This window comes from Xiphophorus hellerii, chromosome 10 (genome assembly GCF_003331165.1).
Source record: "Xiphophorus hellerii strain 12219 chromosome 10, Xiphophorus_hellerii-4.1, whole genome shotgun sequence".
NCBI lineage: Eukaryota > Metazoa > Chordata > Actinopteri > Cyprinodontiformes > Poeciliidae > Xiphophorus > Xiphophorus hellerii.
In genome coordinates, this window is record NC_045681.1 from 3,249,032 (window position 1) to 3,370,927 (window position 121,896).

The 121,896-nt window shown below is 37.1% G+C and overlaps 10 protein-coding genes across 12 annotated transcripts in view; 6 read left to right on the forward strand and 4 right to left on the reverse strand.

Moving 5' to 3' along the window:
- Nucleotides 1–8,241, reverse strand: part of LOC116727069 (integrin alpha-D-like) — a 15,767-nt gene extending 7,526 nt beyond the window's left edge. Inside the window, exons 1-13 of the mRNA XM_032574175.1 lie at nt 8,085–8,241; nt 5,928–6,030; nt 5,737–5,840; nt 5,004–5,074; nt 4,788–4,902; nt 4,533–4,660; nt 4,142–4,284; nt 2,458–2,608; nt 1,888–2,038; nt 1,569–1,657; nt 1,359–1,482; nt 1,008–1,144; nt 1–51 (exon numbers count right to left, since the gene is read on the reverse strand). The exon at nt 1–51 is cut by the window's left edge and continues 90 nt beyond it. Of these exons, the coding sequence (XP_032430066.1) occupies nt 1–51; nt 1,008–1,144; nt 1,359–1,482; nt 1,569–1,657; nt 1,888–2,038; nt 2,458–2,608; nt 4,142–4,284; nt 4,533–4,660; nt 4,788–4,902; nt 5,004–5,074; nt 5,737–5,840; nt 5,928–6,030; nt 8,085–8,121 (1,404 nt within the window). The 5' untranslated portion in view covers nt 8,122–8,241. The remainder of the gene's footprint in view (nt 52–1,007; nt 1,145–1,358; nt 1,483–1,568; nt 1,658–1,887; nt 2,039–2,457; nt 2,609–4,141; nt 4,285–4,532; nt 4,661–4,787; nt 4,903–5,003; nt 5,075–5,736; nt 5,841–5,927; nt 6,031–8,084) is intronic.
- Nucleotides 8,242–15,368: 7,127 nt separating this feature from the next.
- aldoab (aldolase a, fructose-bisphosphate, b) lies at nt 15,369–21,774 on the forward strand. Its single transcript, XM_032574178.1, has 7 exons — nt 15,369–15,496; nt 17,005–17,123; nt 18,180–18,446; nt 18,527–18,687; nt 19,561–19,819; nt 20,848–21,047; nt 21,134–21,774. Exons 2-7 carry the CDS (start codon nt 17,012–17,014, stop codon nt 21,224–21,226), a joined length of 1,092 nt encoding a protein of 363 aa, XP_032430069.1. The 5' UTR covers nt 15,369–15,496; nt 17,005–17,011; the 3' UTR covers nt 21,227–21,774.
- Nucleotides 21,775–24,817: 3,043 nt separating this feature from the next.
- LOC116727408 (testisin) lies at nt 24,818–34,362 on the reverse strand. Its single transcript, XM_032574822.1, has 6 exons — nt 34,234–34,362; nt 33,357–33,371; nt 33,076–33,238; nt 28,064–28,332; nt 27,824–27,969; nt 24,818–26,953 (listed from the first exon to the last, which is right to left on the reverse strand). The coding sequence occupies exons 1-6, from the start codon at nt 34,289–34,291 to the stop codon at nt 26,654–26,656; spliced, it is 951 nt and encodes a 316-aa protein (XP_032430713.1). The 5' UTR covers nt 34,292–34,362; the 3' UTR covers nt 24,818–26,653.
- A 2,167-nt stretch (nt 34,363–36,529) lies between these two features.
- LOC116727644 (uncharacterized) lies at nt 36,530–56,834 on the forward strand. Of its 2 annotated transcripts, none has more exons than XM_032575181.1 (13): nt 36,530–36,758; nt 41,248–41,562; nt 42,389–42,682; nt 43,473–43,778; nt 44,498–44,608; nt 47,461–47,622; nt 49,630–49,944; nt 50,030–50,080; nt 50,898–51,152; nt 52,258–52,605; nt 53,911–54,180; nt 55,443–55,718; nt 56,548–56,834. In XM_032575181.1, the coding sequence occupies exons 1-13, from the start codon at nt 36,707–36,709 to the stop codon at nt 56,577–56,579; spliced, it is 2,787 nt and encodes a 928-aa protein (XP_032431072.1). In that variant the 5' UTR covers nt 36,530–36,706; the 3' UTR covers nt 56,580–56,834. The 2 variants fall into 2 exon arrangements, with proteins under 2 accessions (XP_032431072.1, XP_032431073.1); XM_032575182.1 differs by having other exon boundaries at nt 49,714–49,944.
- Nucleotides 56,835–59,569: 2,735 nt separating this feature from the next.
- Nucleotides 59,570–70,917, forward strand: LOC116727183 (titin homolog). Of its 2 annotated transcripts, XM_032574428.1 has the most exons (7): nt 59,571–60,021; nt 62,873–64,010; nt 64,059–68,551; nt 69,505–69,700; nt 69,783–69,856; nt 70,520–70,617; nt 70,714–70,917. In XM_032574428.1, the coding sequence occupies exons 1-7, from the start codon at nt 59,962–59,964 to the stop codon at nt 70,772–70,774; spliced, it is 6,120 nt and encodes a 2,039-aa protein (XP_032430319.1). In that variant the 5' UTR covers nt 59,571–59,961; the 3' UTR covers nt 70,775–70,917. The 2 variants fall into 2 exon arrangements, with proteins under 2 accessions (XP_032430318.1, XP_032430319.1); XM_032574427.1 differs by having other exon boundaries at nt 59,570–60,021; nt 62,873–68,551.
- Nucleotides 70,918–71,936: 1,019 nt separating this feature from the next.
- On the forward strand, nt 71,937–79,981 carry LOC116727184 (uncharacterized). The gene is made up of 9 exons (XM_032574429.1): nt 71,937–72,107; nt 73,326–75,774; nt 75,889–75,922; nt 76,863–76,994; nt 77,661–77,750; nt 78,154–78,264; nt 78,347–78,457; nt 79,418–79,468; nt 79,616–79,981. The coding sequence occupies exons 2-9, from the start codon at nt 73,447–73,449 to the stop codon at nt 79,648–79,650; spliced, it is 2,892 nt and encodes a 963-aa protein (XP_032430320.1). The 5' UTR covers nt 71,937–72,107; nt 73,326–73,446; the 3' UTR covers nt 79,651–79,981.
- Nucleotides 79,982–80,457: 476 nt separating this feature from the next.
- Nucleotides 80,458–87,988, forward strand: LOC116727404 (protein ADP-ribosylarginine hydrolase-like). Its single transcript, XM_032574815.1, has 8 exons — nt 80,458–80,564; nt 81,874–81,994; nt 82,546–82,654; nt 83,496–83,594; nt 83,666–83,771; nt 84,705–84,971; nt 86,079–86,293; nt 86,663–87,988. Exons 1-8 carry the CDS (start codon nt 80,557–80,559, stop codon nt 86,809–86,811), a joined length of 1,074 nt encoding a protein of 357 aa, XP_032430706.1. The 5' UTR covers nt 80,458–80,556; the 3' UTR covers nt 86,812–87,988.
- A 716-nt stretch (nt 87,989–88,704) lies between these two features.
- On the forward strand, nt 88,705–101,096 carry eif3c (eukaryotic translation initiation factor 3, subunit C). The gene is made up of 23 exons (XM_032574477.1): nt 88,705–88,850; nt 90,216–90,333; nt 90,410–90,475; nt 90,565–90,754; nt 90,834–90,959; nt 91,048–91,099; nt 91,657–91,796; nt 92,506–92,636; nt 92,723–92,867; nt 93,536–93,639; nt 93,881–94,022; nt 94,174–94,299; nt 94,982–95,075; nt 95,178–95,365; nt 96,349–96,573; nt 96,655–96,846; nt 98,094–98,265; nt 98,355–98,514; nt 98,990–99,055; nt 99,611–99,698; nt 99,809–99,974; nt 100,614–100,655; nt 100,752–101,096. Exons 2-23 carry the CDS (start codon nt 90,236–90,238, stop codon nt 100,829–100,831), a joined length of 2,793 nt encoding a protein of 930 aa, XP_032430368.1. The 5' UTR covers nt 88,705–88,850; nt 90,216–90,235; the 3' UTR covers nt 100,832–101,096.
- Nucleotides 101,097–102,627: 1,531 nt separating this feature from the next.
- On the reverse strand, nt 102,628–110,957 carry prodh2 (proline dehydrogenase 2). Its single transcript, XM_032573682.1, has 11 exons — nt 110,862–110,957; nt 109,870–110,260; nt 108,839–109,029; nt 107,419–107,545; nt 107,025–107,096; nt 106,843–106,923; nt 106,390–106,533; nt 106,119–106,285; nt 105,006–105,116; nt 103,886–103,974; nt 102,628–103,808 (listed from the first exon to the last, which is right to left on the reverse strand). Exons 2-11 carry the CDS (start codon nt 110,095–110,097, stop codon nt 103,627–103,629), a joined length of 1,392 nt encoding a protein of 463 aa, XP_032429573.1. The 5' UTR covers nt 110,098–110,260; nt 110,862–110,957; the 3' UTR covers nt 102,628–103,626.
- Nucleotides 110,958–112,966: 2,009 nt separating this feature from the next.
- Nucleotides 112,967–121,074, reverse strand: tbx6 (T-box transcription factor 6). Its single transcript, XM_032574462.1, has 8 exons — nt 119,634–121,074; nt 117,922–118,241; nt 116,901–117,168; nt 116,066–116,209; nt 115,310–115,380; nt 115,170–115,228; nt 114,822–115,077; nt 112,967–113,691 (listed from the first exon to the last, which is right to left on the reverse strand). Exons 1-8 carry the CDS (start codon nt 119,709–119,711, stop codon nt 112,971–112,973), a joined length of 1,917 nt encoding a protein of 638 aa, XP_032430353.1. The 5' UTR covers nt 119,712–121,074; the 3' UTR covers nt 112,967–112,970.
- Between the last annotated feature and the right edge of the window lie 822 nt (nt 121,075–121,896).

The window sequence follows — 121,896 nt, forward strand, 5'->3', positions numbered from 1 at the left end:
ATCAGAATCCACATCCATGGCACAAACCTCAGCCCCAAAATATTCACCAGTCTGGAAAAAACAAGAAGAAATTAACAAGAGACAGTCTATTTCTTTCAAGAGAGCCATCATTAGCTGTATACAGTTAATTTGCTAGACACAGATCAAAGTCCCTGCTCCCTTATCAAGGATGAAACAAACTATGTACCTACATGAACTGAAAACCCACTCAGAGAAGAAGAAACCCTTTCTCTAGAAACAATACAAAGTCTAGGTGACAGTTTGGAAATGTACTCAGGGGCAAATATCTTTTTTTGTTTTGTTGATGTGCTCTCTGGTCTGATGAAATTAAGCAAATTAAGTTTAGGTTACAATGACCATAATTATTTTTAGATGAAAAGAAAGCAGTTTGCAAGCAGTTTGAAGTTTGGCGACGACAGCACCATGTATTGTGCAGAGGACAGTCTGGTACACTTCTCAAACTAGATGCCATCATTGTCTGAAGAATGTCAAAATACATCTTCCAGGAAGCTAAAGCTTGTCTGCCAAACATACTAAGAATATTAGCAAATTAGTTTGAAGGTGGCTTCAGGACAACATAACCTTAATGTTGTAGGCTTCTTATGGGTTCTATAAATAAATTTGACATTGACATTCTGAAACTTGGATTGGACATTTCAAGCTCATAAATTATTTTAGGAATAATTGCAGTAATAGGGGAATAGTTCAGCAACAAGGCCATCAAGGTTACTTGAAATGCTGGCCCTACAAATTTCTATCAGTATCCAAGAATGTCAACATGTTTCTTTTTCTATTAAATACAAAGGAAAGGTATCTGAGCCACTGAATTTGGAAAAAGTAAGAAAATAATCTATTATTTTTGGTGTTTATCAAACATAAATAATTTTGTTTTTCCTTGCTGTCCTAAAGCAAGAATAGTTTGGCCCAATTTAATGCCAGACACAGATGAAAATAAGTTATGTCTTGTTATTGAGTACATGTAAATGTTTGGTTTAATCTGTACCCACCTGTTGTTCAAGAGGTCTGAATTTATCTCTCGGTTGTTCTTTGAAAACAGTCATAACAATTCCTTTGTGTTCATTTCTTGGAGCACCAAGAATTGTCAGTGGGCCGTTGTTGGTTTTAGCGAGAGCCATGGAATAACCTGGAGTTTAAAGGTTAAATAGTCAGAGACATCAGAAAATAGTTTTTTGTAACATTAAACGTTTTGGACAGTTATGTTATTAAACAAACTAAAATACCTACATGTGGCTTTTTAATAGACAAATATAGCAGCTTTCTGGGTCAATAAATTATCTTTGTTAAATCAAACTGAAATTGTGCTGGTAAAATATATCTGATTTCTGATCTATTCTTACCAAGGTAACTGTCAATCTCAATGGACGATGGCTCAAATGTGGCGTTGTTTAAAACATTACTAAGCAAGTATTTCTTGTAGCCTCCTTTCCACTGGTTAGCACCAACCATAGTCATCTGAATATACTGCAATGCAAGAACAGAGAGAACATTTTGTTTCAAATATGGGTTGTTCTTAATGCTGTAAGACCGTAATACTCTGAAAATTTTACTTTGATGTTATTTATCCCAGACACATAAGCTGCTCTGAATCCTTCTTGAGACATTTCCTGTTTCAGTGTCTCTCCAGTCCCTTGAGATCCTGTGCAAAACAAAAGGTTTCAGAATTCATTAAAGAAATGCTGAAATGTTTTTCTAGGTTTTTGAGTTTTTGTTCACGCAAAATACAAAAATAATATAACTATGTATTTGTTATATTATTGTGATTTGTTTATAAGCCACAGTTGTGAAATAAAACGTGATGTCAGAAGCATTTATCATGCTGAAAAGTGAACAGTTGTTTCAAACCTAGTAAAATTATAGATTTTTTACCTTCAATGGAAAAAATTTTGGCCTGCAAGGTGTCCTGTATTCTGCCAAGAGCATCAAAGCTTCCCACTTCAAACACAAAATTGTCAGAAGGTTGAGATGCAATCGTTCTGAGCTCTTGTTTTGCTTTTGGACTTGTGAATGCGTCCCCCACCTAGAGGTGTAAATACAATGTGCATAAAACATTATACTGCAGTAGTTATTTTCAAAACAGTAGTCACAATTGTCTTTATCTAAATTGTCTCTTAGTTCATGTTTTTGTGTCAAAATAAAGTCGGAAAACATACCTGTTTTTCCGACTTTCAGAATAGTACAATAATGTGTTCTAAAAACCTTAAAAGTTTAGATTTTATGTGAGAATTTATATCAAGATCTTGAGAGGAAAAAAAGAAATTGTATGTTTTAGATTTATGCGTTTGACAGATTCGCCATACAAATGAGGATATAACAATGCATTAAGTATCAAAGATAATAAAGTTTTTTCAGTATGAAAATGCAATGTGTGTAGTTTTAACACAAAAAAAACATAAATATTTACAAGAAATTGGAAAAGAAGTAATAGATGCAACTTACCCCAATAACAAATCGAACTATTTTCTTTTCATCAGCTGATTGTGTTACTGTTGATAATTGATCGGGGTCATTTGATTCGCCATCTGTAATCACTATCAAAATCCTTTTCACATTTGATCTGGAACCCTTTTGTGGTGAGAAGACATCATTCCTGTCAAAAGAAAAAATAAATATATATATATATATATATATATATATATATATATATATTAGCGTTGAATCCATTGCAGTTTTCTGGCCGATCACTAATTACCGATCTCGACATATTATGGCATTTCATTTTCATTCCGTTTTAATTCATATTCAACAAGCTGAATGATTAATCCACATCGTATCATCATCTAGCTGATTACAGTTAACTCTCTCTGCAGTGACAAAATTTTGAAAGGCACTATTTCACCAATTGAAGTGATCAGAAGTCAGCAAGGCTATCTGAATGCTACCTCATCCCGCAAACACTCCCTTCAGTGGAAGAATAATCTCACAGCAATGGTTCAGATTCACCAGATGCACTCCAAACTCATTTGTTCATAACTACTCTACACCAAGTGGTCAGGTATGTGTAATCTGTTGAAATGATTGGTCAGATTTTTCTGTCACCGTTTAAAAAATTGTCAGGCGGAAAATATTCAGTAAAAGACACCCTTGGTTTGGTTGTATTTTAAGGTAAGCACAGAGCACAATGCCCTCTGTGCAGCTAAGCTGTCAAGAAGAGGCAGTGGGGCTACCCAACATTACTTTAATTAAGCAGCATTCAACTTCTATGCACTACAAATCTGGAACAAACTTCCAGGATACAGCAAAACTGCTGAAACACTGAGTGCCTTTACATCTAGACTAAAAACCCACCCGTTTGGAGTTGCTTTTGAAGCATAATTGATTAAGAATTTAATGTCACTTGACTAAATGTAATGTTTCAATTGTTGATTCTATGTTGCATCACTTTGTGTTTTTGTGTTTTTATGATGTAAAGCAGATGGGGGCAGGAGCTTGTGCGTCTAATGTTATACATAGAGAAACGATTGCTTCCTGGAGGCATGGACTGTTTTGAGTTTTTAAATTTGCTAACGTTTCCCTGTGACTTATTTAACTCGCCAGTTCAACACTATGAAGCTTACCATAAGTTCTCTGCGCTGTAGATAGCTACCTCCACTGCAAAAAGAGAAGCTCTGAACCGAATGAGATGGCTGTTAATGTTAATTTAATATTGGGAAGTGTGGCCAACATGGAGTGAACAGCTTTGTTCACTTAGTTCGCTGCCATTGCTTAAACTACAGGCAGACTACAATTTTAAAACACTGCAGAAAATTGACATCATCATTCTCAACTTCAACCCTTCGCTGATTGGCCCAGTAGATCTTCTTCTGGAGAAAATCCAAGTAAATGGCAGAAAGTCCAGACTGTACTGTAAGTGAGATTTGAATCGAGACGGAAAGCACAGGAAAGCAAGGGGCTAGAGTCAATCTAGAATCTCTCTTGAGTTACATCAATAATTAGTTTCTTTTGCGGGTAAAAAACATGAGCTGCTAAATAAATCTTTGACTTTTTTAAACAGAAAAAGTGGTATTCTAAACATGACTTACGAAAAAATCCTTTTTAACTTTTAATTTGTTAGTTTACGCTTTCTGTATAATAGACTTGAAGTAATGTAGTGTGTAATACATTGACATGCCAGAGTACTTACGCAACATTTTGGATGGCTTTAGCTGTAAACGTTTTTCCAGTTAATTGACGGATCTTTTTAATCTGAGATTCCCAGTCGGAAGTGTTAAAAGTATTAAAGTAATATTCTGTTCTTGGATCATCAGAAAACTGGGTAATGGCAAACTGCAAAAGTAAAAAAACATGGTTATTAAATTAAAACTCCCTTCAATAAAAAAGAACTACAGTACAATAAAAGCAGCAAATAAATTAAACAAGACGTACACTAAAAAAACAATTTTTTGAAGAGGTTATGATCATTTTTTTCCATTCCCACTTGCCTTACTGGATAATATTTTGAGGGCCTCCCAGCTTTGCCCAGCAGCAGACACATTTACTAAAACAATAGACCAAATTACCAATGAGAATCTCACCTGTGTATCTCTTCCCAGGAATGTTTTGATAAGATTTTTCACAAATGTTTTCATTCTGATAAAATCATCATCGGATACACTCCCTGAGCCATCCAGCAGAAATGCAATGTCAGCTTGGGTTCGACACTCTGTGAAAAGAAATCAGAGATCCAGACAGGTTTCCTGACCGTTATTCAAGTATGCTAATGAGAAAATTAACCTCCAGTTTACAGAGGCAGTGACATAATTATAATGGAACAAGGTCACTGTACTTACCTTCAGTGGCAGACGGGTAAGACTTTTCAATCGTATCATGTTGATCAATCTCATAGCACAAACCATTAGACATGGTGATAGTTGTGCAGTCTCTGGGAATGGTTGGACCACAGACCTGAAAAAGGTGTCAAAAATATAGCAAATTCATATTTGATGATCACTTTAACTTTACGTTTTCATCCTTTATTCATAATTTTCTGCAGCTCATCCTCTCACCATTGTGTTTTGTGTTGACGGATCATTGGCCATCGTCAAACCAAGAGACATGTTGACAGCAGCTCTTTGCTCTGTAAAAACAATCACTGGTGGTGACGACTTTTCTAAGTTATCACCGATTACCAGGTTCCCATATAATAAATGTCATACAGTATTCTGTTGCAGCATTTCACTTTGTTTTAATCTAAATACCCTCACAACTGAAGCTGTTGTATCACCAGTTTAATGAAAGACAAGAAAAAATAACTTAATAGTAAAAGCTTGTTTTAAGTCAACAATTTTTAATGTAGACACAAATACTAATAGCTCCTCTGGCAATGTGTTACAAGACATTTTTCCAGTTTTAAGTGAAACAAAAATCTGCTGGTGGTCCTGTTTGTGGCTGTATTTAAGAATGATTTACTTAAAACAAGCTTATTCATCTTTTTGAGAAGTTACTTCTAAGTTATTCTTGTTTTAGCTCAAGGGTATTAAAATATTTCCGCTCGAAACTACACAAAAATTGCTGGTAAGATTTTGTGTTTTGAGCTTGTTGAAAATATTTAGATCAGAATATGGAGTATCTAAGTTTGATGGAGGAAATACTTTTATAGAACTGCATGTTTGACATTGCTCAGTATTTTATTTATTTCTTGGAGATCCATACAACATCTGGTCATGAGATTAGCTTAGAAAATTTGTAATTTTAAATGCCTTTATTGTGAAATTTGTGCACACCTAAAATGATTCCTACCTAGAGCGAGAAGACTGCTACATCTCTCCTCTCTTGGGTTGCACCGATATATCTGTCCCCTTTTATTCTTATCATACTGCAGTAGTGGTGCGCTGACAAGCATACTGAGACACACACAGAAAACAATGTTTAGAAACCATTTTATAAACATTTTACAAAACAAAGTTTTTAAAAATTAAATCAAGACTCACTCTGATTGTCTTTGCACCACCTGGTAGCCAAAACTTTCATCACCTTCACTCAGGGTTTTCCAAGACCCAGAATCAACATTAAAGCCGACTGCAGCTTTTAGCACTGAGGAAAAAAAGAACAAAACAATCAACAGAATTTCTTTAATTCAGAGCTTTGATGGGTTTTTTAAAATAATTTGTTTGTTATTCACTTTTTCCGTTTTAATTACTATATAGGGCAATTTTTTTTGAAGATTGCAGGAGAGAACTGACAGATTCGGCAATGTCTGTGTTTAACCTCTAGGGAGCACTAAATACCAAAATCTTAGGTTGGGAATCTTCCTCCTCAAACCCTTTTTTGCTTCATCCATCCATTTTCTTACACCTTTATCCCATTGGATTTGGGGGTCCTGGTGCCTATTTCCAGCGGCCAACGAGAGGCGGGGTCACCCTGGACAGGTCGCCAGTCTGTCGCAGGGCAACACAGAGACAGACAGGACAAACAACATAGAGGCACACACCCAAGGAGAATTTTAGGTAACCCAATTAACCTGACAGTCATGTTTTTGGACTGTGGGAGGAAGCCGGAGTACCTGAAAAGAACCCACGCATGCACAGGGAGAACATGCAAAAAGATCTCGGCCAGGAATCAAACCCAGGACCTTCTTGCTGCAAGGCAACTGCACCACTGTGCAGCCCCATTTTAGCTTCATATTTTTTAAAATGAATAATGTCACATGAGGTAAGATTTTGACATTATGGTTCTCCACTCAGGGTAGTATGACTTTGGGGGCAGCAAACAAGAAAATAGTAAGTAAATGTGAAAAAAGTTATATCTGTTGCTTATTTTCAATGTCCGTTTAATTGTAGAATGTATGAGATATGAATATTGATTTGTTTGCAGATGACAAATGAAGCAAAAATGTAGTATAGATTCCGCATATATGGGAATTATATTAATGCATGAATTTCTACTGTTCATACATTAATTCAAACCCTGGGGGGTGAAATTTCTTTTGCTGCGAACTTCTGCAGATATCTGGATGTTAACAATTCTGGTTTGTTCATTGTTTAAAAGTGAGAGTCATTTATTGAACCTTATCCATCAGGTGTGGAGATTTTCTTGAATTGAGTTATTTCTTACTAGAAGCTTCCTGTTTTATTTTGGTTTGTTGGTCCTTTCTGTTCTGTATTTACTTTACTTGTTCTGCGTTTCCCAGTCTCCTGTTGGTTTTGAGTCTTATGCCTAGGTGTGTTTTAGTCACGTAGTGCTTATTAGTTTCTTGTTTGTTCAGTTCCTGTTTTACAGTCAATTTTCTGACAGCTCTCATTTGTTTCTCAGATAAATGTTATTCCTCTCGTCAGTTGTCAGTATATGCTACCCTGTGGTTCTTAGTCACAACTGGTTCATCTGCTTAGTCTGCAGTTAGTCTGCAGGCTAGCTGCAGGCTAGCTGCTCATTGTCTTTCCTCCAGTTTGTTTACAAACCAAGAAAGTTTCATTATCTTAAGTCTAAACATTTTTGTACCTTGAATGTTGTTTTTCTATGCTTCTTTTTGGTTTTTGTCAACATATTAATTTATGCTCCATGTGGATGCTACTCAACCACCACCTGTAAGACGGTGGCAGGAAGGATGCAATAAGTCATGTTTTGAAATATTTTTACAGAAAACCTGCACCTGAAAGTGTTTATCTTAAAAGTTTAGATTTTTTGTTTTCCAGCAATTTAATTAGGTAAATGTAACATTTTGACCTGATAACATTATCCACAAATATATGTAATGACCATTTTTTCATATTTTATTGATGATCAATCACTAAATACAAGAGAAGCAAAGTACAATGCACATAGAAACGTCTCTTTTGTGGCCAGAAAAAGGACCGTAAGAAGTTCAGTATCTAAAGAATAAAATGCCTCTCTGCTTTTTTCTACGTAAGGCATAAGAAACTTTATTTTCTTTACATTTTATCTTATATAATATTCGTAGGGAATTGTAAAGGTAGGTCTTGTGCTTAGTTCTGTTTTTTATGAATTTTTGTTGAGTAACATTCAAGAAGTAACAGATAAAACGAGCTAATTTTATTGTCTGCAGCTTCCATCAAGTAATCACACCTAATGAAGTTGTTACATTGGCAGAAGATATCTGAATGAAATGAAGATACACAATTTTTCCTTACCTGAACAGAAAAGTGTCAGAGTAATTATCCAGTCCATTGTATTTCTGGCATGGAGAGCCAACTAAAAGTGTGATATCCTGTCTGTGAACCAGCTTCAGCAGGAAACGGTGGCAGAGAGCGTCACTTTCCCCCCTGAAAGTGTTGAGGGGTACACTGCAGAAATTTAAGCAGACTCCTCAAAGCAAATAGAGGAAGAGTGACGTAGGAGGAGTTACAACAGGGGCACTTGAAAATCAGATCAGAAGTATTTTAATTTACTTTTTTTCCCGTCTGTTCTCTAAAATTGTAGTGTGAAGTCTTAACAGCTTTAATTAATTAGCTCAGGGGAAACCGATAGGGGGAGGAAACAGCATCAGGGTCTGCTCACCTGTGTTTGGGTTGTTTTAACTAGAAATGTAGAAATAATCAGGTTGTATCCAAATAGGGTATTGTTCTGCCATTTGTCTTTGCGGGTTTGGGTTGTTTAGTATTTAATCTAAAATCTATGAAGTCACATCCCAAAAAGAAACCAGACAGATCTGCTGTAGTTTTTTATCCTGAAATAAAAATAACCTTACTGCTTAATTTACATTAGTATATCTGCTATTGATTTCACTAATAACATCTGATTACTTTTGCATCAAATATCTGGTGTTTTTGCCTGTTCTTGTCATAAAATATAGAGCTGGAAGTCAACACACTGTTGCTTGCACACAGCTTTCTGATACAGTCTGTTTTCATGCAACAGTGTGTGGTGTGTGTGGGAGGAGATATCTGCAGAAACTTTGTTTACGCAACATCCCTCTTTAAGTGAGTTATACAAATAGAAGAATATGGAGCAGATTTTGTAAGTAAGAAGAAATAAGCACTAATGTATTACAGAACAACATTAAATTATTAACAGCAGCTTTGAGTGGTTTATGAAACATTCGTACCACAATGAACTTTTCATCTGCCTTTTATTACGTTATAAACCAAGTAAAAATGTATCACATTACTCCGAAATTAAAGAGAATATACTAAAAAAATGTAAATGGTGACATACATTTGTATCTAGCCTCATTTACTCCAACTTAAAATAAATCTAGTGCGCACAAACCACATCGTTTTGACGTGACATTAACAGCACACTCTTTTTGCCGTTGTTCAAACGTCTAATTGGGTTGTGGTTTGGTTTCACCCTAAAGCTGCAGTATGCAACTTTTATTTTTTTAAAATATCTTCTTTTTTTTCATATTTATTAAAACTCTCACGATGTTGTGAAATAATGACATGAGACAGATGGTCTCTGAAGAGATTGAACTTCTCCACCTTCTCCATGCTGCTATTGCTGTCTGAAGAAATGCACTGTTCCTAACAAAAAACAACCGATCAGAGCCAGGAGGAGGGCCTTAGCGCTGCCAATCATTCTCGTGAATGTACTGCTTAATGTGCTAATGGCGGAGAAGCAACTCACCATTACGGAAAAACTGTCCGCTGTCATCGGTTGCCATTAGCATTCAGAGAGGTGAAGAGGAGATGAGCAGTGCTGCAACAGCTGTGATTGACAGCGCTAAGACCCGCCTCCTAGCTCTGATTGGTTGTTTCTAGTTTGCACTGAGAGATGGCAGAGCAGCTAGACTTATTTTTATTCTCACAGATTATCTGTCTCGTATTGTCATGCTGTCACAACATAGTAACAGTTTTAACAAATAGATTAAGAAACATTTTTATAAAAGTTACATACTGCAACTTTAAAGTCAGTACATTAAAATAGTCTATTCTTGCAATTCATAGCAATATGAGGATCTGAGTTTTTCTGTGTGTTTATTTTAGGTTTCTGTGTCTATTGAGTCTCTGTGTTGTCCTGTCTACCCCTTGATTGTTCCCAGGTGTGTCTCGTTCCCTGATTACCCTCTGTGTATTTCATGTCACCTGTGTTCCATGTTCTTTGTCGGATCCTTGTTTTGTTTGGCTTCTTGTCTGCTGTCGAGTCTGTCGTTTTGGTTCAGTTGTTTTCCAGTTGCTACCAGCTTTGAGCTTAGTTAAGTCAGTTCATCTGTACTGCCTGGATTTCTGGACTTTTGGATTTTATCATCATTAAACTACCATCATTCACTACAACCTGGGTCTCTGCGTCTGCCCCACCACCTCTCCACCGCACAAATCATGACGAGCAAAACTTAATTAACAGCGATTCGCTGAACACCACTTTCCTTACACTTACCTTAAAGAAACAAGAACATGCCTGCGAATAGCTACAATATGCTACATTACTAACACAAAAAAATACGCAAATTGATGACTCCACGAACAGATGTGAGTCTACTGTATTTCTCTATTGCAACTTTTAAAGGTGGTATTATTTATTATCCTTAATCCAAAGCTGTATGTTTTCTTTTTGTGATAGTTTGAATAAATTGGGCATTGCCAAAGGAGGAGGTGGGGTTTGTTGTTAAATAAAGAGAAGTTGCTGCTTGTTTGATTCAGAAAGAGTCCAAATCATCTAGGTGTGAAAATATTATCATTTAGCCGTCTGTCAAATCATTCATGAGTCTTTCAAATGTTCTCACAACACTCACGTAAAAATAAAAAGTAACGTTTCTGCTTTTGTCGGACTTCCTCTGAATATTCTCATCTTGTGTGTGAGACAGTATCAGCTAATTCTGTGCATTCTGTAACCAAGATACAGAATGCGTCTTGGTTATCAAAGGTGCATTCTGTATGTTGCTTAAGAAGAGAAAAAAAATCATGTTTAAAGAGATTGTTTCAGCTGAATTGTATCTTGAAAACATGAAGACTGATCTGTTTTATCAAAATAATCTGACGTTTGCTGCAGGGTGAGACCGAAAACAGTCTGAGTTTTGACGTCGGCCTGCTTGTGGAGGTTATGTTGTTCCATTTCTCAGGCTTGTCTCAGGCTTTTTTTTTTGTTGTTGACTCATTTAGCCTCCAGCTCAGGAAGTGAACTCCCCCACTTGCTGCTAGTCATCAGTGATAAAGCTTGCTCACTTTGTTCTGCTTTAGAAGGGTTGAATTACGCAAAATTCACATTTTGCACATTTTTGTACTTCCATTTCGGTCTCAGCTGCTTCTAAAAATAACCCAAGTGCTTAAAAAAAGCATTCAGACATTTTTTTAATAAGCTAATATGTTTTGATGTCTGGGAATTGACCTGCATCAAAAACTGTCGGCATGAAATGTCACTAATCAGCATGTGCTAGCAACCCCAGCGAATCCCAGGCTGTTGCCTAGTAACCAGCTGACCAAGCCAGCATGTTTGGTCAGCTGGTTTTACCGCTGTATGCGCTGTACAATGGCTGCTGAAAAAGACAAGTGTTTTGTTGCTGACTTACCAGAGCCAGCCGGCTGCTTAGGGGTCTCACCCCTCCAGGGAACCCTAAGAGCATCAAGCTAGCATGATAAAATACATGTATATATTTTAAATACTATTGAATAATCCAAACTAAATTCTATTACAATTCTATAATATTATATTATACAAATAATAGGCTAATCTCTTCCTGATGTTGGCCACCACCACAAGTGAATTATAAAATATCAAACTTGTTAACTTTACTGCAAATTTAGTGTTTATCAGCTGATGTTACTTTCAGATACGTAAATTAATATGGCACACCTAAATACCACTCTGCATTTAAAAATCCAAATGTTTTTTTTAGTTTGCTACTCCTGTAAGATTAAAATCATCAGCCACAATAACACTGGTATGATGTAAGCTAATTACAAATGACAATAGTGATAGTAGGTGTCATTCCTAAGCTTAGGAATGATAGGAGCTGAAAATCTGCTTAGGGCCCCAAAAAGGCTTGGACTGGCCCTGTGAGTTACCATCCCAAAACCACGTGCTGCACTTTCACTGGTTGTGCAAGAAGCTCCACTTCTGCTTTTCCAAGTTGTAGGGTTGCACATCTGTTTTGCAAGTTTTTTCCCGTGAGTGTAAACGTTGCGTTGGGGGGCGTGGCCAGCAGCATTATTTGGTTTTAAAGTGACAGAGCCCTGAAACAGCTGATTGTGAAAGGAGCTCGACATAGACAGAACTGAGCAGACTAAAATCTGATTATCTAAGAATGATTTTCTGTAAAAGAAAAAAAAAAAAAAAAATATATATATATATATATATATATATATATATATATATAAAGTAATAATGAACATGTTTTGTTTAGACCTATCTGAAGCTGTTTAAGGAAGCATGATAGGTCACCTTTAAGGCTCCCACTCCTCACCCACTACCCAGCTGTGGGGTGGGTATCACAGATATAAAGCGTCCAACCTTTTCTAGAGCTTGCTGTTTGACCCCCATTCCTGCCAAGCAAAGACGGGCGAGAAAGGTCGGGAAAAGGTCAAGGATCAGTGCTCTGTGTTGCCATGTCTGGCTTGGATTTCTAAAGGCAGGTTTGCAATGTCACATGCTGCACAAGCCCCCATATGTACTATTAGCGTCTACACTCTATAGAGTGATTGCAAAAGTTTTAATTCCCCTTTAACTTTCACATTTTGTCTTTTCACAGTCACATTCTTCAGTCGACCTATTTTTTTTTTTTCCCAATATATTTTATTGAATTTTCTCTTTTAGGACACAAACAACAAACTTAACATTGTAAACATGTACTTATACACACTTGCATTCACTCATGCACTCACCATTCAAACCTGCATTTGTTCTAAAAAAATACAAAACTCTTTAGATTAAGACAGAGAAAGATAACAAGACAATATGAAAATAGAAACTGTAGTCAAGACATCCATTTAAGAAACTCATTAAGAAGCTCCGCCTTCAGTCCCCATGATTCTCATATATGGCTCCCAGAGGTTCTCAAAGTCTCGCTGTTTACCCTTGGCGATGTATGTTAGTTTTTCCAGTCCGAGCGAATTTGCAATTTCTTTCTTCCAGAGTCCCAGGGAGGGGGCGTCCATGCTCCTCCAGCATAATGCAATAGATCTTCTGGCTTGAAGAAGTCCATAATCTATCAATTTAGTTTTAATCTGTGATTGTTTAAATTCCACTGGGTTTATTCCTAGAACACAGATTTTAACCTTAAACAATTCTGATAGACACCCAATAACATCCTTCCAAAACTTCTGGATTTTAAGACATTCCCACAAACAATGGAGAAGAGTTCCTTTTTCAAATAAGCATTTTTAGTGCAAGTGTCGGGAATATCACTGGACATATGATGAAGCCTAACTGGGGTTATATAGGTTCTCATAAGCCATTTATATTGCAGAAGTTTAAATCGTGTGTTTTTGTGCTTTTAAGCAAGCCTGATTCCAGTCTTCCTCATCTATATCTTCGAGAGTATCTCTTCTCCAAGCATCTAACTTGTCAATTGCTGATTCCTTAGAGGAAAGCATCAACAAATTATAGAACATCGAAAGAAACCTTTCCCTTTTAAGTCCCCAACACAGACCTCTTCTATAAGAGGAGCATTCAGTCGGGGGTTTGTTTGGTTTTAACAAAAGAGTTATTGTAGCTAACCTCAGTGAGTCTGGGAGTATTCCAGCTTTATATGATTCCTCATACATGTTGAGAAGTGGTGGGATTAATTTATTTTTAAATGCTCTATAAAATTCTATTAGAAGTCCATCAGGACCTGGAGTTTTACCGCTATTCATGCTGTCTATTGCTTCAGGTAGATCTTTTATTGTTAAAGGACTATCAAGAGTTGTTTTCTCCTCCTCTGAAAGGGTTTTGAATTTTAATTGATTAAGAAATGCAGCTTGTGCTTCTTTGTTTCCAGAATATTCAGACTTATACAAGGTTTTGTAGATTTTGTAATGATCACAGCTGCAAAAGTGTAGCATGTATGTGTCTCCAGCCCCCTGTATTTCATCCACTTGTCACTGCTGTTGCAGCAGGAAGTATTTTATGGTTCCCCTCTATCAGCTTTGCACAACTAAAGATAGACGTTTTAACCATTTACTTTTGCAAAATACCTCAAGCTCAGTCAATCTGGATGAAAAAGGTCATTTAGGCCTGATGTTTCATAGTGTGAATAGTGAATGCTGGATGATGTGCAGTGTTAATTTTCTATCAGAGAAGGCGTTTTGCATGCCCAGAGGACCTTCTAAAACAAACTTAAAAACAACTTACATCAGGCTCACAACTCAAGGTTTAAAATAAGAGTACACACATATGGTGGGCAAAGTTACCACATTGTCAGTGTACCGGATCAGTGTTTATAAATTGTAAAAGTTTCTTCAGAAGACATGCAAGTCAGGGTCAAATCTAATAACACAAAAATAGTTGCAGCAAACAGTGATAAAACAGTCAAAACCTAAGGAGCAGGAGAAGGATTCGATGGCATTAATAAAAATATTATTCATGTGCCTTCAAATAAGATCAGGATTTTCTTGACTTGTGACAAATTTTATGGCTTTTTTTATGGCTTTTTCAACATTTGCTTTCTACTTACCTATTAATCGTTTTTTCTGTTAACTAGTTATCCCACCTGAGCTGTGGTTCTCTGCAGCTCCTGTAGAGTTAAGGTGCTTCTCTTATTGAAGCTCCCTCACAACATTTTAGGTGAGGGAGCTTAATGTAGTGCATTGCACTACATTCGGTAGTGCAATGCGTTTGGCATATTATGATCATGCAGTGAGCAACTTGGGATAAAGTTATAGAACTTAATTCTGCTTTAAACTTCACAACTTTCCTGACCTGTCTGCTGGGTTCTTTAGTTTTCAATGTTTTCTAATGTTCTCTAACAAACCTTCACAGAACGACTGCATGTGTACAGGAAATGACACTATTGACTCAGTAAATAGTGTATCAGGATAAACAGCTGATTTTATTTGGGTGTAAAAGTATCAAAGGAGTTGAACACAACAGGCAAGTCAAAACCTTTAGGTTTTTATTGCAATTTTTCATTTAACTTTACATCACATAAAACCTCCATAAAACACATCATAGTCTGTGATTGTAACTGTACAAATTGTGAAAAAGTCGCATCCATGGTACTATAATACACAGTAATGTTTTACCATTCAGCCTTTAAAATAAGAGGCTTGTTTTGGTTTATGTAATAAATTTTTAACAGTGTTTTAGTTGTACACATTTCACTAAAACACTAAAATAATGTTGGAAATTTCTGAATTTAGGTGCAGGAGTGTAAAAGAATTGGGATCAAGCAAACCTGCCTGTTCACCTCTACAACGGTTCCAACTTTGTTGCATTCTCTGCCATTCACTGAAACCATCTTTGCCCTTTCAGTGGCTGCTCACTAGCATGCTACTCCAGCCTGAGAGCTCGCTGAATGTCACAAGCCGTCTCTGGTTGCGTCCTGTTCTTTTTATAGCCGAGCAGCTGAAATGTGAGGGGTCACAATGGCAGGATAAATACAAGGGCCAGCGCGGTGGAGAGGTGTCGCAGACGAAGGCCGGATCTTCTGCCTACCACTCTTCTCTCAGCTCTCCTCCCAAACTCAAAGGTAAAATAAAAAAGAGCATAGAGTCTACAATCTGCTCTTTTTATCTAATATTTTGAATAATCAGAGATAAAACAGAGATGATTGTCACATTTTGTAAGTGCGAGTTGACTGCAAAAAGATACGTGTGCTGCATGCAACCCACAGGCTCACCACTGCAGATCACATGCTTTGTACAAGTTTTTCTCTTGTTTATTACAAAGACTTTTAACGTGTGGTGAATAACATTATCAAAGTACTTTTGCCTGCAAATCTTTTTATTTTTAGCCCCTATACAATGAACATAACAGTTTGCTATGGTTCAGTAAGTGTTATGAGTGAGCAGACAGAGCATCTGAGACTGTGGTCAATGTGGTTGCGTTTCTGATATCTATGCATGGGAAACTGTAACAAGTCGTTGTTTAAAAATAAGTTTAGTCTAGTAGGGCTGTTTGCATTGTTAATCGTCCTCCAGAGTGCATGGCTGCTGAACATCTGAGGTTTTTTCCTCGGCTTTGGAGCCTTGCAGTGGCATACCATGTAAATTTAGCTCAGCCTATTCATAGAGCAGGCAAAGACAAGAGGAAGAGGGCAGCATGTGTGAAGGGAAAGGTCAGAGAGATACTGGGTTGGAAAATGGAAAAGGTCAGCCACATGCTAGGAGGGATTTTAAAGTGTGGAGGGTGGAGCGTAGATCTCCTAAGTACGATGGCATGTTAGGGCCACTGCATATAGAAAAATAAAAAAGGTGGAGTTAATTTTGCCAGAAAGCTCATAAATTTTGAGTTTCATCACAGAATTTTTTTCTATAAAAACAAAGACTTTTCTGAGCTCTAAATATTTACAAGAAAAAAAACTGACATTTTTAGATTAATATCAGAATTTTTTATTGAAACAAGGAAATTTATGAGCTCAAAAAACTGAAAATCGGAGAAAAATAAAAGCAAAACGAAATTTTGTAGGAAAAACTTTTGAAACTCTGAAATTTCAAAGTTTTTTCTACAAAATGTCTGAGATTTATCTCAAAATTGAGTTTTTCTAGCAAATTTTTGACTTTTCAAGTTCAGAATCTGATTTTTCTTATCTCTTTTTTTTTTTTGCAAATTTCCGAGATTAGTCTCAAAATTTGTCAGTTTTTTGGTGGAAATTTACCCCTAATTTTTTTCTATCTACAACGGCCCTAGTAAGCAACAGCACATTGTTCTGGGAAGTAACAGAAAACACTCATACACGTGAAACTGTATCAAACACTTTAGCAGGTTTCGCTTTTTATAAGGAACATAGAAAGGAAAAAAAAAAACATATGCAAAGACTCGTTACCACCACTTCCTTCACACTATCAACCTTTCGGTCCTTGGCCTTCATCTAGCACTTTCTCACTCATCTAGAAGAAAACCAAAACCACAGACGTTAGACGTTGCACCATTGCAGTTTTGCTGAACTTTTCCCCCGTTCAGTGCTTGGTAAAGTTCAAGCCCCTTGTTTGCTTTTGCTGGTCCTAAGCTTTATCTGCGCTTCCTTTCTCTGCGCAGAGTCAGGATGCCTCATGCATACCCTTTCCTCACTCCTGAGCAGAAGAAGGAGCTCAGTGACATTGCTCAGAAGATTGTCGCTCCAGGCAAGGGAATCCTTGCTGCAGATGAGTCCACAGGTGAGTGAGAGAGCAGTGAGCATCCACCGCGAATGTAAAGCAAACATCCTCCTTAAAAATCCATTTATATCATATCAACCAAGAGTTGGCATCTAAACGCTACTCAACACAATAAACGTAGTAGCAGCTGTATTGAGATCTATTAACTTCAAACTGTTGAACACTATGCCATGTTGCGCTCTGTTTTAAACACCAATATTACTTTTTTGTTGTTTTCAAAAGTAGAGAAAATGGTTAACAAATCCTTTTTTAAACAGGATACCATTTAAAGTCGTCCCTATGCCAAACTTCGGCATTGTAATTCCAAATTGCACCTTAATAAATCTCTTTTTACCAAAGAGTTATCCTGTTAGGCTTTGGCCAAGCCTTTAAACTTTAGATTTTGAACAACAAACAACTATTAGAAATAGAAACAACTTGTCTCTCAAAGGGGAAATTCAGGTGTAATAGCAGCAACAGATTTAAAGGTTCACACAAAAAGTTCTTAGTGTTAAAAACAAATGATAAAAAATCAAGATAATAATAATATACTGTTTATAAGACTACAGAAAATATTGTCCTTAAAAAAACAGAACTCAGTATAGCCCTTTAAATGTGATTCAACCCAAATTGGAAGCAGCAAATTGTCTGATAACTTTTGCATTATGTCTAAATGGTATTAAGAAACATTGAAATTGTCATTTTTGTTCTGTTTTCACAGATAAAATAAATAACCTGTAAGATCAAAGAATAGTCTGGTTGAGATTTTAACATTATTTTCTACCCCAGCTATAAAAAGTAGCCATCAATCTGATCATGTGTCATATCTTTCACTAAATGACCATTTGTTTACTGTAATTACAACCACAAATAGTGTCACACAAGTAATTTAGAAATATTGGGGGATTCAGCAATGGTTATCTAGCAAAACCCATGCTAACAACAACTGGATAACTCTTTATTAGCCTGAAATAAATAACTTTGAAACTCTTTAGCACTGATATATGCACCTTTAAATCAAAATAATATGGAATCTTCTGCAAGAGTTCAATCAAAGGGTGGTTTTATAACCTGCAGGGAGTGTGGCTAAGCGCTTCCAGAGCATCAATGCTGAGAACACTGAGGAGAACAGGAGGCTGTACCGCCAGCTCCTCTTCACTGCTGACGACCGCATCGTCCCTTGCATTGGTGGCGTCATCCTCTTCCACGAGACCATGTACCAGAAGACCGACGACGGAAAGACCTTCCCTCAGTACCTGAAGGAAAGAGGCATGGTGGTCGGCATCAAGGTAGACAAGGGTGTTGTCCCTCTGGCCGGAACCAATGGCGAGACAACAACCCAGGGTGAGTAGAACAGGAGCTGGTAGTGAATCCTTTACCAACGATTTGTATCAGCCACTTTTAAAATACTTTCCATCCTACAGGTCTCGATGGACTGTATGAGCGCTGTGCACAGTACAAGAAGGATGGTGCTGACTTCGCCAAGTGGCGCTGTGTTCTGAAGATCACTCCCACCACCCCCTCAAAGCTGGCCATCCTGGAGAATGCCAATGTCCTGGCTCGCTATGCCAGCATCTGCCAGATGGTGAGAATAATCTCTTGAGAAGGTTTACAATCAGTTTCACTGAGAATTTTGTATCCGTTAATCGCATGGTTGCTAAGTTCAACTTTAAAAAAAGCTCCAACCTGAAGAGTTGTAAATACTCAAATACATTATGCCCATCAATGTCAGGAGAATATTAAGAAGTTAGAATTTAAAGAGGACCTATTATGCAAAATTCACATTTTGTATGTTTTTGTACTTGCATTTGGGTTTCAACTGCTTCCAAAAACAACCTAAGTTCTTAAAAAACACCTTGCCAATGAATTAATGTCTGGCAAGTGACACCTTTAAAAAAACTTCTGATTGTTGAGTAACAAATCAGCAGCCACTACCCCTGACCTAGCTACCCAAACAAAGCCTAGCTGGTTACCTAGAAACCTAGCGAGTGGAGCTCCAGCACGCTTAGTCAGCTGATTTTACTGCTGCATGCTCTGTACAATGGCTGCTGGAAAAGAGAAGTATTTTGTTGTTCACTTACTGTCCTGAAACCACTTGCTGCATTCTTGTGGGTTGTACAAGAGACTCCACTTCTGCTTTTTAAAGAAGTACAGTTGTATGATTGCACCTCTGTTTTCACCTGTTTTCACGTGCGAGTGTAAACATTGCTCTTCAAGTGACAAGAGGCCCTAAAACAGCTCATTCTGAAAGGAGTTCAGAACAGGCAGAACTGAGCAGACAGAAATCTCATCATCTAAGAATGATTTAGTACAAAAAATTTAATGAAGTCATTTAGTATAGAGCTGTGCTAACCGTTCAAGGAAGCATAAAATGTCACCTTTAGCATCAGCAGTGTCTTTCCTCTGATATTCTTTTTTCTTGCCCCCATCGTGTTGCCTTTGCTCCGGTCTCCCTCAGCACGGCATCGTCCCCATCGTTGAGCCGGAGATCCTCCCTGATGGCGACCATGACCTGAAGCGCTGCCAGTACATCACTGAGAAAGTCCTGGCCGCCGTCTACAAAGCCCTCTCCGACCACCACGTCTACCTCGAGGGCACCCTGCTCAAGCCCAACATGGTCACCTCCGGACACTCCTGCTCACACAAGTACAGCAACCAGGAGATCGCCATGGCAACGGTCACTGCCTTGCGTCGCACTGTGCCCCCTGCAGTCCCAGGTAAACTACATTTAAACACTTTTAAAAAAGAAAAAGAAAGGCAGCTTTCTTCTATAGATCCTCAGTTCTTGATGGATTTGTTGATATAAAGGATAAATGCAGGGCCGGCCCAAAACTTTCTGGGGCCCTAAGCAGATTTTACTTTGGGGTGCCTCATATTATCATGTGAAAAACTAGATACTTCATCAGTCCAAAGCCACTCTATGCATGTAACATACCTATTATTAGCTAACACTGCAAAAACACACAATCTTAACAAGTATTTTTTAGTCTAGTTTCTAGAGAAATATCTCCGCTCACTTGAAATAAGACAAATTTAGCTCACAAGTAACTTTTTAGCAAGATATAGGAGCTTGTTTTAAGTAATATTGTAATATATAATTTAATATTGATGAAGAGACATTTCCACTTGTAAAAGGAAATTCTTTTATAAGCGAGACATTTTGTTGTTTATTATATGAGGAAATGTCTTCATATTATTTCCTCACATTAGTGGGACCAATACTTAAGGATATTAATCAATATTAATGAAATATTGACTTAAAACAAGCTCCTATATTTTGCTGAGAATCCACTTTTAAGTTAGTTTTGTCTTATTTTAAGTGAACTAAGATATTTACACTAGAATTTAGACCAAAAATACTTGTATTTTTTGCAGTGTACATCATACCCGTTTTATTATTTCTCTTGGTTTTAGTCTTGCAGGAGTAGCAAACAAGCAAATTAATTTGCATTTTAAAAATGCAGAGTGGTATTTACTGTAAGTTACGTATTAATTTAAATATTTGTAAGTAACATTTGCAGACAAACACTGAATTTACAGTAAACAAGTTAGAAAATTTAATGTTTTGTTCTTAAAATGTAAAACAAAGTGTAGACAGTGTAAAATGTATAATCTATTACTACAAAATAAAATCAAATGATGCTCTTGAGGGCCCCCTGGTGGTTTTGGGGCCCTATGCAGCCCCTTAACTGACATATGCCTTGGGCCTGCTCTGGATACATTTTTATTTTCATTCCTTGTACAGGAATCACCTTCCTGTCTGGTGGCCAGAGCGAAGAGGAGGCCTCTGTTAACCTGAATGCCATGAACCAGTGCCCTCTGCACCGGCCTTGGGCTCTGACCTTCTCATACGGCCGCGCCCTGCAGGCCTCCGCCCTGAAAGCCTGGGGGGGCAAGAAGGAGAACGGAAAGGCATGCCAAGATGAGTTCGTCAAGAGAGCTCTGGTAAGCTTTCAACTATGAAATACTCCAGAATGAACTCCAGCGCTTGGAATAAATCCACTAATGTACATTTAATTTTCCTCCTTCAGGCCAACAGCCTGGCCTGCCAGGGCAAATACGTCTCCTCTGGAACCAGCACTGCTGGTGGAGAGTCACTGTTTGTGGCTAATCATGCTTACTAAGCATAAATGCACTACCCACCTTCTACTCACCATTACTGCATCACCATTTATATAAAGGGCATTTCCTACATAAAGGAGCGCCTTCAACATCCTTTGTTCACCAGTAAGAGCAACACTAACACTTTGGCCGAAAGAGAAAGAAGTGGTTGATGGAAAATGTTTGTCTCCATTCCCTTACCTTTTATTTCTAAACACCTTTTTGTACAGGTGAAGATTCCCTTTTTGTTTTTACACATTTTGTTCCTTTATCTGCTTCAGACAAGTACAGAGTTTAACATTTACACGTCAAAAAATATTAATCTTACCAAGTATTTTTAGTCTAGTTTCTAGCACACTTGAAATAAGACAAAACTAACTTACAGGTAACTATTTAGCAAGATAAGAGCTTGTTTTAAATAATTCCTTAATATTGATTTTTATCAGTGGAACTAATAATTTTTCATCAATATTAAGTAATTATCCAACTAGAAACATAACTAAAAATGTTCAGTAAGATTTGTGTTTTTTCCAGTGTACAAATACCATGAAATAAAGTTTGTATCCAAACATGTTGCTTTACTTCCATTTTGTAGTTCACTTCTCTTTGCATGCTCTGTATGTCGTACAGAAATAATAGTGATAAACTGAGGGACATGGTGAGAGAGGCCACTCTCAAAGATACGTTCCAAGATTAACTTCTGAATTTCTGCAGATAAAATTTTCAAAGTGTGCTTTGGAAAGAGGAAGAAAACTTATTGGTTTTTCCAATGTGTGACAAGACAGGTGCTGAGAAGATAAACGGTGTTATCACTGTTGGCAAATGCTAAACCCATTTTAGTCACAGCGGCCCCCTCGCAGAATGTCATCCTCACTTTGTCACCATCTAAACGTGGCAGCGGTTGAGTTTCAGAACAGCCGCTGAGCCGCGGTTCTGGCTCATGCAGAGCCACAGTCCAAACAAAGCGACTTCTCTGCTGTCTTAATTTGTAAGTAGGAAAATATATTCGCATATAATTTTGAGAATATCTGTAATGCATGAAATGAGTTGTTTGAACATTACAGCAAAACACAATGGAGATCAACTGAATGCTCCAGTATGTAACTTTTACAAAAATGATTTTTTTCTATATTTATTAAAACTGTCACTGTGTCCTGACAGTATAATATCAGATAATCTGTTTAATTCAGCTCTCCTCCCAGTGCTACTAATATGAACCGCTCCCAGTCAAAACCTCCAATCAGAGCCTGGAGGCGGGTCTCAGCGCTGTCAACCATCCTTGTGTATGCCGCTCAATGTCATAATGCTGGAGCAACAACTTAATGTTACAGGAAAATAAATCATTAGTGGCTATGGTAGCTTTAGCATTGGTTTCAGGCTATGTTGTAGTGAACCAGCTTAGCAGAGACGGGTTGAGCATGAGCTTGATTGACAGTTCTAAGTCCCTCCTCCTGGCTCTGATTGGTTGTTTCTGACTGAGTGGTATATTTCAGCAATTAGTCGTGGGAACACTGGGAGAAGGAAGAAGAGCTCAGTTTTTTCACAGATTATCTATTTTACTTTCACGACATAATAAAAATTTTAACAGATATTCTTTTTAAATTATCATTTTTTGTAATAAGTTACATACTGCAGCTTTAAAATCTTCAAAAAAAAACAAACAGTTTCATGTTCCCATTATTTTAAGTTGTTAAAACCCATCGTCTGCGGCCTGAAGAGGCTGCAGGTTTCAGATCCAGGCTCTGGAAAGTGAAACATTATGAAGCGCTAATATTCTGCTCAACTATAATAATTATTAAAAACCTCAAATAGTATGATGCTTGCTGCAAATTTATGTAAATCTAAATGACTGATTTTTCTAAACATGCTTAGCTTAAAAAAACCTACAATCATTAAATAAAATCATAAATGTAATTAATATATTATTTCAGCTGCAGTAATGTAGAGCTGTAAAGCAATCAGATCATGTTTGACATTTCTTTATGACATTATAACTGTAACTGCGGTTGAGTTTCCCTTTTGTTAGTAGGAATGTCCTTCTCAATACTGAAACAGGAAATTGCAAGAGAAAAGCAGATTAAGTCATGATGAACGTCATGATTTCTCGAGATGAGTCCATGTCTGTACCTGTCTGTCTCCTCAGAGAAACTCTGATTAAGTTTCAGATGATAAATAAATGTATTAATTACCAGATTACAGTTAGCTTCCTGATCTGTAATCAGCTGTTTCACAGTAACAAGTCAAAACAGAATAACAAACATCTGACTAAACAACATCATTACAGTTCAGAGGGAGGTTCATCCTGTTTTAGTCACTCGGTTGCACAGACAGACAGACAGACACACTTTATTATCCCTAAGGGGAAATTTGTCTTGGACATTGTAACGGTAAGCAAAGCTACTTCAACAATTAAGAACAATTCACACAGTAAGAGTCATGTGAACACCATAAAAAAATAAATTACAATAAAAAATATAGCTCAATAAAAACACACATTACACGTCCTCACATACATTCCAGCAAAAACAAAACCAGGTTAATATTTTGCAAATGTAAAACAACACAAAACACAATTTTGCAATAGATTTGTTCCCATTAAATTAGAAACGCAATTGTGGTGGCGCAGAGGAAAAGCACGACCCATGTGTTGAGGCCTTGGTCCTCATGGCGGTGGTCGCAGGTTCGATTCCCGGCCTGGTGACATTTGCCGCATGTCTTCCCTCTCTCATTGCCCTCTTTCCTGTCAAACTACTTTCAAATAAAGGCCACTAGAGCCAACAAAACCTTTACAAAAAGAAACGCAATTGAAATCTCAAGCGAATACATTTATTCACGCGATGTCATTTCAAACATGCCGCACCATCATCCTCTGTCGTCTTCTTCGTCTCTTTCTAACATCCTGTTTTTGGTCACATGACTAGTGTGACGTAAAAAAAAGCGTTTCCACTGCTCATTTACGAAATACAGCAATTTTGATGCAGCCAAAAATCCAGCTCATTATCATTGAAAACATTTTTCTTTCAATTGGTGTGTTTCCGTTGAGCAAATTTATTTTCGTAATTCCAATTTCCGGAATTAGATGGTCAATGGAAATGCAGCTGTTGCTCTTTTGAAGTAGTTTGACACTTATTTCCTTAGCAGCTTCTTTCGAAGACACTAGGTTCTCCTGAATGTCTAGAAAAAGCTAAAAAAAAAAAGTAAAAGTAGCATTTTTAAACCAAAAAGGAGCCATTATCTAAAAGACCTGATACAGGACCAGAGAGAGATTACAGATTATTAAAAACATTGAAGAAAGACCAAATTTTTCTTTCTAGTTATTGGGTTATATATGGTTTTGTAGATTTGGAAAATCTATTATCAACTATCTTTGTAAACAGTGGAGCTGTTTGACTTGAAGGCAAACAGCTCCACCCATCAGTCAGAACATAGTAGTTCAAATCCTTGACCCCCAGTGACCTTTAGTATTTTTATCATGGGGAGCCAAGTGTATATGTGACACCCAATGAGCACAAGAGAACATTTTTCAGAGTAAATGTCATTTTATCAGCAGTGAAAACATTTGAAAGCTCTTTTTTTACAGTTTTGTTCTGTTGTTTCTTGTTCCCTTTTTTTTCCTTTCACTTCTTAAATTCACAATACATGAGATCATCACTTAACTGTAGTTTCTCATTATATTAGAGCGTCATGTAACTGGCACTTCTTGTCGCCATGCATGAAAATAAAACGTCACTTCAATTCTGTCCTATTTTCACACTTTGAGTCATCTTCACGCATCGGTTGCGCCTTCATGCCAGACTGAACTCTGTTCTCCTTTTTTAATGGGTAATTAAATTTTCCTTCGTACTTTTGTTCTGCTGGGCTTGGTTTCTCTTTTCATATAAATTTCTGTGACATTTCACGAGTTCCTCCTTTTCGCCGCTGCAGAGGAAGCACTCCTGGCGAGGTCACCACCAGATTTAGAGTCTGAGGTCTGTTAAATGACCGAAAATGTCACATCTTCATGAGTAATATGATGAAGTGTCAAACTCCTTATCTCTTTCCTCCTTACTTACATAAAAAAGTGTCACATTCAACACAATTTGTGCAAAAATTAACACCAGATAGAGAAATATTGAAAGTCCCAACTGTTGCTTTTATCTCCAGAGTTTGAGATCAATCATTTGTTTTTCTTTCTCTTTTTTTAATCTTAGGCCTGAACATCGTCTCTGTTATGTCCAGCCTGGGTCTAAAAAAGGCCTGAGTGTCATTTTAATCACGAGCCTCCCGTCTGTTGTGGACGTGCACACAGACAGCTGCGCCACAGCGCCATTGTTGTCATGCTTTGCTCTCTAATCTTGAAAATGCACAGATGCACTTTCTGCCTGCTGAAGATGTGAAAAATGCTTTAAAATGTTTTCTACTCATCTCATCTGCATAATCTTTCACAATAAAAACAATTTACTTGATATTAATAACTGTAGGCAGTCCTTTTAAAAATAAATAAATGTGAAGTTTTTAAGTTTATCCCCATTTTTAAGCACTTCTGATTAGTAATTCTCAACTTTTTGTTTTCCTGGCTTTTAAATGTGACATAACGGAAGTTTATTTCTAGCAGAAAGAAGAAAAAAGTGCAGTTTAGATTGGGATCTTGGGGTTAAACAGTCTTAAAAGCAATCAAATTAATCAGATTAATCACTAATTGGAGTTTTCAGACTCCAATCAGAAAATATATATATATAATTTTTCTAGATTGTTTTATTAAGATTCAAATAACTTCGGTTCACAACTGAATTTTACAAAAATAGTCACTTCAGTCCAATCATGCCGTCATTCCGATTGTTCCTAGTTACCAAACAGTGCAGCGTGTTAAATTCAAATTAGTCTGAAAAACATTCTCTGTAAGGAAACCCAGCAGATTGCTGCATCACTGACTTGCAGTCTTCCTGCAGAGGCGCGTCGCCACATTACTACGCAATCACTTGCACTGCACAGGCAGTTTAAAAGACATTTATCTCTGATGCTTACCAAATTTATGTAAACTTCCGAATTTAAAAAAATTCTAAGAATACGTTTTCTTGCATTTAGCATAAATAAATAATTTTGGTAATTCCAACTATGCTAAAACAAGAGAAGTTTGATCAGATTTAACTTCAGACAGTTAGAAAAAAAATATTTATCTTTTTATGTATGTAGGTATCTGGTTTCAATTGTATGAGACTGTTAACTAAAAGACTGCAAAGCTAATATAACCATTTGTTTTTCATGGCTTCCAGTCTCCCTTTTTAAATTAGACTTTGATTTTTACATTTGTGATGCAACATTTGGGTCTTTATGGCTCCACTAAATTATGACAAACGCACTGAAACTATATTTATACAAAGTCAACTCTGACCAACATTATTTATTCTAAAATATAATTACTTTGTAAGATAATTTAAAGTGTGGCCAAACTGTAGAGAAAAAAAAGACTTTCATTGAGAAATGAATGACCGCAGCATCACAGTCACAAGGACGGCAAATGAGAACTGAGTGGAAAGATCGCCTGAGTTGCGACACGTAAAACTGGTGTCTGTGTCAGTGCCGTTAGAGCTGAACGTCACAAAGTCCGCTGTGGTCCCAGCGATCTGGTCTGTGATCCACGCCTGAAACTGAGACACTCGAGCGTAGACCTCAGGAAAACCAGCAGTGGCACAAGGGATCCCAAAGCTTGTGATTCCAGCCTGGATCCACCTTGAGTCCTGCTTGCATTGCAGAGGTCCACCGGAGTCTCCCTAACACAGCAGAGCAAAATACACAGAGTTAAATGACACAACAATAAATAACAAACAATGTGGTGTCTGGCAGAACTATTTGTACCATTGAACTTTTCCATATTTTGTCAGATTACACTGCAAACAAACTAACTGTTAAGTATTTTGTCTAGTTTCTACTGCAAATATCTTTATTTCACACTTTAGGTTGCAACAAAACACACTACAAGCCACCTTTACAGTGAAACACTTTTGTGTAACTGGTTTTTTTGTTTTTTCATTCATCCATACCACTTCCTGTGCCCCCCCTGCAATGGCACTGCTCCCCCCCTAGGGGGCGCGCCCCACACTTTGGGAACCACTGAGGCCCTGTTGACACAACAATGATCCAACAAAAATTTAATTTTTGTTCCATTTCTCTTATTACATTTACATGAAGACGTTCTACTTACAATCTTTGTTTACACAGTAATGGGACACATCGAAAACGTGTAATGCTCTCGCCACGCCACTAGTTGGTGCTAGGTTCTTTGAAACTAAATGCGCATGTGTTTAAAAAAAATAGTTGTACTTGAAAGCACGTCGATTCGCGTTTCCCCAGATACTGGGGGGAAACACGCACTATGTGCGTCTGATTAGAGCGCAGTTGGAAAAAAAGTGGTATAACTTTACTGAAACATGTTGTTTGATCTTTCACTGTGTCTTACTTCTTTTTTATTTGCAAAAAAACCCTCGAAACTAAGTACCACTTTCCTTTCTCTTCACATTGCTTTGTGTTAGTTTATGACATAAGAATAATGTGGGTTGAATCTTTGCGCTGAGGCTGTAATTGTGGATTAGCTGGGTTAATCACATCGACTTTAGATGTTTTAGCTCTTTATACAGATTCACCTGACACGCTCCTTTGTTCTCTTGCCCGGCGCACATCATTTTGTCCGTGATGGTTGCGTCTGACTTTATATAGCTACAGGTGCACTCTTTGTTTCCAATGACAGGAATCTCAACTTCCTGTAGACTAGAGGTCGCTGGCAAGGTCACTGAGAATCACAATGTGAAAATTAGCATTAGATGATCCAATTAAAAAATAATAACGTTCAATTTGACAAACAAAACTCCACACGGGACCCTCACCATTGCTCAATAGTTTTCCCCAGCCGGTGATCCAGCATGAAGTGGCGTTGAAGAACCGGCTGAGGTTGCTGGCGAGGCAGATGGGTTGGATGAAGTTGTTGAAAGTGACCGAACTGCTGAGTTTCATCAAGGCGAGGTCGTTGTTGTAGAGCGTGTTGTTGTAGTTTGGATGGACGATGATCTGGCTCAACTGGCTTGAAACCTCGTTAGCATAGGGGCCAGCCTGGGTCTGTCTTCCGAAGTAGAGGGTCCAGCCACTCAGTGTCTTCCTACGTTTAGAGAAATTAAACAATAAGAAAAGAAATGGTCTCATAATTAGGCATGTATCTTTATTTATCCATCCATTTATTGGATGTTTTTTTTCTTTTTTTACTGTTTTCTGTCCCAAAAATAAACAAATCTGAAGTATTATTTTCTGCAAGTCTCAAATGCCACTTCTTACCATTTAAGGTGGCAAGCATATGTAAAGGTGACCTATTGTGTTTCCTTGTACGGGTGAGGATAGGTCTGTAATCTATAAAACATGTTTGTTACATTAATTTGCTGATTAATTCTGAGATAATGAGGTTTTACTTTGCTCTGCCTATTGTGAGCTCTCTACACATTAAGTTGTTTTAGGTCCTCTTGTCTTTTAAATCCAAATAAGTTGCTGCTGGCCACGCTCCCCATGTCAGCGCATACACTTGCACAAGAAAATGGCAGAAAACAAATGCACAAATATACAACCATACAGGTATGAAAAGCAGAAGTGGGGCCTCCTGTACAGTCAACAAGCAAGTGGTTTCTGGATTGTAAATCAACAACAAAACATTTTGTCTTTTCCTGCAGCCATTGTGCAGCGCAATCCTGGTTCTCTGATTTGGTTGCTAGGTAACCGGTTAGGGTTGCTAGGTAGCAGTGCAGTCCCTGTTGACTCAGCATTTGGGAGGTTTTTGAAATGGCTCATTTTCCAAACACCAAAAACGTTACCTTATTGCGAAAACATGACTGGGTATTTTTATTAGCAGTAAGAACCCAAATGAAAGTATAAAAACATGCAACATGTGAATTATGCGTAATAGATCCCCTTTAATAAAATAAATTTTCTTATCACAACAAACCTTGAACCATTTTTTTAAAGTCAAATTTGGACCTCTGAACATGAAGTTTGAAAAAACCCGTTCCAGTTCGTTGTTTTCTGCAGAAAGCAGATGGAAGGAAGGTTGGTAAACTACCGGTGTTGAATTTGGACTTGTTGAGTTGTCAGCTAAAAAGAGAAGATGAATTTTGGTGTCATGCAGCAAGGCAGGCCATGCAGAAAGTGAAATGAGTCACGAGCTGCTCAATATTTGAACTTGATTGAGTAACTGCACCTCTGTTGACCAACAAAGCTACAGTATGTTACACAAACAGGGCAGAAGATGCAATACAGTAAAACAAAAGATGATGATAACACTTTCTTACCAGTTTTTCATGAGTTGTTCTGCTTCTACTCTAGAGTTGATACGCCCGTTTAACCCCAAAAATACTTTAATCTCTGGGACACAGAATACATCACCTTCCCAAAATGACATAGTGGTTGAACAACTGCTGTTTTGTACCTGTATTTAATTGTGTATATCTCATTTCTTTTGAATTTTCCACAATGTCACATGAGGAAGCAGCATGTTTGGTGTTCTCCCTTTAAATCAATCCAAATTTGTCTCTCCAATTAACTCAAATGTAATCAATTATCTTCATCATGATTTGATCTGTCGCGAATTACTTAGCAACATTCTTGAAAAATTTGTGTAAGGCTTAAAAAGGTAGACTTGTTCTGTTTTTGCGTCTTTTTTACAGTTAAATAATAATTTATTCAGGGAAACAAAATAATTTTTTATATCAATTTGAATTAATTTTTGGGTCTTTCTTCCCTGCAGAAATAATTTATTGTGATTCACATTGTGAGTTATGTAAAGTTTAAGAGCATGAATTTCCTGTTTGTCACCTTAGGAACTCTTTCTGACACAAAGCAGCCAACATGCCTGATGATGCACATTCAGCACATACCAATAGATATACTAGGAACATTTAGCAGTCACTTTGTGAACAATATTTGGTTGTGATTTCACAATATTTAGCTTTATTTGAAACAATGTGATGATAAAAAATACTTTTTTTGTATTTACTCAGGTTATCATGAAAGCAGGAAATGTTTAATCTGATTTAACATCAGACAATGGGAAAAACTTTTAACCAGCAGCTGCACAATGTTGGTGATATTATGTATGCACTTTTAATGTCACTGTTTTAAAGGTGAAGTCATTGTTTACTGAGAGGAGAATCCTTCTTTGGTACTGATTCTTGATTTTCAGTGGAAGTAAAATCTAAATCTGTTGCTCTACTACAGAGTTTCCAGACGAATATGATGATTTTATGGCGATATACAGCAGCTTGTCCTTCTGAGAAGAGACGGCTTACTAATAATTGTTTCTGCATTTAAGCCATCATAAGGCTCATGATGAATCAGAATGTTCCACTTCCTCCTTTACAAGTAAACCAAATAAAATTAAAAAGATCTGGTTAGTGGATTTCCAGCAGAGTGGGTTATGGCGCCATACCTGTGGTTAACAGAAGGAACCAGTGGGAGTTTCAAGTTTTTTTTTGTTTGGTTGTTTTTTTACACCTCACTACCCCTTCCTGCACTTCCTTCATGTATTTTATTGCCTTAAAAGGTCACAAAGACAAAAAACTGGATCCTTAAAAAAACAGAATAAAATCCACAATCTCCTTTTATCCACCGCAAAAACATTAATTTTAAAAACTCTAACCGTATTATATTTTAAGTTTTATTCAGTCGTTGTAGGTTTCCTGTCCTTAAGTTGGTCAGTTTGTGACTTTCTGCATTGGTGACCAGTCAGAATGGGAAACATTTGCGGGAAACACGACGGGTTCCTTACTAGGCCCGGCGCCGCGTGTCAGCCGACGACGCGCAGCTGAAGGCGGGCGTTTCACCACGGAGGAAGTTTCTCGTCTGCTGCCTGAAAGACGTTTGTGTAGTTGCATCACTTAAATGTGACCTCAGTGTCTTTAAAGTTACTGGTATCCGGAGACATTTACTTCCTGTGAAGTTAGTATTTCTGATCAGTATGTCAGAAAGTGGTTTTCTAGTTTCTATTGCAGTTATCTTAGTACACTTGAAATAAGACAAAACTACCTGAAAAGTAACTGTGTTGCCAGATATAGGCACTTAATTTAAATAGATAATTTCTTAATATTGATGAAGAAGTACTTGTTTCTTTGGCAGGTTGTTTCTATTTTTTCCCATAATATAAGTGAATTTACCTGCCAATAAAACTAGAACTTTTTTATCAATATTAAGGAATTATAACAAGTATATCTTGCTACAAAGTTACTTTTAAGGTAGTTTTGACTTATTCCAAGCATGCTAAGATAATTGCACTAGAAACTAAACCAAAGTACTTGGTAAGATTTTGTATTTTTGCAGTGACAGGTGACTCAAGTCTATGAAATATAACTGAAAAATGTATTTATTTCAATAATTACACATTCTTTAAAGACATAATGTGTATTTAAACAGTTTATTCCTGTTTTTTATGCCTTAAAGTTAATAAAAATCCAAAGTTCAGGTTCCGAGAAAACTGTAAATATTAACTACTAATGAATCAGAAAAGGGGTTTTGAAACACTACAGAAAGTTTCAAACACAAATGTATTTGTGCATTATCTGCATTCAGTATTCGATCTGCATTAGTTTTGTGTTTCTGGCAGGTGATCAGCTCAAAATATACATACACCTGGAATATTCAGATTTAAAATACTTTGTGTTGAACTAATGACTGTTTCTGGTAGATCGTTGTCATATCCTGACCGTTCTGGATCCTTCCCACTCCTCTTTCTTTCCTTTACTGTTTTGTTTTTTCTGGTTCTCTCCAGTTGGGGGAGCTGCAGTTTCCAAAACTGGATCAGAAACGTTTTGAATTTTTCCACTGGTGTTTTGATGATTTTATCTTTGCTAGTAAACTCTCAACTCTTTAAGGTTAGAGAGCCTCTTTACCGTCACCCTAATCTTTAGTTTCCTCCATAGATTCTCTGTTAGATGCTGACTGGGTTGCTTAATTATGAAACTGGCTTCTCATGTATTTATAATCTGTACTTTAATGCTTACTTACACCAAAATAATTGAAATTTTTTTTTGCTATAATCTGGTAATCTCTCCTTTTAAACAGTTATTCAAATGTTTTACTTTGTGTCTGTGTGATATAAATGAACTGTAATGTAGTTATTTGATGAAAGCTGTAATATGTAACTTTAAAAAAACTGTTGAAACTGTCACTCTGTGTGAATGTACGATATGAGAAATAATCTGTGATAATCTGCCTTCTTCAAACTAGAAACAACCAATCAGAGCCAGGAGGCGGGTCTTAGCGCTGTCAATCACAATCACTACACAACAGTGATTGTTGTGGCAGATTCTTCTCGATAGCAGAATCTGCCAGGAATGCTAAAGCTAGTTAGCATAGGCACAGATGACGGTGGAGAAACAGTTTTCCTGGAATGGTGAGCTGTTTCTTAGCCATTAGCACATTTAGTAGAGCGTACACAGACTTGATTGACAGTTAAGGCACTCCTGACTCTGATTGGCTGATTTCCATCGGTGGGTTTCTTCAGATGGAAATAGTAGCTCAGGGAAGAGATGGAGGAATTTTTTTTTCAGATTACCTGTCTCATAATTACAGTCACAACATGGTGACACATTTAACAAAAATGTAAAAAACAAAAAAAAAGTTTTTATGTGTGTTAAAGACACCGGCACTTGAAGGCTAAAGTTTGTCAACTGATTTCAAGCTTAATGTCCCTGATCTTCTTTATCCTCTTCTGTTTTTGTTTGCTTTCTTCTCCCTTAGCTTCAAGCTTTAAGTCTGAATGATTATTACTCGATTATTTGCAGGTGGTTCTGGTCTTTTTCTAAAAAATATTTCTCCTTTTTTCATAAATGTTCCCACAGTGGACGACATGTTGAGTGGGTCTTACGTCAAGATGCAGTGGGCCGCTGTGAGAACCCACTGGCTGTTGATGAGCGTCCCTCCACAGATGTGGCTCGACCTCAGGTGTATGCTGACCTGCCACGGCCACGACCCGGCAGTCGCGCCACCACCGCCCACGATCTTTGTGTTTAGAGGTGCGACGCCGCAGTCTGACAAAGCAAACAGATAATAATTATATATACAGGAGTATAGTAATAAGAATAATTACTAGAGTACTTTTCATTATTTAAAACTTTAAAGAGTTGGGAAAAGCATCATTGCACTCACCCTGAGCTTTCAGCCCTGCAGGAAAAGAAATTGTAGAGATTAATGGCAGCTTGGTGATCGCAGTGTGTCAAAGTGACCACACGAGGGCGCTGTCGTTGGTGCTTTCTTTGAGAACACAGTGAACTTTGTACTGAACTTCGTCATGTTTTATTTTTAGAACCTAATTCTCTGTAATAGACGTTACTGCTGTCATGACATTGTTCCCTACCTGTGCTACCATGAATTTACCAGATAAAATTAAGCTTATATTTCCTTGGTCAATTTATTTATATACCTCATATGTCTTAAAACACAACAATAACCTGACAAATGCCACATAAAGTCTTAAAACATAAAGTCTTATCAAGTATTTTTGGTTTAGTTTCTAGTGCAAGTATCTTATTACACTTGAAATAAGACAAAACTAACTAACAAGTATTTTTTTATAACATAAAATTTATCATAACATGGGAAAAATGTCTTGTTATAAATGAAACAATCTGCTAGTACTAGTACTTTTCATCAATATTAACTTACTTCAATATTAATATTAACTTTACTTAAAACAAGCTCCTGTTTCTTGCTGAAATGTTACTTGTAAGTTAGTTTTGTCTTACTTCAAGTATACTATGATATTTATACTAGAAACTAGACAAAAATACTTGGTAATTTTGTGATTTTACAGTGGATTTTTATATAAAATGTCATAATTTCAAATTTTACAGGTACAATTTAACAGGAAAAACTTTTTTGAATTTTGATTAAATTCACTTCTTGAGAATTTAAACAGATCACACTATAAATAAACACTAAAAATCAGTTTATATTCATCTGTTTGCCACATAACACACACACAAGTAGGGTAAATATAATTAATATAATTAGTAATTAATCCCACCTCGGCCAGAGAGGACCGTACACATCAACAGCACCCACAGAGTCGAAGCCGCCGCCATGTTGTTCGTTCAAAACCTCCTGCTTTCTGTTCCCACAGACTGTTGTGAAAGCTTTTATCCAGCTTCATGTCGTTGTTGCTTACATGTACAGTAATGAAGCAAGGAAAACTCCCTACCCAGACCTGTTTCTCTTCATGCCAGTGAACTCCAACGCATTGAGTTTGCATTCATGCAAAGCCTGAAAACCAAGTTTACAGTAAATTAAAGAGCTGTCATGAAGTATTTGACGTCTTGTGGCTTTCTGTTCATCCAAACAGAAAGATCTAAACAGCCCAACCTGTTCTTTCCTAGCATCTCTGGTAGGGGTGTGTGTGGGTGTGTGTGGGTATATCACAGTTGTAATCTGACCCCAGAGACACCTCTGTTAAACAAAAAGGCATTTGGTTTCTGGAAAACAACACACACCATTTGTAGACATTCACACAGGCCTGTGGTGCAGGTGAGGTAATGCAGCTTTCCAGCTGGTGATGCTGTGAATGACGTCAGTATGGCTGCTGATAACACTACAAAAATACAAAATCTTACCAATTAATTTAGGTTTAGTTTCTAGTGGAAATATCTTAGTACTTAAAATGAGACAAAACTAACTTAGAGGTATCTTTTCAGCAATTTCTGAGATTAAGCTGAAGATTTTGGAGTGTTAAATAGCACATTTTCAATTTTTCAAACTCAGAAATTTCCAGATTTCTTCTACAAAATTTCTGAGATTAATCTCAACATTTCTGATGTTTTTTTAAAAAAGAAATTTTCAACTTTTTAAACTCAGGAACGTCCAAACTTCTAGAAAATTTTCAACATTAACCTAAAAAATTTCAGATTTTTTTCTTGCAAATTTGACTTTTCAAGCTCATTAATTTCCTAATGCTATCTAAGTCACTTTTGAGATTATTCTAAAATGTTTTATATCTTTATAGCAAATTTTTAACTTTTCAAACTCAGAAATTTCCCAATGCTTTTGAAGTCATTTCTGAGATTAGGCTCAAAATTTTGGAATGTTTTGTGGCAAGTTTTCAACTTTTCAAACTGAAATATTCAAGTTTTTCTGGAAAAGTTTTGAGAACATTTCTAATTCTTTTTTTTGTTAATCAAACTTTTAAGTTTTTGTACTCAGAAATTAAAAAAATATTTATATTCTAGAAAATGTCTGAATTTATTGTAATTTTTTATATATTTTTTTCTACCAAATTAAAAAAATTTCACTCAGAAATTTCCAAGTCTTTTCAAGAAAATGTCTGAGATTAATCTCAAAATTTTAGATTTTGGTTTCTTCCCAATTTTTTTTACTTTTGTTGCTCAAAAATTTTCTTGTTTTCTCATGAAAATTTCTGAAATGAATCTCAAAATGTCTGAGTTTTTGGGGGGACATTTTCTCCTCTTTTTTTCTGTCTAAAGTGGCCCTAACAATCCGTCATAGCAAGGTTTACCTAATAGGATGGTTGTTTTTTTGTTAGATTCCTCTTCCTATCTTCTTCGGGAATTAGTAAAAGTGGAGCAGGAGATCGATTGGCGGATTTGTTCGGCGTCTCGATTTAATGATCAATCTAGATTAAACCATCACCTTCGGTCTGAACTCTGGGCTATGAGAAATTTTAAGATTGATCTAAGATTGAGAAAATAAATAAAACAAGGAGAAAACTCTGAAATGTTGAATCCCAAAAGTAAAAACTCAAAATTTGAGATAAATCTCAAGAGTATTTATTGTAGGGAAATAACCTGGACATTTCAGAGTTTCAAAAATTCCCAAGTTTTTTCTAGAAAATATCGGAGCTTAATCTAAAAAAAATTTCTTGCCAATTTTCAACTGTTGGGGCTCAAAATTACTGGGTTTTGGTGTAAAAACTACTCCTCATATTTTCCTTTTTCTTTCTATAATGGCCCTAATAGCTTCAATATCCAGAGTGAAACCAGATAAACATCTAATTAAGTCGGTGAATTGTTAGATTTTCCTCCAGCCGTTAACCCTGTGAGGAGCTCATCACGGCCGGGACTAAACTCTGTGAAGGAGAACAGAACCTCCTTTTCTCTCCTAAAAGTAACTTTTTGCTCTCTCAGAAAAGCGCTGTAGTGTCGGCTGAGTGTTTGCCCACACCAGCTCAGTGGGAATTACTCTCCGTTTGTTCGCGGCAACACTGCACCAATGTCAAGCAGCCCCCCAGAAAACCTTGGACTCCGGCCCGTGTGAATTTTAAGTGACCCGTTTCCTCCACTTGTGCTTCTCCGCACATCTTTCCCCTCTTTCCTCCTTTATTTGGAAGAACGTCCACATATCAAAGAGCCTCCTTTCACTCTCTGTGAGGCCCAGGAACAATATTTCTTGTTCCTTTGGGACGATCCCGCCCACTGTCACCTCTATATATGCAGAAGCCTGCAGAACGGACCTGTTGATAAGAACCTGGAGAGAAGACAAGCCCGACCATGCGGTGTAAAGTCCTCGTCTTCGCTGTGCTCCTGGCTCTCGTAAAGCCTGGTGAGTATTGTGTGTTCACAGGCCTGCACGGATAATCCTGCGCTTAATCTGCAGGTTCCAGCTCAAACTGGACGTTTGTAAGAGTTTAACAGAGTTTTACTTCCTGTTTTCACTCTGAGAGAGTTTATGCTTTGTAATATTGTAATCATGCAATATTAAAGTGGTGTACATTCAAGCATAATGATGATAAAGTAGAAAAACGTAGATTTATTTGTTAAAATTATATTAATTGAATGCATACACTGCAAAAACAAAATCTTACCAAGTATTATTGGCCTAATTTCTAGTCCAAATATTTTAATGCACTTCAAATAAGACAAACTAACTTAAAAGTAACTTTTCAGCACAATGTAGAGGTTTGTTTTAAGTCAATCATTTCTTAATATTGATGATAAATTGCTAGTTCTATTATTTCACTTATAACAAGACATGTTTCCCATGCTGCAAGTTAATTTATCTGCCAAATCAAAATCAAATAATTTTTTATGGCACATTTCAGCAACAATTCAGTTCAAAGTGTTTTATGTCATAAGAACACAAAAATCAACAAATCAACTACCACTTTTTCATCAGTATACAGCAAGTATTTACTTAACACAAACCTCTATATCTTGCTGAAAAATTACTTTTCTGATAGTTTTTCTTATTTTAAGTGAACTAAAATATTTGCTTTAGAAACAAGGCCAAATTTACTTGGTAAGATTTTGTGTTTTTGCAGTGTATCAGCACCGATATTGCAGTTTTCGAATAAGTACTGCCATTATTTATTTATTTATGATCTGATTCTGATAATATTGATAAAAAGAGGACAAGGAAATTGGAAAAATGTCAAAAAAGCATAAAAAGAGTCTGTAAGTAAGGCACTGTAACAATGTTTTCTAGGACTTTTATTAATTTTCATCCACATGTTCCCTGGTGATGTCTGCTGTGTTTTTACAAAATGATGTCAGTGTGGCCGACTCTTCCTGCTGCAGGATAAGTAGAACATTAAAAACTGAATTATTTGAAGAATAAAAATTTAGCTTTTTTAAAAATTCTCCACTAAAATAATACATAGAACAATATAACAGCTTTTGGGTACAATGTTCTTCCACGTTTATTGGAAATCCTAGCAAAGGTGTGCAAAATAAATGAATATTGTGCTGCAGTGACTTACTTTAACTGAAAAGAAAATTAAGAAAAATCCGAGGTTTAACCTGACAAAAGTTGTTCAACAAAAAATATTCTACATGAAGAAATAATTGTTCAAAATTTTTAAAAAAAAATTAAAATAACTGATAAATGAGACCAGATGAAGACCCAACTTTATCCTGCACTGTAAAAAATATAAATCTTAACAAGTATTTCAGTCTAGTTTCTAATTTCCAGTTCAAATACATTATTACATTAGTAATTTTCCTAAAAAAAAGCAACCTTTTCTGTCCTACCATCACAAACATTAACATATGGAGTTTTTGCAGAACGCTACTTGGGCTTTAACTAGATCAAATGAGACCAAGATTGAGCTTTTTAGCAACAAAACACTCCAGGTGGGTGAAGTGTGAAACTAAAACACCTTTATGTACGGCAGACGACCTATGATGCTGTGGGCTTGTCTCACCTCCAGAGGCCTTGCTAAACATTTTAAATAAAAATAAAAATGAAATTTTATTTAAAAATAAATGTATTTTTAAATAAAAATAAATTGGTCACAAATTGGAATCTGAAAACAGGTTGTTCTACACAAATATTACCAAGTATTTTTGTTCTATTTTCTAGTGCAAATATCTTAGAAGATAAGATGAAACAAATTCACAAGTAACTTTTCAGCAAGATATAAGAGCTTGTTTTAATTTCCTTAATATTGATTAAAAATACTAGTTCCACTGATATTTCACTTATAATATGGGGAAAATATCATGTTATAAGTGAAATAATCTGCAAGTGGAACTAGAACTGGGTTGCTAGGTAACGGGCGAGGCCTGGCTGGGGTTGCTAGGTAACGGCTCACTGGAACTAGAACTTTTTCCATCGATATTAAGAAGTTATTTGCTTAAATCAATCTTACTAAAAAGGCTTGCAGTAAGTTCCTTTTGTCTTATTTCAAGTGTAAGATATTTAAACTGGAAACTAGAACAAAACTACTTACTAAGGTTTTGTGTTTTTGCAGTGTGCCAATTTAAAACAAATGACTCCCTAGACGGAAACGCTGCAAAAACACAAATATTACCAACTATTTCTGATCTAGTTTCTACTGTAAATAGAAACTAGAGCACACTAAATATCTTAGTACACTCAAAATAAGACCAAACAAACTTACAAGTAACTTTTCAGCAAGAAAATAAGAGCTTGTTTTAACTTAAAAATTCATTATATTGATGAAAAAGTTCTAATTCCACCGGCGCCGTTACCTAGCAACCCCAGCCAAACCAAGCCTGTTACCTAGCAACCCAGTTCTATTTCCACTTGCAGATTATTTCACTTATAACATGGGGAAAATATCTTGTTGTAAGTAAAAGTAATCTGTAAGTGAAACTCATACATTTTCATGAAGTATTATTGACTTAAGCTAAAAAAGTTCCCAGTTGTGCCTCAGTGTGGAAAATAACTTTTTCAACATGATTGATTGCAGCTGAGGTTGAAACTACTTCACCTTATTTGCACCTGTGAGCAACAAATAGGCATCATTCAGTCCTAAGGAGGTGAAACATAAAAACTTTAGTGTGGAAAGTTTCGCGTAACCTGGTGCCGTATCTGCATGCAAGTATTTATTGTGTAGGTTACTAATTAAGCCGATTAGAAAACTTTATATTTACGCCGATTCTTTGAGAGTGGGTTATACTGCGATTACTGATTTACCTTTAGAGAGGAAAAGAATGAAACTATAACACTAGAGTCTGGAGACGAGCGATAAATAAAATAAAAATCTGCCTATTTGTGTTAAAGTCCAGGTTCCGAGACTGATTTGTTTTAAAAAGTGTTTGTTTAAATTCGGTGTTGCTTTCAAATGCACACGGGATTTTTCATTCCAGGAAGAAAATGTAATAATTTCCTATGAGTTTTGTCGCTTCCTTCTTCTTGTTTCTGTTACAGAGAATATTACAAGAAATATATAAAACAAAATAGAAACATTTGCATCTCGGTTAACTAGAATACCGTCTAGAAATTACTTTGTTTCAGTAATTAAATGTAAAATGTGAAACTGATATATAATCTTTTATTTTAGTTTTAAAGAATATGACTTCATTTTAGAAAATTACAATCTTGAGAGAAATAAGTTACTATGTCACGAAGATCACTGTTAGAGAAACTGAATGTGAACAGGATGATTTTCTTAAGTATATTGATGGAAAGTTGAGTGGAAGGAAAAGTGTGGTGGGTAAAGTGAATCTTTGTAATAAAAGTGGAACAAAAAGGACATTTAGGAGTTTTGGGGAGACCCAAAAGGTCTGGACCGCAGCTGGAGTTGATGATGTAAGAATCTGCATATGGACAGAAACTGTCACATTACTTGAGTTAAGCCACTCCTGACCCACAGGCAGCGTCAAACGCATCTTACCTGACAAACAAAAACAACCGTTTTGGTTTTTTTTGTTTACTTATTATTATTATTACTCTTATTATTTTAACATTATACATATATATTTTTTTCTTGTATTATTTTTCTTTTTCTTTTCATCAACTTAGTTCATTATCATTTTTGTACAGCACTTTGTTGTAGTTTTTTAAAGTGCTATATAAATAAATTTGACATCGACATTGACAAAGACTACACTGCCTCAGTTGGCCAAAATATATTTAATTTAAATCACTTTAAATTGGTTTTATGTGATATTGTAACTTTATGAATTTTTTTCCTTCCACTCAATTTTCCATTAACGTACTCAGTTATTACAGTCAACCATTTAAGTAATGACCTACTTTTTTATTGGTTTTATGTAATATTCTAACTTGATGGATCTTTTTCCTGCCACTCAACTTTCCTTTAACATACTCAGATACTTACCCTACTTGTTTGTTGGGCTCTTTGGTAATATTGTAGCTTCCTGGAAATGTTTTCCTTCCACTTAACTTTCCACTAACATTCTCAGATACTTACTTTTCTTGGGCGATTGTGGCTCTTTGGTAGAGTAGTCGTCTTGCGATCGGCAGGTTGTAGGTTTGATTCCAGCTTCCTCCTGCCACATCGATATGTGGAAGGATGCAAGGCACTTAACCCCAAATTGCCTACCGATCTGCATATCGGTGTGTTTGTGAGTGCGACTGGGTGAATGTGACTCTAGTGTAAAGCGCTTTGAGTGGTCAAAATGACTGGAAAAGCCCTATGTAAGTCCATTTCTTGTTTTATGTAATATTCAAGTTTTCAGATAAACTGAATTTTTGTGTTTCATTACCTCTACATTATTACAAAACTAACAACTTAAATGCATCGCTCTATGAAATTATCGACATGAGTTTTCCTTTTTGAATGAACTTCATTGAGATGCGCTTGTGTTTGCTCTGCTTGCAGTGTCTGCTGATGAAATCGAGGCGAACCCGAACACAAATGCGACGCTCCCCTGCAGGTTCTCCCCACCAGGAGACAAAATGGACGTCTCTCTGATCAGAGTCGACTGGACGAGAGAAAACTCGACTGTCGCCTCCTTCGATGGAGCAGAAGAAGAAATAAAGGAAGGATTCAGCTGGGATCCTTCCCATTTCACCAACGGGGATTTTTCCATCTCCATCCTCAGCGCCAGCTTCAGTCTGCAGGGGATTTATAAATGCACAGTCAGCTACAACTCTACAGACCTGCTCTCTGGAAATGTTACATTTAGTATTCTAGGTATGTTATACTTTGCTTGTTTCTAATGGATTCATACTGTAAAACTGAAGCAAGTCTACAACGGCGTACTAGAGACATTGTGGTTAGAAAAAAGGGGAACATTCCTGCCAACAAAGCTCATCAATTTTGAGACAATCTCAGAAATTTCTAGAAACAACGTGGAAATTTCTTGGCTATAAAAGTCAAAGAATTGCTAGAAAGAACTCAGAAATTTTTCAGTGACTGAAATGTCAAATTTTCCAGAGATAAAGATGTACAGTTTCAAGCTATAGGTAATAAATGTGTGAGGAAAACAATGTGACATTTGGAGATCAAGAAATTTTGTAAAAGAAAAAAAAAATAGGACATTTCTGGGCTCCAAATTTTTTGTGAAAAACGAGGAAATTCCAGAGCTCCAAAAGTTGAAAATTTGTGAAAAAAAACTCTGAAATTTTTAGATTAATTTAACATATTTTCCAAAAAAAACAACTTTTCTGAGCTCCAAAATGTCAACTTTTGAAAAATGTCTGAACTTTTTGACAGAAATTTACTCTTTTTTTTCTATCTTCCATGGCCCTAAAGCAGGGGTGTCAAACTCCAGTCCTCGAGGGCCGCAGACCTACAGTTTTTAGATGTGCCACAGGTACAAACCACTGGAATGAAATGGCTTAATTACTTCCTCCTTGTGTAGATCAGTTCTCCCAGTCTTGCTAACGACCTAATTATTCTATTCAGGTGGTGCAGCAGAGGCACATCTAAAAGTTGCAGGACTGCGGCCCTCGAGGACTGGAGTTTGACACCCCTGCCCTAAAGTCTGCTTCCTTTCCCTTTTGTTTCCGCTCTTTAGCGCCCCCTTCAGTCTCCGTGCCTCAGAAATGGGGTGTGTTAGAAAAGGAGAGCCAGCTTGAGTGCCATGCCAGAGGCTTCTACCCACCGCCGGTGTTTTTCTCCTGGACCAGAGAAGAAGAAGTGATCCAGCCGGCGCTGCAGGTGGAAGGCGAGCCGAGTCCGGATGGATTCTACACGGCTGTGAACAATCTGACCTTTTACCCTTCCAAAGACGACCAGAACGTGACCTTTAGCTGCCAGGTGTCACACAGAGGCAGCACTAACGGGTTGGACTTCCGGCTCAGCGTCACCCGTGAGTTTGTTTTCAACAGAAAAATGTTCTATGGCCTGAAGCTTAGCATGAAAATCGTTTGAGTCACTGTAGATAGAAAATAAAGGAGGAGTACAATTTCTGCCAAAACATTCTGAAGTTTTGAGATAATTTTCATAAATTTTCAAGGAAAAACTTGAGAATTTCTGAGTTTGAAAAATCAAAAATTTGCTAGAAAAACAGAATTTTTTTCATTAATCTCAGACATCTCCTAGAGGACGTTAAATAATTTCAGAACTCCAAAAGTTAAAAATTTGGTCAAAAAATAGAAGAAAAAAATTTAACATTTCTGTGTTTGAAAAGTTAAGAATTTCCTTATTAAAAAAAATTCATGAAAAAATTTGACATTTTTGTGTTTCAAAAGTAAAAAAAAAAAAAACACTTTTAGAAAATTTATCAGTTTGGAAAGTCAAAATTTTCAAAAGTTGAAATTTGTCAACATTTTAAACTCAGAGATTTTCATGTTTTTCCTAGAATTTTTATTAGATTAATCTCAAAATTCCTAGAAGATTTTACTTTTTAACTCAGACATTTAAATGTTCTTTTTTTTTTTTTTTAGATTAATCCAAAAATTATATGTTTTTTTTTCTTGCAACTTCTGGACTTTTAGAGCTCAGAATGTTTTGTGTTTTTCTAGAAAATTTCTGGGATAATTCTCTAAATATTTTAGTTTTTTGGCATAATTTGTTTTCTACCCACAATAGCCTTAATTCGCCTCTGCATCTCATCTAAATTAATTTGAATCGGAAGATTATTCTGTTTTTCTTCTCAGATCTCCCTTCTGTCAGATTATCCGTTGTTCAGACTCGCTCCACCGATGTTCCTCTTACTCTTTTCTGCGATGTGGAGAGTTTCTACCCAGAGGACGTGTCCGTGTCCTGGTTCCAGAACGGCACGGCGCTCCCGGACCCCCCGGCCACTGATCAGAACCCGAATCGGACCTACACCACCAGGCGGTATTTCACGTTGAGCCCCGAGCAGAGGCGGAGGCGCGGCACGGTGGAGTGTGCAGTGAACCAACCGGGGGTGGTGGATCCGACCAGAACATCAGCAGACCTGGACAAACTGGATCCTCAGGGTAAAAGCTCAACATGTTGGTCTACACTGCAAAAACACAAAGTCTTACCAAGTCGCCTTAGTCTAGTTCTAACTGCAAATATCTTAGTACTCTTGAAATAAGATAAAACTAATTTACAAGTTAGTTCAGGAAAATATAGGAGCTTGTTCTGAGTAAATATTTCTTATAAAAAGACAAGTGAAAAAATCTGCTAGTGGAATTAGTATTTTTTTCTATTTTCACAGATTACTTACTTAAACTTCTGCTGAAAAGTTACTTTAAGTCCAGTTTTATCTTATTTCAAGAGTTCTGAGATATTTGCACAAGAAACTAGACAAAGTATTTGCTAAGATTTTGTGTTTTTGCAGTGTAGGAAAACGGTAAATAATTTACTTTCTATTTTTGTGGATTCTGTCTAAGACAATATGTCTCATATTTTCAGAAATAAGAGAATAAAATCACAAAACTGTATGAAAATAGTATTGTACTCACATTTCCTGCAAATACAAAATATATTTTCTTTATTTAGCCAAAAAAATCTTTTTTAAAATGTGGTAGATTTTTTTTTAATGAGAATCTCTGAGCTTGGAAATGCTCTTTTATTTGCAGCATCCAGATTAGATAAGATATATTCTTCTGGTATCTTGAGCTGCTTGAAATGTGGATTTTTTTTTTTAAAGTGTATTTTAGTTTCTGCTGTTTTTGTACTTCTTCATTAAGTTTTTCCTTTTTTCTGCTAGATGAAGCTCCTGTGTTGACGAAGTCAGCCAAAGCATCCGTGGCCATGATGTGTATCTCTATTGTGTTGGTCTTCCTGCTTTGCTTCGGCTTTTCCTGGAGGAGGAGAGATGGTGAGTCAGAACCTGAGATGCAGAAAGTTTAAAGGGAATCTGTTACTCAAAATGATCATTTTTCAGTTTTTGGTTCTTTCATTTGTGTCTCTACTGCTTCTAAAAACATCCCAAGTACTTAAAAAACATATCCAGCCATTTTATTGGCAATAACGTAATGTTTTTTTGTTTCGAAAACCTCCCGATTGTTTAGTCACATTCATCTGTGCTGTTGCCTAGCAACCCCAGCAAAGCCAAGGCCTGTTACCGAGCAACCCAATCTGAACTCCAGAACGTTTTGAGAGTTTGTTGTTGACTTGTCAGCTAGAAACCACTTGCTGGTGACTCTGGAGGAGCTGCAGAAATTCAAAGCTCAAGTGGGAGAATGAGTGAATAGGTAATGTGTACAGCACAAATCTGACATTTATGGAAGAGTGACAGAAACGAAGCCATTGTTAACAGAAAGCCTTAAGAAGCTTCATTTATGGCGGCATCTCTCAGCTCTCCATGAAAACATTTGATTTTACAAAATCTTACTTAGTATTTTATGGCCTAGTTTCTGGTGAAAATATTTTAGTGCATCTGAACTAACTTACAAGTGACTTTTCAGCAAGAAACAGAATTTTGTTTTAAGTAAATAATTCCTTAATATTGAATAAATATTAAGGTTATCTAATAAGTGAAACTAAAACTTTTTATCAATATTAAGGAATTATTTACTCAAAAATGCTCTTATATTTTGCTGAAAAGTTACTTATGAGTTTGTTTTGCTGTATTTCAACATGCTAATGTATTTCCACTAGAAAATAAACAAAAAATACTTGGTAAGATTTTGTATTTTTGCAGTGTACTGAGAGTTGATTGGATGATGAACGGAGTGGGGCTAAACACAGATACGACCCTAAACAGCCAGAGACATGATAGGATGGTTTAGATTGAAGCAAATTCATGTGTTAGGATGGCCTAGTCAAAGTCCAGACCTATATTGAGTTGAGAATCTATGGAAAGACTTAGAAATTGGTGTTTAAAGGCTTTTTCAAGTCAATCTGACTGAGCCTGACTGAAGGAGGAAATATGTCCGTCTTTGGATGTGAAAACTCAATGAGGCGATTATATAAAAACATGTCACAGTTTGCATGTAACCTGCATCACAATCAAGTCCAACTTTGTGTTGGTTTACCACAGAAAGTTTTTTTTTTAAAAATGTTTATGGTTACCTCATGATGAAATGTAAAAAAAAAATGTTAAAGGTCTTTTTTGAGTGGGACATTATGGACTTAGTGAGTACTGTATCATTATGTGATGCTTTTTTTACGGCTAAAATGTTTTAAAAACTGGATAAAACAAATAATTCATGAGTTTATCTTCTAAAAGATACGGCACACAGTCAGGCACTGCAAAAACACAAAATTCTACCATGTATTAATTTCTAGTTCCAAATGCAAATATTTTAGTACACAGAAATAAGACAGAACAAACTTACAAGTAGTTTTCTGCATCATATAGAAGATTGTTTTAAGTCAATAGTTCCTTAATATTGATGACAAAGTTTTGGTTCCATTAGCAGATTATTTTTACTTAAACCAAGACGTTTTATCCAAGTTATAAGTGAAATAATCTGCTGGTGGAATTTAAACTTTTTTCATATTTACATTAATCTCAACCAAAAATAATTTGTAAGATTTTCTGTTTTTGCAGTGAAGGAAGAGAGCTGATCATTTATTTTCTATTTTCATGGATTTTATCTAAGACAATATGTCTCAAATTAGCAGAAATAATAGAACAAAAATACAAAACAGTAAAAAAAAGTATTATAATCACATTTTCTGCAAAAACTAAACATATTTTTAGGTCAGTAATTGTTTGTCTTTATTTAGCCCATAAAATATTTTTTAAAATATAAGAGATTTTCTTTATTTTCTGAGAAAATATCTTTTTCAAGATTAAACAAAAATGCTTCAAAATGAGGGAGATTTTTTTTTTCCTGTAAATGAGAGCTTAATTCCCTTCTGCACCGCTGCAGCAGCGTGTTCACACGTTCACTCAGGAAATGTCACCCAACAGCAGTTAGCGCTGCTGTGACCCAGCCGCATCGGTAAACAGGTCAGTTTAAAATAAAAACATTTCCTCCACTGCTTTTAGCTCTCAATGAGAGTTCATTTCTGAGAAACAGGTTAGGCCGTGTTGACGTTTCCTTCACTTTCGGAACAGAAACATCTATTTTGTTGATTTAAATACATTTGACATTTTTAGTTTATTATCGAGCAGGTCAAATTTTTAGAAAAAGTGCAAAATATTTATTTATGTTGTGATTACTTCCTGAAAGCAGAAATTCAAAAACAGCAGAGGTCTCTTAAAGAGACAGAGGCCTAATTTCACAAAGCCGACATTTCTTTTAAGTCATAATTAATATATATTGCATTTTTACCAATCAGTCAAGTTTATTTTTGACTGATTCAGCAACAAGGCTGTTCAAAGTGCTTTACATGAGAAAAACACAAAAATAATTGAAGCATCACATTTTGTTAACTGCCGTTGTTACACATGAGAATGTTGATTAATGTTTCATTTGTAATGTTTTAAAAGCAACTTTAAACAGGATTGGTTTCAGTCTGGATTTAAAGTGTTTCAGCTGTTTTGCAGTTTTCTAGAAGTTTTTTCCAGATTTGTGGTGCATAATAAAATTACTTAATTGTTCTATAATAATCAAGAAATTATTATGTGGCTGGAAAACGCATAATAAAATTACTTTGGCCCTGATTGCAAAACGTTTGGACACCACTGGGTTATAGGTCAAATTTACGAGAAGGCCAGATGAAGGAACCGTTAATTTTTTTCTAACACTCTCATTTCCTCTGCCTCGCCTGCCACAGAGAAACAGAAGTTGCTCACTGTGTCAGCAATCATCCTGCCGCCGCACGTCTTCGTCGGCCAAAAGGGGCGGGTGAGCGTGAGCATCGAGGGCCGGCGCGTGGACCGGGTCCAGACCAGGTGGTTTCTCAACGACACCGCCATCAATGACACCTCGCTCACAGGTTGGGACACTTCAAACGTAGCAGACCCGAGAGAAAAAGATAATGCAGGCTAATATTACTGTACCGCCTATGGCGGTACACTGACCTGAGAGGGGTATTGAGGCTTTTATTTTAAAATTTTCAGTAAGCTTCATATTAAATGGCCACACTAATCCAATGTGTAACAGGGCTTTGGATAAACCAGTCACATAAAGCCAAAAAGAGCAATTACATGATGTAAGAATTGTCAAGGCTTTTATTTTGAAATTATCAGTGTAGTGGCGATTGTTTTGTCAAACCAAACATCTAATAAAAAGTTCCATCCGCCACTATGAGGTACTGGAGTACCTCATAGTGGCGGACACAGTTTGTGCTTTGTTCCCAGGACAAAGCACAAACGTGTCTCTTTGTTTAAAGAAGTTGATTCGTGCGAACAAACATTTCCATGATGGGCGTCGGCACACGTCTTTATCCAATTAAGCGTCAACTTGTCACATCAAACTCATCTCATCAATCTTTGCAGTGAAATAATGTCTTTAAACTCCAGTAGTTTCACCGTTTTCCTTTACGGCTTGAACAATATTGCCACATACCAGCTTGATGAATGAGAGACGTGTCGATCCAGGCCTGACGCTTGATTTCAACGACGATCCAAAACCTTTTGTTTGACGGTAATCCTTGAGATCCATACATCCAACATGTCCATTAATGCGGAATTATTCCTTTTAGTCCACGAGTTGGTTCCTTACTTGATCCATGGGGAGGTTTTTACTTGGTGTAGTGGCGATTGTTTGTCAAACCAAACATCCAATAAAAAGTTCCATCCGCCACTATGAGGTACTGGGGTCCAGATTCTTCACGCAGGCACAAAAAGTTTAATGTCCAAACTTGTTGATTATCTTGGTTGCTTTTATTTTCCTTTTCAGCAAAACACTTATAACGTTCAAACTTTCCTTTGTTGCTTCTGTCTACTTCTGTCTACTTCTGTCTACTTCTGTTGCTCTGGTAAAAACCATAGGCCCCAAACCCAAATACCTGGCCCCTACACTTATAGAAAGTGGATTGATCCACCTCACTTCCTGTCTTTAGAAAACGAATAAATAAGAACAAATAATAAAAACAAAAGATAAATAGAATTGACAATTATTAACCTGCAAATAATACAAAAACTAGAAATGTAAGAATAAACTAACAAAATTCAAATGCATAAAGAAATAAAGAATAAATAGCTCCAACAATCAGTAAGCTTCACATTAAATGGCCACACTAATCCCATGTGTAACAGTGATTGGGTTCAATCAGTTCTATAAAGCCCAAAACACCAGTAGTTCTAACTGCCAGCTCAGTCCTCCTCTGTTTTAACGGAGTCTTCCGTCAGTGGCTGAGATCTCGAGCTTATCCTGTTGCATGACTTCGCTCTGAAGCACCTGGACAGAAAACCATAAGCCCTAGATATGTTTCCAGGCCCCAATAAGAAATAAAATAAAATTACGTGGAAGAAAGTCCATAAAATTACAAGAATAAAGTCATAAACTTACAAAAAACTAGTCACAGAATTACTCGAATAAGATCTTAAAATTACGAGAATAGTGTTATAGGATTACGAGAAAAAAGTTGTAAAATTACAAGAATAAAGTCATAATTTAATAAACTCGTACAAGAATGAAACTGAAACAATACGAGAATAAAGTCGTGTTTCAAGTCATTGAGTAGTATAACTTTATTCTCATACAACTTTATTATTGTAATATTTTATACTATTTTTCTCATAATATTATTACTTTATTCTCGTGGTTTTATAATTTTGTTCTCATAACTTTATTTTACTGTTTTTTATTAGTATAGCCTTTGTACTGCGTCATATATTTGCACTAGAAACCGGACCAAAAATACTTGGTAAGGTTTTGCGTTGTTGCTGTGTAACAACTTTTAAATAAGTGATGGCGAAATATTTGCACGTCTAACTTGTAATGTTTTCTCATCAACGTCTCCATAATCCTCCCGCCTGACAACATTACATGCAAATAGGAACTTCCAGGTCTAACTTTAACTGCCTTTCCACTCCCCTAACCACCATCCATCTGCCCTTCGGTCTAACTCTCACCTCCCCAGCTTCAGAGAAAGGTTCTCTGCTGACCCCCAGAGGCGACATCGGGTACTACAAGCTGCACACGCAGGGGCCGGTCCTCTCCTCCGGGAAGTGGACCCAGCAGCTGGTTTCCGCTCTCACCTTCATCCCCCGGATTTCTCTACACAAGGGCGCTGTGTTTAAATGTCAGGTGTCCTATGTGGGCAAGGATAAGATTGTGGAGGAAAGAGTGTCGGAGAGGTTTACTATTCTCTGTAAGAAAGTCTTTTTTTTCTTCTCTTCAAATACGTTTAATTTTTCTTTATAAAGTGTTTGTAACAATCCTTCTTTCTTACGCAGCTGCTCCAGAGGTGTCTGAAATACAGCTGGCAGAGGCCGAAAATAATCCAGGTCAATAAAATCCTCATGTAAAAATTTCTCCACATCCGTTGACATTAAATCCACAAACTTCATTGGGACTAGTAGGGATAGTGAGTTTAGACTACAAAACATCTCAGATTGAGTCAGTAAACATCCATTTTTAAGTTTTGCTACAGCGGCAGTATTATGCTGTGGGAATGCTTTTAGCACAGACAAGGAAGCTGGTCAAAACTGATACCTGGCACCCAGAGTAACTATTTACATTTACTTAGTTTTTATTATGATGTACTTTTTACTTTCACTTGAACAATTTTATTATGAAGTATATCGCTACTCTTACATGAGTAAAATGTAACGTGAGTAACTTCACTGAATAAAGAACAAACATGCTGCAGCCAAACATTCACCAGACACAGACCTGCCGTTATTGTTAAAGTGTCATAATTTTTAGATTAAAATAAATTGATTTGGAAAAATATTTATTTTGCCTGATTTTATTATTTTGTAATTATGATACTTATATTTTCATTTTGGTCTTTAAAATGCCAAAATTTCCATATTTTGTTCGGTCTGATTATGTAATTTTTAAATATTGAGTGATTGATGTTTTGATCAGTTACTTGAGTTTCCTTTTTACTAAATACTTTTTTCTTGTTACTTGAGTAATTTCTTGGATGACTACCTTGTACTTTTACTTCAGTAAAAATATGACTTCAGAGGTAAATGCATCATGTCCCACTTTGTGTTTGCCTACCAGTTCCACTAAAACACACTCAGGTTGTGTATTAAATGTACCATCCTGTGTGTTAGTCTCCTGTGTTTTCAAAGCTGCGTCCTTCTCTTTCAGATGTCATCAACATGACAGTGGGGGCGACACATTTCCATCCGGATGTCATCACCTTCCGCTGGTTCTGTCAGGGCGGGGAGCTCAGCCCCGTGGCTTCCAAGGCCTCTTCGTTGCCTTGGCCGAATTCAGAGGGCTTCTTCTCCGCCTTCAGTCAGTGCAAACTTCCTCGCCGCGAGGTGGAGAAGGGCGCCACCAAGGTGTGGGTGAGCGTGCACCACGTCGCCCTGAAGCAACCAATCACCCGCGAGACTAGAGGTGCCCACAACAGACAACGAGCTGCGTTTCCATTTACCAAAAACTGAAATTACGAGAAAAAAAGTTGCTTAATAGAAACATGCTACTTTTTATTTTATTTTTTTTTACCCCTCCAGGGGGTCTTTTGTGGGCTCTAGTGTCCCTTATACGACAGTAGGCTGACAGGAGAGGGGGGAAGACATGCGGCAAATATCGTCGGGTCCGGGAGTCGAACCCGCGACGGCCGCGTCGAGGACTCAAGGCCTCCAAATATGGGTCGCGCTAACTGCTACGCCACCACGGCACGCCCCAGAAACATGCTACTTTTGACAAAACTCATGTTTTGCTGTAAAGAGTTTTTGTGCTGGAATGAGTTGGTTTTTCAACAGTATCAAAATACTTTTTTCACATCACATGAATCACGTGATCAACAACCGGATGTTACTACTGCCGGAAACGACAAAGAAGACGACAGGAAGTGATACGATGACGATGGATGGTTTTGTTTTTTAAGACAATGTGCAACCAAAGCTCTCACAACTTTCCACATTTCATACGAAGTTGGTTGTCATTCAGATATGTTGAATCCGTAGCTCTTCTGTGAAATTCCCCAAAACGCCTCTTGTATTGTCCTGAAAAGTTACTTGCAAGTTAGTTTTATCTTATTTCAAGAGCGCTAAGATATTTAGTGTTAGGGCCACGCTTAGGAAAAAAAAAAGAGAACAAAGTCATAAAATTACAACTTTATTCTAGTAATATTGTGAATTTATTCTCAAAATATTATGACTTTATTCTCATAATTTTATTTTTTTTAGCATGGCACTTACTAAATAAGACACCGACGTTTCCTCTGATAGATGATGAGCGCCATGGCTGAATTATGAATATTTCTCATGTAACTGTTTACATCCTTTTAATGGCTTATCGCCTGAACAAACTTATTCACATGTGATTTTAATTTCATTTCTTATTTAATGGACACACAGCAACTGCAAAATTACGTTTTTTTTCTTCATCAGCAGAATATTGACAAAGTTTTTGCACATTTGTAATGGAAACGCAGCTACTAAAAAGAAACTTTACATGTAACACACGTCACATTTCTGCAACATTTATTTCCTTCCAGGCTTCATCAAAAGGCCGTGCGTGTCCGACGTTGTCAGCTTCACTCATGCCTCGGATCAGAGCTTCACTCTGGGATGTGAGATCACAGATTTCTACCCTCCGAACATTTCAGTCACGTGGCTGAAGCTCGGAGATGGAGAGGAGGATGACAGAGAAGAGGAGGTGATAGAGGGAGGAGAGCTGTGGGGCCCCATACAAACTGAGCCCAGACTCTTCAGGGCCACAGCGACTCTGAAGAGAAAGCCAATCCTGCAGGAGAAAAGGGACAGAGGAGGCGGCGTTACCTGCAGAGTCCAGCATTGTTCCCTAAAGGAGCCGATAGAGAGACACTGGAGAAACGCAGACAATGGTGGGAAATATTAACATTTACAGTTATTAAAACCACATTAACACACATTAACAAATGTGACCCAAATCCGTATTTTTTGCCCAAATGCGACCTATATCCAACTTCATCACTGCGGTCTGAATGGCCTAATTCTGCGACGGAGTATTAGAACCAAACTAAGAAAAATAAAAAACACAAATTGAGTTATGAGAAAAAAAGTTTTGTGGGAATAAAGTCATAGTATTATGAGAATAAAGTCTTATGAGTAACAACCTATCAATAATATGAGAATTATTATGAGAATCAAACCGTAATATTATGACTATTCTCCTAATACTACAACTTTAATTTTGAAATACCCTGACTTTATTCTCGTAATATTGACTTTTTGATTTATTTGATCATTTCTTTGAAATTCAAAAATATTTTATTGATCCCAAAGGGAAATTAAATGTAACTCATATTAATTAAAAATTCTTCAGAGTTATTGTAAATAGTGACGACTGTTGGCAGGAAGATCTCCTGTAGAGGTCTGTCTTACAGCAAATCTGAGCAAGCTTCTGACTATAGCACTCAGTTTTTCTCAGACGGCGTCATGGAGAGGATAATCAGGTTTGTCCGTGGTTTTCTTGATTTTATGTAAAATCATTTCCATTATCATCCCCAGAGGTACCACAGTTTTCCCAGAACCGAACCAGCCTTCTTTATTTAGCCTTTTCAGCAAAAACAGAAAAACAAAACGATCTGTGCGACTTCCATATGTGGTAATTCGGATATCATTTTCACAGCATCAGCAGTCTGAAGAATCATATCGTATTTTATCCGAATTTTACGTGATTGAGGTGAAACGTGTGTCTTAATTATGGACCAGAAAAAACTAGACTCTGTAAATCAGAGCGTAAACAATGACTGAAAATTATGGTTATCAATTTATGAATCGCAGTCCCTGGCTCTGACTGCACATCCAAGCAAACTTTCCTACATAAATTACAGTAAATGCTCCACAAAAAGCCATCGCTATTAATTAATCTTTCTTTTTATGATTATGTGACAATACTATCGGCTCTCATTGCTGAATAAACTTTAAAATCGATCCATTAACGGCTCAATCCACTATTACTTCCGTAAACAAGGCGCTGCTGTGTGACGTCGGCGTTCTTCTTCTGCGCATGCAGGTTGCTTTAGGGCCGTTAGCAGAAATCTCGTTGCGGTAGGTTTTAATAAGTAGCATGAACGCAATTATAAGCATGAAGACCTGCTGTGTGAACGTAGCGAAAAGTCCTGATTCAGGCTCAACATTTGACGACTTCCTTCCGTTTGCTTTAGCTTCCCCGACCATTCCGCCGTCGATTTCCGTTTGTTGGAGCAGCGAAGGCGTCGGCGTGTTCTCCATCCTGCTGAAGGGAGGTCACCCCAAGGCCCAGTTACTCTGGTCAGCCGGGGGACCGACTTTCTCTCCGTTAGTGTCCAGTGAGACAGAGGAGATCGGAGATGACGGACAGAGAGAACTGAAAAGTGTCTGCGCCCTGGAGAAGTCCGCGAACCTGCCAAGAACACCGGACAAACCGGAGAGACGCAAGAATGGCCACGCAATAAGTAAATGTCTATTATATAATATCACCTTCCTAATACAATGTCCCAGTCATGTTATGCATGATTTCATTATTAATATTTATTTATTATTTTTATTAATTTGATTTTTTTTTTTTTTGCTTACATCACTTTTGGGAAGAAAACAAAAGACTTGGGCTAATATTTTATGATTTTTTTATACCCATAAAAAAACTTTTTATGGTATCTTTACTAAGCTCTACTTACTTATTTTTATTTGAGTAATTTTACTGTGAAGTAAAATTCGCTACTGTTTCTTAAGTGAAATTTCTGGATAATCGACCCAATGTGAAAATCTTCACAGAGTGAAAAACATGTTTGTTTTAACCAAACATTTACCAGACATAAATCTGCAGTTTTCATAAGTTTTATAAGTTGTGAAACTTTAATTGTGTTATTAATATGACTAATTATCATTCTGTTTGTTTATTTGGATCCTCATTACCGATTGACAAACAATGGCTACTCTTCTTGGGGTCCACATCATAAATCATTATTGCAAAAACAAGTACATAAGTGCACAATCATACCACTTTATATAATAAACTAATTAAGCTGTATTAGAAATATAGTTTATTTTCATAAATGTACAATTATAACGCAATGTAATATAAACATTAAGCAGGACTCTTTTCTTTTTGACCTTTAAAATATAAAAATTTCAACATAATTTTATATTGTGGTCCATCTGATTATGTAATTTTAAAATATGAAATAATTGATGTTTTGATCAGTTACTCACTCAGTAATTGAGTCGCCTTTTTACCACATACTTTTTTCCTCTTGAGTAATTTCTTGTACAGCTACTTTTTACTTTGACTTGAGTAAAAATATCTTGAAGTAGTTCTACTCTTACTTGAAAACACTTTTTGTGTACTCTACCTGCCTCTGTAAAAATATCTGTTTGTAAACGTCTATATGACCCTTGAACTTTTACACATTTGGCCACAAATATGTTTTACCTCCTCAAGTGACCCAGTTATAGCTTCACTCTATTCAAATTTACTAAAGGAATGATATTATTGCATTTTGCATAATAAAATGTTTCATTTCTTATTTTAAAAAAGGAATTGAGTTATTTGTTTATTTGCATTGTTTTATGTTTTTCTAATATTGAATATAAAAAAGGGTGGTTAACAGCTAAATCTGTAGTATGTGCCAATTTTTTATCTGATTAATAAATTAATCATCAGAAAAATCGATAGATTAAGATTGAAATCCCTTCTGGTATGTAATTCCTCTTTCAGAAACAAAAGCTGCTGTCACAGACCCCGACACTGAAGGCATAGAATACATAGATGAGAAGGTGGACAGAGAGAAGGACAGGTACGAGGAGACGATATCCGCGTCAGAGGAGGACGAAGAAGACAGCGATAAGGAAATGGAGGGCGCCGCCGGCGCGCTTCACATCAACAAAGTCAACCTGAGGACGGGTCTGAAAGACGGCGAGAGGGAACGTTTGAGAGTGTGTGTGGAGATCACACACCCAGCACTCAAGATTCCTGTTTATCGGACATGGACAGGTGAGACCTTCAGTAACACACCTCTTATTTAAAGGGGCAGTGCTACGTAAAATTAACTTTTTTGAGCTTTACATCATGTTATAATATTATTCTCTCATCAAAAACATTCCTGGAGTGTTGCCTTGCTTCTTTCATGCATGTTTGAGAAATCCTTTAGTCTCCATGGCAACCATTCAGCTGTTCAAAACGCCTGGGTGGACCTAGCTCCGCCTTCGAGGCATAGCTCCTCCCCCACTCAGCTCCTTCAGACTAGCCAGCACCAAGTAGCAAACACCTGGTGGAACTGCTCATCTGTTGTGGTGCTTCTCAGTGAAACGCTGGTAAAAACGTTTAAAGGGTTAACAGAGGAGCCATGTTGGGAAGACTTCCTGAAGGCGGAGTTTCAGAGTTTTTAAAGAGACAGAGACCCAATTATTGACTGAAAACAAGGTCCTATATCTTGCTGAAAAGTGAGTTTTAGGTCAGTTGTGTCTTAAGATATTTTCACTAGAAACTACACCAAAAGTAGTTGGATTAAGATTTTGTGTTTTTTCAGTGCTTAACTACAGAGATAAACCGTTAGAATGAAGCATGAGGGGGAAGCAGAGCCTCTTATTTATCTCTTCCAAATATAAGAATTTATTTTAAAATGTTCAACTTCCAGCTAACATATTTTATTCACTTTATTTTAACTCCACTTTTAAATATCAACCATAATAATAACGTGAAACTTTTCTTGTAACAGACAAACTTTTCTCAAATGTTGCTGCTTAAGTAAAATATTGACCAGTTAAGAAAGAAACTCCCACACTCAACAGAAAGTTTGCTCATCTGTGTTTTTCTCGTTCAGAGCCCAATGAGGAAATTTCATCCTCTGCATGAAGAAGATCCACAACTCTGCTTCCTTATTTCACATCCCTTCTAATCTATCTAATGTGATGCATTTATCTCTGAAGCTTAACAAAAATTACAACATTCAGCTGCATCTCATGTTTACACTGTTAGATGAGGGTCTATTTATATCTCTAGTCTTTTGTCTTTTACTCTTACTTCTAAACTTTGTATTTGTTTTTCACACAAAAGTTCCTATTTTTGTATGAATAAGCTGACGATAAAATAAAAACTAAATCATGTTGACCTGGACGTGTTTTGTCGTTTCTGCAGCTCTGGTGTTTAAAGTTATGCGCAAAAGTCGTAGCCGTTATGATTACCTGCGAAGATTAGTTCTTGTTTCAAAATATACTTCTGTTTTTTTTATGCTGACCACAGGAACAGCTCATTACTGTGTGCAAAGGTGCTGCAGAGATGTGGCGGCTGCTAAATGTGGCTTATTTACAAACTTATGTCACGTTAATAACTTTTTGCACTGTTTTATTAAATGCCACTCTGTGCTGCAGGACTGTGTTGATCAATTCTGTATTACAACATTTTGGTGTAAGTCGTGCTTTCGAAATCCATGAAGCAATACTTCATGAGGCAGAGGACTTGAAACAGGAAGTGGTTTCTGGTATTAAGGCACATTAAAGTTTTAACCAGAATCAGCTCCGTTTGCCAAGTTTGGGTCACAAACGAGGAATTTCATTTCTCTCTCACCGAAGATGTTTTAAACCTGCAAAAATTGCTTTTACAGATCAATCGTGATCGACTAAATGTTACTTTTTTGACAAGAAAAGCCCTTTAACATTAAGTGAAAACTCATTTCTACAAAGTAATGACAGTTACATAAAGATATGTAGCATAAATATTCAGCCCTTCAGTTCTGTTCCACTTTGACTTCAAAAAGTATTCAACCCCCTTTGATGTTTGCAGCTTTACATATTTTTATTTAAATGTCATGTTGCAAATAGAAGATTTCATCTTTCTAATTTTTCTTTTTTCAAAAGAAATCTAAATATTTTTTGCTTTTGTTATTTTTCTTCCTTTATTATCTATTTTGTATTTTAATTGGATTTTGATATTTGTAGTTTTTTGTTATTGTCTGTGTTTTGTCTCAGATACATGAAATATACCTGGGAGAAACACATATTTTTTATTTTACTATGATTGATTTGAGAAAGCAACAAAAGCATAAAACGTTACAGACACTTTATATAATTTTTTTAATGAAAAGGTTTTTTAAAAATAAGTATGTATGTAAACAGTATTTTAAAAAGAAGAAGAAGACAAAGTTAAGCAATATGCTTGGCCTCAATCTGGGCACTCTGACTGTTAAGTGCTCATTAGGAAGACAGGAAGTGATGCTCGGATGTCAGCTGCACGTTTTATCCAATCAATCAGAAATTGATTGATTTAATGCAGAAGATTATGTTACAGTTTAAACAGATGAAACAGTAACAGCAATAAAATAGTAATGGATAAAACGCAGTGGGCTCAAAACAGTTATATTTTGGATAATTCTGTTTTTTTGAGTTTTTCATGTCTGTATGAAACACTGAGTAATGCACCTCCCCTCCCCCACCTGTTGCTGTGCACTACCAGACAGTTAGCTGAAAAAAAGGCTTCAAATTTATTCATTTGCTACAAGAAAGGAAAAATAAACGAGTTATTTAGGAATGTTTCAGGTTTAAATTTTGGAAATATGGAAAATAAAGCTAATTCTCAAGCAAATCAGCAGAGATGCTGCAGAAATAATCACACAATCAGCCTCACTTTACTGGAAGCAGGCCACACTACCAGAGGTTTCAGCCGGCCACAGCTATAAGCAGAAAGAAACCACTAACAGCTTTTCTCTTTAGCTCTTCTCAGCTGCTGATTTGCTGAAGCTTCCAGACGTGTTTTACTATTTCATGTTATCAGACTCTGTTATGCTGCTGTTCAGCTGTTTTCGCTTTCTTACACATTTCAGATCATCAAATAAATGTTGATACCAGTTAAAAATGACCCGAGTAAATACAAAATGCTGGAATCACTTTAATAGAACCTGTCTGACAACAGGAAGTAGGATAAAAGATCTTGAAAAGCAACATTTTATGATACAGAAATTAAAAACCAGTGAGAATAAAAGCACACCAGTATCGCTGCCTCTTTCTTAAAACAAGAACATTTAGGTTTTGGAGTGTCCTAGTCAAAGTAAAGACCTAAATCCAATTGAGGTACTGCTGTGTGACTTTAAACAGGCCATTTATTTAAAAAAAACACAAAAAAAAACCCTCAATTAAAGCAATTCTGGGAAGAAAATGAGCAAATTTTCTCCGCAGTGATGTAAGATGTCACCGTCAGGTTGGTTTGGATAACTTTTCACTTTAAATGAGATTACACTGCAAAAAGCACAAATCTAACCAAGTACTTTTGGTTTAGTTTCTAGTGTAAACATCTTAATAGACCTAAAATAAAACACAACTTACTTACAAGTAAGTTTTCATCAAGATAGGAGCTTGTTTCGAGGCAATAATTCCCTAATGTTGATGAAATTGTAGTTGCACTGACAGATTATTTCACTTATAGCAAGACATTTTTCCCAGTATACGTGAAGTAATCTGCCAGAGTTGTGTTTTTGCAGTGTATAATTTGAAAACTTATTTTTAAATTTACTCAGGTTGTTTTTGTTTGTCTAATACTGATATTTTTTTTTCCAGATCTGAAACATTAAGCAGCAACAAAGAAGCCAAAACAGCAGAAATCTGTAAGGGGGCAACGACCTTTTCCCGGCTCTGTGTATGAAATAAGCTTCTGTTTCTGTCACTTCTTCTTCATGTAGTGACAGAAACAGAAGTAGAAGCAAAGAAACTGTGCTTTAGGTCGAACTGCCGCTGATAAAGCCTGTGTAATCTAATTTTATCACCTTGAGCCACTTCTCCAATTCCTAACTTCTACACACATCTTCCCATGCTGCTTTATTGAGCCTAAACATGCAAAAGTTAAAAATAAATCAGCATGCATCGCTGGGGGGGGATGCAGCTCAATTCATGCACTGGTTAAGTTTTCCCCACCATGACTCGGCCTACTCAAAGTTATTTTAAAATTGCATTTCTCACTGCAGCTCAGCAACTCATCACCTCATCACATGCAGTTTAGTGGTCTGATGTGTCAAAAGTAGCGCTGTTTACATCCGCAAACTGCAGCGCATCGGCTCGACGCGGCGCTCAGCTGGGATCAGCCTCTTCCTGGTCACAGCGCCGGACAAACGCCAGGAGAGAGGAGTCCACCTGCAGGACGCAGGAGCGTCTGGAAGCAGCTTTCTGATGAGGCTCCTGGATAAACTCTTGCGCTTTTCCGTTTCTCTGCTTCAAACGGTTAAAAGTTAAACAGGGAAGGAGGCGCAAAGATGGAGCCGGACCCCGACGGTCCGTTTCAGCGGGCGGAGCGGACGCTGGTCTCAGTCTGGGTGAGCAGCTATCATGTTAACTTTACAGAGATTTGATGTTAAAGTTTAAAGTTATGAAATATGAGAATTAATGTTTTAATAATGTCTTCCTGTTTAGATGTTTCTCACACAAACATTACATCTCCCCCGTTTTCTGCTCCTCCCTCCTCTGTTCATCCATATTTGGTCTTTAATTTGCATCGGTCACGTTTCTCCCCTCTTTTATTTTATCTCATTTATTTGTTTACTATTTGTTAAAATTATCTGCTGTGTTTAAACATTAGGGATAAAATATCAATGTATATTTATATATTTCCATATTTATTGAAAATATCACTTTGTCATTACAGTATATTATGCTCATGTTAACTAGAAACAACCAATCAGAGCCAGGAGGCGGGGCTTAACACAGCTAGCATAGCATATTGTGAATGGTCAGGCTAGTTAGCATTTATTCTCGAGGCAGATAAACGGTTTTTCTGTAAAGGTCAGTTGTTTCTCTGCCATTAGCACATTTAGCAGGAGTGCACTAAGCCCCTCCCCCTGTCTCTGATTGGTTGTTTTTGAACGGGAGCGGTGCATTTCTTCAAATGGTAGCAGCTCATGGAGGAGGTGGAGAAGATCGATCTTTTCACAGATTATCTGTCTAATATTAACAAATATGTAAAAAAAACTTTTTTAGGAATTAAATTTACATCCTGCATCTTTAAATAATGCTGCAATGTGATAAAACGGTAGCCTATGGCAATAAAGTATGGTGGGATACAATCTATGGAAGCCCATTTCTGCCACCATTATAGGGAAAAAGTGTATAATTTGATGTCGCATGGTAATCATTTAATTATCTTACTATGTTTCAGCTGAGATAATATCTTGTAATTCATCCTAATGAAAAGACACAGCTTTAATTTTAATAAAACTATATTCTTATGGATGTCTGGTAAATGTTAACCAGTTCTGGTTTGATCAGTAGTATCTAAAGTCAAAAATATGTCAAAACAATGCAGCAAAACAAGAAGTACTTCCTTTCTCACTTCAAAATAAGACTGAAACATGGACAGAACAGAGTTTCAATCTAAAATCCTTCTCCTTTATATCCAGGATTCATAATAATCAGCTACTTTAGCAACAGTATGTTTTGAGTTTCAATAGTTGTGGATTTTGTCACATCCATACTTAATAATCTCATATTTTACAGTTTTTACTTTCTCATGGTGTTGACTTATCCAATCCCAATAAAATGTATGTCTTATAAGTAAGAGGTCCAAATTCTTCATCTTCTTTTTTTTCAGCACATGGCAGGAATTTGTTCCCATACACAACACAAAACTCTGGATACAGTCAGAAAGAGAAGAAAAACAAGACAATATATTGATTCTTTAACAAAGGTTTAACTCTGGCCTCACTAACAGCTTATAATTCGTGTAAATACATACATTTCTGTGAGTATATTTGTTTCTACAGTCAATTACCTGACTTAATGAAGCATGTTGGGATGAAATGGCTGAAAACTCAAGGTATGCGTCAGCGTCATGTCTAAAATATTTCGTCCCATTCCTGATTTCTCAGCATGACTTTGCAGTGGCTGTTTGAAAACAGAACAGAGTGGGTTGCTGAAGAACAAAACTAGATATTAATAGGCCTTAAAATATTTCTGAAGGTCATACACTCGCCTTCTTTTCTTCTGAAATATACTCATCAACAGGATGCATCTCAGACTCTGATTGGAGGTGGGGCGTCAAATTTACAGCCATGGTAATTGCATCCCGACCCCACTTGGTGGCGCCACTGAACACAAGACTTCAGATATTTAAATAGCTCTTTTGTAAACCTACTTATGTTCACTGTCAGGTTTAACTGCTAGTTCTTTTAGCTAAAAGGCCATTTTATTACCGATTAATAAAATGAAATCTGCCCATGATATCATGGGCAGATTTCTTAGACTAGTATATGACTGACAGTTTGCTAACTTTGAATAAAATTTACCACTCTTTAAAGATACTGTATTTATTAAAAAAGGCATAAAAATAATCCAGTTGCTTTTGTTTTCAACTGAAATGCAGAAATTATTTTTCTTGCTTCTTAAGTTATCTACTATATTTATGATTACAACAATAAAAGTGTAAATTAGGACATTTATTGTTGTTTGTACTTAAGACTGGTAAAGCTTTTCTCTGAGCTGGTTACTTAGCCTGGTTGTCTGTACCTGCACTTCGCTGTTTAACAAGCATTTCTCTTTTAGCTTGCTAACTCCAGTTCAAAATAGCTTTATGTTAACTTTTTGTGTTTTTCATAACTGTATTCACAAATAGACAATGCAATTTTGGTCCTAAATCAAACCGAGTCTCCCAGATTATCAGGCGTGAAATCACTCTAAGAGTCTTATGGTCCATAAATGATCCTTAGGTCACAGCAAAGTGGTTTAACAGACAACATTTCTTTGAAAGATCTTTAGAAAGTCTTTACTAGATTACAAAAATACCTGTTTGTTTGTTTGTGAGCAAATCATAAGAACATAGGACATAACTTTTTCACAGTACTGTAAAACGTTGTCATGTTTTGCACATATCAGGAATATGCATGTATTTTAGCAACACACCCTTAATCTTCCATAAGTGAGATCTGTTATTTAATCAGTAATCAGCAAAGGCCACTTCTTTCAAACTCAGACTCCTACTAATGAACCTTACTTTGTGTGTCCAGGTATTGTTATTCTAAAACAGGAAAGGGCCTTTAACAATCAGCCTGCAAAGCGACTATTGTGTAAATAGCCTCTTGCACTGTTAGTGTACAAGAGGAACTAAGTGCCTTCTTATGTCTGTCTCTCTTCTCCATCATTAAGATGAATAACACTTTCCCATCTCTCCCCCAGTGTTACATAACCGAAGCTGTGAGCAGATTCCTGAGGCCACAAACAGTTGAAGCCACTGATAATAACCCAACGTCCTCAGACGAACCTGGAGTCGATGGCGAGGCTGACGGTAGCCTAAAAGATGATGACGCCAGAGGGGTAGAAGTCGGCGAGGAAGCGTCTCTTTCGACTGTTTCTCTTGTTAGTTTGTCCTCACCGGTTGTTGCCTGGGAGCGCTGCACCGCAGACATTGACTTGAAGCCCAAAGAAGAAGATCATGAGAACAAAGAGGACCTAGTAGAGGAACAGCTCGGTAAAACAGGAAATGACTTTGCAGGCCAGCTGGTCACAGAAAGTGCAAAGGTACATCAAGGCAGTCAAGATAAAACTGATATTGACAAATGTGACACTTGTGAGGAAAGTCTGGCTCCTGAAAACGATGGACAGCATGCAACTGGTGGATCTGGGCATGGATGGGTTAAGGAGGGAGTGTTTGAGGACATGGATTCAAGAGAAATAAGACCGCGTGATCATCAGAAAGTGCTGGAAACCTTGGCGGACATTGAGGAAGAAGCTGAAGAAAAGTCAGAGGAGAAAAGCAATGAAAAGACAGGAGATCAAAAGGTCAACAAAGCTTCTGCAGCGATTCTAGGAGATGCAAACATCAGTGAGGATGCATCACAGCTGAGCTCTGGTAATGAAAACTTCTCAGATGAGAAAACTAAAGATGTAGAAACTCAGCTTAGACAGTTATCAGAGGATGAGAAGGTCCAGATGAGTGTCTCTGAAGAAGCTGCAACAGCAGAAGAGTTAGAACAGGTCAAGAGCGGACAGACGACCGAAGATATTTTAACTCAAAATGGCACAAGTAGCAAAGATGTGCAAGAAACAGAGCCAGACACGACCGAGTATACAATTAGAGAAGAAGATGTGCTGGTCACCATTATGAAAACTGCAGAGGAAGATGTGACCATGGAGGAAATATCAGCAGATCTTGATTATGAGATGGCAGAAGGCAAAAATCTCTCAGCTGAAAATGAAAACTCAGCAGAGCAAACGCAACAAGTGGAAACTCGGCAACTGGTCTGCAAAGAGTTGTCAGGTGTGGCAGAAGATGAGAGGATTGAGGAGGAAAAGGATGATAGGTCTGCAACACATGAAGAGTCAGAGGACAGGAAGAGTAGCAGAGGAGATGAAGATGTCCAACAAGAGGAAAATATTTTAAACCAAAGTGCCACAAGCAGCGAGGACGATGAAGACACAGGAGAGGAGCAGTTCAAACAAACAGACAGCGACCAATCCTTTGATGAAGCTAAAGAAGACGTGGAGGAAGAGTGCAGTGAAATCCAGGAAGATGATGCAGAGGAAACTGAAAAAGACTTTGAGGAAAAGAGTGAAGTGCCTGGAAACGACGAAGAGGAAGCAACTGTTGGATCTGAACATGTGCAGTTAAAGGAGGATGTGACAGACAGGATTGAATCAAGTGAAGAAGAGGAGCATGTGAGACTGGATGATCGTTGGAAAGTGTTAGAAACCTTGGCGGACATTGTGGAAGATGATGAAGAAGAAGCTGAAGAAGACTCTGAGGAGGAAAGCAAGATGCAAGAAAGCACCCCAACAAAGGAGGAAGAGTGCAGCAATGAAAAGACAGAAGAAGAAAGGGACAATAGAGCTTCTGCAGCAATGCTGGAAGATGCAAACCTCAGTGAAGGTGCATCACAGCTCAACTTCTCAGACCAGAAAACTAAAGTAGAAACTCTTCTCCCTGTCTGCAAAGATGAGCTAACTGATATCAACGTCCAGATGACTGTTTTTGGAAATGAAGATTTAAATCAGACAACAGATGAAGAGTTAGAAGAGGACAAGAACAGAAGGACAATAGAAGAGGAAAAAATTGAGTTTACATTTAAAGAGGACGATGTCACCAGTATGCAAACTGCAGAGGAAGATGTGACCATGGAGGAAATATCAGCAGATCTTGATTATGAGATGGCAGAAGGCAAGAATCTCTCAGCTGAAAATGAAAACTCAGCAGAGCAAACGCAACAAGTGGAAACTCGGCAACTGGTCTGCAAAGAGTTGTCAGGTGTGGCAGAAGATGAGAGGATTGAGGAGGAAAAGGATGAAAGGTCTGTAACACATGAAGAGTCAGAGGACAGGAAGAGTAGCAGAGGAGATGAAGATGTCCAACAAGAGGAAAATGTTTTAGCCCAAAGTGTCACAAGCAGCGAGGACGATCAGGAACAGTTTATCCTAAAAGGAAACGACTCTGCAGAACAGCTGATTAATGAAAACATGACTGAACATCAACTTGGACTGGAGAAAAAGTTGCACACTTCTGCAGGAACAGAAGTGATTAAAAATAAAGAAGAAAATACAGCTAATGAGGCAAATTATGAAGAGCTGGAAAAAAGAGGTGATGGAGATGTTGTTGGGGAAGAGTCTGTGAGCAGAAAGAGAGTAGACGAGGTCGCAAAAGTGGATGAAGTTAAAGAAGAGTTGGAAGAAGAGAGCGATGAAATCCAGACGGATGATAGAGAAAAAAATGAAGAAGAGTTCAAGGAAGAAAGTGAGGCAGAACAATTTACCACTGATGGAGACACAGGAGAACAAAGGGAGGGTGAGAATACAGCTGCAAACCAACAGACAACAGAAGAGTCAGAAAACGATAAGAGCAGAAGGACAAATGAAGAGGAAAATATTTCCACCCAAAGTGTCACAATCAGCGAGATTGATCAGAGGACAGAAGAGGAACAGTTTAGCCAAACAGGAAACGACTCTGGAGATCAGCTGATCACTGAAGACATGACGACACACCAACTTGGACTAGAGACAACCGAGATCCAAAACTTGCACACTTGTGAAGAAATAGGAAGGGTGGAAAACAAAGGCTTTCAGGAAGAGAGAGGAGAAACACAGGAAGACAATCGAGATGAAGACTTTATGAAAGAAGAGAGAGAAGAGCAAAAGGAAGGCGAGGCTGGTCCAGTGATCCTAGGAGATGCTAACATCTGGGAAGATGCATCAAAGCTGAAATCTGAAAATGAAAACTCAGCAGAGAGAACAGAACAAGTGGAAACTCAACACTTTGTTTGCAAAGAGTTGTCTGGTGTGGTTGAGGAGGAAGAGTCTGTCACATGTGAAGAGGCAGAGCAGGACAAGGGTAGAGAAGTTGAAGATGTCCAACAAGATAAAAATATTTTAAACCAAAGTGCCACAAGCAGCGAGGATGATCAAGACACAGGAGAGGAGCAGTTCAACCAAACAGACAGCGACCAATCCTCTGATGAAGCCAAAGAAGACGTGGAGGAAGAGTGCAGTGAAATCCAGGAAGATGATGCAGAGGAAACTGAAAAAGACTTTGAGGAAAAGAGTGAAGTGCCTGGAAACGACGAAGAGGAAGCAACTGTTGGATCTGAACATGTGCAGTTAAAGGAGGATGTGACAGACGGGATTGAATCAAGTGAAGAAGAGGAGCATGTGAGACTGGATGATCGTTGGAAAGTGTTGGAAACCTTGGCGGACATTGTGGAAGATGATGAAGAAGAAGCTGAAGAAGACTCTGAGGAGGAAAGCAAGATGCAAGAAAGCACCCCAACAAAGGAGGAAGAGTGCGGCAATGAAAAGACAGAAGAAGAAAGGGACAATAGAGCTTCTGCAGCAATGCTGGAAGATGCAAACCTCAGTGAAGATGCATCACAGCTCAACTTCTCAGACCAGAAAACTAAAGTAGAAACTCTTCTCCCTGTCTCCAAAGATGAGCTAACTGATATCAACGTTCAGATGACTGTTTTTGGAAATGAAGATTTGAATCAGACAACAGATGAAGAGTTAGAAGAGGACAAGAACAGAAGAACAATAGAAGAGGAAAAAATTGAGTTTACATTTAAAGAGGACGATGTCACCAGTATGCAAACTGCCACAGAGAAAGAAATGACTGTGGAGGAAATATCAGCAGATGTTGAGGAGAGGCTTTCTGACAAAGAGATCTGTATGAAAAGAGTTTGCACAACCGCTCCACTTACTGTAAAAGCTGGAGGCGAGTCTGAACGGGAAATAAACATTGGCTTTAGCGAAATTCCCTCGGGGGTAATTGAAGGCCAGGCTGGCCTGTCTCACGAGCTCAACACCAAGGCGTGTGAGGAAACTCCAGAGGCAGTTCCTGAGCACAACAATGAACTCGACTCAGATGAAAATACCACACAAAGGTTCTTCGAGGGAGGAAATTCAGAGGAAATTCAGACCATTCACTTACCAGAAGAGGTGGAGGTCTTTAAAAGCTCCGAAGCAGGAGGAGGTGAATATTCACTGATGAGCGAAGGCAGCACAGAGGAAAGCAAGAAGGAGTTGCAGGTTGGAACGCTTCAATTTGCAGAAGATACAGAGAAGCCAAAAAGCGACAACGTAAATCTGGAATTAGATCATTTTTCAAAGGAAGAAAAGGTCGAGTTACTGGATACTTCAATGAAGACAGAGATCAAACAATCAGACGAGGAATTTGAGACTGAACTGGAGGATGAGGACGAAACAGCTGAACGGGAAACAAACAAGCTGCCCCAAGATGTCTGTGAGAAAAGAAACGCTGTAGCAGCTGATGAAGGAGTTGACTCTGCAGATGAAACTCCTGAATCCCCCAAGAGTGAAGAAGGGAAGATGACACAGATAAGTCTTGGTCCAGAACTTGTACAAGCTTTTAGATTGGAGGATGACCGTGAGATCAAGCCTCAATTATTTGATGAAAGTGCCACTGAACTTCCGCAGGTGAGGTTTGACACTGAAGAACAAGAGTACGTTGACGAAGGTCAGCCGGAGTATGAAGTCCTGGATTTAAATGAGATTACGACTCTTCACTTAGTGGGGACAGCATCTGATCTGATCACAGGACAATCAGCCTTATCTCAATGTCAGATAACGGCAGACACAGAAACAGCTGATGAATCTAAGGCGACCCTTGGTGAAATTACAAATGAGCCGCAACAAACGGAGAAACACTCAGAAGATCCAGCTGAAGAACATCAAGATGGGATTGATGAAGAAATCCTTGATTTGTGGATCGAGACAGCGATGTCAAAGGACACTGGTGGGATTAAAGAAGACCAACTGAAAGAGGAACCAGGCGAAACATCATCAGAGGAGACGAGAGAGGGAGTAATGGAGGCAATTTCAGAAGAAACAGAAACTTCTTTTACCACACTGGACTCTGGGTTTTTGGACCAGACCTTCAGTGAGACTCAGATAATTAAATCAGGAGACAGCGGAGTACTTCCCAACAAAAATGACAATTCAGAAGACACCTGTGAAGTTCGTACGTCTAACTCTGAATCTGCATTGATCGAAGAAATGGTTGAAACTCTTCAGCCTTACCCGATAGCGGAGGGAGCGTCCGGTGAGATCGGATCCTGCCCCGATTCAGGAGTTTCATCACCAGAACCAAAACATCCGAATCAGGAAGGAGGTACAGCTGAAGAGAAGCAAGATGAACCTAAACCAGAGACAGACGCAGTGAGTGGAGCCAATGAAGAAGCAGATGTTACGTCACTGACAGAAGCAACAGAGTCCGACATCTCCAAGGAAAGAGTTTTGACTGAATCGCCTTTTGGAGGTGAACCTCAAAATGAACCTGAGGAAAAACCTCCAGAAGATCTCAGCGAATCATTTCCAGCCCCAAGCAGGACTGAGCTGGAAGAAGATTGGACCGAGGTATTGTTTCAGACAAACCAAAACAATATCAGTTCTCTGAAGAACACTGCAAAAACACGGAGTCTTACCAAGTAGTTTTGGTCTAGTTTCTAGTTTAAACATCTTCGTACATTTGAATGAAGATAAACCTTTTCAGCAAGACATAGGAGCTTGTTTTGAGCCAATGATTTCTTAATGATGATGATAAAGTTCTAGTTCTACCGGCAGATTAATTCACTTAACACTTGGGGAAAATGTCTTGTTATGTGTGAAATAATCTGCCAGTGGAACTAGAACATTTTCATCAATATTAAGCAATTATTGACTTAAAATAAGATGTGGTATCTTGCTGAAATGTTACTTGCAAGTTAGGTTTGTCTTAATTCAAGTCTATTAAAACATTTGCACTAGAAACTACACAAAAACAACTTGGTAAGATTTGTAATTTTGCAGTGTAGTTTTGATTAAAATGTTGACTACGCTTATTAAAAAAATACCAACTAGTCATCCTTAATTTCTTTAATTACACTGCAAAAACATAAAGTCCTACCAGGTGCTTTGGTCTAGTTTCTAGTGCAAATCTCTTAGTACACTTGAAATAAGATAAAATGAACTTACAAGTGACTTTTTAGCAAGATATAGGAGCTTGTTTTGAGCCAACAATTTCTTAATATTGATGATAAAGTTCCAGTTCCACTGGCAGATTAATTCACTTACTAGAAGTCCTTTTACACATTTTATAAGTGAAATAATCTCCCAGTGGAACTAAAACTTTAAAAAAAATCAATACTAAGGAATTATTTACTTTAATCAAGCTCCCATATGTTGCTGAAAAGTTACTTGTAAGTTGACTTTGTCTTAATTCAAGTGTGCTTAGATATTGGCACTAGAACACAGACCAAAATACTTGGTAAGTTTTTGTGTTTTTGCAGTGTGCAGATAAGCTATAGAATGAGATGATTTTTTATTTGCAGGTTGATGCTGCCATGCTTGATTTTGCAGTGCAAAAGTCTCGCATTGCGGTGAAAAACCCTCGTGCTAGGCCCCCAACAGACCCCCGCTCCTTAATCCATAAGCCGTCTGTGGATCCAACTCCCTCCCTGCCGGTGCCTGGTAAAGTTCCTGTGGGTGTGCCGTTAGGCGGCTTGGGGATTGGGATCAAACTGCCTGGTAGGTTTGATTCTCTGCAGCACATCAGTCCCTTTTTTCAGCAATTTTTAAAAATTGTTTATGTATTTATGTTTGAATTCAGGGATTGGAGCAGGTTTTCCTGTTTTAAAGAAGACACAACGGCCCCCAAGACACGAAGCGGAAACACAATCACAGGTAATTATAATAATCTAATGATTCTTTAATCCATTATTCTGACAGTTAATCAAATTAAAAATTGCAGATTTTTCATTTAACCACTTCAATCTTTTTAATGCATTATTAACGATACACGAAAAGATGTAAATAAATAAAAAAATTAATGATTCAATTAGGTATGAAAATAAAGATTTTCATACCTAAAATGCTGAAGCTAAGGAAGAGGATTAGAGCCACTGAAAAAAATAAAAGAATTTTGACTTTTTCTCAGATTTTGGATTATTTTCTCAGAAGACTAAATTTTGAAATTAAAGTCAGAATTCTGAGAATAAAATCAAGATTTTGAGAAAAACGTAAGATTTTTTTCCAATGCTGATGATCCTCCTCCTTAAATAACACGTCATTCCTTCAGTGTACGGTTTTTGGGGACTTGCTTGTAAAATGCATCTATTCTTGTACAGTTCTGTATTAATTACTGATCTGACTGTGTTGTCACCTCAACAAAATATATTTCTTAGAGTCTGTATATTCCAGTTAGTGATTAACTAATTAATCAATTCGTTGACAATTATTTCTGCGATTGATTAATCAGATTAATCACTTCAACCCTACATTAATCCATACATCGCTATTTATCTTTATGTCGGGGAAAGCTAATGTGATTTAACTCTAAATCTAAAGGAATCTGAGGAGAAAAAGGAAGAGGAAGAGAAGAATGATGCTGCCAAAACGGATGAAGCACCAAAGAGACCCAAATGGATGCCACCTGCACAACCAGGGTAAAACCGAAGCAACAAAATGTTCCAACAACACCCTAAACTTTGTTGTTTTCAGCAAAAGATCATAAATTTTGTTTCTTTTTTATGTCTCCACAGATTTGGAAATCCACTCATGTCTGAACTCAAGACCAAGCTGAAGAAAACTCCCAAAGAGTGAAAACAATATTCTGAATGCTTTCTGTGAATAGCTCAATATATTATAAATATTGCTCTGTTTTTGTCTTTCATCAAGCTAAAAGCATTTGTGAGATTTTCATGCTACATACTTTTCTTTGGTAATAAAGCAAAACCAAATACAGAGTTGTTGTTTCTTTTATGTAAACATTTAGTCATGATAACACTATCTGATCCTCCTTTTTATTCTGTACAAATACTGACTGCTGGTCTAACACACACCTTTATTAAGAGAGAGTTAACCATTATTATTGCTATTATTATTATTACTATAACTCTTAACTGTAGTAGTAACAGTAAGGGACCGATCAGTTTTTTTTGTTGTTTTTTTTACAGAATTAGGAATAACAAAGATAGATAAATAAATCGAAATTGTATTAATTCTTGAAACAAAATTATTCAAGGAAAAAATCATTTTAGGAGTAGTTTTACTACACTGTACTTTTTACTTTTACTCGAGTAATATTATGAAGTACCGTAACACTTACTTAAGTTACATTTCTCGATGCTCAACCTACTGTGAATAATTTTACTGAATAAAGAAAAGGCATGTTTAGCCATAATTGACTCACCTATAGTTTATCTGAAAGTGAGACAAACATAACTTTCAATTTTTTGGTCTGTCTTATGATGTTATTGTATGTTATGTGAATCAGAAGTTATGACGAGTTACTTGAGCAGACTTTTTACCAAAAATATTTTCACTCTTACTTGAATATTCTCTTAAATGTATAAATTTTACTTTTACTATGTAAAAGCGAAACGTACTAAGTTAAAATATGTTGAAGTAGTGCTACTCTTACTTGAGTAAGATCTTGACACTGCTTAACTGTTGTTATTTTTACAACAAAATGCCACTCACAATATGGCGGCGCCGTTGACCTGAAATGACGGGCTTGTTCAGAATTCACTCTTTTATATATTTATTAGTTTCTGTTTGGGCATTTTTATGTCGTCATTTATCAAGGTCAGCGACGACTGTTTAATATATGCATTTTTAATACATCAAAAAATACTGTTACAAAAACTATCTTCTGAGCTCCTCTTTTTTAACCTGTTCAAACGGTAGATGGCGATAAAGCGCTCTGATAAGAGTCACGAAGAAGAAGCATCGAGCTGTGATTGGCTGGTATTATTATCCAATGAGGAAACTGATACTTTCAAACTAGACTGGTGTTTCAACGCTTGTGTTGTTTTTTTATGGATTTTGGCATTCCGTCCGAAATCACGGTGGTTTAAAGTTTATGCTTTTGAACTAAAACTAAAGATCTTTTAAAATACCTCCTGAAACATAAAATAGACTTGTCTTCTCCAAGGTAAGCTTTCTTAAGCGAATTTTTTCGTTGAAATTGCCACAGTTACGCCGCATTAGCAACAGCCTAAATGTGTACGTTCAGTTACTTTTCAGTGTTTTAGCAACAGTTAAGCACTAATACTTTTATAAACTTGTTTGCCTATGTTCAAACGTTTGAGTCCGTCTTCATTAAGTTTACTGACTCTGGACTAAGGTAAAGGTTAACAGCTCAATCTGGTCATCAGTTTAAAACTGTAGGTTTGTCCGTCTATGTCCGCTACTGATTCTCTTTATAAGTTTTTGTCACACCACATTTTTACCAAATGAACACGTGCAAGTGATGATGTTATGTAAAACGTAATATATTTTCTTCTTTACTATTTTTAGAAAGCGTCTGACATGTTTTCTCCATGTTTAGTTACATATTTTACTATCGGACAGACACAGTTGGTATAAATTGTCCCCTTTTCTTCTCTGTTTTTTACCCGAGTTGTATTTTTTTCTTCTGTTTTTTATTTTTATTCTTTTGAGACCACATGTATTGAGAACAGCCTGTAAAGTTTTATGGAGTGGATGTGGATAAGCTGATCAACTGGTTTAGCCACAACGTTTAAAGTTTGTGCCACACCCACAACATAATGACCCCTTCAGGTGGTTAAGCTTTATGGCTTTTTCCACTGATGGTTAAAAATCTAAAATCTGATTGTAATATTACCAACAACACTTATTTATTTTATGTGGCTAAGATGAGTATCTCAGTGAGTTTTCTATGAATAATCTGAATTTTGTTTGCTCTCAGTATTTCAAAAATATTAGGAAGCCATAATGTTGTAATGCTGAGTTGTCAAAATTAATTTCAACTCATCTATATTCTGCTCTCACTCTCCCTAGACTTAGGATTTTGCTTCCTAAGCTGACATAAAGTCTGTGGAAGTCAATCTATGTCCAAATATTGTATTAGCAGCTGAATTTGAATGAAAGGCACCTGAAATATAATCATAGTTTTTGGCAAATAATTTTGATTTTATTTTGTAGTCTCTTCAGTGGCCTTTGAATGTAAACATATGCAAAATAACAGGTTTTCATACAAAGAAATGGAAGCAGCATAAGATCAAACTGTATTAACAAACACCAAACTCCATTTTTTATTTATTAAACTTGTGGAATGGTGGGATTATATGTTTGTTAGATATTGGGAATAAAATTCATGTGTTTTTTGTGATTTTCTTTTCTTCCACAGAGAGCCTGCTTTAAGATTGTGAGAGAAAATGTGCTTAAAGCCACTCTAGTATATTTTTTTTTCAGAAGAGGAAAGTCCTGTTTCAGTTTTCCTCAAAGCAAAACAAAGGAGTTACTCTCTCATGGCTAATACCACAACAACTCAAGCCTCATACATCACAGTGGATGCACAGGCTGATGAATGCCTTGAAAATGTTCCACCTAGAGATCCTAAAGCTGTTGACTCTTCAAAGCTAGAAAATGCTGAGAATTTCACCTTACAGTTGGAGGAAGATGATGCGGATGCTTTTGTCTCTTCCACTCCTGCTTCAAAGAATAAAACCAGTGATTTCCAGGCAAAGTCGTTGCTGTCAGGTGTCCAGTCTGCTCTAACCCCAGTCTTAAAAGATCTAAATATCTGGAATAAAGGCGCATCTCCAGAGCTTTTTAAACTTCGAAACAGTCCTAATCCTGCTGTTCCTTCTAATTTTCATGCTGCAAACTGTCAAAAATCAACCGGAGATTCAAGGACACAAAAGAATGGCGAAGATATCTCTATGATCAATGATGAATGCTTGCCAGAAGTTACTCTGTCCGATCTTACCTCAGATTCAATGTTGTACCTGACAATGAATGATTCAGTCTTCCCTGAAAGACAACATGCAACTCCTCAGCTTTATAGTAAAAAGACAAACACTTCAGATCATCAAAATAGCTTTTGTGCAAAGGTGGATGACTCTTTTCAGAGCGCTATTTCATTCAGAGGGATTTGTAATGAGTATTTACAAGACATTACTCTCCTTGAAGTTACTCGGGCCTCTCCAGTTGGACACATGTCCTTCATGGACATGGAAGATGACAGAGCTACTTCTGATCATAGTGATCAAATTATGACAGAGAAATCGGACACAATCACGATTGAGGAACTCTCCAGCAAGAGCGGAAATTCTGTCCAGAGTTCAAGGCAAAACTCAATTAAGGCAGCCTTGGAGGTAACTCAGGATGTTACTTTGGAAAACAGCAAGTCTTCATCTGAATCCAGTGGACAAAAAGTGGAGAAATCTCAAAATCCAGTCGATAGCACTCAAGTTATTAATGTTACTCGTGATCTATGCTCCTCTTGTGATGCCTCTAACAGTGTCGACATCTCTTCCTCTGGCACAGAAAGATCAACCTATGAGGTTTGTCCTGAACCCAGAGGAAACCCTGATTGCATAGAGGCTGAGATGGTCACTAAGGAGTCGCAACAGAGCCCAGAATCAGAGACCGGTGGACAAAAACTAGAGATGTATCAGAGTTCAGACACACTCTGTATCCAAGCTATTAATATTACTCAAGAAAAACCCCCCGGCTGTGACACGTCTGTACAGACTGCACGCTTGCCTGCTGACATGGACAAATCCTCCCCCGAGTTGGAATCTGAACCCAAAGAAAAACTTGAAGAGCTGCCAACACACTGTGACACCGAGTCAACCAACAAGGAGTCACAACAAACCCTGAAACCAGACGTGTCTGCCAACGGTACATTTGCAGTTGAGCAGCCCTCTATACAGACCGTTTCCATCGTCAATAACGAGACTCTAGATCTTCCACCAACCAACGTAAGCTATGCAAAAGATGTCAAGGAAAGCGGAGATCAGCAAACTTCTGTCGACTCTAAAACTGAAGCTTCCTTTGTTGTGCATCAGAGCAGCTCTGATGCAAAGGAAACCACATTCACCGTAGGGCAGAATGCCACTGTAGACGGAGATCCTCTTCAAAAATCTAAACTCCAGATCGGTTCCGCCATAGAGAAAACTCCTGCTCCACTTGGTCAGCGGAACGGCACATTTGATTATAAGCTTCCCTCACAACTAAATGGCACGAAAACTTTGGCAGAAATTAGCTCGAATGACAGTCATCAAAGCGCCTTGGGCAGCTCCTCCACTTCCAAAGCAAGAAATGCAACAATTACCCTTAAAGATGGCTGTTCTGAAAACAACTCATCAAAACTCCAAACAAATGAAGCTGCAGAACCAGAAACCAAGAAGGACGGAAGCCCAAACATGACATTTGAAACTCCTCTACAGCCAGCCAATGTGTCCATATATCTTTCACAATCAGGTCTTTCTGATTTTGATGAGAGTTTGGTTTTAAAACCTCAGTGCTTGGCGTCTTCTACACCAATGGTGAGCATTAAAATGTGCACCTTAGAGACAAAGAGAGAGCCAGGCCACATCCTAGCAGCGCAGAAAAACCTTTATGGGAAAACACCTATTGAACCGTCAAACACCATCAAACCGTCAAACATTATTGGTGATCGTAAAACATTCTTCAAGCAGCCCACAGTTAAAAACCTTTATCCTTCCTCCAAAATTGCCTCTGAGTTGTTGAAACGTAATCCACCAGCGGCGGCAACAGGCCTGCTGGTGAAACGACAGAGACCAGACGGGGAGGCTGCGAAAAGTTCTGCTGCTCCAAAGGAACAGGAGGTAAAAACATTGGGTGCCGCTGAATTTATAAAACAATTGCGTTGCTTTTGATTTGATCATTTTACTCAACTTTATGGATGTATCTTTATATGTCTGTGATCCTTTGTATTCCAGAAAAACTCAAATTCGTACAACCTGCGATCTTTAGGTGAGCAGTGATGCTTCTTGTTTTCAGAAATTCTTCTGCAGATTGAAATATTTTATTCAACCAACATCTGGTTTGCATTTGCTTATACCCCCCTATTCTTATACATTTACAATAATGCATTGTCTTCTAAAGCGGTCTGTCATTGCCCTAAAAGATTTTGCTGGATGATAAATTGTCCTAGAAATTATTGCAATAAGCCAAAAATGTTGTAGTTGTGAGACCATTTATAAGTTAAATCATGTAAGTTCGCCCTCTCAAAGACTAATAAGCTTTTATTTTGTGTGGGACACTTCACATTGGAACTGAAAGACATTTTAAATACCACAAATAAAATACAACAACCAAAAACAATTAATAAAAATGAAATTAAAAAACACACACACAACCAAAACCTTAAATAAAATGGATTATGTCTGTGTAAACAAAATTGCCCTTCAAAAAATATGTATCAGAATGGAAATTAGCAAGTTCGTTTTAAGTTATCAAGCGATTAATTAATTGTGTATTGTGACATACATCAGTGTAAATTTAGGTATGATGCAAATTAGATCCACTTGGCACTTGTGGATCCCCTTTGGTAATAAAACAAACCTTGCAATTAATGCTGCTACTTTTCATAGAGGTCTATGAAATTAAATTATTAAACTATTTTAAATTATTATTATTATTTACTAATCTCTGGCTCTCTGAAGGTAATAGTTGCACCATATTTTCTGAATTGTATTTGAATATAAATATGCACTACATGTTAAGGATTGCATTTTAAAAACATAATATAGAAAGCATTGTCTTCATTCTCCTTTACACTTATACTCCACGTTGTGTCGGTCCATAACTTTCCAATAAAATACGCAGATGGTTTGGGGTTTAATGTGACCAAATGTGCAAAAGTTACACATTTTTGAATATTTTAAAAAATGTTCCTCTGCTCCATTTGCAGCCTCCAAGCTGCCGCCCCCCTCTGGCTTGCAGAGACCTCAGGTGAGCGGCATTCCCGTTGGCTTACCGAGGGCTACACTGAGTCTGAGAGCAGCTCCCTGCTCAAGCACAGAAAAACCAAGTGGACCTGCAGGTTTGTTCACACCTGGTCAGGCTGTTTGCTCTGCTTTGCTTAAAACTCAAACAAAAATACGCAGCAGACTGATGGCAGGTAAAGAAACCTGCGGCTTTTCTAATGCATGAATCAACCGTTTGATTTATAAAAATTTTAATGCCTTTCTTTTCTTTTATTAGCTTGCAGTTTTTTACACTGATGCACCAGTTGATTAGTTTGTAATCAAAATTTGAATTTTCTCCTGATTTGATCAACTCTGTCACCTAATGAACTAAAGTTGTTTTTTGAATATTTCTGCTTCTTTTTTCTTTAAGATATTTTATATTTAACCCAAATAGTTTGGTTGTAAGTTTGGGGTTTCAGCTATTAGCTTTTTATGGGGGGTTTAAACTCCAGTTAGCGATTAACTAACTCCAGTTAGTCCAAAACAACAACAAAGAAACTAAAACAACAACACAAATAATTCCCAAAGACTTCCACCTCCTATAATTTTTTTAAATACTGATAGACATTGTTTATGACTTTCTTATTTTTAAAAAGCTGGAAATAGAATACACGATTATTTCAGTAATTGATTAATCACAATTAATCGTTTCGGCCAGCCCTTTGAATACACATGAAACACTGAGAATTCACTGCTGCAGTTTCTTTCCTGTCTAATTAGTCTGTTTATTTTTCATTTAGCCGCCAACTCTGTCACGAAGATGGCACCAGGAAAGAGGCATCCTTTGGCTAAAGGAGACGTTTTGCCTGTGTCAAAGAGGAAGAAAACGGGTAAATATGGAAGTAAAGCTGCAGCACGTTGCGATATTTATGCAAATGTTGTGTAAAAGTGCCACACTTGGTGTTTACACAAACCTAGATAAAAATGTGTTGCATCATCTTTAACAAATAAAATGTTATTCCTATTTTTAAAGTGCATTGAACTAGTTTGTCAATACAACAATAAGTAACATTTATTCTTACTGATCCAGTCTGGATTTAGAGGAACTCAGTGTTTCGGCTGTTTTACAATTTTCTGGAAGTTTGTTACAGATTTGTGGTGCAAAGAAACCGCAAAAAAAAAAAATAATTCGTGTATTCACAAATCTTGATTATAGATTTTAGGGAAACTAATTTCCACATTCTCGCTGAAGAACTGAGAATAACCAAAAGTTATTCTCACTAATCCTTTTAGATGCCAGCACAACTGAAGCTCCCGTATCCGTCAGCGCCGCCAGCGGGGTAAAGACGGGGAAACAGCCCACAGCCGGCCACAGATCTGCCCTGGATAAATCCTCCAGAACTGGTCGGGAACTTGGTTCTGATGCATAACAAGCAGCAACATAGAGTAGATTTAACAATCTGAGCCGTTTTTCTTCAACTTTCAGATGCTGCAGCTGCTAAAACTGCAGCATCATATGATGTCATCGGCAGGGGGAGGGGCTTAAAACAGCCGGCAGCCAATCCCAGAGCTAACCATGTTAAACCACAAAGCCAGGGTAAGATGACCATAATATGATTTCATGTATTTATGGATAACTCCTGATTGATTGTCACATGTTCACTCCATGTCAAGAATGTGAACATTTCTGTTTGGATTTCATTTCAGTTTCTTAATGTCACCTGGTCATGGTGAAGCAAACACTGTACAATAAAACCAGATATTTTTGTTTTATTTCACTTTTATATACACAGCTTGTCTCACTGAGACCTGAGATCTCATTTACAAGAGAATCCTGAAATTAAAAAAACTTCTCAAACACAGTAATAATACAAGTTATTTGTTTAACTGAGTAAAATTTATTAGCTATTAAGATAAACAAGAGCAAAGTTCATAAGAAGATTTCTCATTTTGTTCCCCAATGGATAACAAAATGAGTTAAAATTGCGAGCAGGACTGTAACACGTCTGTTCATATTGATAATTATTGTTAAGGGGTTTTTTGTTTTGTTTTAAATATCAGAATTAATGCTTACCTGGTGGCGTGAATCTTCTTTTATCCACAGTTTTCCATTTATTCTTAAGCAGTTACTCCTCAGGTTGTTGCTAGGTAACCAAAGAGTGAGTAAGTTGCTAGGTAACCAGAGAGTGAGTGAGTCAGTTGATTACACCAACCTTGCTTAGCTAGCTGTGAGAGGTTGAGCAGTTAAAGCCGTTCATCTGCCTACATCTCCCAGAATCCTTTGCGGTTCTGGATTGGAGTTCAGCAAAATTATTGAATATTCTATCAGGCGTATCATCTATTGATATTGATCACGTGTCTCCTACAACATTCTGAGAACTCTGAAAAGTTGATTCTGGAAAATGTAACTAATTTTAAGAATATGTGGAAACCGTGAACTTTCCTAAAAATGTAATTATCAGCATCCTCTACTAAATCACTACTCCGACATTATTAATGTGAGGAATTTTCTGACAGAAAAACATTTTTTATTTTGTCTCCTTTCTCTTGACTCCAGGTTGCACCAAATGTGAACATCTGTCACAAGAAATAGAAAGGTTAAAGGAAGGTAACATGTCATTTTACTCTGCATTTTATGATAACCCTTTGGGAGATTTAACACATTTTCTAAGCTAATAATCAACAATATTAAATACTCATTTGTTTTTAAATGTTTATTGATACTGGGATTTCTTCTGGTGTTTTTTCCTTACAGTGCTTCGCAAGCATAAAATACCACTGAACGGCTGAAGGTTTCCGTAATTTTAAAAAATAGTGAAAGTTTTATAACTTTTTGTTGCTCTTGATTAAATGTGGATTTATAAAATGAATAAGAATAAATGTCTATGATTAACTAAAGGACATGATGTTTGTTTTTTCAACAGTTTAAGGATTTACAAAGTCTTAATTTTTTCTTGTAAGTGAAGTGTGCATCTGCAACTTTTACTTATCAAACTGAATATTTATAACATTGTGCTGATCTTTATTTTTGAAAACTCAAAATAATCTTCCACGTATTATCAACACTAAAGTATTGACTTCAGAGGAAAGAACAATACATACTTGCAGAATTAGGTCAACTCAGACCTTTTTGTACTTATGGAAATTAAAATCTGCTAATTGAAAAATAAAGAGCATTTTTTTCAAGTTTGAAAGTTCTTGTTAGATGTTTTTTTTAATTTTTTGATTAACAAGAAGTCATTAAAAAATTTTTCATTTACATCAAGTTTCCATCACTGGAATCATATAAACTAAGTCTGAATTATTTATTTCTCTAGACGCAGTGTAGAGAATTATGTATAAATTAAAAATCTGGGATGTTAAAAATAGGTGATTATTTGTTTGAGTTGCCTTGCAGATTTAAAAAGCATCTACTTCATATTAATTTGAACCTCTTTAAAAAATCAGCAACAGGGTATAGTACTTAAATTGAGTTTTCTTAAACTCGCGAATGTATTTGCATTAAATGATATGAGGGTTGAATTTTATTTATTATTTTTTAATTTTATTTTACAAGCGTCATTCTTGTCCGAACTCCTAACCAGTTGGTGGCGGTAATGCACCACATCGTTGTTAAATAAATCTCCGAAGAAGAAACTGAAGGCAGGAAGAAGAAGCGCTGATTCTGGACCTCATTTTAACGAACTGGTTCCTGCTATGGACGGGTAAGAGTTTTCACATTAGTGAGGAAATATGACCGCAGAGTAAATATTTTTGTGCTTATTTGTTTTTTGTACTTGAAGGTTTAACTTCCCCAGTGTCGAGCAATAGTTAGCATAATCCTCCGATGTGAATACATCCCAAATAAAGCCTGGTTTAAAGAAAAATCCTACCTTTTAAAAATTATTTTAGATGGACTAAATACAATATGACTGGTTTTAAGCGCAACGAGCAATAACGGCCTCAGGGGCCAGGGTCTAAAAAGTGTAACAGTTGCGACAACAATATGTTGCACCTTGATTTTAACTGATTGTTCAGTCAATATATTCATAGAAGACGCCATCGTGCGGGAAAGTGAAACATATGGTGACTTGTTGCAGATTTATTTTAAATCCTAAGCTGGAAATGCAGAAAATATTGAATAAATTCACGTTTAAAAACGTCAACGAACCCAGTGGCGGATTTAGAAACTGGTGAGTTAAGAGTTTCATTGCTGGACCTCCTCTGTGAAAATCTATGTAAAGATGGACAACAAAAAAAAGTATTTATAGTCCCACTGTCTCTTGGAAGTTTTATGTACAAATGCCATTTAGTTATTTCACAATTATGTTATTTGCATTTTTCAAATAAATGTCATTTATTTCAATAAACATGTATTTAAAAATCAAATGACAATTTGCAAGTAAATTTCTACCTTTTTCTGTCTGAAGACATCATTTCTAAGCATTAAATCAGGTAAAACACTTATTACCTGAGAAGTTTCTTTCTTAATTTTACTTTTTAATCTTGATTAACTTCTTGGACTACTACTTTTTATTTTTACTTGGGTGAAAATAAGCCAAAATATTGGTACCTTTACTCAAGGACAATTTGTTTGGATATCTACTGCTGTCGATCGACTTTGCAGGTTCATCAAACCCGCTGTCCTTGGAATTATAATTATATTTAAATAGCCTTCAAATTAAATATTGCCTAATCAATATTTAATTTGAAGGCTTTCAGACAAAAAAAAAGTTTGTTTTTATAAGGATAATTCTGAAAACGTAAAATTTGTGGCGATGGCAAGCCTCTACTGCACTTAACAAACCTGAAGTTGGCTTCCGATTTGGGAATTGTCCTTTATCGAGCTTTATTGAACATTCACAAATGAATTAAAGCTTTCATAAATCATAGTCTGACAAATAGTACAAATCAGTAAATAAAACGAGAAACAGTCCTGAATAATTGTGCTCCTCTGGTGTCATGTATCGCATTTATGGCCCAGCAACCCACCTGAAATATAACCTGGAGTGTTTAATCTTTTTGTGTCTGCAGACTTGAAGCTGCTACAGTGGAGCATTATAAGGCAGGCATGGTCCTCAGTGGTGCCGGTGATGCTCTGGGCTACAGGGGCGGGACCTGGGAGTTTAATTATGTTGGACCAGATATCCACCAGGTCAGTGCTCTTAAGACCTTTATAACACGGGACTGGGTACTTATGAACCATTATAACCAGCAGCCTAATAGTTTTAGGTACGGATGCAAACAATTAATCAACTTTCAGTTAATAGTGGATTAATGCCTTTTTTTAAGTTAAAATTTCTTTCAAAATTACTTTTTAACGTCCTCTTGCACCTGCTTTTAGTGTTGTAGTTGGCCGCCATCCAGCAGAGGGCGCCGCTGGGCATCCTTAATTGAGCGGAGCCATTGATGCAGAATCAAAAACGACGGCCACACCGGGAGGGAATTCGGTTTGGGAAGCAATATATACTTTATGCGGTTCTGTTTTTAAATATAAACACCGACGAACTCCTTAAGTAACCACATTAATAGCCTCATTCAGCCGATCTGCATGACGAAGCAACGCCAGCTTCAAAAATTACTACAAAAATTAAAAATACATCAAGTTTAGTTTTGATTTGTGGCAAGTGAATCAGAAAAAAATGAGTTAGAAAATACTTCAGGAAGTAGATGACAGGTTCTTTTGGTTATTTTTCTCATCTTTAGGAGCTACGGGAGCTTGGTGGGTTGAAAAAAATCACTGTCCAGCTTCCTGAATGGCCGGTGAGCGACGACACAGTCCTGCATCTTGCAACAGCTGAAGCTCTGATAACAGGTGAGTTATCAGAAAACCCAGTCAAACATGTTGTTTTGCTGACTGACTGCAGCTCACCTTCTTCTAGATCTTCAGCTAAATCTAATTTAACTTTTGCGTTGATTTGATTTTCTGCCCTATTGACACTCTGTATAATAGAACAATGGATACCGGAAATTGAACTTCACCTTTTCTCTGATAATGTTGACCTTGTGTGAAGATAATTAAATATTTTTAAAGGGAAAATATTATGTAAAATTCACCTTTTGCATGTGTTTGTACTTTTAAAAAAATACCCAGCTGTTTTTTTGCAATAAGTTAATGTTTTTGGTGTCTGGAAAATGAGTCATTTCAGAAATTGCCCGAATGGAATGTCATATTTGACTTCCACTGCATCGTTACCTAGCAACCCCCACAGAGTGCCGGTCGTCACCTAGCAACCCAAACTGAGCTCCAGCACATTTGATTAGCTGATTTTACTGCCATATGGCTGATGGAAAAGACAATTGTTTTGTTGTTGACTTATCATATAGAAACCACTTGCTGCATTATTGTTGGTTGTGTAGGAGGCTCTACTTCTGCTTTTCAAGGATATACAGTTGTATGACTGCACATCTGTTTACAGCCATTTTCACATGCGAATGTAAATGTTGGGTTTGGCGGCGTGGCCAACATCAGCTTTTTTGGATTTATAGTGATGAGGCATTAGATCAGTTCATTCTGAAAGGAACTTAAAATAGGCAGAAGTGAGGAAACTAAAATCGAATTATCTACGAGTGGTTTTGTGTAAAAAATGTAGTGAACATGTTTTGCATAGCTCACTACTGACTTCAAATTGAGCAAAAGTTTGTGTTCCTTGCAGGAAAGACCGAGGAGAAGCTTCTGGATGAAGTGGCTTTTTGTTATGTGAAGGGGATGAAAGACATGAGTGGAAGGGCTCCTGGAAACACCACTATTTTTAGTAGGTTTTAATTATAAAATGATATCATGTCCTCTTGTAGCAGAGATATTTAGAACTGAATATACTCTTAGATGTAAACAGACTGAAGCCTGGAGAGGAAGGGGGATACAGAGTGCCGTATAACAACCGGGGTGCCGGCTGTGGAGCCGCCATGAGGGCCATGTGCATCGGCCTGAGGTAAGACAAATCTCTGGGACTTCTGCACTTAATCTTTGAAGAGTTTGGGTATCTAAAGTCTTCCAACATGGGATAATTAGGCAAGTGGATGTCTGGTTTTGACAAAATATTTCAGGTTTCATACCAGAATTGAAGCTGAATTGTACAAGAAAAGTTATTTGCTATCCTTGAAAAAACTTGGATTTCTGTTAGGTGTTTGATAGTCAAACTGCACAGTTTTGCAATAAAGTGCAAACCAATGTTTGTTTAACAGACCAGATATGTTCATACACCTAATAAAAAGACACAAACATTTTTAAAATTAAGTTAGACCTCTCTTGTTTTACGTCATTTATAATTTCCTAAATTTTTTCTATTTCCTAAATCCCAGAAAACATTTTTTTCGGATTTCTTTGTGACTCTTTGTATGTTGTGTCATTTACCTAAACACAATCTGTTTGGATTCTTTCCATGTAGTTATTCCTACAATGACTTATTGATTTGTGTAATTGAAATAAAGGTTGGCTTATATTTATATGTTAAACAACATTATTGAAATTGCAGGATTTTTTAAAATTAAATTAGTGTTTTGTTCTCGAACCAGTAAAGTGTTATATTTAGTTATATTTTAGTTTACCTTGTCCCTGCTGTAGAATGTCGATAGTATCACAAGACATTATTAACAACGGTGAATTAAATCTGTCTTTTTTTGGTTCACTTGTATTGTTTTTATCTTCAAAATGCTTCTGGAAAAGACTTAAAACTTACTTTGAAAATGCTTGAAAAGTGATTGAATTTTACTGTGTAAAAAGTGTAAAAATGATGCGTTGGATCACCAAACCAGTTGGTTTTTGAAGTTGCACTGGAGCCATTTAAAAAAAATTATTTTCACTTTTGAGATCTGTGATATATCCTCGCCAATAAACCCTGATTCTGATTTATTTTACACTCCAGGTATCCGAACCCTGACCAGCTGTCTTCTCTGGTGTTTGTTGCCGTGGAGACGGGCAGGATGACTCACCATCAGCCAATCGGTTACCTGGGATCCGTTGCGTCGGCGCTTTTCGCCTCCTACGCCATCCAGCGGCGGCCGCTTGAGTCCTGGGGTGTGGGTCTGCTGGAAGAGGCCTGTCCCATAGCCAAGAAGGTCATTACAGACAGCGGCTTCGCTGTGGAGGAGAATTTGAAGGATTGGGACTCCTTCTCTAAGCACTGGAAGCGGTACAACCTGCTGAATTCAGTTTTCTATTGTGAGGCGGTGCTGATGTTCGATTCAATTACGATTAGATTAAAACTGGTTCCATTCGACTAATAACGTCCGTTTAGAGGGGTCCCCAAACTCAGTCCTCAAGGGCCGGCATCCTGCGTGTTTTAGTTCTCTCCCTGGTTTAACGCACCTGGATCCAATGATGGCTCGTTAGAAGGCATAAGAAGAACATTGACATGCTGAAAAGGTTGTTGGTACCACCAGGGAGAGAACTAAAACGTTCTGGATGCCGGCCCTCGAGAACCGAGTTTGGGGACCTCTGGTTTAGACGTTATATCAGTGTTGTAGTTTTGCCGCCATCCAACAGAGGGCGCCGCTGGTCGTCTTTAAGCGGAACTAGCTGGTACAAGATGGCGGAGGGATACTAGGACAGTAGAGAAACTGTCCGAACGAACAGAGTCCGACGTGGGATGTAAAATGCACTTTATTCGGCTCTTTTCTGAAATATAAACTCTTGACATGCTCCTTAAGTTGTTTTGAAATATAAATACCGGACAAACTTCTCAGGTTTCACCTTAATGGCGCTTATTAAGCCGAGGTGCACAACGGAACAGCCGCAACGTCTCATTAAATTATTTTGCTGCTAAGGCATATAATGACAAAAAAGCTTAAGGTATGACGCAGACAAATTGTAGCATGGTGGAAAAAATAATTAAAATGTCTCACTTTATGGGTCATTAAATGTTTCAAATATTTTATTTTTCTATTCAGCAACTTAAGAGGTTCCTGTTTTGTTACGTTTTCTAAATATGTTTAAGTTTAATAATTTTCTGTTTATTTGGTCAGTATGGAATAAAGCTGGCAAAATTACTGAACTATAATGATATGCTTGTTTTAAAAAAAATCTGTATATTATGAAAAATCGAGCCGTTCATGTTGTGGAAAAATGGTCGAACTTGGTACTAGAGAAAACACTACAAGAAAAAATGGCTGCTTATGAAGTAGATAAGATGAATCCATTTCAGATTAACTCATTAATCCATATTTTGCATCCCAAGTTTGAATATAATTGATTCTTAATTGGGTTGTAAACATCAGTAAGCTTTTCCCTCTGTCCTCAGGTACCTGGATCTGCGGGGAATCTCTGACGGAAAGGGGCCGGTGACCTGGCCCGACCCCTACGGTGTGGCTGAGAGGGATGAGGCCTATAAGAGCTTCAGTCTGTCTGGCTGGGGGGGGTCCTGTGGCCATGATGCTCCCATGATAGCGCTGGATGCCTTACTGGGAGCCGGTTCAGACTGGGAGGAGCTGATGAACAGAGCTGCTTTCCATGGAGGTCAGTGGTTCAAACAAGAAACGTCTCTTTTGTGTACTGGTACCAGCTTTAAAGGGATGAATTAAACAGAATTTAAACCTCTAGACTATTGTTTCACTCTTTCCTTAGTTGCATGAGTCGACTTTATTAGCTGAGGGAGACATTTTGAATTGGAGGTTTGAAACTTGAACACAAATGGCTGTTTGAACACGGAGAAAACTGATTTTGACCATGTTGAAACTGGTAGAATCTGGAATCAGTGGGGTTGATTCATCCAATTTTGTTGCATGTTTCTCCCTCTAACTCTTAGATTTTACAATATTTCATATGAAGACATGAGGATGGTTTAAATATGTTTTTATGGCGTTATACCTTTGTGGTTTTGTCCAGGTGACAACGACAGCACAGCGGTGATCGCCTGCTGCTGCTGGGGTCTTCTCTACGGCACCAAAGGGGTTCCTAAATGCAACTACTCCAGACTGGAGTACCGGGATCGTCTGGAGCGCTGCGCTGGGCAGCTTTACGCTTTATCTCACTAAAAACACATGTTTCTATTCTATCTCTGTTTTCGGTTCCTTAAATCAGTGCTTAAACGGTAGCAAATCTGAAGTCTATAAAAATATATACAATATAAAAATAGTAAATGCATATTTATGCTCTAATAATTTGTGGGTGATTATTTATAGGTTATATATTACACAAATCAAAGCTTCTAAATGTAAAGAAATGTGCCACGAACGCTACAGAAAACCCACACCACTGATTTTATTTTCCTCAGGATTCATAGATGAATCCAGATGTTTGAAGCAGAAACCAGAATCACTTAATTTGTGATCAGCTCAGTCAGAATCTCCCCCGTCTTAACGTATCGCTCCACCAGAGGGCGCTGAGCTGTGATGGAAAATTAAAAAAACAGATTATGGACTTTCAGAAATGCTTAGTTGGACATTGATGGTGCCTTTTAAGAAACTGTTGTTCTGTTTTCACTGAGTCATCGTCAGGCAGTGACCGAATGTATCTAAAAACTGTAACCATAAATATTCTAGCAGCTTGCACAAAGACCAGAAATATTTAACATGCACTGGATATTTTTTGTTTAAAAATGCTTTCAAATTAGCAATTCGCTTAAATATTTAGTTTCATTCTTCAAGCTTTTGTTGGCTTTTCCAGCTCTACAATATATTAACAATTGAAAGTTTATTCCTAACTAATTTGGATTAGTAATATAATTTATAGCTAAAATTTACTTTAGAAATGGAATGTATGGAAATTACCTAAATATTAACATTATTTTTTTAATAATTTCATTCTGAAATCATGTTCATGCTGCTTCCTACTCTTGTAGACTCTTGATACTGCTGATTTTTTGATGCTATTTTTTTGCAACCCTGAGAGACGGCCATGACTTTTAGACCAACACTTGTGCATTCACTTTAATACTGTATCTGGGGTAAAATTACCTTCACTTGCCTTGATATATGAATCATAAAGAACCTTGTTATCCTGTAGTGAATCGACTGTTTTACTTCATCAACCAAATGGCTGCAAAAATATCCTTCAGTCGGATTGGCTAAACCTTTCAAAATGGCTGCCATGTTGACTCTGAGGAATGAAAGATGGGAATGTATAAAAGCTGCATGAATGCCAGTGAAGTGTTGGAAAAAAACACTTTTGTGATTTTTGTTCTATGCAAATAAACTAAGTTCAACTCCCTTATATTTCTTTACTTCTTCTTTGTCACTAAGCAGAAAGCAGATTCTCTTTGCTTATCACTCATTTACATGCAGATTATTACAGTAACCAGGGATGGGAGGAGTACCCAAAAATTGCTTTAAAGTAAGAGTAGCACTACATCGAACATATTTTTACTCAAGTAAAAGTAAAAAGTATCTAAAATAAATTACTCAAGAGTAAAGTGTTTGGTTAAAAGCTATTCAAGTAACTCATTAAACAACTATTTAATATTTAGAAATTACATAATAGACAGATGGAAATGTGGAAAATAATTCATATTAATTACAAAATAAAAATCTGGAAAAATAAATATTTTTCCAAATCAGTTTGTCTCTATATCAAACTTTAAAAACTAGCTAAAGGTGTTTTTGTCAGGTGAAATTAAGGTTAGAACAAGCTTATCATTCAGTAGAGTTACAGCGGGTAGAGAAATTTTACTACAGGTAAAAGTATCGATACCTCATAATAAAATTACCCAAGTCAAAGTAATAATACCCTTAAAAGTAAAGTTTCTCAAAAATGTTACTCAAGTAAATGTAACTAGTTCCAAACTGTTCATTGTGGAGATAACATTATCTTTCCGTGTTTTACTCTCGTTTGCTAAACTAATAAAAACTTTTGCCGCTTGGTGGCAGTATAACCCAGAAAAGCCCACTGAGAGTGTAGATCTGCAGTTGCACCATCCCAATGTTGTGTAGATCTACAGTAGGCTCCCTTTTCCTGACGCGAAGCACCCGGCGAGGTTGCTGCACACGTTTTCCGTGGCCCTACTTCAGCAAACCTGGATTTTTTAACCTTTCAACGAGAACAAACACACGATAACATCATTTTCAGAACGACATAAGTAAGTTCGTTAATGAATGCAATAATAGTCATGTATTTTGCTAGCTTGAAAGGATGCTGTTGATTCACTGGAAACTCGTAAGGCCTAATATTTTCACCGTCGCATTAGCTTGCTAGCCGCGCCACATTAACGGCGAGCTTCAGTATCAGTAAAAATGCTATTTGCTTGGTATTTAAATGTGGTATTTATTTACAAGATGTTGTTTGTGATAATGTGTACATCTTAAGCGAAAATACAATCTACGTTTGCCTAAATTAGCTTATTCTACTCCATATGTTAAAGAGTACGTTGCATTACTGACAGTTAGCATGTAGATAGCTAGTTGCTAGCGTAGATCCAGTTTCACTGACGTCTGGAAATAGCAATTAATTCTAAAAATTAATGATTTTGCGTTTATCAAAAGACGATTTATGGCAATAAAGCCAGGCTGTATAACGGACGTAAAGATTGAGTTTCAAACTACAGATAGTCGGTTACTGATATTGGCAAAGGCTTGACAAAGTAAATAACGGTAAGATTGGCTGTTTTTTAACGCCTGAATGAATCTGTGTGAGATGTTTTATTTGAGTCAGGTTGCTGTATGGTATAAAACTAAAACGCTTATGTAAATGAGAATTAAAATAAGTAATAAAATAAAAAGTCCATTTGACAGTTTGACTAGAACTGCACAGTTTGGATTACTTTTTAAATGATCATCTTTGGCGGAAATAAAAAAGTCCTCTTTTGTCCTGATTAAAGAATAACTTACGCCCATATACATTTGAAAAGAATCAGTCATCAGTATTACAGTTTTTCAGCAGAGGATATTCACTGTTTATTTGTAATTTTTAGCAAGTATAAGAAGAAATATAAATAAGGGTGAATGAATAATTTAATGCTTTACTTTTAGTAGTACATTTTGCTCGTTTTTCTGCAGAGTATTAGACCTTTTTCATTTTGAAATACAATTTTGTTTAGAGGCTTCATAATTCATTTTATTTGTTGTTTTGTTTGTTTATTTTGGATATTCAAAATGTCTTCCAGTTCCTGTGTTAAACATTCATTAGAATTCAAAGTTTATTGATCTTTCAGAACTTGTTCCTCCATTATTAAACCATTATATTACTTGAAAATGTTCTCAAAGCAACTATAACCTTGAGATAGTTATAGATAAATAACTATCTCAAAGTGATAGTTATTTATCACAATAACTTCTAGGGCAATCTATAGTCCAGGAAAATTTGTTATTGTGACAGGCCTAGATACAAGTGGAACGTCAGCTTAAATTTTGTGTCGTCTAGGCAACATAAAATAATAAAAAAATATAGATACTGACTGTTCAGTACATCAATTGACCTCTCTGATGTGTAATGCGTATCATTTCAGATTGACAGCTCCCTTCAGCGATGTCTCGTTTCTTCGCCACCGGGTCTGACAGCGAGTCAGAGGAGTCGTCATCCGCCGATGAGATCACCCCTAAAGCGCCCGGGACGACCTTCAAGCAGTCAGTGCATCTCTCCAGTTTGTCATCGCATCAAATCCATCTGTTGAGGTCTCACACAATAATGCTTCTTTTACAGGTCGCTGCTGCTTAGTGACGATGAGGAGGATACTAAAAGAGTGGTGCGCAGCGCCAAAGACAAAAGGTGGGTGTGCTGTGCTTTTAAACAGCCTCAAAATGGCAGAAATCGTCCACCAAGCTCATCATAAAAAAATATTTCCATTTAAATTTCAGGTTTGAAGAGTTAACCAACTTCATAAAGACGATCCGCAACGCCATGAAGATCCGTGACATGTCCAAATGTCTGGAGGAGTTCGAGCAGCTGTGTCGAGCCTTCCTGAAAAGCAAGAACATAGTGGACAAAGAAGGAGTTCCTCAATTCTACATCCGTCTGCTGGCTGACCTGGAGGACTACCTCAACCAGGTCGGTTGTCTCCGTTCATACCAAACAACAGTTAGACGTTTCTTTTTTAAATAAACAATGTTTCTTCTCTTCCTTGAAGCTGTGGGAGGACAAAGAGGGCAAGAAGAAGATGAACAAAAACAACGCGAAAGCCCTGAGCACCCTGCGCCAGAAGATCCGCAAATACAACAGAGACTTTGAAACTGAAATTGCTGCTTACAAGGAGGTGAGGTGGAAATAAAACCAACAATGGTTGGGGTAAAAAAAAAAAGAAATAACTGGACAGGAATAAAAATATTTTGTTCACTTTTTAGAACCCACAGGAGTCTGCAGATGAAGAGGAGGAGAAGGAGCAGGAGGAATCTGGTAAATGTTTCTGTTCTTAATGTTTCTGTCACGTTCTCAAGAAACGACCAAGATTGTGGAAAAGCCGCAGATTATCCACTATATTAGATTCGTAGTGAAAAATATTTGCACTTTTGAGGATTACAAATAGGCCTGTCGCAATAAATCAATCAATTAAAATGAGCTTAATAATTTTTCTCTTTTCTTTTTATACCAAAAACTGGATTGCAAAAGTTTTCAGTTTGGTGCTTTGGTCTCAACTAGCCTTTTTATTGAAGGACGGTTTAGTTTACATAGATTTCAAGATTCATTTTATTTGTTATATTCTTTATTTATGTTGGATATTTAAAATGTCTTCCAGTTCCAGTGTCAAACATTCACTAGAATTTAAGCTTTAGTGGTCTTTAATGTTCTTGCATTATTATACTATTATATTACTTGAAACTGGTCTCTAAACAACAATACTATCATTTATCACAACAATTTCTGCATCCAGCAAAATTGATCATGTCAGGCATAATTACAAGTCTTAAGATCTTCTCAAAAACTCTCTTTTTTTTTTTTTTTTACTTCCCCAGGCTCCTTGTCTGAGAGCGACGATGACGACGACGATGATGACGACGCGGGGGAGGAAGTGTCGGCAAAATCCTTCCTGAAGAAAAAACCTGAAGGCCCCTCAGAAGCGAGCAAATTCCTCAAGTCTGCCAAGGGCTCTGGGGTGAGAGGCATCGAGTTGCTTGACCGCTTCAAGTCCTTGAAAATGTTTGGATTTTAATCAGGTGTTTCCAAGGTTGATTTCTGAATGAAGTCCTAAAGTTTCGAAAATGTAATTTACAGTTGAAACCAGAAATTTTTTTTCTGACTGTCTGAAGTTAAATCAGACTAAACTTTTGTTGTTTTAGGCCAGTTAGATTTACCAAAATTATTCTGTTTGCTTAATTCCAGAAAAGCTACCAAGAATGTTTTTTAGAGGTTGTAACTTTCTTTATATAATGTTTTAATGTTAATTACCTTAACACGATTTGTTTGGATTATTTCAATGTAATTAGTATTTATTATTCCTAATAACGTATTTATCTTTTGAAATAAAGGTTAGATAATATTTAATATGTTAATAAATGTTATTAAAATTGGGCAATTTTTTAAATAAATGTTTTGTTCTCAAACCAGTGAAGTGTGAGACGCATTTCAAAATATAATTTTGTTCTATTTTAGTTTACCTAGAACGTAGAATACTATCATGACGTTATTAAGAGCTGTAATAAATGATTTCATATAATAGTGAATTGAAATATATATATTTTGTAGGTTGTTTTGTATTGCTTTTATCTCCATAGAAAAGTTTGAAACTTACTTTAAAAATGTTTGAAAAGTTCTTGAATTTCCTTTGAGAAAACTGTACAAACAAATTGCAAACGTTTCAACAGGATGAGTCGACTTCTAGTGATGAAGACGACGACGATGAAGACTGGGGTGGAGACACAGAGGAGAGCGGCAGCGAGAGCTCAGATGATGAGGAAGGGAAGAGCAAATCTCTGGCCACCGTTTTCCTCAAGAAGTAAGTCTGGAGTCCGATGGTCGACCGGCCCAAACTGCTCTGCAGCCAAACGGGTCACTAACGGGTCACACGTTTACCGTCCTCAGGGTGGCCGGCGCCGACAAAGCCGGCATCAAGAAGGGCGAGAAGAAGAAGAAGCAGAAGAAAGAGCGAGCTGGGGATCTGCAGGAGGGGGAAATAGACGAAGGAGGCGAGTGGGAGAAAGTTAAAGGAGGCGTCCCTCTGGTCAAGGTAGAAATTCACATTTTGCATGTTTTTATCCTTCCATTTAAAAAAAAAAAAATCAAAACACACATCCTGCACATTTTTAGGCAGTGAGTTAATGTGATTTTGGTGTCTGGAAAATGAGCCATTTCTAAAACCTCTGTAATGTTACGTAACAAATCAGCAGGCACTATGCTGTTACCTAGCAACCACACCTGAGCATAACTCGTTACTTAGCAACCAAAGCTGAGCTCCAGCACGTTTGGTCAGCTGGTTTTACGCTGAACAACCAGTGTGTTGTTGTTGTCTTACCATCCAGAAACCACTTGCTGCATTCTTACTGATTGTGCAGGAGGCTCCACTTCTGTTTCTCAGAGATGCACGGTTGTATAATTGTGCATCTGCTTGCTGCCATTTTCAAGTGTGTGTGTAAATGTTGAGTTGTTGCCTGGCCAGCAGCAGCTTAACTGGATTTATAGTGACAGAGACTCTAGAACAGCTGATTCTGAAAGGAGCTCAAACAGGCAGAACCGACCAGACAAAAGTCTAATTATCTAAGAATGAAATGAACATAGACCAATCCTAACCTGTTAAAGGAAGCATAATGGATCACATTTAAGAGATGTGTCTCTAAAACAAAGCAAATGTAACTGAGCTCTAATGCTAACGTCGTTCTGGTGTTTTTTGTCCACCAGGAGAAACCAAAGATGTTTGCCAAAGGCACAGAGATCAACGTTCCTGTGGTGGTGAAGAAGCTCAATGAGATCCTGCAAGCAAGAGGCAAAAAGGGAACAGACAGGTAGGAGGAAATAGCTGTAACAAACCTTGTCTTTGAAACAAGAGAGTTTCTTTAGTTTCCATCTTGTTTACCGCAGTAAAAACCTGATTGAGCTCCTTCATAGTTTGTATTTCCTACTAACTGGAGTTCCAATAGATTTATGATATTGTCTAACCACCGTAGTGAACAGATGAACAGTTCAGATTAATGTTGGTCTGTTTGGTGCATTAAAGCGATGATGAGTGGTTCTTTCCTCGGACAGGGCTGCTCAGATTGAGCTGCTCCACGCTCTGGCAGTCATCGCTGCTGAGAATAATCTGGGTCAAGGCATCCTGGTCAAGATCAAGTTCAACATCATCGCCTCTCTGTACGATTACAACCCCAACCTGGCAGCCTTCATGAAGGTGAGCCTCTGCTTTCTAAATGATCTAACGTTACCGAAACATAAAGAAAGCATTTTAATATGGTCTGTGAGGTTAAATGGATCAGATTCTTCCAGAGTTCTGGTGAGTTTGAGGTTCAGGATGTTTTTTTTGTCGTCATATTGCTCTGCAGGCCGACATGTGGAAGAAATGCCTGGATTGTATCGACGAGCTACTGGACATCTTGTTTGAACACAACAACATCTTCATCGGGGAAAACATCGCAGAGGACAGCGAGAATCTGATCATCTCAGATCAGGTGACCCTCACTCTTTCTTTAAGGTTTAGGGGAAAAACTCCCGTTTTTAAATGAAAAGTTTTTGTGTTACAAGTCATGTGATCAACAACCGGATATTAATACCAGTAGAAAACAAGGGAGAAAAAAAATTACTCATCACTAAGGTTATTATTTTTAACTAAAACAAACTGAGAAAACATTTTTGCTAATGGAAATAATTAAAGCTGTAATTAATGGGGGGAAACTATAACTGGAACTATGTCATGCATTTGTAAAACATGCTAAAATGATCATGTCCTTCATTTTTGTGTTTGAGTCTATTTATTAGCCTTTCAAATTGTTGTAAAATAAATTTTTTGCTTATTTAGTTTTTCCCCACACAAGCCATTTGCGTAAGCTGTCAGTAAATTACTGTGCTCCATAAATGACCTCCCGGCGGTTGGAAGAAAATACCAGAGTCTGTTGTTGTCCAATAATAATTAAATATTTAATGAAAATACAATTGAGAATTTTTTTTCTTACCTTAGATGGAATATAAACACAGATTAGCTCACATTTGTAATAGATACGCAGTTTTTTGTTTTTTTTCTCCTTCCTGTCACCGGTGTGATCTTGAATTTCTTTAGTTGCACTAAAGTTTTCAGTGTGACGAATCCATGAACCGCTCTGTGTGTGTGTGTGTGTGTGTGTGTGTGTCCATCAGCCTTTCAGGGTGCGCGGGTGTGTCCTGACGCTGGTGGAGAGGATGGACGAAGAGTTCACCAAGATCATGCAGAACACCGACCCTCATTCACAGGGTACAAAACACCAACATTATTTTTGCTGTCTGTAACTTTTCTTTGTAAATTCACGTTTCTGTTTCTCTTTCTTTCTCCTTTTCTTTCTCTCTGCTTGTGCAGAGTACGTGGACAACCTGAAAGACGAAGGTCGGGTTTGCGGCATCGTCGATCGGCTGCTCTCCTACTTGGAGAACAAAGGATCCACAGAGGAGATCTGCCGCGTCTACCTGCGGAGAATCATGCACACCTACTACAAGTTCGACTACAAAGCCCACCGCCGCAGCCTCGGCCTGCAGGGAGAAACCAAGGTGAGGCAAAGTTGTGTGTGGAGGGAAGAACTGAGCTGTCCAAGTGAGCAAAAAGTATTAATCGCAGGATAAATTTGCATTATTTTGTTTTTCTTCTCGTTTGGCCTCTGTTTAAATTATAATTGTGTTTACAGACTTCAATATAAATTTTATTTTGTAGTTTTGTTTATTTATTTTGAATATTGTCATCTTCTAAACATAATTAAGTTCCAACGTTATTTATTTATTTATTTATTTCCAAAATCACTTTTGGCAAAAAAATAAACAGGAAAAAAGACCAAAAAATGGTCGTTATTTTGGGAAAGTCACAATATTTAAAGCGTCTTCCAGTTCCATTGTTAAATGTTGCTCTCTAAGAATGTGTACTGTCATTATATTTCATTTTGTTAACAATAAATTGTCCCAGAAATTGCAATAAATTATGATATTTGTTTTTGAGACAGTTTCCATTTTTTAAGTAGTAAATTACTTTTACCTGTTTAATGTGTCTTTTACTTTTTCCAATTAAATGATAATGTTGTTGTTTTGATAATAGTAGATAATAGAGCACATTCTCAGATTTACATATAAAATTTTAATGAACGTTTAACACTGGAAGACTTTTTAAATATCCAAAATAAATAAACAAAGCAACAAATAAACTAAAACTGAAGTCCTTCAAAAAAAATGTCTGGTTGAGACGAAGCACCAGACTGAAGACTTTTATCATCCAGTTTTTGGTAGAAAGAGAAAAACAAAAAATCATTCAAATTGAAATGTTTGAGTTTGTTTTAATTTATTCTGCAATTAAGTGATTTATTGTGTATTGCACTACTTGCATTATTGTGCCATTACTGTTATATTATTTGAAAATGGGCTCAAAACAGTAATAACATTGTTTATCTCAGTATTTCTGGGACAGTTTACTGCATATTGTGGGAAGAACTGCGGCTCCCCCAGAGCAGAATAACTTTTATTCTGAATTATGGCTGGCTGGCGTTTAGTCGGAGCAGGACCAGGAGGAGAGCGAAGGTGAGGACAGCGCCGTCATCATGGACCGCCTCTGCAAGTTCATCTACGCCAAGGACCGCACCGACCGCATCCGGACCTGCGCCATCCTGTGCCACATCTACCACCACGCCCTGCACTCGCGCTGGTACCAGGCCCGCGACCTGATGCTCATGAGCCACCTGCAGGACAACATCCAGCACGCCGACCCTCCCGTGCAGGTCGGTCACCTCGAGACCACCGGAAACTCGGCCTGAGGGGAACGGGAATAATCGGCTTTTTGTTCCGTTTTCCCCATGAAGATCCTGTACAACAGAACCATGGTCCAGCTGGGCATCTGTGCCTTCAGACAGGGGATGATTAAAGACGCCCACAATGCTCTGCTGGACATCCAGTCATCGGGCCGAGCCAAAGAGCTGCTGGGGCAGGGGCTGCTGATGAGGAACATGCAGGAGAGGAACGCTGAGCAGGAGAAGATTGAGAAGAGAAGACAGGTAAGAGACGAGGAGGGCGCAATCACACCAGCGCTGTTTAGTCGCCTTTAATCCAACTCCAGTCCGGTTCTCTAGAAAGTTTCAATAATTAATCAAACTCTGATGCGGACTAAAAAAGAAAGCTTTGGTCTTTCTACAAACCCTGGTCTGCTTTTAAAACTGTGGTGCAGTTTAAATGCATATGTGAACGCCAAACGTACCGGAATCCACACCAAAAACTGGACTACAGCGCAGAGGATTCTGGGTAAATTCAACCAAAACAAAAATGTGCGTCTAGCGCTAGCAGGAGAAATTACTTTTAGAAATCCTACAGCTGCTAAAATCTGACGCCACTGCATTTTTGCTGACATTTTGTGAAGAAGGAAGTTGCGCTCTGTGTCTTCTTCAGATGTTTTTGTGTCGTTTTCTTCAGTGGTTCATAATACAGCACTCCCACAGGCGAGGAGGGGAACAGGTCTTTCACAGGTTTTGGTTCATTTGACACAGTGGATTTGAAAGCGAATTTCAGCAGCTGAAAATGTAACAAATGTTGCAATTTTGGCCCTCAATCGAACCAAGTCTACCGGACTATCAGGTGTGAAAAGAACCTTAGGCTACATTCACACAGCAGACAAATGTAAACAAAATACAATTTTTTTTTAATGGTAATCTAAATGACTAAATTGCTTTTTTCTTTTCACTCTCCAAAACATCAGTTCAGTGGCACTAAATTGGAAACATATGCAATTGTTTCCAAAGTGTCTGCAGTCTGAACAGTCATGTCGAGACTGCATGAGATATAGGTCATAATTCTGCACCAGAAAAAGACAGATGTAGTAAATCTGGATGTAAACAATGTCTTAAAATTATAGTTATGAACTCATGAAAGAAGTCTTTGTCACTGAAACGCATCACAATCCAATCACATCCTAACAGACTTCCCTACAGAAACGGCAGCCAGTGCTTCACAAAAGATTTAGATTTAAAAGAGTTTTCTTCAATTTGCTAATGTTGTGGTAGATTATTTCCCTTAAAATATTTTTCCATCTTACAAGTGAAATAATCTGCCATTGGAACTAGTACTTTTTTTCATGAATATTAAGAAATTATTGACGTAAAACAAGCTCCTATAATTTGGAGAAAAGTTACTTCTAAGTAAGTTTTGTCTTATTTTCAGTGTACTAAGATATTTGCACTAGAAACATTTTTGGTGATATTTGTGCTTTTTTGCTATGATGTGACTCCAAGATGGCACCTTTTGGTTGCAGGTTCCTTTCCACATGCACATCAACCTGGAGCTGCTGGAGTGTGTGTACCTGGTGTCGGCCATGCTGCTGGAAATCCCCTACATGGCGGCCCACGAGTTCGACGCCCGCCGCAGGATGATCAGCAAGCAGTTCCACCACCAGCTCCGAGTGGGAGAGAGACAGCCGCTGCTGGGTACGAAACAATCCTCCGAACTCCCTCTGTCAGAGATTCATCTCACTCTGGAAGCAGAGACGATGAACTTTAACCTTTCTGACCTCCAGGACCTCCAGAGAGCATGAGGGAACACGTGGTGGCAGCCAGCAAGGCCATGAAGATGGGCGACTGGCGCACCTGCCACTCGTTCATCATCAATGAGAAGATGAACAGTAAAGTGTGGGACCTGTTTCCTGAGACGCAGCGAGTCAGAGAGATGCTCGTCAGGTAACTCCTCCCTCCTGATCCCTGGTTTCAGACAATAAAACATTTTCTGAAAACACAGTGGCGGGTTTGATATGGGCAGATGCCCAGGGTGACATGAGAAAGGGGTGACACAACCAGGATCTTTAAAATAAATTGTATCTGTTGTATCTTATCTGTGAGTTGACCTAAATCCAAGTTTGCTACCATTTGTATGAATGTGTAGCTGGATAAGTTTCCTTTAGTTGCTGTTGACAACATCGCCTGCTTTCTGCTACAAAAACAAATCAGATAATTTCTTGCATTTTAATTGGTTGAAGTGCAGCAGGAGGAAGTGCACTGCTCCTGCAAGAGCCACAACTGTGTGTATATTTATATTTCAAGCTTACAAAGTCGGGCATATTGATAAATCATAGTGTGATTAATCTGATTAAATGTTTTTAATGAAATGATGACTTGATGACAATTTTGCACCTAATGTTTGTAAAACCCTTTGTAGGAAGATCCAGGAGGAATCCCTGAGGACGTATCTGTTCACCTACAGCAGTGTGTACGACTCCATCAGGTAAACGCATCGTGTGTTTACCTGCACTAGCATTACATTGTAGGTCTGAGCGACAAATCAACTGTATTGATTTACGAAACAATCCTCCGATTGTTTCGTAAATTTTTGGAAAATCTGGATTAGTTTTTTCCCCAGCAATGCACTCCCTGGGTTTTTTTATAGCTCAGAGTGATGTCAGCGCTCCAAGAGCCACCATTTTGTGACTATATTCTCTTAATTAAACAAAAATGATTGTATCCTGGTCCTAATAATCTGTTGTATGACTGAAAGATTGAAATCCAAAAATATTTTATTTGTACTTTTTTCTTTCTAGAAAGGAAAGCAAGAAAAAAATTGCTTATAGTTGGATTTGATATGAAAAATATCTGGGATTTTTATTTCATAGGAGCTCAGAAAAATTAAGAAAAGGACAATTCTGTGTTTAGTCTGTGGAAGCAATTTGATTAATTTGCAAACTGACATCTAAAATATATTAGAAGACATTTAGATATGCAAAAAATATATATTAAATGTTTATTTTTATGTTCATTGTTTGTTTCTGTCTGTGATCTGCAGCATGCAGACTCTGTCTGAGATGTTTCAACTTGAGATCCCAACAGTTCACAGTATCATCAGCAAAATGATCATCAATGAGGAACTGATGGTACGTTTTAGTCTTCCTATAAGCATAAAAAAAAAATCTTAGTATTGAACCAATGAATTCAACTGTTAATTGCTAAAGGCGTTAAGAGCTTTTTGCACGGATCTCCACAGGCGTCGCTGGACCAGCCCACGCAGACGGTGGTGATGCACCGCACAGAGCCCACCTCCCTGCAGAACATGGCTCTGCAGCTGGCAGAGAAACTGGGCAGCCTGGTGGAGAACAACGAGCGAATCTTCGACCTGAAGCAGGGCGTCTACGGAGGATACTTCAACAGAGGTGAGTGGGACTGGAAACATGGATTTAATCCGGTTATTTTTAATAAAATTGGACAAATTCTGGTCTGAGCTGACATGGAAGAATTGTCTTAGACTGAGAAAGATCTGGAAAAACTACATGATGTTTGAACTCCTAAATGGAAGTTAACTGTAAAGGAGTTTTTAGTGCAATTATTTGTAATAAACAGATATTTTAAGAGTTAGTCTCCTGTTTTAGCATCCTTTTAACTTTAGGTTTTAATTTATAATGTTGGTTTAGGGCAAGGGTGCCAAAACGTTTTGCAAAGGGAACCATGTTAAAAGTAAACGTGGGCTACTAAAATGTCATCTGTTGTCTTATGAAAAATCTAAATCTCAAATTTTCAAATTCAGATTTACTTATTGGTCAAGTGACAGTGCAAATTAACCATCATGATGTAATGTAAATGTACTCAAGTTAGCTAAAAAAAACAAATTTTTACCTGTTTTCTTTTTCAGTTGTTAAAACTTAAACCTAAAAATTAAAAGTAGCAATACAAAACTACTCTATTATCAAAACAAACTAAGTGCAGAATATTTTAATGAAACATACCAGTCTGATTTCTATACAGATATTATCTGCAAGTACCTTCAGAAAAAACTTTTTGTTTTGGATTTTCAGATCAGAAAGGCGGATATCAGCAGAAGCAGCCATACCAGCGAGGTATATATATGTATATATCATGTTGCCTGCTCCTGGTTTTCTCTTTGTAATTAGTTAAATGCTGATTGTAATTTTTAAATTTTGACCTTTTAACAGATCAGAAAGGCGGCTACCAGCAGAAGCAGGGCGGCTACCAGCGAGGAGGCTACAGGAATCAAAACCAGAGCAACTACTGAACTTAGAAATTGTGCTGGGATTTATTTTTTTTTGGTCACTTTTTCTACCTGGAGTTGTTTTCATTCCACAACCACCAACAACCACCAGTGGAAAAATGGTTTCAGTTTATCCTGAATCTGCTGACACTTGCTTCAATTTAGCTATGAAATGTTTCAACGTCACCACCGTTCAGTACCAAACCCTGAAGATTGTAGCAAAGCAGCGTGGTCAATTAGAACATGTTAACTATTTACTAAACAGTAATAAAGACAAAAATTAACACTGTCTTGAGTTTTATTCAGAAAGACAAAAAAAGGGTTTTAAATTTCTTGATGAACCAACTTATAGCTAAAACATGGATATGCAGAGCTAAATATCCGTTTGAGAGCAGGAGCTTGGTAAGTACAAATTTACAGTTTGAGGTTAACATTTGAGTCTAATTATAAACCTACATATTGTAAGTCTAATGGCATAAATGTCTAAGTCATATTATGCCAATAGGACATAAGCAATTATGCTAACAAAATTTTAAATGCACAGTCATTCTCCTGAAATACAAAATAGACCAACTGCTATAATTGGATAACATTTGAACTGTTCTTTATGCATTCAGCTGTAAACATCAATGCTAGTTTTGCAACCTTTGTCATAAATTCGTCAACATGCCTGCGACAACTTCTGCTTTTACCATGACCAAGAATGAAAGATTAGCATACATTGAAATATATTACGAGGTAAGTTGTTCACATACATAATGACAAAAAGTGGACACAGTGCAGAACGCTGTGGGAAGTAACGTGTAAAAACATGGGGATTTGTTAATTTAGAATTACATAAAATTCACAAGTAATTTATCCAGGAGAATGTGCCATTTCATCGATGTCTGCCATATCCAAGATGGCGACGGTGTCGACTTAGTAATCAACACTCAATGAGCAATCCAGGTGTTCATATGAAGGTGCCTGCTTACTGCCGCTAGCCTAAATGCTACCTACCGTTAGTGTGACTGTTACCTGCTGATGGGGCCTAAACCACACGAACTGACGCTGTTGTCACGGTTGCCTAGAGACGGTTGCTACGCAGCCGCAGTGAGCTGCTATCAAACCGCGTCTTTTTAAAATGTCGACCTGATGTTACACCGTCTTTAGAAGCAAAACCTCTGGCAAAAATACAGACATGAGTGGGAAGACACAGGCTATAGAATCACAGTGAAGTTTAATAGGGGCATTAAAAAAATGTGTCGGCGATATTCAGTGGCCCACAGTGGGTTTGATATCAGACAGAATGGGTCAGGAGAGGAACAACTGCAGACCGAAAAATAATATAGATGGAAATTTAAAGAACAAATCAGACAAATAGATTAATAGTAAATAAATAAATATTGCGGCTGCACAGTGGCGCAGTTGGTAGCACTGTTGCCTTGCAGCAAGAAGGTCCTGGGTTCGATTCCCGGCCGGGGTCTTTCTGCATGGAGTTTGCATGTTCTCCCTGTGCATGCGTGGGTTCTCTCCGGGTACTCCGGCTTCCTCCCACAGTCCAAAAACATGACTGTCAGGTCAATTGGTTTCTCTAAATTCTCCCTAGGTGTGAGAGTGTGTGTGCATGGTTGTTTGTCCTGTATGTCTCTGTGTTGCCCTGCGACAGACTGGCGACCTGTCCAGGGTGTACCCCGCCTCTCGCCCGGAACGTAGCTGGAGATGGGCACCAGCAACCCTCCCGACCCCATTAGGGACAAGGGTGAACAGAAAATGGATGGATGGATGGATGGAAATAAATATTGTGAAGAGAAACGTTTGTTAGGATTGTGTAGGAAAAATGTTGATATCTTTTATAAATACAGTGTTTTGTGGTCAATATTATTTCACCATTTTATTCATGTGGGTTGCCAGTTTGGATCAGGCTTCCTCAAGCTATAAGAATACTGTATTAGAAAACATGCTAACAAAAAGCCTCAGACCTGCAGCTCATAGGCGGTTCTAGATAGAGGCTAACAGAAGTGGCTCTTTGGCTCAAATATATATTAAATTATGAAATACTGCCCTGTTTTTTGTTTCATTTTTTTTGATTGTCCTGTAGGCAACAATTTATTCACATATATGTACATTTATTATTATTGATACTTTAATAAAAAATGAGTTGTACCAGTTTATGTCAGGGGTCGAGGGGGCACCGATGGCATGTTCGCATAAACCTCAGAAAATATGCAGTTGCGCCCCTGCCTGTAAGTAAATAGTTAAAGCAAAAGACATGTAACACCCTTTATTTACTTTCACTGCTCAATAAGAAGAAACACATTAACAATAAAGATCAGACTGCAGTTTGTTATTTTCTAACTTTGGCTGAATCATGATAAGCTGCCTCATTAGCATAACTGCTACACTGCTTTCATAGTCTGAAACCTTTTTTTGTCAAAGGTAGCAAACATCTTATTCATGTTTAACTCTTTAACTTTTAGTTAATTAGAAGAGTTTGAAACGGGAGGGAGAGGCTGAGCAAGTGGACCCAGCTCTGTGTTTGGGAGCCGAGAACAGAAAGAAAAAACAGAAAGTTATGATTTTATTTCTCACTGTCTTCAATGTAGAGCCTTTAAAACCACAAAATAAATGGTTTATTTATTCTATATAAATAAACCCCAGTGCTTTAAATGTTACGTTTAGGTTAGAATACCCTCCAGATATTCATCTACTTGTTGGTTCTCCATCACCAAGGATATGGAAAAACTAAAAAAGGCTTAAAAATAAAGTAGTAGTAGCGTTTACACCAGTTTACTCCTCCTGATTTGTCATGTTTTCGTCTCTGTGTTGGTTATCTGTCGTTAGCTGCCACCCCTCATGCTCCGCCTCATTCTGTGTCTGAGCTCCTGCCTTAGCAGGTCTCTTTCTTTGCGAATGCCCTGCAGTACGGTGCGGTTCTCCTGTGCCCGGCGCACCAGATAGGGGAGCGTATCTTCCACTGAGCCGTATGGCACCGACTTGTAGACAGGATAACCTTCCTTTGCTGGCCAAAAGAAAAACAATAGTCAAAGTCAGTGATGCTCTTTTGTACAACATGAAGGAAACATGAGTTCATCTCACCCAGTGTCAGGGAGACGTGATCACACATCCCCAGTAGCTGGCCGAAACACACTGAGCCTCCATCTTTTTCTATCCCCAACTCCTCCATCCTAAAGTAAAAATACCCAATGTTCATTTTACACACTTTTAAACACAAATATTCCTGTCCTGTGCAGTCATGAGAAAAGATCAGGACACTCCGCTACGACCTGGGAGTTCTTCTAGCATATTTGTACCTATGAATGTTTAAAGATCTTATTAAGTCTTATGCTTCCTTGAACAGGTTAAGGTAGGTTTATGGTCTATAGAAAACATGTTCATTATATTTTTTTGCACAGAATTATTATTAGATTAGATTTTAGTCTGCTCAGTTCTGTCCATTTTGAGCTCCTTTCAGAAAGAGCTGCTGCTGGAGACGCCGCCCAAATCCACACTTACAATCTCACATGCTGCATACAGATGCACAATTATACCACCATGCATCTTTGAAGCATGGTTGTAGTAGAACCCTACAAGCGGAGCATCCTGTACAATCAGTAATAATACAGGCAGTGGTTTCTGGATGGTAAGCCAACAACAAAACACTTGTCTTTTCTAGAAGCCATTGTGCAGCGCATACAGCAGTAAAACCAGCTGACCAAACATGCTGGACCTCAGCTTGGGTTGCTAGGTGACAGCACAATGCTAGTCAATTGTAACTTTTTGAAAGGGCTAATTTTACACACCAAAAACGTTTGAATAGGGTTTTTTTTTTAAAGTGGTTGGGCTGTTTTTAGAAGCAGCTGAGACCTAAATGTAAGTACAAAAATGTCCAAAATGTGAAATTTGCATATTAGATCCCCTTTCATATATCTAGCCTTCATCACAATGTTCGATTGAGCTTAAATATCGATATATTCCTTGAAAGTTCATTATTTGACTCTAAGTCCTTTAAAGCTTGTACGTGTTTCAGCTATTTTAAAACTCAGTAAGCTTTCAAAACTTGATACATTTTGTTTTCTAAACAGAAGAGTGACTTCTGTGTGCTAATGGTAATGACCCTTCATTCTCTTTCAAACCTTTTCTTTAAATCCTTAATTAATCTTCCTTTAAGATTAATTAAGGATTAATTAACCTATGAAGGTTTTTTTTATGTCCTTACCTTTTAGCAGCTCGTCTCACAGACTCCTCATTGTGAGTGGCCACGATGGTCCTGTAGCGGTCCGGTTTCTGTGCTATGGCTTCCATCATCACGTCCAGGCAGCCGTTATAACTGTTGTCACAAAAAGTCGTAAAATGTTACAGTTTTATTTCTCACTCTGCTGTGAAAAAACTTTTAATTAATGAAGATTTTGACTTCTAAATGAAAATTAAATGAATATGTAGATCACTCTTTTGTCATAGCAAGTTCAGCTGAGACAAGTTTTAGATTTTGCGATGGCTGAACGCCATCACAGTGGACGTCCAGTTTTCTCTCAGATCATCTGGTTTTCACTCACAGCCAACCACGAATAGCTAAAATCCCCAAATGCTTGAGAACCCCTATGAAAATAATTATAACTGCATACATTGATCGTTTAAACACTAACTACAACCTTAATGCACATTAAGACAAACAGTAAAACAAGTGTTAATAAGAGGCTTTGGACAAGAATGGCTCTTTTGTTATAAAAATTGCATGGAGTTAAACTGAGGACATAAAGTTTGTTCAAAAGAAAAAAGAAATTTGAACCGATAAAAGGCATACAACTGAAAAAAAGTTTTGAAACTGAAAAAAAAATCTGAACCAAAAAAAAATCTGTATCTGAAAAGTTTTAAAATCTTTTTCAGTTTCCTTTTTCAATTTAAAACCTTTTTTTTTTTAAGTTTCAAAATAATTTTTCAATTTCAGTTTTTATTTTATTTAAACAAACGTCATGTCCTCAGTTTTGCTCCATAGCACACCTGGGGTTAAGTATGTTAGCTTCCCATTTAGTTTTAAATATTTTGGTCTTTTTGTGAGCTTTCCCTGAATAATTTAAAGTCATATCCCAAAGAAAGATCCATTGTATTATTAAAAGCTTTGATGGAAATGTAGATTTGGATTCAGTCATCTGAACTCATTATTTTGTGCATTAAAGTCAGTTTGGTTCACTCTGTTGGTTAAATGTTTTACAGGTCATTAATGCATGGAACAAATGTTTCTTCCGTTTGGGTTGACATTTTGAAACTGAGATGGCGATTATAATTTAAGTGCATCTTTAGATTTAGCTTCGTTATTTGCTGTGCATCCAACCTCTTGTTGGTCTCTTCCCAGCTCGGGTGAATGGGGTCCACCCGGCACTCCTTCTCTGCCAGCTTTCGCTCTTTGTCCATGTATGCACCTCGTACCAGTTTGACTCCCAAACAGAAACCTTCAGCCTGTGACAGATGGAGAGCCTCCAACAGCAGAGACCTGGAGTCCTGGTTGACAGATGAGACACTTGTCACATACCGTCAGAGAGTGTAAACAGTAGAAATGCTCAGATGTTTGTAGAAGTTATTGAACCGTCGATTTTGACAACTGCCTTTAGATAACACTGATAGGTGTTCCAGATCCAGGCGCCATCTTTGTTAAACTTCTTCATCAGCGCCATGGTGACCAGCGTGAGAGCAGGGTTCATGTAGGTGTACTCTGCATCAACCAGCACTCTAACTTTGTTAACACTCGCCTAAAAAAAAAATAATCAACATTTAACAATGTAGCATTTTGTTGCTACAGCAACATCACAAAAGATAAATCTTAAATATGGAATGCCATTTAAAGAATTTTTTAAATAACTGTGAACAGTAGGAATATGGATGTGGGTGAATCCTAAAATAAGTCACTGTTGTCACAACGACTGACAGGAAAACAAATATATTACAGTACAGCAATGGCAACAATAAGTGTGTGCCAAATTGCCCATAAAACTACTTCTGACTGCAACTGCATTGTGAAATTACAACCATTAAAAATAGATAAGTCTGGAAAGGGTTACCTCTGCTATTTTGTTCAGTCTTTGGAGACCACACAAGAAATGAGCCGCCTCTTTTTCCTCCAATCCAGGAAACGTTATCATCTAAAAAACGGTATAAATTATTTAAAATGCAAGTGATACTGTGAATAAAATGAGAAAAATACACTGTATAATCTACATTACTCAGTGGACTGCTGGCTTACTTCTCCATCCATCGCTCGGACAAGGAGGCTCAGGTCGTATGGTTGTTGTGCAATCAGGGTTGTGAGTTTGACCTTTGACACAAACAGTTTATTCTCAGTAGAAAGAGGTGAAGGACGTTCAGTAATAGATCAACCTAACAGAGAGACAGACTGATGCAAACGGAGGGCAACTAGGCTGGGGCAATTAGTGTTGAGTCGGCAGAAACAACTTAGAGCAGCTGTTCATAACTCAAACACTAAAACATGCGTTCTTATCTTTTTTTCCCCTCATACGTGTAGGAATTCAAGGCTGTCAGTGTGCTGGTTGTTACCCTCAAAAACCAAAAGAAAAAACTAAATAAAGAAAAAAATAAATGTTTTATATTTAATCTTTTTGTGGAGGAAGGATCCTTACACACAGCTCTGGGCTGAGCAGAGCAGTGATCTTCAGCTGCATCATCGGGTCTTTGCTCCAGGCGTTGCAGTGGGACATCCGGACGCATTCCAACATGGCTGCCATGTTGTAGTCATATCTCTTTTCTCTAGATGGGATAAAGCTTACTTAGAACTATGACATTCAATACACATCCAAATATTAAAGATAATGTTGCGAGTTATTCATGTATGTGTATGTGTGTGTGCGTGTGTGTGGGGGGATGTGCATGTGTGTGTACTTGTTTTTAGTGCCTGTTAAGCACCTTTCCTGGTACATTCACCCACCCTCTGAAGACCATTGGCCTTATGAGGACCAAAGCCATTTTTAATGTTGTGGGTCAAGTTTAAAGGTTTAAATTTTGGTTAAGCTTATATTTAAAAATATAGTGTTAATGTTAGGGTTAGGCATTAATGCAGTAACTAAAACGAATCTAAGTGAATGCCAAGTCTTAATATTTTCTCTTTATTCTGAAATCATTTATAGGTTTGCATATTTGCATGTACATACTTGTTTTTATTTTATTTCATTTATTAATTTTATAGCAAACTTACATGAAAGTTCACAGTTATGAATATATTTATGTTACATATGATTATATTTGTATTTGCTAATATGCACATTTTTTTTTATCTCAGGGATAAATTCTGATTCTCTAATATGAGTAGAAATACAAAGTGAGAGATTAAACATGAATTACTACAACAGGATTTCACTAAATATATTTTTTAAATAAAAAAAATCGTGCTTTGTGTCTATTTTAGGTTAGAAGAGGAACAAACATTGAGCTGACCAGCTGGCATTAGTAAAAAATATAGAGGTCAACACTTTTTTCAGTGAGCTATTGGTGAGTTAACATTAAAATACTATTTTCAGCTGTTGAGGACAAAGTTACAGATGTATTTATTGCAACCTTTTATGCTGTATTCATCAAAGCCTCAAATAAGATTTTTATTACATAATTTAAAACCAATCTTTTTAAATGTATGGTACATTGTAACAGTATTTATTTCCACAATTGGTCCCTTTAAAACCCCAATTTCAACTTTAATGTGTTTTACTGAGATTTTGTGTGATTCACCAAACCAAACTAAAATGTTTTTTTAAAGTGGAAGGAAAATGATGCACGGTGTTTTGTCTAAAAAAAACTAAGTCTGACCTTAATGCAACACACTTCCTCCACTGATAAAATAAGATAGTGGGAAGCTGTGTGTTGGTAAAATGCTTCAAAGTAGAAAAAAAGTCTTATCTTTCCATATAACAATTATGCATCTTTTTATTTTGGTTTATATAATAAATCTGTGAAATATATTGAAGAGTGCGATTGTAATGTGACAAAATATGAAAAAGCTTACAGGGTATGAATAATTTCTACCAAACTCTGCAGGAATTAAAAGTCTACCCAGTGCTCTCTCCGAGGTCTTCCTCAATCGGAACCGCCAACATGGGCCTCAGTCCCAGGAAGCTGATCTTTCCCATGGACTGGGCGATCTCCGTCTCGTTTTCTCCGGCCACAAACTGGGCGTAGACGGTGGGCCGCAGCAGCAAAGAGAACCCTCTCCTCCCCAGGATGGTGCGTGCTGCTGTCATCAGCTAAAAAAGATTAAAATTATAACTGAATCAGGTTATTTTTATCCAACCAATTCAATATTTCTTTCATTAACTTTAAAATGTTATAATTTAGTAGCATTCATCACTATATCCTAAGCCTATAATAAATTCATTTTCAAGTGTAAACAGAAGTGATTTGAAATAAATAAATAGAAACAATGAGAGTAGAGTTTGTTCAAAAAACTAAATATCAGGATGAAACATTTGCACTTCAGTTGGAGGGACTCAGGAGTGAAACAATCGTTGTGAAAAGATGCAACTGCGTTTTTCACTCTTCAAATTGAAAAAATTGCAAACAAATAATTTGCTACATATACAATAAGGTTTGGTTATGATTGTTTATTTTCTTTTATGAGTTTGTCTACCGGCTCAGCCACAATTCCTTGGAAATATGTTTTAGAAAAACACGGAAGAAAGATGCTGTTTTGATTTTGATGATGCTGTATACATATAAAAAATGTAAGTATGATAAACTTTTGCTTATTTTTTTCGGGCTACACTTTGTGCTCTTGCCATTGACAGGAAATTTGTTTAGTTTTTGTCTAGATTTTTTTCTTTGCTTTTGCTTTTTATTTTGTTATATTTACTTATGAGAATAGTCATGATATTGCAAAAAATAATTTGAACAAGAATAAAGTCACGATAACATGAAAATAATGTCATATTACAGCTTTATTCCGTTTGTCTTTATTCTAATTATACTTTGCCAGATACACTAATAATTTTATTGATTTATTTACTTATTTATTTTCTTAAGAAGTGGGTTTATTAAGTATCAAGGAAAGGAACGACAGGAAAGACTTCATAAAGCTTCAATCTCACCTTACCACAGTTGTTGACCAGCACAGGGAAGGAGCACAGGCGGAAGACACCGAGAGCTCGGAGAAGTTCGCCCAGACTCTTCACCCTGAAAGCACTTGGATCCTCAAAGGCCAGGCTGACCGACAGAAACTCCGGCCGCTTCACCGCCGCCGTCCTGGAGGTGGCGGTACCAGCAAGCCTCCGCGACAAGAGGTGAGGGAGGGCCGGGCGGAGGTTAGACCACAGCATCGTCCCAGGAGAAGCAGAGGTGTGTTCAGGTTTAGCTGGAAACCAGCTTATAGAAATATTTAATGTCTTTAGAGTGTGTAAATATATGTTAAAGTGCAGAATATTCGATTTTAGACAGTTGTTTTCCTTTCCAGGTAAAATCCTACAGGGGGAAGAAAAACACCTGCAACAAACACAAAAGTATTGACATTTTACCAAACCAATGCTGGTATCCGTTTACAAGGTCTATAGAAGCATAAAGGTAAGATAGCACACTGCAAAAATATAAAATCTTACCAGGTATTGTCTAGTTTCAAGCAATTATCTTAGTTCACTAGAAATAAGAAAATGAGCTCATAAGTAATTCTACAGCAATATATTGGAGCTTGTTATAAGAATTATTGACTTCAAGCAAGCTCCATTATCTTGATGAAAAGTTATTTGTAAGTTAATTTTGTCTTATTTCAAGTGTGCTAAGATATTTGCACTAGAAACTAAACAAAAAAATTGTAAGAGTTTGTGTTTTTACAGTGTGTCTATTTATTTAGCTCTCGTCTAATTTTGTGAGACATCTACTAGAGTTTTGTTTAGTAGTTTTAAATCTATAAGTAATTTTTGGTGGGATTACTAAAGAAACACAAAATCTTACTAAGTATTTTTATCTAGTTTCATGTGACTCTGACTCAGGTATTTAACGGGTACAAAAATCATCTCAAAAAATATTTTTACAGCAGAATCCAATCTAATTCAAGAAAATTGGAAACTGAAGAAAGAGAAAGTCTTACCATCCGTCCCATAAATGCCACCCAGATCACCTCAGTGATTAAAGCAGGTAGCTGCAGTTTGAGGGTCCGAGCGCAGGACTTTTGGGTTAATCAGTGACTGTTGGGACATTTGAGTAAACATCAGCCTGACCCGAAGCATTGCCTCATAGATCTTCACTTGGTTTGCAATCCACTGACACTAAGTTGGCCAAAAATATAAAGCATTTTATCATATATATTTATCTACGCCAGGAGATTTTGATATATTTGTGAAATATTAGTGCATCACTGCATATTCCTATACTTTAAGAATTTTTCTAAAAGTGTTTTATTCTTTTACATTTTGAACCAACAAATAATTATCATAAAATAATTTTTTATTACATTGTTTGGCATTGCCTTTTTCTCTATTTTTTGGAACATAGTTCCTTCCTTAATATTTCATTGTAAATTTAATTGTAATCAAAAATATATATTTGGCAAATATTGGAAAACATCACATGATTAAACAACATTTATCACTTTCATTATCAGTAACATTTTGTGTAACATGGCAGTTGCCCAGGGTGGAGCTCTGTCTGGGGACGGTACAAGTTCCTATAAGAACAGAAAAGAGGATTCGTCAATTATGCCTTAAATTAATTTTCTGTTACTTACATTCCAAAAGGGCTCATTCGCTGATTTTTAAGGAATCAGGTTTTTATTTGTTCCAAATTATAAAATATTTACAGTGGTTATTCCTGAACTGTATTCCTCAGAAACTGAAACAATTTGAGTTTCATTAAAATTTTTATTCAATTTTTTTTTACATTTAAAAAATCTTATCACCTTTTAGCATCAAAAGGCATCAAAGCGCAGCTTTTTGAAACCTATTTAAGTGGCACAGAAGAAGGGAGGGATTCATGTTGTTGGGGCCCGCCCTGGGTGGCATTCATGTCAGAATCGCCCATGTTTTAAAACTATAGTAAGCAGTCAATATTTTTTATTTCTTTTGCATCTTGCAGTTTGGTGGGCAACATGTAAAAATTGTTTACGCCATACTTCATTGAAGAAGTTTATGTCTCAGAAATATTTGCCCAAACGTGACAAGTTTGCCTGCAAAAGTTGAAATAGTCTTACAAATAAACATAAAGAAAGTTTCCATTTTATCGCCGATGTGTTGGAGGTAAAATATGGCTACTTCTAAAAATGTTTCATACTTTTTTGAAACTTAAGCAAAGCTAGAAGAGATGAGATCATTCAGGGACTGTTGGACACATCATGTGCAGCGTAGCCGGACCTTTCTGGTTTGTTTCTGCTTCTCTTTGTCTGTTTGCTCTTCACCTCAGAGGTTTGCAGAGGGGAGCTGCAGGACTGGTTGTTGTTCACCGAGACGCATTAAAGTGCAGCCAGGTGGCTTCGATGTGAAGTTTTCCCACCCGGCTTCCAGGTTTTGTGTTATTATTAACATTTTGACCCAAAAATAAACTTTTTTTTTCTTGCACAGTTAATTTAGACTTACAGAAAAATGGCACAAAATTACTTATGCACAGTTTAAGTAATCAGAAAAGACAATAAAAACAAAACAATTTAAATAAAATATTTATTTTAAAACAAGGAAGAAAAATACAACATATGAAGTTTAAGTGTAACAACTTAAAAAATAGAAATAACTTGTTGAGCAAAGATAAAAGAAACAGATAGCAGGGGCAACATATTTTATATGGAATTAAAATGTCTTAAAATCAGAATTAAATTTAAATTGAGTTTTGGTCAGAATAACCTGTTCAGATTGTCTCGTTTTGCCAAAAAATTGCTTGAAAATCTTTCATCACTGAAAAGATGTTTATTACATAGATGTTTTTTTACTAGCTTTTTCCTAAAAAGAATTTCTGAGGTTAACCACAAAATTTCTGAATTGTTTCTTGCAAATGTTTGACTTTTCAAACTCAGAAATGTTCTTGTTTTTTCTGGCAAATGTCTGAAATGTATTCCTTTTTTCTGTCTACAATGGCTCTAATACACCATCATACCAAGCTGTGCTTCTAAGTATAATCATCATTATTATCACCAATATCAATCAGCTGAACAGTTTGGCTCTCATACAAAGTTCACGACTGCTTCTAGTCTATAAATTGCTAAAACACTATTCTAAAACACTGCTCTTGTGCTGATGTAGGACCCCTGGGAGCGAGGGTGGCTCTGCTGGTGCTGTCTGTAAAGATGCCTGAAGGGTGCAGAGAGAGCGGAGTGGGGGTCCTGATGCAGGTGGAGAGGGTATGATGGGAAGGCAGGGTACAGAGCTGGCGCAGGCGTGGAGGTCGGCTGAGGAATAAAAGCCTGTCGGTGCAGTACCACCTCCGGGCGATAGGGGGCAGTCGCGAACTGAGCTTGGTGGGTCAAGTTGGGGAAATTCAAAGCAGCGCTCGGAGTTACGTTTGGAAACGACAGAGTTTGAATTTGCTGGGGAAGCGACGGCAACGCAAAAGTGTTGCAGGAACCATTGGCAGGTAAAGTAGCTAAAGAATATTCAGGTTCTGCATTCATAGGGAGGATATTTGGATAAGTAAAAGCCGCCGAAGTGTGAGCTAAACGTCCATTACTTGCATTAGCATCCGGTTCCCCCTGCCGCACCTGAGAGGGAGGAGATGTTTGTGGGTTTGACGGACAGGTGAAATCAGCTGGAGTGTGGGGGCTGATTGTTTCCGGGATGAAGGCGCTATTAGCGGGGGAGGAAGAGGTGTCTGAAGGTGGAGGTGTGGGGAAACTGAAGGAGCTGGAAGGGTAATCCACCGGAGGGAAGGATGGGTGAGGATGGGATGGAGCAGCAGAGAAGCTAGGGTCAAAGTTCGCTTCAGCCATAACGTCTGAGCTGTGAAGGAGAAAATAAACAATTTATGCGCTGTTTACATCTTTCTATGACGGCGTTTCAGGGCCATACAAAAATGGAGTAGCCTACATTTTCGCTAAAAAACAGAAAATTTCTAAGAAAAACTAGAATTTTTCTGAGTTTCAACAGAACTTTCGCCTTTTAAAATTCAGACATAGCTATGTTTTTTCTATATTTCTGAGATTAATCTGAAAATTTGAAATATTTTCTAGCAAATTTGATTTTTGAATCTCAGCAATTTCCAAGTTTCTTTTCTACAGAAGTTTGGGTTTTGTCTAGCAAATCAACTCAGAAATGTTCCTTTTTTTTCTAGAAAATTTCAGAGATTAATTTTTTACTCCATCGTATCTTTCCCTATCAATTTCATCAAAGTTATTAAAGCAGAAGTTCCAGGATAAGAAAATCTTTGCTTCTGTTCTCGTTCTTCTCTTAATTTTTAAATTGTAAACGGGGCCTGTTGCGTGATTGTCTTCTTTCATTTGTGTCTCCGCTGCTTCTTGTTGGGTTGCTTGGTAACGGGCTGAACTTTGCTGGGGTTGCTAGGTAACGACGTAACGCCTGAAAAATGTGACTCAACATTCTGAAGGGTTTTGAAACGATTCATTTACCAGACACCAAAAATGAAACAGCTTATTGTTTTTTTTCTTTAAGCACTTCAGCTGTTCTTAGAAGCAGTAGAAACCCAAACGGAAATATAAAAACATGCAAATTGTGAATTTTGGATAAAAGAACCCCTTTAAATTCAATGATTGCATCCATGTCTGTGGATATTCAAATATATCATTGGATTTTAATGAAACATTTAGATTAGATTGTATTGAGACGAGTGAGAATGAATTTGGACAAATGTGCACGAACTGAACCGTTCAATAATTAGGAAACGCGACTAAATAAAACGTAATGTAAATGTAACATGTACTTAGATCAGGACTGAGTAAAGGTTTTTAAAATCCTCCAAAATCAGAAATTCTCTACTTTCTAAAGGAAACCAGTAGCGACATTGGTTTTCTTGAAGAATGTTTTACAATCACTATAAAAAAGGCTTCTTATTTTTAACAAATCTGCACGATTCTACAAATATTGTTCCAAAGATAATCAGCGTATTTACTCACTTTTCAATCATATTGTGTGCCGCTACGTTTTCCTGCGTTTCCTGAATCGTGACGCTGATATCTGACATCTGGGAGGTCATGAAGGTCTGGGTGAGGTCCAGTGCAGGCTCTGGGACGGGATAGGACGCTTCCTCGGGTCTGAACCCGCAGGAAGAGTCGGGCAGCGGAGGGAGAGAGGCGAGCGCCAGAGCCTGCAGGTCCGAGCTGGAGGGTTCGGGTTCAGCAGCTTCAACGGCTTCACAGGGATCACAGTTCACTTCAAGGAAAACGGGAGTAAAAATACAATCATCCATGTTTATTCCACACCAAAAACTGAATTAAAATGATAGCTCCTGCCATCTCTCTCACCAATATCCAGAGTCTCCGTTAGAGCGACCATCTTGCGTTTCTGTCTTGCGTCTCTTTGCCTGCAGAAGAAGGAAAAAAAATGAAGTTTAGATAATTTACAATCACGTTTTAATTTTTAAGGGAATTTAGTGGTCGGTTACTTTTTGCTGTTCATGCCATCCTCTCGAAAACCTTTAGCAAAAGGGTTGGAGTTGATCTTCAGCTCTGTGATCTGAAAACAAACGACAAAGTTATTAATTTGACTCCTTTCCACAGAAACTCTGAAGTACCTTGCAAATTACAAACTTTAATGGATTTCACTGGGATTTCTGTGACTGGCCAACAAAATGCATCAGTATTTGCTTTTACATTGACAATATAATCACACAATTAGACATTTCAAAAATAAATTTGCTTAATGGAAACACACCAAGTAAAAAAAGTTTTTAGATAAGTTTTGGCTGCTAAGATGAGGTGAGTTGTTTTGGCCATATCAAAATTGGTTTATTTTGCTAAACTGAATGGAAACAATTTTTTTTTTGCATTACAAGAGTCACATGATCAACAACTGGATGTTGCCACGGTGCAAACCAAGAAGAAGAAGATGACAGGAAGTGGTAGGATTGTGGCGCTACATATTTTTTAATGACTCATCTTGTGTACAAATTAACTCACCTGTGATTTTAATTGAGTTTGTTATTTGTTGGAAACGCCAAAATCGCGAAATTGTGTTCTTTCTACATTAGCGCAATAGCGACAAAGTTTTGCGTGCATTTGTAATGAAAACACAACTACTGTGATGAGCAAAGAAAATAATGGAAGGATTACAAACTTTTTGCAATAAAAAATCTGAGAAGTGTGGAGTGCAGCCTTGTAATATACTCTAATAGCAAGTTTAATTTAAAAAAAAGCCGTACCTTGTTGTTCTGGTAAGCTGTGACTGTGATAAACTGGGTCTCGGGGAAAACGAAGCAGTGCTGTCCTCCGCCCCACCGTAACATGTCTCTGGCTTCAACCACATGGACTCTGGGCTGGTAGCGATGCAGCGAGTGCAGGATTATCTTGAAGCAAAACCAAAAGAAGATTCACTAAAAACATCAAAATCTATTGAAGCATGTTGCTACGACAACGTATTGGGGCCATTGTAGGCAGAGAAAAATGTAGTAAATTTCCACCAAAAAACTAAAACATTTTGAGATTAATCTCAAATTCTGCAGAAAAAACAAAACCATTTGAAATGTTGAGAATTTGCTTAAAAAGAACAAAATTTGAGATCAATCCAAAAAAAAATTTGTTGGCAAAAACAAGAAATTTTCTGAGTTTAAAAAGTCCAAAATTTGCTGGAGAAAAACTCAGAGATTTTTAGATTAATATCAGAATTTGTTAGAAAAATTTAAATCTCTGCGCTGTTCAAGTTAAAAAGTAGCTAAAAAAATAAGGAAATTTCTTAATTCTGAAAGTCAAGAACTCACTAGAGAAAAACTAAAATTTTGAGATTAAACTTTTGACTCTTGCCAACAAAACATGAAAATTTTTGACTTTTGAAACTATTTTAAAAACTCATCAAAATTAAAATTTTATCTTGCAAAATGTTGACTTTGAGCTCCTTTGTTTCTGGAAAGTTTCTTAATCTAATTAATTTAATTGCTATGTTTCTTGGCAGGAATGTATCACTCCTCTTTTTTCTTCTCTGTCTACGACGGCCCTAACACGCTGTCGTACGTTGCACCCCGTACCGCAGCATGCACTCACATGTCCCTGTGCGTCCAGGGTGTTGTTGGTGAGCTTGGCGTAATGAAAGGAGATGGTGCGGCTCTGCCAGTGGGCACCGGTGGCGGGCGAGTCCGGGTGGATGAAAACCCGGTCGGGCAGCCTGGCCTCTGCCCCGCCGACGGCCTGCCAGCCGCCGCCTTGGAAGCGGTAGCGGGAGTTATCTGCCGGGACGACGTCCAGCAGGAGGATGTAGCGGAGAGACGGATTCAAACCGGACAGTTTTAGTCTCAGGCCCGGGAACAACCGCCTGCAAAACGGAGAAATTAAAAAAAAATGTTTGGCATCTTTTAGAGCTGCAGGCAGATCCTGTCTGGCAGAAGATGAAACTATGTTTTATTGGGATTTTGAAACTGAAAAAAAGGTCTAGTTCGAAGTGCAAATATTTTAGTAAACTTTGAGACAAAATAGAAGCAACTTTTCAGCACAATATGAGTTTAAAGTTAATTCCTTAGTATTGATAAAAATTTACTAGTTTCACTGAGATTATTTTATTTATAACATGGGAAAAATTACTTGTCATAAATTAAATAATTTGCTGTTAAGTATAACTAGTAAATTTTTTTAATCAATGTTAAGGAATTATGGACTTTAAACAATCTCCTACGTCTGATGAAAAGTTACTTCTAAGTTAGTTTGGTCTTATTTGAAATGTTTAAAATATTTTGTAAGATTTATACTTCTTTAAGGTAACAAGTATCTTGCTCAATTGTTATTCAAAAAAGTAGTTAGTTGCACTAGACTGAAAATACTTTGTTTTGCAGTGTATCAGTTATATAACGCGCCGTGTTATATATATATATATATATATATGTAGAAATTTATGTATATATACACAAACAGCTCTTTGCATTGTTAGTCTTACAGAGTCTAGATGTTATAATTTACTGACCTGTGAAGGCCTCAGAAGTTTGTTTGAGAACATAAAATACAATAAAGTCTTTAAAACAGTGTTTTTAGTGTCTAAACATGCAACTTATAGTTGTGTGCAGACGTGGCCGACCTGCCCTTCTTGGTGATGATCATCTCGGTTCCCACGGAGCTGAACTGCTTCCATAACGACGAGTTCTCCAACTCCATCTTCACGTCGTCTTTTTGGCGTTTGGAGGACGACTCCCTGGCGCCCAGAAGCCTCGGCGCCGCGTCGCAAACAGGAGGAAATGGAGGTAAACGTGCAGGAGCTTCTCTGTCTGCAAAACAAAACTCGTCAGTTTTAGTGAGTGGACACAAGATAAACGACTCATCATCCAGCTTCTCAGTTCTTCTAAACGTTTGAATTTTTACTCTGGATGATAATATGCTCTGTTTTATGGAGCCATTTTTCAGAATTTAGAAGAACTTACCTGACTTGCATGAATGTCATGTTCTTTTATCTTTCCCCTTTTGAAGAGATGCTAACGCTGCAATATCTTACAAAGTATTTTTCTTCTAGTTTCTAGTACAGGTTATAGTACAACTGAAATAAGACAAACTAACTTATAAGTAACTTTAAAGCAACAAATAGGAGCTTGTTGCAAGTCAATAATTCGTGAAAATTGATGAAAAACTAAGAACTAGAAGTTTTTCATCAATATTAAGGAATTATTGCATTAAACAAGGTTCTATATCTTGCTGGAAAATTACTTGTAAGTTAGTTTTCTAATTTAAAGTGTGATAAACATTACTGCACTCTGAGATGTGAGAAAACAGAGAATATGCAAAAACACAAAATATTACCACATATTTTTTGTCTAGTTTCTCGTGCAAATATCTTAGTACACTTGAAATAAGACAGAACTAACTTACAAGAAGCTTTTCAGTAAGTTTTAAGTTTTTTCTTGTTTTAAGTCAATAATTCCTTAATATTGATGAAAAAGTTCAAGTTCCACTGGCGCCGTTACCTAGAAACCCACTGGCAGATTATTTCACTTATAACAATAACTTTTTCCCATGTTATAAGTAAAATAATCTGCCAGAGAAACTGCCTTCATTGTTTGTTGATTTAATTTTACATGTTACACAGGACATTTTATCTTGCTATTTTGTCTTATTGTTTTTAAACCGTTTCATGTTTAAGGCCCATCTGGGGACGTACATTTCTATAAATATTGGTGTTTAGTATTTTTTTATATTTAACACTTGTCAGGATGCAAATAAACAATAAAGAGAAAAAAATACTTTTCATAAGGTATTAGTGACTTACAACAAGCTCCTATATCTTGCTAAAAAGTTACTTGAGTTAATTTTGTCTCATTTCAAGTGAACTAAGATATTTCCACTAAAAACAAACTAAAAATACTAGGTAAGATTTTGTTTTTTGCAGCGTTCAGGTCATACATGTTTCCAATTTTACACTGCAAAAACGCAAAATCTTAGGAGATATTTTTTGTCTATTTTCTAGTGCAACTAACTAACTTACAAGTAACTTTTTAGCGAAATATAGTATCTTATTTTAAGTAAATAATTCCTTAATATTGTTGAAAAAGTTCTAGTCCCATTGGAAGATTATTTAACTTATAATGTAGAAAAAAAATGTTTTGTTATAAATGAAATAATGTGCGAGCAGAACTAGTAGTTATTCATCAATATTACTTACTTTAAACAAGCTCTTATATCTTGTAAGTTAGTTTTGCCTTATTTTAAGTGACATAAAATATTTGCATTAAAAACTAGACATAAATGCTTGGTAATATTTTGTGTTTTTGCAGTGTGAACAGCTTTTACACGCGTTCAGGCCCTCTCACCTCTGTAGTAGCAGTCTCCCATCCGTTGAGGTCCCACAGTCAGACCCGGGAACATCTCCACATTCAGCATTCTCCTTGTCCCTTTTTCTCACCTGTCCTCCTCATTTACAGCAAATAACTTCACTTCTTCAGCTGGCTTTTCCTTTTTTCCTCTAAAAAGTTGTTAATTTTGCTTCTTGCTCGTCGTCAGTCTGTGTTTCTGTCGCCGGTCTTCGCTGTAAGAGCCCTCAGCCCCGGCCGGTTCGGTTAAATAGGTGTGTCGGACTTCACACCTTTGGCCAAATGGTCCCATTTTCACTTCGATCCTCATTTCTCCTCCCTGTCCTCTAAACTTTACTTCTGCCTCTGCTCGGCAAACATAAACATTAATGGTCGTCATGGATTTGACTGGAAGAATCTGAGTTTTCTTAAGTGTTTATTAGTCAAACAAAAGTGGTAGGTGTGCTCTTCATTTACGCAGCAAAAACACAAAATATTACCAAGTATTTTTGTCTAGTTTCTAGTGCAAATATCTTAGTACACTTGAAATAAGACAAAACTAACTTACAAGTAACTTTTCAGCAATATATGGGAACTTTTCTGTAAATCATTTGTGAATATTGATTAAATATTATTATTTATTTCACTTATTTGTACTTTTTCATCAATATTAAGGAATTATAGGCTTATCTACTATAACTTGCTGAAAAGTTACTTTTTAGTTAGTTTTGTAATATTTCAAGTGTACTAACAACTTGGTAAGATTTTCTGTTTTTGCAGTGTAGTAGGGTGATGTCAGCAGTTTTAAAATGATTTTAGAAAACTTACTTTGGGACAATGTATCTGTTATTTTAAGATTGGCCCAGTTTCCTTTGGAGAAATGCTTGAATTCAGAAGCACAAATATCTACAATATCCAAGATGGATATCAGTCCAAATTTTGACTAGGCCACGTTGAGGCTTCCTTTAGTCCTGCTGCAGAGTCAAAGCAACAGAGGAAAATTAAAGATTTAATTAATGAAAGCAAGTTGCCCAGTTGAAGGAAGCAAAGTAGCCTCAAATCATTTGATTTGTATTGTTATATCATGACCTCTGACCTTAACTGGAGCAGTATTTTTGACCTCCATGGTGAATAATCAATAAGCTTTTGGAATAATTTTGATTGATTGCGTTCTCTGGCGTCTCTTCAAAGACTGATTGATGCCAATGTTTTTGTTTTTCAGATCTTTCAGCCATGAATGACGTTATATTAAAGTTATTTATTATTTCTGCAGGCTTGCTAACAGCCAGAACTTGGTTTGAACTGTAATTTTAGTGCATAATATCCAGAATTCAGTAATAACTAGTTACGTTTACTAATTTAAATTTACTTGAGAAACTTTATAAAAAATTACTTTTACTGTGCTGAACTTTTTACTTTTACTTGAGGATTTTATTATGAAAATGTTCTTTTGCCTGATTTTGTTTCTTTTTGTTAATTATATAAATTATTGTCATTTTCGTCATATAAATATCAAAATTTTCACTTAATTTTATATTTTGGTCTGTCTGAAGATGTAATTTTTAAATATTAAATGATTGGTAATTTTATCATTTATTCCGTACTTTAGTAGTTTTTACCAAATATTTTTTTACTCTTACTTGAGTAATTTCTTGGACAGATACTTTTTTTTGCTAGTGCAAATATCTTAGTACATTCGAATTAAGTAAAAACTAATTTATAAATAACTTTTGAGCAAGATATAGGAGCTTATTTTAAGGCAGTAATTCCTTAATACTGATTTTTTTTAAAATACTAATTCCACTGGCAAATTATTCCACATTTAATAAGAAATTTTTCCAACGTTATAAATGAAATAATCTGCCAATAGAACTAGAACTTTTTCCTTCAATATTAAGGAATTAGTGACTTAAAATAAGCTCCTATATCTTGCTCAACATTTACTTGCAATAGTAAGATTTTGTCTTTTTACAATGTAGATTTTAATTAAACAAAATGTCAGATTGGTTTAAATGAAACAGAAGAAATCTGTTTATGCAGATATTTCAACTTGTTTGAGGATCTTCAATAAACACTAAATCACACAAACTTCTGACTAATTTACAGTTTTTCCGTTTGTTTTGTAGTTCCGTGTTGCACATGAAGCAGCTGCTGTGTTTTATTACAGATTATCCAGATTATGTGAAGTATTTCTCCATGCACGTTAGTCTGGTTGCAGTAACGGCGGCCCGCCCCCTGCAGCTGCTTGATGACACGTTTCTTCCTCCCTGTTAAAC

Excerpts from the sequence above, each read along its gene's own strand:
- aldoab (XM_032574178.1), top strand. The coding sequence starts at position 17,012 with ATGCCTCATGCATACCCTTTCCTCACTCCTGAGCAGAAGAAGGAGCTC. Across the intron at positions 18,447-18,526 it reads TGGCGAGACAACAACCCAGG|GTCTCGATGGACTGTATGAG; the intron begins GTGAGTAGAACA and ends TCCATCCTACAG. Across the intron at positions 18,688-19,560 it reads ATGCCAGCATCTGCCAGATG|CACGGCATCGTCCCCATCGT; the intron begins GTGAGAATAATC and ends GGTCTCCCTCAG.
- LOC116727408 (XM_032574822.1), bottom strand. The coding sequence starts at position 34,291 with ATGGCGGCGGCTTCGACTCTGTGGGTGCTGTTGATGTGTACGGTCCTC. Across the intron at positions 28,333-33,075 it reads GCGGCCCACTGCATCTTGAC|GAAGACACTGAGTGGCTGGA; the intron begins GTAAGACCCACT and ends CTCTAAACGTAG. Across the intron at positions 26,954-27,823 it reads AGAACAAAGGAGCGTGTCAG|GGAGACTCCGGTGGACCTCT; the intron begins GTGAATCTGTAT and ends CTGCTGTGTTAG.
- LOC116727644 (XM_032575181.1), top strand. The coding sequence starts at position 36,707 with ATGCGGTGTAAAGTCCTCGTCTTCGCTGTGCTCCTGGCTCTCGTAAAG. Across the intron at positions 43,779-44,497 it reads GGACAAACTGGATCCTCAGG|ATGAAGCTCCTGTGTTGACG; the intron begins GTAAAAGCTCAA and ends TTTTTCTGCTAG. Across the intron at positions 55,719-56,547 it reads TGTTTATCGGACATGGACAG|AGCCCAATGAGGAAATTTCA; the intron begins GTGAGACCTTCA and ends TTTCTCGTTCAG.
- LOC116727183 (XM_032574427.1), top strand. The coding sequence starts at position 59,962 with ATGGAGCCGGACCCCGACGGTCCGTTTCAGCGGGCGGAGCGGACGCTG. Across the intron at positions 60,022-62,872 it reads GGACGCTGGTCTCAGTCTGG|TGTTACATAACCGAAGCTGT; the intron begins GTGAGCAGCTAT and ends TCTCTCCCCCAG. Across the intron at positions 69,701-69,782 it reads GATTGGGATCAAACTGCCTG|GGATTGGAGCAGGTTTTCCT; the intron begins GTAGGTTTGATT and ends GTTTGAATTCAG.
- LOC116727184 (XM_032574429.1), top strand. The coding sequence starts at position 73,447 with ATGGCTAATACCACAACAACTCAAGCCTCATACATCACAGTGGATGCA. Across the intron at positions 78,458-79,417 it reads TGTTAAACCACAAAGCCAGG|GTTGCACCAAATGTGAACAT; the intron begins GTAAGATGACCA and ends TCTTGACTCCAG. Across the intron at positions 79,469-79,615 it reads AATAGAAAGGTTAAAGGAAG|TGCTTCGCAAGCATAAAATA; the intron begins GTAACATGTCAT and ends TTTTCCTTACAG.
- LOC116727404 (XM_032574815.1), top strand. Across the intron at positions 82,655-83,495 it reads AGCTGAAGCTCTGATAACAG|GAAAGACCGAGGAGAAGCTT; the intron begins GTGAGTTATCAG and ends TGTTCCTTGCAG. Across the intron at positions 83,595-83,665 it reads TGGAAACACCACTATTTTTA|ATGTAAACAGACTGAAGCCT; the intron begins GTAGGTTTTAAT and ends ATATACTCTTAG.
- eif3c (XM_032574477.1), top strand. The coding sequence starts at position 90,236 with ATGTCTCGTTTCTTCGCCACCGGGTCTGACAGCGAGTCAGAGGAGTCG. Across the intron at positions 98,266-98,354 it reads AGAGAGACAGCCGCTGCTGG|GACCTCCAGAGAGCATGAGG; the intron begins GTACGAAACAAT and ends TCTGACCTCCAG. Across the intron at positions 100,656-100,751 it reads GAAGCAGCCATACCAGCGAG|ATCAGAAAGGCGGCTACCAG; the intron begins GTATATATATGT and ends ACCTTTTAACAG.
- prodh2 (XM_032573682.1), bottom strand. The coding sequence starts at position 110,097 with ATGCTGTGGTCTAACCTCCGCCCGGCCCTCCCTCACCTCTTGTCGCGG. Across the intron at positions 106,924-107,024 it reads TCCGAGCGATGGATGGAGAA|ATGATAACGTTTCCTGGATT; the intron begins GTAAGCCAGCAG and ends ACCGTTTTTTAG. Across the intron at positions 103,809-103,885 it reads TCACGTCTCCCTGACACTGG|CAAAGGAAGGTTATCCTGTC; the intron begins GTGAGATGAACT and ends TCTTTTGGCCAG.
- tbx6 (XM_032574462.1), bottom strand. The coding sequence starts at position 119,711 with ATGCTGAATGTGGAGATGTTCCCGGGTCTGACTGTGGGACCTCAACGG. Across the intron at positions 116,210-116,900 it reads CCCTGGACGCACAGGGACAT|ATAATCCTGCACTCGCTGCA; the intron begins GTGAGTGCATGC and ends TTTTGCTTCAAG. Across the intron at positions 115,078-115,169 it reads AACGGAGACTCTGGATATTG|TGAACTGTGATCCCTGTGAA; the intron begins GTGAGAGAGATG and ends TTTTCCTTGAAG.